General features: G+C 40.9%; 1 protein-coding gene and 1 non-coding gene across 6 annotated transcripts; both read right to left on the bottom strand.

Moving 5' to 3' along the window:
• Positions 1-25,201: 25,201 nt before the first annotated feature.
• RELCH (RAB11 binding and LisH domain, coiled-coil and HEAT repeat containing) lies at positions 25,202-137,718 on the bottom strand. Of its 5 annotated transcripts, XM_068993647.1 has the most exons (30): positions 137,205-137,718; positions 112,862-112,951; positions 106,590-106,661; positions 106,424-106,479; positions 106,207-106,320; positions 101,589-101,792; positions 101,397-101,488; positions 100,491-100,784; positions 95,305-95,380; positions 94,207-94,302; positions 94,037-94,060; positions 85,168-85,280; positions 80,755-80,845; positions 71,583-71,654; positions 67,540-67,680; positions 66,951-67,115; positions 64,755-64,902; positions 62,203-62,359; positions 61,461-61,584; positions 59,407-59,455; positions 57,318-57,397; positions 53,828-53,934; positions 51,518-51,617; positions 47,351-47,433; positions 46,490-46,553; positions 44,948-45,086; positions 41,105-41,221; positions 37,800-37,888; positions 34,334-34,404; positions 25,202-25,539 (listed from the first exon to the last, which is right to left on the bottom strand). In XM_068993647.1, the coding sequence occupies exons 1-30, from the start codon at positions 137,716-137,718 to the stop codon at positions 25,419-25,421; spliced, it is 3,663 nt and encodes a 1,220-aa protein (XP_068849748.1). In that variant the 3' UTR covers positions 25,202-25,418. The 5 variants fall into 5 exon arrangements, with proteins under 5 accessions (XP_068849748.1, XP_068849746.1, XP_068849747.1 ...); XM_068993645.1 differs by lacking the exon at positions 94,037-94,060; XM_068993646.1 differs by lacking the exons at positions 47,351-47,433; positions 94,037-94,060 and adding an exon at positions 46,757-46,839.
• Positions 79,406-79,473, bottom strand: LOC138097778 (small nucleolar RNA SNORD36). Its single transcript, XR_011146518.1, has one exon. It is a non-coding gene; the product is annotated as a small nucleolar RNA SNORD36 (small nucleolar RNA).
• Positions 137,719-141,128: the final 3,410 nt, after the last annotated feature.

The following is a 141,128-nucleotide window of genomic DNA, read 5'->3' as shown; positions in this document are numbered from 1 at the left end:
ATCTTAGCCCCCTGACCAGGGGTCAGCCTGCACCGCGTGCACGGGCAGGTGAAGTCCCCACTGAACCGCCAGGGAAGCTCCCCGGCCTGCTGCTTAAATGTGCACAGCATCACCTGGAAAATGGATTCAAAGGCGCCCCTCAGTGGGTGGGTCTGGGGTGGGGTCTGCACTTCTAACAGGCTCTTGGGTGATGCCTACACTGCTGGGTGTCAACCGGCAAGGTCAGAGATGGGTCGGACCGAGATGAAGGCCCCTCAGGGCTCCCCAGGCCCCCACACCTGCCCCGGCCCGCCCGCATCCACTCCTGCCATCTCCCCAGCGGCCCTGCCCAGGACCAAGGCCAGAAGCGCACCGCGGCCCCTCGCCCCGGCCCTTCCAGCCTTGCGATCCTGCTCCACCCTCGGCCTGGGTCAGCGGGGCTGATCAGTGAACTGCCCACTCGGGCCACTGTCCTTTAAGCGAAGGTCTCACACCTGGACTCCTCATCCCCCGTGCTGGAAGCTCTCAGCCACCTGGACTGTCTCCTCCCGCAATCCCGCTGAGGACCACCGGCGGTTTTGCTTCTTTTAACTTTCTCTTTTGTAGTGGGGTACAGCTGATGACCAAACAATGGTGTGAGAGTCTGGGGTGAACAGTGAACCCAGCCATACACGCACCAGCCTCCCGCGCCCCCGTTCTCCCCCAGGTCTAAGGTGGGCTTCCGTGTTCCTCCTCTTCCCAGTCGACCGCATGCTCCCCACCTCCCCCACTTGCCTGCCCCCCCACATCACTTTTGGGGTCACGCCCTGCTCAGGACCTTCAGTGAGCGCACTGCTTGTCTTTGCGACCCCCGGGGGTCGCGGACCCCCCATGCCACTCTGGCGAGCCCGCCCGCCCCTGGGTCAACCCTGACCCCCAGCTTAGCTGCGCCCTCCCTGCCCCGGCCGACCGTCCATCGCCAGCTGTACCCCCCTGCCGGGCGCACGGCCTGCCTCTCCTGGAGAGCCTGTCCAGGGCCGCTGAGCCACGAGGCCCTAACCCCCCGGCTCATCTCACAGCCTCCGGCGACCTTGTGGGCTCACATCATAGGACTTTGGCTCGATTTCAGGTTCAAGGAAGGACGAAGCCTTCGCCGGACCCCGGGCCCTGGGGAGCCGCCGAGGGGAGACCCTCCCCGTCTCGGCGGCTGGGAGGGGAGCACCACGGCCCCACTCTGGTACAGTCACTGCCACGCTCGACAGCATTCATCTGCCTCGCTTTTCAAGACTCAAAGCCCATGTCCAGGGCCATTCCTGGACTCGGCTGAACTCGTCCCTCTTCCTTTCTTTCCTGAACACAGTTGAGCTCCACCTTCTCTAGTCTCAGCCACAACTGAGCTACACTTAAAAAAAAAAAAAAACAAAACAGACGAACTCAACCACCCAGGATTACTCAATACCTCTGAGCTCTGCACGGTGCCAGGTATGAGAATCTGACTCGCCTACACTGTTCAGAGACCAGCGCTTCTCAGCCCTCACTGTGCAAGCGAGCCACCTGGACCTCTCGTAAAGATGCGGGTTTTCTAACAAGTCCCAAGTGATGCTGACACTGCTGGTCTTGGAGGAGCAAGGTCAGAGATGGCATCAAGGCCCGAGAGCCAGAGGAAGCGCCCGAGGGCCCTGCCAGGCTCTGCACCGTCATCTCCATCCGCAGGAGGGACCCCGAGCCCCGCCCCGCCCACCGCCGTGCACACGCCGCGCGGTGCGAGGGGGCGAGAGCGGGCGAGAGGGCAGAGCTGGTCCTTGCGGGACGTGTCCCGCTTGCCGGGCACCGCGCTCGAGGCTCTCCTTTCCTTACCTTCCCCATCTCCCTTCTTCCTCACCAAGAGACAAGGTGGCCCGCTCAGACCATGCGTGATAAGCAGAGTGGCGCAGTGCCAGGCACGCAGCAAATGCTCAAATTCTCGGTAAATTATGAATAATATTTCCTGAAGGGCTGATTGCGATCTTACAACTTCCCCTTACAGAAAACTGTAATGGTTTCCTACGAGTTCTGAATCAGATTCACGCTCCCCAGCACGGGCTCGGAAGGGCTCCGCCAACCCGGGGCAGCGTTAGAGACACCCTGCGGGGAACGGGAGGCCGGACCAAGATCGGAAATCCTTTCCTGGGCTCGGATTCGCTCTCGAACGTGGACGGAAGGCAGGCCCGCCTGGCCCACACGCGGCCGCTCGCGCTGCCGGCGGGAGAGGGGCTCTCACACGGAGGCCCCCCGGGACGCCCTGGGCGCACCGCGCGGGCGCAGAGCAGCGGGCGCCCATCACTCCCGCATCCCGCGCGAGGGCCGCCCCACGCAGTTACGACGACGAGCTGCCCATTCTGGGGTGCTGGCTGTCATCCAGTCGCTCAGTTGTGTCCGACTCTTTGCGACCCCATGGGCTGCAGCGTGCCAGGCATCCCCGTCCCTCACGAGCTCCCGGAGTTTGCCTAAGTTCATGTCCATGGAGTCGGCGATGCCATCCCACCATCTGGTGCCGTGGTCATTTGTAACCAGACACATAAATAGGACCTCGGTGACCTGGGCACAGGGACCCCGACTGGAACAAGGAAAACCCAAGCTCCTCAGAAGGGGCCCCCCCAGCCCCCAACACGGAGGACAGAGTCTGGGGGGCAGCAGAAGGGGATGAACACGCCCGGGACGTCCTGACAAACGCAGGGCAGAGCTGGAGCGCCTGGCCCAGCGGGGACAGGACAGCTTCTTCCCGGCGCCCGAGGACTGCCCACAGTCAGAGATGCCCTCGCGTCGGGAAGTGGCAGCGGTGACTCAGCCTGTCACACTTTTTTTCCTCCTGAGTCAGGGAGCGACCCGCACATGGGCCCTGAGCTGAGGCTGCCCAGGGTGCCCGCCTAAACCCAGCCTTAAAGTCACAGCCTCTCCCCTTCTGCTTGGTGACGGTCGACAACAGAGCTCCCTCCACAGACGAACCTCCTTGAGCGAGTCCCACAGCCCTAAGGAGCCTGCTTCTCTCTCTGCACGCCCCAGGCCTGGAGCGCTCCCTGTCTGCACCCTGCCTGTCACGCAGCGACTGCAGAAGCGGCTTCCCTGCGGGGTGAGGGCCGCGCCCCGGGACGCTCACGGGGCCCCAGGCGTGAGTCCTGTCTTCCCGGCGAGCTGGAGTGGGGATTAGACGTCTGCAGCACCTAACACATGCCGGGCACGTGGGAGGGCTTCGACAGGTGGCAGGTGCGTTTAAGACAGTCATCAGGCAATACTCGTTTAGCTCTGAGCTCAAAATCGTTCTGTGGACTCCGACATCTAAAGCAGCAGGTCTGGAACTCCAGCGTGCTTCAGAATCCCCTGCGGAGGGGGTGACACCGATGGAGGGTCCCACCCGCAGGGCATCTGATGTCGGGGCCTGGGGACGTGCATTCCTCAGCTCCCAGGGCCCACGCCGCGCCCTCCCCGGGGCTGAGGCCTGCCCGCCCCCACCTGGCCGGCTCCGGGCTCAGACACCAGCCAGGCCTTGGTTTTCTCCCGCTTGGCTCTGCCCTCGGCATCACGTCCGTCCAGGCCCAGAGGCTTCCTTGGCCCCTGTCCTGCCCTGCACATCCGAGGCTCCTGGCTCGACCCTCCGGGCAGCTGTTGACCCACTTAACTGCGAGGGACGCAGGCGGGCAGTCTCAGCCTCCCTACGAGGCAGGGGCGTCCTGGGGCTCAGGTGCGCAGGGGAGGTCTGTTTTCCAGAGCACCTCCTGGAACTGCAAAGCCAGGATCCCGAGAACTGAAAGGAAAGAAGCTGACAGAGAGGTTAAAGGAAGTCGCATGAATAACTTGAGGAAGAGGAAGTAGTGCCTGACGGTCTTCAAAGAGAGAGACGGGAACACAGAGACGGTGGCCGGTGGCGCTTCACCCCCAGACAGAGCAAGAGCCAGGAGCCGGGTGGAGCGGTGAGGCAGCACCTGACTCAGGGCCACAGGGACCTTCCGGCCACTGAGGACTGCTGAAGGGTGCGCGGCCGAGCCAGGGCAGCTGTGGTCCGTCCCCACGAGGCTTGAAACAGGGACCAGGGGCTCCGTTAACACGAACGTTTCAGACATGATGCTGCTTTTCTACCCTGGGTGCAAAACCGAGAGCCCGACAGTTTTTCAACTGCACAGGCGCTTGGCAGCTGTCTGTGCTACTTAAGAACACAGTTTTCAGTGAGGTGGTGCCAGTGGTCAAGAGCCTGCCTGCCAGCACGGGAGACCTAACAGGCTCGGGTTCAGTCCCGGGACCAGGAAGATCCCCAGGGGGAGGGCATGGAAACCCACTCCAGTGTTCCTGCCTGGAGAATCCCACGGAGAGAGGAGCCTGGCGGGCTACAATCCACGCGGTCGCAAAGCACAGGACACGACTAACGGACTGAGCGTGCACGCATGCACACTGCAGAGAGGAGCAAGTGTTTTTAGAGTCAGAACCTCAGAAAAAAGGTTCACTTCCTATTTGGGGGAAGTAAGGAGAACGGAGCTGGCAGAGGCCGCGGCACAGACAGGACTTGTGTGACAGAACCCGTGTTCTCTTCCCGCCTCCCAGGTTTAACCATCACGTTCACAACATGTTAAAAAGTTTTTCTTCCTCATTTTTCATGGAAAGTCTTCAAATTTCTGGTGGCTGGAGGAAGTGGCTCTTGTACTCTGAACACTGAACAGGAAATGTCATGAGTTATTATTATTTCAATGAACCCAAAGGGTCGTTTTTTTTGCCGATGGTTCTTCCTGCCACTTGGGGACCTGGCAGCTCTCTGCCTTTGCCTGTGCCAGGAGGGCCTCTGTGTCACCTGTGAGGCCAGGGCTTTTGGGGGTAGAGGCGCAGAGGGGGCAGGCAGAGCGGAAGGGAAACACTCAGCTGGGGCACTGACATCCATCAGGAAAAGGGGCCTCCTGCAGGAGAAAGAGCTCTGCCCAGCTGCTGTCCAGGGTAAACACGGCTTGGGCTGGGGGCGGGTGCACTGAGGGCACGGTGGGAAGACCACGGGGTAGGTCACGCCAGCCCTGATGATGGACTCGGGGGACCAACGGCCGCTTATCTCTCGAGTCCTGAGTTTTCAAACTCTGCCTACATCCTGACCCTCTGATTCAAAGACACCTTTAGGCCAGGAAATGGCTCTGAATTCCAAGGCACACAAATTTCCTGCAGTGCCTTGGGGCTCTCAGCTTGTTTTTACCTCTAAGGGCTCTGAGGAATTTTGCTTCCCAGTATGACAATCCGAAGCAAATGGGATTCCATTTTCTTTATTGTTTAGGGGGAAAAAATCCTTTACTTGAAACTGAAACTGATTTGATTTGGATTTGGACTAAGCAGTTTCCTTAATAAACTGTGCAAAAGTATCACGAGAATGGTCAGCCGTGTTGTCCTGACATCTATCATTTTTTTAATAACAGGTCCAACCACATCCTCTGCCCTGTGTCTTCGGCACCTGGCACAGCTCGGGGCACCATGCACTTGCCTCCTTTCTCTCCGCACCTTTCTGACCCCATTCAAGCTTCTCCAAGCTCCTCCCCAGAGCAGCGGCCGGGGCCTCCTTCCCGCCCCCTGGGGACCCAGCCCCTTCCCCATGGCACTGCTCCCCACAACCTGCAGATGTGACCGCGGGTCCCTCCCCAGCACACCACACCGGGGGTAAAACCTAGACTGCTTGCACATAAAGCCCTTCTCGGCCTCCCTTTCGCCACCTGCCCTCGCAGCCCGGGAACATGGCCCTCTGTAGTCATCCCAAACACTGGACTCCGTCCACCCCTGCTATCCCCCCAGGCCCTCCCACCGCCAGGCAGGGCGCCCACCAGCCTCGCACCCCCGCCCAGGCCGCCCCCTTGCCCTCTTTCTGCGCCTTAGACGTGCACAGGCGCACGGCAAGAAAGCGAGGCCATTCCCCCGACGCTTCCAAGCCCGTGAAGGCCCTCTTGCCCTGGGTGCGCACCGCACTCTGAGCGCGCTCCGCGGACACACGGGTCCCATCTGCTTGACTGAGGGGTGCCGGGAGACCAGGGCTGGGCCTGCTCTCCCCGGCGTCCCACCGGGAGGAGGCACTCCTTTTGTTGAGCTAAATGAACACGTTCAACACAAACACAGTCTTCTTTCTTACCCTGAACATGGCAGCCCATGGAAGCCTGAGGCTGGAGGTCACCACTGGCCCACAGGACGCGGACACATGGGTCGTGAGCACACATCCACGCAGGCGAGCGCCTAAATGCTGACGGGGCTGCCTTGGCTCAGCAGGGCCAGGGAGGGGGAGGGCTGGGGAGCCGGCAGGCCGGGACCCCGCCAGCAAACAGACCGACAGCGCCCGCGGATGGAGGGCAGAGATACCGGTGGGCCGGGCCGCCCGCTCAGCGCCAAACCGCACGAGCTCGCTGAGAAATCAGACCCAGCAGCTCTTCTGTTCTGCCTAAGTCCACCGTCTCACTCTGGGTTTTTTCAGGCTCAGAGGTTGGGTTTGGGGCGGAAGGAGCTGAGTTTAATCTGTTTCTAGCAGTGGGTCCCACGAGGCAGCTCGGTGCTTGGAGCTTCCCAGGTGGCGCTAGTGGTCAAGAATCCACCTGCCAGTGCAGGACACAGGAGACGTGGTTCCAGCCCCTGGGTGGGGAAGATCCCCTGCAGGAGGGCAAGGCAACCCACTCCAGTGTAGGAGACAGGAGACGCGGGTTCCATTCCTGGGCCGGAAGTGGCACCCCACTCCAGTGCTCTTGCCTGGAGAATCCCATTGACAGAGGAGCCTGGCGGGCTACAGCCCATAGGGTCACAAAGACTCTGACATGACTGAAAATCTAAGCTCCCAGATGGCAGCCGGAGGGACACATAAGTTTGGGAAGGAATGGGTGGTGGGAAGGAAAATCAGCTGTCGGGGGGATCCCACCCACCGCGGCGGGGGGTGACTGAGGTGGGGTCGGGTGTTGTTTCTCCTTCGGCCTAGGGTCCGGACTCTGCAGGCAGACAGCAGACAGGCCATGGCTGTCCGCCAGCCTCCCTGGCCCAAGGGTGGGTGCCCTGGGGCGTGAGTCACTTGGAGAGCTGAGGACCATCCAGGCGGGATGCGGACCCACATCCACAGCAAGACGGGCCCGCCAGCCTCCTCTGGACACACATGCGGAAAACGCACCACCTTCTTTTCCCATGCGCTTCAAAAGTAGGAAAACAGCACGGGGGGAATTTTAATACTGAGCTGGCAGAGAAAGTTCACGTGGCTCCTTCTTCAAACAGCACTCTCTGCAAAGGAGGCCCTGACTTGGAACTCCCCTTTTCATGGCCTCATAAAACACTGATTTACTGACCTTCAAAGATACACCTTTATTGTTTCAGTTTTCCTGGCATAAGAATTTCTGGTAGATAACTGCAAAAGCAAAGTCGTATTTCCTTATCAACACAGAGAATACGTTCAGACTACAGATGTGCCATTTTCGGGGGAAGTGGTGGGAAGGAAATAACGGGGCGGGGGTGGGGGGACATTTGAAATATCTGTGATCAACAAAACCAGTGAAAAGGACGCTGATCCCGGAGTCTGTGACTCTCTAAACAAAGTGGGAACACACGGCCAGGTCTTCCCGCTAGGATGGGCTGGCGGGGTGGGGAGACTGTTGGGCCAGGGCGGGCACCCACGAGCCCTGCAGCCCCACCCAGGGGATTTCCTCTTCGGGGTCTCCCCACGGGCCTTCCAGGGCCCGCGACCTCTCTGTTCCTGATTAGACTACCTGCCACCTCAACGAGGGCCACACAAGTGTTATCTCAAACACTGTTTACTGCCCTGTCTGTCTCGGGCTTCCTTGAGTTCAGCCGGCTTTACAGAGCGCTATTTGGTATCCATAAAGTCATAAAAGCATGTGGGTTTTCTTTTCTTGGCAAGATTGCTTTAGACCTAAACCATTCGAGCCAACTTCTCCAACAGAGAGCTTTCTTCCCCAACTGCCTCAGACCCCTGATTTCCCAGCCGTCCTTCAAGGATGGCCTCGGGAGTGTCCTCCTCCAAAGCCCTTCCTGGTTCCTCCAGCTGTATCCCTGCCTCCTTCCCTGCACCGCCTCGTGTACAGACGGTGTTACCCTTCACCCACCTTGTCCTCTGGACTGGACAGTGAAGACCCAGCTGTGTCTTGGCCGTGCACCTCCCCAGCACAAGGTTTTACATCGCAAATAACAAACACACTTGCTGGCCTGGGTTTGAGCGACTCTGCCCTTAGGTCTTGGATTACTAGGGATAAACACGGCTGTGTGATCAATGACCTCAATGAACACAGTCTGCTCCTATAATTTCTCAACTCCAACAGCAGAACGATCAACATAAAAGTTTTCAGTGTTTTTCTTTCTGTAGACAAACACTCTTCTGTCTGAACTCAAATGCCCTCACTGACACAGGAGCAGAGATATGATCGCAGAGATGTTTTAAAAGGCCAACCTTATAGCCTTCCAGGTACGTTTAAATCGATTTAATATAACGTTCATGGAACGAAATACAATGCTTGCAGATAGGCACTTTCTGGAAGCTGTTTTTGCCAACTATTTCACATAAGCGATGCCTCCCCCACGCCCCACACTAACAGTTCTTTAGGCCTTGCCTAGTGGGTGAAAACTAACCACCAAGGCAATTCCTTTCTTTGAACAGAACCGGTGGCCAAAAGCAGCCACAACTGCAGGATGGCGCCTGGAGCCACAGTTTCTGCAGGGGGGACACGGCCACGCCGGCTCAGAATCAAGGCGTCTCCACTGGGGAGACTGGGCACACACACAGAGCATTCGATTAGAGCTACTCCAGCATCATTCCACTGCTTCCTGTTGGCGTTGTTTTGTCGCTGAGCTGTGTCCAACTCTTTGCGACCCCATGGACTGTAGCCTGCCAGTTCCTCTCTCCATGGAAGTCTCCAGACAGGAATATTGGAGTGGGTTGCCATTTCCTTCTCCAGGGGATCTTCCAGACCCAGGGATTGAACCCGAAGTCTCCTTCAATGGCAGGCAGATTCTTTACCACTGAGCCACCTGGGAAGCCCCATTTCCTGTTTAGGTATGATTTAAAAATGCACATAATTCATGCAGCTCAAAGGGAAAGGGCGGGGGTGGTGGGGGAAAGTAGACAGTACTTGCTGAAAGATAGCTCTGAGAAATAAATGGGTATTTTGGCTTTTTTTGGCTGCACCGTGAGGCGTGTGGGATCTTAGTTCCCCTACCCAGGATCCAACCTGTGTCACCCACACTGGAAGCATGGAGTCTTAACCACTGAACTGCCAGGGAAGTCCCGAGAAAGAAATGTTTTGATAGCAACGGCTGTCAATGTCAGAACCTACAGCCCCACATGTACTCATATATGCACGTATGAAGTTTTTGGAATTAACACTGTGAGGTGCTTTTTTTTTTTAAGCTGTGCAGTGAGCAGGGTTTTCTCAGGTGGCTAGCTATTCCCTGCAGCCCTCATCCTGTGGTTCAAAAAAGGCAGCACACCTGTCCGACCTGCTGAACACTCCATAGGGCAACACCTGAAGTGCTTACACTGAGAAAATGCCTTCAGGCTTTCCCAGCAACCCTGCCCTCAGCCATTCCCAGAGGCTCCCGGAGGCAGAAAGGGAACAGGCCACCTCTTCCAGAGAACCATCTGCTCCAGCCCACAGCCTGTACTTGGGTCCAGGCTCTAGTCTCAGGCTGGTTTGCCATCTCTCCTCACTCCAAACAGCCCTAGAAGTGCTGTTCGCTCTGGAAGCTGTCAGCAAGAGCCGAAGCCAGTCTTAACAGAGCAGGGGAATCTGAAGCTGCTGAAAGCCGAAAACCACCAGCATTTGCCCTTCCCTCTGAGGGACTTCCAAGGGGCAGGCTTTCAGAGGACTGTGGGGCTGGCTTTCCCGCACTATAGCTCTCCTCCAGGGGACAGAAAACCATAACTGCTTTTATTCACCTGGCAACTGGACCAAGTGATCCGATGGAGAAATTTCTTCCCAGAGGGCTTGGGAGGGGGAGGGAACCCGGATCGGGGAGACATGGTTTCCCGGCCCCCGCCCTTGAGTCTTGAACAGCCCCCGGGACTCGAGGGGAAAGGCCGCAGAGGGGAGTCCCGGGCTGCTCCCGGGCTGGAGCCCCGGCGGGGCCTGGCCGCGGTGAGGCCGCCCGCTGCCCCGCCTGCCCGCCCGCTCAGCACCCGGAGAGCAGCTCCCTACAGACCAGCTCCCCGACTGACTTCAAGCGCCCCAGGTGCGTTGGTTTTTCCAACTGTGAATACTGTTTTGTCCCAATATCATCACAGGGCTTCTGAGAAGTGATTCTATGTCATTCTGGTCCGGAACCTGAGCCGGTGGTTCTTAAACTGTTTGCAGGTTCGTGGGAGTGGGGCGGCGGTTGGGGGTGGTGGTGGTGCGGTGGAACTGGAGGGTAGAAGGGAGACTTACGGAAAGAGGGGAACGTAAGAAAATAATCTGATTTTCTTTCTTTCTGATTTCCTTTTCCAGAAAAATATCTCCTCTGCCCGTGGGATTCTCCAGGCAAGAATGCTGGAGTGGGTTGCCATGCCCTTCTCCAGAAGATATTCCCGACCCGGGGATGGAACTCTGGAAGGAGAACCCAGGGTCTTCTGCACTGCCGACGGATTCTTTACCAGCTGAGCCACTAAACTACCAAACCCTGTCTCCGCGCGCGCTCTGGATGGACACCCCCGCGGGGCGAGCATCAGCCAGCCCAGCTGCCCACAGCTGCCAAGCGGAGGTGGGGAGACGCGGCGAGGCGCAGGGAGAGTTGAGGACCGGGGCTCAGAATGGCCCGAAAGGAGAATCCTACTTAGGACGGTCGCTTAACTTGGGCACTGCCTGCGGTTCTGAAGTTTTCTCTCCGTCCGCAGGGGAAGGGGCCGTGTCTGAGCCGCTGTCTCCGCGGCAGCGATCGTGCGGGGGCCCCTCCAGACGCCCCATCACCGACGCCTGCCCCTACGTGGGGCTTTTGGAGGCCTCCGCGTTCGGGTGCCGGGGTCCCGCAGCTCCCTGTTCTGCACCCCGCATCCCTGAGGCTCCCAGTTCCCTCCTCCCACCGTCCGACCGCACCCCCCGTCGCTCTCCCCCCAAATCCTCAGCCCCCCGGCTCCGTGCGGGTCTCGGAGCGCTCGGCCCCGCGGAGGCACCGCGCGCGACAGGGCGCGCAGGGAGCCGGGGCGCGGGGCGCGGGGCGCGGGCGGCGGGCGGCCTCCTTACCTGCAGCCGGCCGAGCAGCGCCAGCAGCGCCAGCGGCGCGGGCAGCGGGCGGCGCCGCCGGGCGCGCAGGGCCATGGCGCGGAGGGCGGGGGACGGCGGCCCGCTCTGCGGCCTCTGCTGCCCGCTCGGCGGCCCGGGGCCTCGGGTCCGCCTGCCCCGCCCCGTCCAGCCCCGCCCCGCCCCACCCCCGACACCCTCCCCGCCCGCGCTGCGCCCTCCTCCGGCCGCGCCCGGCGCAGGGCCCGGGCTAGGGGGCGGCGCCCGAGTCCAGGGCGCTGGGGGTGCTGGGGGTGATCCGGGGCTCTCGCCGCGCCCCCGCTGAGCTCCTGTCTTCGGGAGGCTCCCGCAGGCACTGCGGGCCCGCATCCCGGGACAGTCGGGGGCACACTCCCCGGAAAGAAGGTAGCCCGGTGGCCCCGGCCCGCCCCGCGCGCGCCCCCAGCCCACGCTCAGCCTTCCAGGCCGGGATCTCCCGAAGCGAATGCCCCGCGACCAAGGGTCACGCGGAGAACGCCTCGCGATCTCTGCCGAGGGCGCGGGTTCAGTTCCCTGGGGCGGAACTCAGCTCAGTCTAGTCCAGTCCAGTCGGTCAGTCCTGTCCTTCTCTGCGACCCCATGGACTGCAGCCCGTCAGGCTCCCTTGTCCATCACCAGCTCCCAGAGCTTGCTCAGGCTCGGTCCATCGAGTGGGTGATGCTATCCAACCATCTCATCCTCTGTCGTCCCCTTTTCCTCCCACCTTCAGTCTTTCCCAGCATCAGCGTCTTTTCAAATGAGTCGGCTAAGACCAACCTAGATAGCATATTCAAAAGCAGAGACATTACTTTGCCGACTAAGGTCCGTCTAGTCAAGGCTATGGTTTTTCCTGTGGTCATGTATGGATGTGAGAGTTGGACTGTGAAGAAGGCTGAGCGCGGAAGAATTGATGCTTTTGAACTGTGGTGTTGAAGATTCTTGCGAGTTCCTTGGACTGCAAGGAGATCCAACCAGTCCATCCTAAAGGAAATAAGTCCTGAATATTGATTGGAAGGACTGATGCTGAAGCTGAAACTCCAATGCTTTGGCCACCTGATGGGAAGAGTTGACTCATTGGAAAAGACTCTGATGCTGGGAGGGATTGGGGGCAGGAGGAGAAGGGGAGGACCGAGGATGAGATGGCTGGATGGCATCACGAACTCGATGGATGTGAGTCTGAGTGAATTCCGGGAGTTGGTGATGGACAGGGAGGCCTGGCGTGCTGCGGTTCATGGGGTCGCAAAGAGTCGGACACGACTGAGCCGACTGAACTGAAGACCCCACAAGCGGCGCGCCTCGGCCAAAGAAGAAGAGAAAGAGCAGCCTGTGGCCGACAGCGGCGCAGGGCAAGCTCTCGGAGGGTCAGAGACACTTGTGTCCGAAGCGTCGGAGACGCCCCTCCAAGCCCTCCCCACTTGGGTGCTTGTGCTAAGTCGCTTCAGTCGTGTCCAGTCTTTGCGACCCCACGGACTGTAGCCCGCCAGCCCCCTCTGTCGGTGGAATTCTCCAGGCAAGAATACTTGAGCGGGTTGGCTTGAGGCTTCAACAATCTAATGAATGGGAGAAAATATTTGCAAATCACGTAGCCGATAAGGGGGTTAGATGGTAAAGAATTGCCTGCAATACAGGAGACCCAGGTTCGAACTCTGGGTCGGGAAGATCCCCTGTAGGAGGGCATGACTACCCGCTCCAGTATTCTTACCTGGAGAATCCCATGGATAGAGGAGCCTGGCGGGCTACAGTCCATGGGGTCGCGGAGAGTCGGACACGACTGAGCAACTAACACTTCACTTCGATGTGATTATAAATATGGTGAAATTTAAGTCTGGCTATTTGTTTTCTGTTTGTTCCACCTTTGCTCATTTTTTTCTTACCTTCTTCTGGATGATCTGGGTATTTTTACGGTTATGCTTCTTTCTCCGTTGGTAGCTTATTTTATATGCCTCTCGTCTGTTTTGTTGTTTTAGTTCTGGGTCTACAGCATGACCGTATGACATCACAGCCTACCTCCAGATGAAGTTCTGCGGCTCTAGGTATAGGGTAAGGACCGCACAACAGCACACTGCCATTGCCCCTCCTGCCTTGGGCTGCGGCAGGCACGCAGGCTCCTTTACTTTGTGACTCTCTCCTGGGCAGCCTGAGGGGTACACTGCCCAGTTACTTTTCTGCTTTTCGGAAAGCAATCTGTAGTGTTGCTTAAAAAAAAAATTAAAAGTGCAAATATCCTTTGGCAAAGCAATTCCATATCATAGTAGAAAAAGCTAGTTACAGAGAAATATCATCCCATGTCTGTAAAAAATAATTTAAAAACATGATTTTACTTATCTAAGCAAAAGAAGTTTCTGGAGAGACAACAATAGCAAATACTAATAGCATACTTACACTTACAAATTCTTTTAATCCTTGCAACAGCTTTGCAAGGAATACTATATCCTTCCTACAGATGAGGAAACTGAGGCATAGAGGTCAATAACTTACCTGGGGTCAGCTGGAGTAAGTGACAGAGCTGGAATTCAAACCTTGGCTGTCTGGCTCTGGAGTGTATCTTGTTACTAAGCACCAACTTTTCCCCAGGTTTTAAAAAATTGAACTATAGTTGATTTACAACACTGTGTTAGTTCATATAGTAATACTGTGTTAGATATAAAGTGATTCCGTTATATTTATTCTTTTTTCAGACTTTTTTCAGTTATAGGTTATTATAAGATACTGATAAAGCTATACGTAAATCCTTGTTGTTTGCCTGTTTTAAATACAGTGGGTGTATATCTGTTGATTTCATACTCCAGATTTATCCCTCCTCCCCTTTTCCCTTTGGTAACCGTAAGTTTGTTTTCTGTGCCTGTAAGTTGGTTTCTCTTTTCTAAATAAGTTCATTTGCTTCTTTTTTTTTTAGATTCCTCATATTAAGCTGACTTACTTCACTTAGTATGATAGTATCTAGCTCCATCCACGTTGTTGCAAATGACATTTCATCCTTTTTATGGCTGAGTATTATTCCATGGTGTGCGTATCGCATCTTCTTTATCCACTTATCTGTTGATGGACATTTAGGTTAAAGCACCAAATATTAGCATTAGGTGAGTCATAAAAGAAAAAGTAGAAACTACTCATTTTAACTTTTGATGTTCCTAAGCTGTTTACACTGAGGAAAAAGCACTTTTGTACTTTAACTGACAGGTATGGACATTTGGTAAAGAGAGGTTAAAACTCCAGATGAAGTTAAGTATATGAATTGTACAAAATTACAGATTAAAAAAAAATATTTATCTGACCTGTTGTTGTCTTGAATGTGGAGACAGACTTTCTGGAAATGGCTGTGTGTGAGATTTTGATTTTGATAAAAGGAACTGACTTGTGGGAGAGGGTATATTCACTGTGGCACTTCACGAGAAATACCAAGGCCTACTCCTGGCGTATTTCCAACATCAACCCCTTCTTTTTTCAAAAAAAGATTAGGGGACTTAAAACTTCTGCTTGGAAAGTCCCAGAGGTGAATGTGCTGGTTTTGGAAGCACTCTCAACAACAGAATGCCCAGGTTACCATATTAAATCTACTGAAACAAGTTTAACTGAAAAAATAATTACCTTTAAAGACTTTATTTCTATATTTACAGATCACTCAAATAATTCAAATATGTTGTAGAGATTAATGTAGAATACATTTGTTATTAACAAGATCCATTAAAATGAGCTTGAGGACATCATCTTTCCTATATAAATGGCGTTATTATGAGAAACGTGGAAGATAAATAGTAGTTTTTCCTATTAAATGAAGAATGCTTGCACTATAAAGAGATTTCTCATCATTTACAGAAAGTGTTATTTATTATTTTTATAAGCCCATTTACAAGCACACGTATAATTAAATTTTGGTTATACGTAATAAATGCAAAATTCGTTTTAAACAACAGATGTTTTAACATTTATTAAATATTTCCAATTTTTACAGAGTAATCAGCCAATGGTGAATTGTTTTATTTGTACTGGGGAGAAAAATAAAGGAATCATAGCATTAGTTGAAAACTATTTTGCATGGCTAATGTGCAACTAACCCTGAAAATCCTCACTACTCCCCACTTCTGCAAGAACTTTTTGAGTTTCCAGAATCGAAAAGGCAAATTAAAATATGGCTGTCATTTTTGTTTCAGGTGAATGGTTTGTAAGTATTATGTCAATAGTATTATATTTTAATGGTCTGTACTAGGCACCAGAAAATAGATACAATCTTGTTAATAACATGCTTATAAATGTCCACAAGAATGAGAATTAACCAGCTTATGTAATTTTTTTTCATGTGGTGACAGAAAATACTTACTGGGCACAGAGCTAAAGCAAATACATAAAAAGTGACGTTACTGAGTAAACATAAGGCTTCCCAAGCCTCCAGTGAAGCTCAGGAAACAACAGACGTTTCCACTATTCACTCTCTCTGCTCGTGCTGACGCTTCACCCACAAAACACGTTTCCAACCAAAGTGAACCTTGAGAAATCGGTGTTCACTCACAGATAAATCAAGGGGCAATACTATCCCACAACGACAGGAAGAAATTTCACATCCAGGTTTGTGAGCGAGATTGGCCTGTCATGCCCTTCCTGAACTGGGTCAAGTTTTGGTGTCAGGGTTTTGCTGGACAAGACTGAGGAGTATGGAAGACCTTCGAAAAGGTGTATGATACGGTGTTATTTTTTCCTTAAACATTTGGTAGAATTCACCCATAAAACCATCTCTGCATTGAGGTTTCTTTATGGCATGGTTTTAAATGACAGTTTCGCTGTATTTAATAGAGAGCTTCAGAGAGTTTGTTTCCTTTTGCGTTGGTTTTGGTAAGAAGTGGTGTGTGTGTGTTTAAATAGAAGTGTGTTCATTCCATCTCATCTTTTACCTTTGCTGGTGTACAGTCATTTATAAAGTCTCATTATATTTTAAATGTAGTGTTTGCAAGGATTTCTTCTTTTTAGTTTCCAATACTGGTAATGGCAGAAAGAGAAGAGGAACTAAAGAGCCTCTTGATGAAGGTGAAAGAGGAGAGTGAAAAAGTTGGCTTAAAACTCAACATTCAGAAAACTAAGATCATGGCATCTAGTCCCATCACTTCATGGCAAATAGATGGGGAAACAGTGGAAACAGTGACAGGCTTTATTTTGGGGGGGCTCCAAAATCACTGCAGATGGTGACTGCAGCCATGAAATTAAAAGAGACTTGCTCCTTGGAAGAAAAGCTATGACCAACCTAGACAGTGTATGAAAAAGCAGAGACATTACCTTGCTGACAAAGGTCCATCTAGTCATGTATGGATTTGAGAGGTGGACCATAAAGAAGCCTGACTGCCGAAGAATTGATGCTTTTGAATTGTGGTGTTGGAAAAATTCCTGAGAGTCCGTTGGACTGCAAGGAGAGTCAACCAGTCCATCCTAAAGGATATCAGTCCTGAATATTCATTGGAAGGACTGAAGCTCAAACTCCAGTACTTTGGTCACCTGATACAAAGAGCTGACTCATTGGAAAAGACCCTGATGCTGGGAAAGATTGAGGGCAGGAGGAGAAGGGGACGACAGAGGATGAGAGGTTGGACGGCATCATCAACTCGATGGACATGAGTTTGGGTAAACTCTGGGAGTTGGTGATGGCCAGGGAGGCCTGGTGTGCTGACACGCCTGAGCGACTGAACACCACCTGGGAATTTATTTATGCCTTCTCCTTTTCTTGGTAATCTTTCTGGGGTTTAACCAGATTTTATCAGTTCAATTAATTAGAATCAAATTGTCTTTCTTCATCTTCCTTATTGTATGTTTTTCTGCTTAATTTCTGATCTTTATTGATTCTTCTGCCTCATGGTTCTTTTCAAACTTCTTAAAATGAATGTCAATTGACCTTAAACCTTCTTTCCTCCTTTATGTATTTAAAGCTGTATGTACAGCTCCCTGTAAGAATGGCTTTAATCTCACAAGTTTCATATTTCCCATTATTTAATAAAAATGTTTTCTAATTTTGTCATAGCTTCCTTAACATATGGTTTCTTTTAAAAGCACATTGCTTACATCTCTAACATTTGATATTTTCCAGTTTCCTTTAAAAAATAAACTTGGGGCATGTGGGGTCTAGTCCCCTGAGCAGGGCTCGAACCCAGGTCCTTGCATTGGGAGCGCAGAGTCCTGGCTGCTGGACTGCCAGGGAAGTCCCTGCGTATCCTTTTTTTGCTCCGTATTCCTTTTTGCATCTGTAAGATGCTACCTGGGATCACTTTCCTTTTGCTTGAATAGCTTTCTCGGCTTTTCCTTTGGTGTGAGTCTGCTGCTAACAAATTCTGTTTTGGGTTTTTTTTTTTTTCTAGGGGAAGAATGTCTAAAAATACCTTAACTTGCCTTCTTTTGAAGTTGTAGGGTGGCAGTTATTTTCCTTCGGCATTTAAAAAACATAATTGCTTTTGTTTTCTGTTGATATGCCAACTATCAGTCTTACAGTTGCTGCTTTTAAGATTTTCTGTTTGTATTTGGTTTCCAGCAGGTTTATTCTAACATGGGGAGGCTTAGTTTTCTTTGAATTGATCCTGTTTGTAATTCATTGCCTTTCTTGATATTTTTTGTCAGCTTAAACATTTTTGTGTCCATTCTCTCTTCAAATAACATTTCTGCCCAGTCTCTCTCTTCCCTTCCGGCCCCAATGACTTTTACCCTCTTTTCTGTGTTTTGCATTAAAAAAAAAAAAAATCTGTGCTGCTTCCTGTTTCCAGTTCCACATGGAGGGAGCTTGAAGTCGCCACTCTGCCCTGAGGAGTTAAAAGCTGAACGATCAATGGTTTAGTCGTTAAGTCGTGCCCGACTCTCTCGGCTCCACGGACTGTAGCCCGCCAGGCTCCTCCGTCCACGGGGCTCCTCCGTCCACGGGATTTCCCAGGCGAGAGTACTGGAGTGGGTTGCCTGTTCTTTCTCCAAGGGATCTTCCTGACTGAGAGATCGAACCCTAGTCTCCTGCACTGCAGGCTGATTCTTTACCAACTGAGCCACCAGGAAATCAGCTCAGTTCAGTTCAGTTCAGTTGCTCAGTCATGTCGGACTCTTTGCGACCCCATGAACAGCAGCACGCCAGGCCTCTCTGTCCATCACCAACTCCCGGAGTTCACTCAGACTCGCGTCCATCGAGTCAGTGACGCCATCCAGCCATCTCATCCTCGGTCGTCCCCTTCTCCTCCTGCCCCCAATCCCTCCCAGCATCAGTCTTTTCCAATGAGTCAACTCTTCACATGAGGTGGCCAAAGTACTGGAGTTTCAGCTTCAGCATCATTCCTTCCGAAGAAATCCCAGGGCTGATCTCCTTCAGAATGGACTTTTCCTAAATCCATTTAAGAGAAGGGAGGTCCCAGGGCATACCACTGCCCCCCAAACTGGAGAGACTGACAGGCAAATGCAGAGAATCACAAACTGTCAGAGCAGAACGCTCCCAAGCTATAACCTCTGTGGGGACTGAGGCAGGGGCGGAAAACTAGAACTGTTATTGATCAACTGCTGGAGCCCCAGGCGGACAAGTCCAGGAGCCACAGACCCCAGGGAGCCCAGCCAGAGAGTGGCCCCTGCTCTTTGTTCGTTCTTACCTCCAGGAGCTTGACCAGGTTCACACAGATGTCAGCGAGAAAGCTCCTCAATCTCTAACCCTTCCCGCTGGGCACATAGCAACTCAAGGTCTGTCTTCAGGTTTCTCAACCTTCATCCTCAGCCTCTTCTCTTGGACTCATCTTATGCTAACTGAATCCTGACTATCCCTTGGTAAAGACACCGCCTACAATGTAGGAGACCTGGGTTCGATCCCTGGGTTGGGAAGACCCTCTGGAGGAGGAAATGGACACCCACTCCAGTATTCTTGCCTGGAAAACCCCATGGACAGAGGAGCCTGGCAGGCTACAGTCCGTGGGGTTGCCAGAGCCAGATGCGACTTAGGGACTAAACCACCATCACCCCTAAAACATCACCTTCATTGCTGTTCTTCAGCGTGCAGGCTTTTCCATTTTGTTTCCACAAACCTCTGCACCTTAAAGGCTGGACGTAGAACAGGTATAGTATTTGCTTTTCACTTCTACTCTCAAAGGAAGCTCTTTCCAGCTCACTTACATATTGTTGACTCTATCCATCCGGTTGTTTCCCCTTTCCCAGTTCGATTCTGTAGGTCCATCTCGATAACACTTTCTTTGCAAGAAGTTTAATATTCTTGTCTTTTCTCCTCATCTTATGCATCTGGAAAAACCCAGACTTGGTTCTAGTTTATTGTATGTATACTTTACGTCTGTTCTGACCAGCTAATTTTGCCTGGAAGAAAACAACAACAAACCACAATTGTGTTAACTGCCTGTCTTTAAATTCGCAATTACTATTCTCAAATCAGCTTTCACAATTGCTTGGCAGTTTAACAGTTGTATCCATAATACTCTGCTATTCTTGGAGACAAGCATTTCTACCTTCCTTTTCCTCAAACCTCCAAAACTTCCCACATGCCGGCCACGCTAGTATCTTTGCTTCTTACTTTACTGAGAAGAGATGGAAAACCCCAAACCTTCCCACCACTAAATCTACCAAATTACCTCCAGTGCACCTATTCTCTCCAGTTACGGAGGAGGTCTGGATGTGTCTGTGTTCTGAACCGCACCCCTCTTGCCTTCTCAAGGACTTCACTGTTTCACAGTCCTTGCCTACTCTCACTGCTCCATCACCGTTGTCTCTCAGTTTACCGACTTGCTCTCAGCAGGTTATGTGCAGACCTAATTTCTCCTGTTACAAAACTTCCCTCCACGCCTCTCCTGGACCTCACGTTCCTTTCTAGATGCCTTTATAGCAACGCTTCCTGAAAGAGCCGGCACCCCGCCTGTCTCTCTCCACCGCCTGCTATCGGGCCTCTATTTCCCCAGACCCACTGAGCTCACTATTGACGTCATCAGTGACTTTAATCTTGCGCCAATCTGAGACCCACCCTCCTACTGACTGCCAGGGGGCCACCGCTGCTCCTCGGGCTGTTCTTTGCTTCCCAGAAACCACCCTTTCTTGGTTTCTCTCCAGCCTCACTTCCCTGAGTCTTTGAGTAGCTCCTCCTGCTCTACTGAACTTCCAGATACCGGAGTGTCTCAGGGCTGAGTCGGGTCTCTTCACGGTCACTCTCTCACCAGGCCATCTCATTTAGTTTCATGGCTTTAGTCAAATAGCAATGACTCCACAATCTGTGTTTTCAACCTTGACCTCTGTTGAGACCCACACTTGGATAATTAACTTCTCACTTGACCTCGAGACAGGTACCTCTCAGGTATCTCAATTCTGGCACATCTCAAATCAAACTGTAGGTTCACGCCTAAAATTTCCTGACTGTTGTTGTCACTCATTATTTATTCAGTTAATCCAGCCCAAAATCCCAGTGACATCTTTGACTTTTCTTTTTCCCTCACTCTTCATACCCAACCTGTCATGCCCGTATTACGTCCCGAATTTACATCAGGTCTGCCCTTTCCCTCCATTTTTGTCCAGGCTGCCACCATCTCTTGCTCAGACATTGCCTTAGCTTCTGCCTGCTTGCTTCTTGCCTCTGCACGCTTGCTAAGTTGCTTCCCTCTGTCTGACTCTTTGCAACCCCATGGGCTGTAGCCTGCCAGGCTCCTCTGTCCATGGAATTCTCCAGGCAAGGATACCGGAGTGGGTTGCCATGCCCTCCTCCAGGGCATCTTCTTAACCCAGGGACCAAACCGTTCTCTCGTTTCCTGCATTGGCAGGTGGGTTCTTGACCACTAGTGCCACCGGGGAAGCCCCTGAAGCCTCTATTTCTGCCTTTTTCCGAAGCGTTCTTCCAAAGCCTGTCTAACCATCATGTGAACTGGATCAAGCCAGTGTACTACTTCAACCATCTGAGAAGAAAGTCAAGTTGCTCAGTCAGGCCCAGCTCTTTGTGACCCCCCCCAGACTACAGCCCACCAGGCTTCTCCATCCATGGAATTTTCCAGGCAAGAATACTGGAATGGGCTGCCATTTCCTACTTCAGGGGATCTTCCCGACGCAGGGATCGAAACTGTGTGATCTGGCTATACCCCTCTCCAGTTTAATCTGTTGATACCCCATCACATTTAAAATGCTGGAGCCACATTGATCTTCCTTTTCCAGTTCCCTAAACCCTCCAAGGCCTACGCACATATTGCTCTTTTTTCTCTTCCTGTTTTCACATGGGTAAAGCCAGTCTTCCTAATTTTCAGGTACAGTGTCACCTTACAGAGGCCTTCCAAAGTACTCATCCTAATTACAGTAAGGCTTCCTCAGTCCTTCCCTCCCAACCTGTTTGGTTCCCTGCCTGGCTGCAAGCTCTGTTCTATGTTGGACTTATCCATTGCCTCCCGTGCCTAGCACAGTATGGGTGCTCCATAAACAATACAAATGTTGAGTAGTGAACGACTTTATAATCTTTAGAAAGGCGTGGTTTTACTACATTTACAAATGGCTTAGAAAACGTGGTAAGGTTTGCTGATAAATGGGGGTGCCCAGAGCCAGCGATAAGGAGACAAGCTCTGCTGAGCTTTTTAGGCCATGAGCACACAGCACAGTGCTTTATTTGTGCTTTTATTTACCCATATTTTTTACCTTGGAAATAAGTAAGGACGTTAAGACAATCAGTCAGATACTTTGCTGAGTTCAAAATGTATAAGACTACACAATTCTGATCAACATATAATGGCTCTATGAAAAGAACATTAGGTTAGGGCTAGATGAAAGGTAAACAGAGCATTCTTATGTAGCATGAAAATAGTCTAAAATCCAATTATTTCACTGATATGCAGATACCACATACATTTATTATTCTTATTAGTAACATACATCTTTAACCTATTATTTTTTAAATATACTGAAATAAAATAGTAACCAAATGAGGTACACTGTAAAGTTTTCAAACATGTCTACTCATATGAAAGGCTAAATTTATTTCACAGTTTGCTTGTAAGAGTTAACAAATAAGATAAAGTTGGAATATAGTTACCTGGGCAATCTGAAGAATTTGAGGAATCGGAGTAGCCAGTTACAAACTTCTTAAAATAAATATACATTATTTAGACAAAAAATAGTTAAGAACTTGTAATCAGCATAAAATGTTAGCTGCGGTTGGCTATCACTGTTCAAAGATCCACAAGGTGGGTCTAGACAAAGTTATGTTCTTAAAGGTCAAATAAGGCTATGGTTTTTCCAGTGGTCATGTATGCATGTGAGAGTTGGACTGTGAAGAAAGCTGAGCGCTGAAGAATTGATGCTTTTGAACTGTGGTGTTGAAGAAGACTCTTGAGAGTCCCTTGGACTGCAAGAAGATCCCACCAGTCCATCCTAAAGGAGACCAGTCATGGGTGTTCTTTGGAAGGAATGATGCTGAAGCTGAAACTCCAATACTTTGCCCACCTCATGCAAAGAGGTGACTCATTGGAAAAGACCCTGATGATGGAAGGGATTGGGGGCAGGAGAAGGGGATGACAGAGGATGAGATGGTTGGATGGCATCACCGACTCGATGGATGTGAGTTTGAGTAGATTCTGGGAGTTGGTGACGGACAGGGAGGCCTGGTGTGTTGCAATTCATGGGGTCACAAAGAGTCGGACACGACTTAGCGACTGAACTGAACTGAATGGCCTAAAATAGTTTATCTTAAAAAGCAGGTTCGTGAAAAGACAACTCAGTACACACTGATTTCATGTCCCCAAACTTTAGTTTAGTTCAGAGACTATTTATTTGAACCATTTTTTCTTTTCTTATAAGGAAAGGAAGCTTGATAGCACCTGAATTGATACCCCATTAAAGTTACTTAAATTATTCACAATTTCATTCAGGTTGTCAGTTAATCTGATGTTTAGCAGGTAATCTCTCAAAAGGGGTGCTGACTGCTGACAGATGAAGGTCGAGGATGCTGAGCACAGAGGTGCACACACACAGTGCTGCGGCTACTCACGCGGCACTCTCGGGTTAGTACAGAGAAGTCGGCAACTACAACCCTTGTGGGCTTCTGGAAAACTTCAGTCTCTGGCTTGCTCTGGAACATAATTTCGAATGAACTTTTCATTACTTTGCAAACTTTGCTTTTATTTGTATCATTTTTACCTCTGTTTAAAAAGAGCAAGGATGGGAGTTTTCCAGCTTGTTTTGGAAGAACACACCCAGTTTCATATTAGTGTCTGTCTTGTCATTAAAGAATCTATATTTTACAATAGAAAGCCATGGGAAAATAAATGTAAAGTCTTACTGACATTAAGATGTTTAATAGCATAATAAGAGGGACTCGAAACACACTGCGTATCTTGCTGGATGGCGCCTTTCATGAAAACCTGTTAGCATTTGGATAAACGGATTCACAAATTAATAAAACATATCACATTAAAAATACATTATATTTATTCATCAGGTAACAAACATACTAGTGTTGCTATAGTTCAAAGCAAATGAGAATTCAAACATTTTTTTCTTTAAATCATCTCAGAAATGTTTTCATTTTATACAACATAATGCTTTTTAAATAAAAGTAAACTAAACGAGGTAACTTATAGAGATTATATTCCTAAATTAAAATATATTTAAGTGAATATACAGTTTCTCATTTCTCTTTTGCTTGGCTGGAGGATATAGTGTTTCAAAATGAAAATAAATACACATAGCCAAAATCAAAACCAAAATAAGTATGCAAAAACATTTTATTTATAATCGATCAACATTTTTGACATGAAAGGAAGCCACTTTTAATTTCTCAGGAATGCCTAGAATCCAACAGTTTCCATAAATACTAGCTAACAATTATTTCACTGTAGGTTAAAGAAATAATTTCAGAATAAACTTTTTAAATGGCTCTGCCTATGGCAACTTATTTTTTATAAGCTTCAATGTGTGGTAAGCTAGCTTTGCCCATGAATGTAATCCAACTATATTCCAAGCGTATTAAAACCAGTTTATACAACAAACATGACAATCACCCATATGTGCTCAAAAGAGAATTCTCTTTACCAAAATACGCATTTTTCAGAAAGGCCTCACATTAAACCCTTAAACCAACCGCCTCCCTCCTATGTCCAGGATCACTCTTTTCTATTGCAAGTTGCGTTACTTGACAGACAACTGTCAAATTCCAGGGGAACTGTACACTGACTTAAGACTCTATGTGATATATGTCAAACACAAGAACAGTCACTGACTTTAAGGGACAAGCTGATGACTAGGAACCAATAGTGAGGAAGCCAATGTCTTTTTTTGTCTAGAGGGAAAAAAGCAGCCCCAAACATCCTGAACTTTTCTGTACCTCTCTGTACTACATAGGATGAAAAGATAATCTCTGAAATTAAAATTCATCTGAAAATTTATCACCTTAAATAGAATGTTTTATGCAAATAAGCATTAACTTTTAGATCCGAGCCATACTTTCTTCTGTATTTCCACTTGGGAAAAAAAAAATGTCACAATTATTAGCTCTTCTTACTTAAATTTTGTTTGGTATTTAAATCTACTACACACCAGTTGGTAAAATTCACCTTCGTTACCACTCCCCACGCGACACGTGCTCTCCTCCCTCAGGTAAGCCCATTATATTCATATAAGTGATGGGGAGATTTAAATAGCACTTAAAGAATATTCATGAGAGCGCGGAAATGTTGAAAGTTACATTATTATCTACTGACTGTAGGATTTGTAATTCAGATTCATTACAGTATTATAAATACTGTGTGAATGGAATGCACACAACTCCTACAGACACACAAACTGAAGTCCAAAAGGCACAGAGTAATGCTGGTGGCTCTTTCTAGTCAGTTAAGAAACAATAAAAAGTCTGCATCATCCTTTCATAATTTAAATACTTAAGGAATCTCCATTTTTATTACTTTATAACAATGACTTCAAATTTACATTATTTTAAGTACCATTGTAATAGCTTAGTGTATCATACAAGTATTTGCTAATATCCCATCCAAAAATTAAAAAAAAAACTATTCACTATATATATATATTATATATAAAAAAAATATTCTGAAAGACAAGAACATAGAGGGGGGACTTGGTACAGACTATCAACTCAGCTTTTTTATCACCACAGTTGGAACTCCAAAATTAACAGATATACAGCAATAATCAAAAGCAGTGCAAGTGTCTTTGGAGGTTAAGATAAAATTATGATGCAAGAACAAAAAACAGAGAAATAAAAAAGGCAAGTACTTCAAGTACAAGGAAGCAGTCTGCTTGAGGTCCAGCTCAGTGTTCGCTGGGGCCTCCTTCCCGCTCTTACTTCTTCCTCTGAAACACGTTGGCCAGCATGGCGCCCGATGTTGTCAACTGGCCCATTTTGTTCAAGAATTTGGTCTTCGCATCTTCACTCACTAGGCTTGCAGCAATTGACATTGAGCTAGGAAAAAGATTTTGAAACTCGTGTAAAGCGATTAGAAAATGAAAATTATCTACTTTTTTTTTCCAAGTCTTTAGTAACAGAACATTAAGAAATATTCTGAACTGGTATCACAAAAGGGAAATGAACACTTAGGGAGTAGAGCTTTTTAGTAGGTTAGTGGTTTTTGTGTTAATCATTTCTTGAAAGGAAGCAGTGTGGTGTAGTGATTAGGCGCAAGTCTGGAATGAGACTGAAGCTCAATTCTGTCATTCACGAGCTGTGTGACTTTGGGCAAGTTATTTAATCTCTGTTTCCTCATCTATTAAAATGAACGTAATTCTAGTACCTACCTCATAGGGCTATTCAAGGATTAAAAAGGCTTCCCTGGTGGCTCAGCGGGTAAACAATCTGTCTGCAATGCAGGAGACCCGGGTTCCATCCCTGGGTCAGGGAGATCCGCTGGAGAAGGGAGGGGGAACCCACTGAAGTATTCCTGCCTGGAAACTTCCATGGACAGAAGAGCCTGGTGGGCTACAGTTCATGGGATTGCAAAGAGTTGGACATGACTGAGCGACGGACACTCGGTTCCCTGATGAGTATACAGTGCTCATTAGCAGTGCCAGGCATGTAATAGCAGGTCTAAGTGTTAGTTCTTCTTCTGATTATTAGCATTACTTCCTCTAATGCTTACAGCAACCCTGGAAGACAGATATCATTTCTATTTTCACGAATGGGTAAACAAAGCCCCACTGAGGTCTTCTACTGTGCGGTAACCGTCCTGTGACATGTGCCCGTGTGCGGGGAGCGTGGGAAGAAGAGATGTCATCAATCGCCATCTGCACCAGTGTCAATCAACGTCAAATCTTCGTTTCTCTGTAGCCAACCTTCTGTGTAGGGAGTAAGCACAACCTAAATGACCACTAAAGACTGCTGACACATCATGCTACTGAACAAAGTATCGACCAGGGACGCTTTCCAGTGATTCAACAATCGTGCTGTGACAAGTAGTTTCAGGAGTCCAGCTTTCTGGATTTGCGACTTTGGCCAAGATACTTTAAATCACTGATTCAGTTTCCTCCTCTGTAAAATGCAGTTTGCAACTGTTACTGCAAAATATCTTGAGGTCTAAGTAAGAGAATATGTCTGGCCCTGTCAGAGCCGAGTGCGTGGTGAGCCAGGTACAGGAGCGCAGCAGGCGTCTGCTCCATCTGCGCATGGAGGAATGCTGCCAGCGAGCACTGCTGCTTCTGCGTGGCCTTTAAAGGTGCGCGGCGAGCCACCAGTTCCGCGCTGGCCACGACACCCACCGTGAGCACCTCTTCTTCCTTTTGCTCTTCCACCAGTGCCTCCACCCGCGGTGTCCCCATGTCTCTTGAGCACTCCTCTCTTGCTGGTTTCCCTCTTCCCACAAGTAGTCCTCCACCAGGCTCAGGATCTGACTCTAGTTCTTCAATTACAAAATACACTCATTCTCTATGTTTCAAATAAATTTCCATAGGATGCCTACAAAATAGTTACTGAAACACAACACTTTGCTGAGGGCCAGAATCATCAACTGTTGTATACTAGATAAAGCCAATGTCCCAAGCATTTTTCTCAGACCCTAACTTTAGAAATAACTCCCCAGAGCTCTAATACTTTGGCCACCTGATGCGAAGAACTGATTCACTGGAAAACACCATGATGTTGGTAAAGACTGAGGGCAGGAGAAGGGGGGAACAGAGGATGAGATGGTTGGATGGCATCACCGACTCAATGGACATGAGTCTGAGCAAACTCAGGGAGATGGTAAAGGATGGGAGAGCCCAGTGTGCTGCAGTCCATGGGGCTGCAGAGAGTCAGACACGATGCAGTGACTCAGCAGCAACCCCACTGGTGTGTCTCTCCTTGCCGGTGCTCCTGTCATTTCCCCTCTTCCTAGCAGTGGATATGATGGCTCTCAAACTGTCATCAAATCTTGAGCCTTTACAACGTCTCTATTGTTTACTTTTATTTCTAATGTCAAGACTTTACAACTGGATTATTCCGATAATCTTGGATCTGGTCTTCTTGCATTAGTCACTCACCACTTAAATAATCACTTCTTTATATCACACCCCTTCTCAGAATCTTCAGTGGCCACTTACTACCTCCAAGATAAAATATGCATGATATTCAAGAAACAGCACTCTAACTCTTGTGTGGGTGTGTGTTTTAAACCAACCATCACTGATTAACTCCTTGACTCCCTTGAGTCATGTTTGCCTAGTCTAACTGTTTGAACTATTCTCAACTTAAATATCTCTTCTTTGGTGTCTAGCCAAGTTTTAAATTCCATGATGCCTTTCCTTAACACTGTAGGTTGATGGTACTGTTTTCTTTCTGTAGGAAGCAGTGTTAAGTCAGAAGATAAGTATTATTTTAGTCTGCATCTAGAAAAACAGGAGACATGGGTCAGATAATATCTGAGACACCATCAAGTCAATGACTCTAAGAGGAGTACAATATGCTAAAGGAGCCTGGAAACCAGGACACAGAAGGGAAAGCAGTGGCCAGTGTTTAGCTTGGAGAGTTAGGAGGCTTACGATACCTTCCTATGAAGAATGAAACATATAACATACATCTGCACAGCTGTGTATATCTATAGAGACCTATTGAGGCGCAGCACAATTATCTGGGGAACTTCTTGATGTGGATACCTAGACCTGACCCCAGTGATTCTGATTTTTTCTTTCCAGGGTAGAAGACCCAGGTAGGTATTTTACAAAGCTTTCTAGTATAGAATCACTGCATTATAGCATTTTTTTTGTTTGTTTTTCTGACGAGTTTACATTTTTTATTACTTTGACAAAAGAGTCTGAATCTGATCCCTCTGCCAAAACTTTAGAGAGCAGATGTTACAGGCAGGGAGACTTTAACTCAGAATATGAAAGGAGTTTTTTTTTTTTAAAAAACAAGTGGTTAGAAATGAAATGGACTGCTCTGTAAAGTACTGTCTTCTTACTGCAGGCTTTCAAGGAAATCTCAGACCTTTCCATTGCAACTCATAGCCAACCACTTCCCATTACCTGTTGATTCTGCATCTATAGAACCTCTTGCTGCTGGTAAGTCACTTCAGTCATGTCCGACTCTGTGTGACCCCACAGACAGCAGCCCACCAGGCTCCCCCGTCCCTGGGATTCTCCAGGCAAGAACACTGGAGTGGGTTGCCACTTCCTTCTCCAATGCATGAAAGTAAAAAGTAAAAGGGAAGTCGCTCAGTCGTGTCTGGCTCTTCACGACCCCATGGACCGCAGCCTACCAGGCTCCTCCGTCCACGGGATTTTCTAGGCAAGAGTACTGGAGTGGGGTGCCATCGCCTTCTCTGATACTTCTGGTCTATTTTTAAAATTATTTATATCCTAGAATATTTCTCTCCCTCTCCACATCACTCTGTCTTACAAATGGAAGATCGCTGCTCCTTCTCTTTTAAATTCCTGTTTGATTTTTTGACACCACTCTGAATTGCCTCCTAATTCTCAGCGAAGCTTCTCTTGAAGTGAAGTATTAGTTGCTCAGTCATGTCTGACTCTTTGCGACCCTTTGGACTGTAGTCTGCCAGGCTCCTCTGTCCATGGTATTCTGCAGGCAAGAAGACTGGAGTGGACTGCCATGCCCACTTCCAGGCAAACGTCCTGACCCAGGGACTGAACCCGAGTCTCCTGCACTGGCAGGCGGATTCTTTACCACTGAGCCACCTGGAAAGCCCAAGCTTCTCCTAGATGCTGCATTTTAAACACTGGTCTAATTTTATGTCTGAGCCCTCTTTCCAAGTGAGATCTGTCCACCTCCACCCCTCTAATTACCATCACTATTTTACTAGTTCCTAAATCTCAGTAACTGCTTACAGTGGTTTTCTAACTGTGAATAAACACTTCTCTTCAGAATAGCTCCCCTGGGTTGTACTGTGCCATCACCCAACCTGGGAACCCTTAGATTCTAGTTCTCTCTTAGTCTAACCTGTTGCCAAGTTAAACTGAACTCACATTTGACTATATCCTGAATCCACCTTATTTCTCATACTCACTGTTATATATAAGCTAAGTAGTGAATACGTGAGGATTCATTATGTCATGTTTATTTTTGTGTCTATTTGAAATTCTGTGGATTAAGAATTAAAAAAAATGATAATACAGGAGATGTGAATAACACAGGGAAACTATGATTATCAAAGTGAACTTTTCTTTCTAAATGGAAGGTCATATACCCAAAGGCGGCTCAGGACGGTACAGAGACTTCTTTCTTGTAAACTCCTGCATGCTAATTTATGAAATGTCATTTAGAAGGTATTTCACGTATAATTTCTCTCAATTTTAGTCCCAAACCTTTTACATTTTACACTAATAAGGCATCAAAAATGTTCATATTAAATGTATAAAAACGAACAGAATTATATGCTTTAATGTTAACTTTACGGATTTTGGGTTCAGAGTAGAAACCTATCAAAGTATTTCTATTTTATAACTTTCCATGGCTAAAATGAGAGAAGAGCTCCCACCATTCCAGGAGACTAAGGCGACAGTTCTGAGCTGTGCTAAGGGGCAAAAGATTGTCTGTGTGTGTGTGTGTGTGCGTATTGGGGCTGGGACTGTGGAGGAGCGTCTGTATGGGCACCTGGCCTGACAAGATGAAACACTTATTCCTGGGAGTCACTTTTATAAAAGAAACACCTTTGAGTTTTTCATGCCTAAACAGATTCCACTTAAGATTAACTGTTCAAGGTTATTTTAGAAAGAGTAAACAGACTATTTATAAATTATTTCCTATCCTGAAATGACCAACTTTATTCTTCCACACCTATGTTCACACTTTAATTGCACTAAATCTCTGAGCTCTAGTTAGTTTGGTCAGAAGCACGTGACTAGGACACCCACATGCTGGCAGCCCTTTGTGCAGTGAATCCGTTAACTGCCCCAACTCTTGTCACACATTTTTAGAAACTATTTTTACCAGTGATTCCCAAATCCAACTACCTATCAGAATCTCTTTGGAAGCTTTTATTTTCTTTTCAATATTTTATTGAAGTATACCTTATAAAGGCATCCCTGATAGCTCAGTTGGTAAAGAGTCCACCTGCAGTGCAGGAGACCCTGGTTTGATTGCTGGGTAGGGAAGATTCCCTGGAGAAAGGATAGGCTGCCCACTCCAGTATTCTTGGGCTTCCCTTGCAGCTCAGCTGGTAAAGAATCTGCCTGCAATGCAGGAGACCTGACCTGGAAAAGGTCAGTTTTCATTCCATTCCCAAAGAAAGACAATGCCAAAGAATGCTCAAACTACCGCACAATTGCACTCATCTCACACACTAGCAGAGTAATGCTCAAAATTCTCCAAGTCAGGCTTCAACAGTATGAACCATGAACTTCCAGATGGTCAAGCTGGATTTAGAAAAGGAAGAGGAACCAGAGATCAAATTGCCAACATTCATCATATTACCGAAAAAACAAGAAAGTTCCAGAAAAACATTTATTTCTGCTTTATTGACTACGTCAAAGCCTTTAACTGTGTGGATCACAACAAACTATGGAAAATTCTTCAAGAGATGGCAATACCAGACCACCTAACTTGCCTCTTGAGAAATTTGTATGCAGGTCAAAAAGCAACAGTTAGAACTGGACATGGAACAACAGACTGGCTCCAAATCAGGAAAGGAGTACATCAAGGCTGTATATTGTCACCCTGCTTATTTAACTTATATGCAGAGTACATCAAGAGAAACGCTGGGCTGGATGAAGCAACAAGCTGGAATCAAGATTGCCGGGAGAATTATCAATAACCTCAGATATGCAGATGACACCACCCTTACGGCAGAAAAGTGAAGAACTAAACAGCCTCTTGATGAAACTAAAAGAGGAGAGTGAAAAAGTTGGCTTAAAGCTCAACATTCAGAAAAGTAAGATCATGGCATCTGGTCCCATCACTTCATGGCAAATAGATGGGGAAACAATGGAAACAGTGTCAGACTTTATTTTCTTGGGCTCCAAAATCATGGCAGATGGTGACTGCAGCCATGAAATTAAAAGACACTTGCTCCTTGGAAGAAAAGCTATGACCAACCTAGACAGCATATTAAACAGCAGAGACATTACTTTCCCAACAAAGGTCTGTCTAGCCAAAGCTATGGTTTTTCCAGTAGTCTTGTATGGATGTGAGAGTTGGACAATAAAGAAAGAAAGCTGAGTACCGAAGAACTGATGCTTTTGAACTGTGGTGTTGGAGAAGACTCTTGAGAGTCCCTTGGACTGCAAGGAGATCCAACCAGTCCATCCTAAAGATCAGTCCTGAATATTCATTGGAAGGACTGATGCTGAAGCTGGAACTCCAATACTTTGGCCACCTGATGCGAAGAACCAACTCATTGGAAAAGACCCTGATGCTGGTAAAGATTGAAGGCAGGAGGAGAAGGGGACGACAGAGGATGAGATGGTTGGATGGCATCACTGACTCGATGGACATGGGTTTGAGTGAACTCCGAGAGTTGGTGATGGTCAGGGAGGCCTGGCGTGCTGTAGTCCGTGGGGTCGCAATGAGTCAGACATGAGCGACTGAACTGAACTGAACTGATAGATGATATACAATATTATGTAAGTTAAAGGTGTACAATATAATGACTCACAATTTTTAAAGGCTATATTCCATTTATAGTTATTATAAAATATTGGCTATATTCCTTGTACAATATATCCTTGTAATTTATATATAATAGTTTGTTCCTCTTAATCTTCTACCCCTATATTGCCCCTCCCCCTTTCCTCCACCCTTCTCAGTCGGTTCAGTCGCTCAGTCGTGTCCGACTCTTTGCGACCCCATGAATCACAGCACGCCAGGCCTCCCTGTCCATCATCAACTCCTGGAGCCCACCCAGACTCACGTCCATCGAGTCAATGATGCCATCCAGCCATCTCATCCTTGGTCGTCCCCTTCTCCTCCAGCCCCTAATCCCTCCCAGCATCAGAGTCTTTTCCAATGAGTCAACTCTTCGCATGAGGTGGCCACAGTACTGGAGTTTCAGCTTTAGCATCATTCCTTCCAAAGAAATCCCAGGGCTGATCTCCTTCAGAATGGACTGGTTGGATCTCCTTGCAGTCCAAGGGACTCTCAAGAGTCTTCTCCAACACCACAGTTCAAAAGCATCAATTCTTCAGCACTCAGGCTTCTTCACAGTCCAGCTCTCACATGACCCCAGGAAAAACCATAGCCTCGACTAGACGGACCTTAGTCGGCAAAGTAATGTCTCTGCTTTTGAATATGCTGTCTAGGTTGGTAGTAACTTTTCTTCCTAGGAGTAAGCGTCTTTTAATTTCACGGCTGCAGTCACCATCTGCAGTGATTTTGGAGCCCAAAAAACTAAAGTCTGACACTGTTTCCACTGTTTCCCCATCTATTTCCCATGAAGTGATGGGACCGGATGCCATGATCTTCGTTTTCTGAATGTTGAGCTTTAAGCCAACTTTTTCACTCTCCTCTTTCACTTTCATCAAGAGAATTTTTAGTTCCTCTTCACTTTCTGCCATAAGGGTGGTGTCATCTGTGTATCTGAGGTTATTGACATTTCTCTCGGCAATCTTGATTCCAGCTTGTGCTTCTTCCAGTCCAGCGTTTCTCTTGATGTACTCAGCATATAAGGTAAGTAAGCAGAGTGACAATATACAGCCTTGACGTACTCCTTTTCCTATTTGGAACCAGTCTGTTGTTCCATGTTCAGTTCTAACTGTTGCTTCCTGACCTGCATATAGGTTTCTCAAGAGGCAGGTCAGGTGGTCTGGTGTTGCCATCTCTTGAAGAATTTTCCATAGTTTATTGTGATCCACATACTGAAAGGGTTTGGCATAGTCAATAAAGCAGAAATAGATGTTTTTCTGGAACTCTCTTGCTTTCTCCATGATCCAGTGGATGTTCGCAATTTGATCTCTGGTTCCTCTGCCTTTTCTAAAACCAGCTTGAACATCTGCAAGTTCATAGTTCACGTATTGCTGAAGCCTGGCTTGGAGAATTTTGAGCATTACTTTGCTAGTGTGTGAGATGAGTGCAATTGTGTGGTAGTCTGAGCATTCTTTGGCATTGCCTTTCTTTGGGATTGGAATGAAAACTGACGTTTTCCAGTCCTGTGGCCACTGCTGAGTGTTCCAAGTTTGCTGGCATATTGAGTGCAGCACTTTCACAGCATCGTCTTCCAGGACTTGCAGCAGCTCAGCTGGAGTCCCATCCCCTCCCCTCCACCTTTCTGGTAACCACTAGTTTGTTTTCTGTATCCGAGTCTGTTTCTTTTTTGTTATATCCACCATCCTGTTGTATTTTTCAGATTCTACATAAACGATATGATGCAGTATTTGTCTTGCCCTGACTAATTTCACTTAGTAGAATACGCTCTTCTTTATGGTGTAGTAGTATTGCAGTATGTGTGTGTGCACATACAGACACTCACACATCTTTATCCATTCATCTGTTCATAGACACTTAGTCTGCCTTCCATATCTTGTCAATTGTAAATAATGCTTCTATGAACATTGGGGTGTAAGTCTCTTTGAATTGGTGTTTGGCTGGAAGCTTTTAAATATACAAATCTCTAGGCCGACTCAGAAAGATGAGGGCACAAAGAATGAGGCCGAGATCTGAAATTAAATTCCCTAGATGGTTTATGGATTAGTATTGTGAACTGCCCATTTAAAGGCTTTTCTTGCCTTCTAAATTAATTACCACAAAACAACACGCTATAAAACACCTGACCCACTGACAAAGATTTTATGTAGAGAAGTTAAGGTTAACAGAAAGCCATAAAAAAGAATTAAGGTTTTACCCTTGAGGCTCTTGGACGGTCTTGTTCTCTACTTTTTGTTCACATTCTTTTATCATGGAAGTTAAAATAACCTGATTAAAAAAAAAATGACTTTAGTGAAATATAGGTAGCACAGTAAAATTAAAGTTTTTAATTGAGTATTTAATATTGCCATAAGCTAATATGTTAATTAAAAGAGGAAACTTTTGGCAGTTACTTTGTTAAAGGCTTGCCTCTTGTTTGTTCTATTCTACAGATAGCCTTCATCTTCAATGCAAAAATCCTGAACAAAATATTAGCAAGTTGAATCTACCTTCACCTATTAATAAAAGGAATTATGCATCATAACTAAGTGGGATTTTTGCAGGGTTCAGAGGTTGCTTTAGCATATAAAAACCCATTAATATCAAATATTGTGAGAGAATAAAAAACCATAATTATGTAATCATCTCAACTGACTCAGAAAAACACATTTAACAATATCCAACCACCCCTCATGATAAAAATACTCAACCAACCAGCAATAAAAACAAATTCCCTCAGGTTGGTAAAGGGCAGCTATAAAATGTACAAAGCACAACAGGGAAAAAGCTAAAAAGAGGGAAAGAAAGCAATTCTCAATCATGATTTTAACATGTCTTTCATAGCTGATAGAACTAGATCACAAAAAGTTAATACAAATATAAGAGAACCAGCTCATAAAATTACCTACCTTTACCTCATGAAGCAAAAATCCACGGATCAATAAAGAAATAATGGAAATGAGAATCTAATTTGAACCAAATGATAACAAAGCTACAATGGAGCAAAAGGGATGTGGCTAAAGGAACACTGACAGGCTTGTGTTTATGTATCAGAAAAGAAGAAAAGTTAACAAGTGAAAAACCCAAGCTTCCTCCTTAAGGAGTTAGAAAAACAGGAAAAAAAAAATCAAACCTAAAGAAAGCAGAAGGAAATAAAGATGAAAACAGCAGTCAAACTAAAAAACAGAGAAAAATCAACAGTCAAAAGTTCAATATTTGAAAAGGTTAATAAAATTCATAATCCCTAACAAAACTACTTTAAAAAGAAAGCAAAAAGCAAATTAATATCAGAAGTAAAAAGGTATAGCAATATAGAGCCTACACTAAGGAAAAGGAAAAAAAATACAGTAAAAGTATTAGAAAATAATATATTATTTATTATTATGATGGTGACTTTCCTGCATTTGAAACTTACTTAAAAAATTCAGAGACATTTTATTATTGGAATTAATAATAAAGTTTCTCAGGTTAGTCAGACATAAATTTAACACATAAAAGTTATATACATTTCTACACACCAATAACAAAGTGTTAAAAAACATATAATCCTAAAGAAAGTTAGCATTATAGCATTATAAATGCAAGGTGACAGTTTTTTTCAAATAAAATTATAAAACTTTATTGAAAGACATTAAAGGAGACATAAACAAATGTAAGGTACAGTCTGTTCTGCATGCGTGCATGCTCAGTTGCTAAGGCATGTCTGACTATTTTCGACCCCATGGACTGTCCATGGGATTTTCTAGATGAGAATACTGGAGCGGACTGCCATTTCCTCCTCCAGGGGACCTTCCTGGCCCAGGGACGGAACCTGCGTCTCTTGCACCTTCTGCATTGGCAGGTGGATTTTTTTTTTTTTTTTTTACCACTGAGCCATCTGGGAAGCCCCATGTTCTAGATAGAAGACTCGAAATTATGAAGTTGATGTCTCTCCCAATTAATTTATAGAATCAAACTTCATCAGAATCTGAACAAGATCATTCTAGGAACCTTGTTTAATGCTAAAATTTACATAAAAATGATAAGGGTTATGAAAAGTTCTAAAAAAATGCCAGGATGCTGAATCTGCCTTGTTAAGATTTCAGGACTTTTTAACAAGCAACTGTAATAAAGACAGTTCATTACAATGATACAGTTCATATCAATGTTATAATAAACAAGGAGATCAGCAGGAAAGAATGTTCCTGAGTAAGAGATGCAGGAATACAAGGAAACATCAGATACGACAGAAGTGGCACTGCCAATCAGTACAGACATAATGAACTGTTCCATAAACAGTAATGGGACAGCTGGTCATCTGTACAGAAAAAAGCATAATTTACGCACTGCCTCATACCATACATAAAAACTAATTTTAGATGGATTATGAATTTTATTGTAAAAATACAATTTTAAACATTTTAAGAAAGTATAGGAGATCATGTCTTAGAAAGATTTAATCAATCTATTAAAATTAAAAATCAGTGTTCAAATAGGCCAAAAATATGAAAAAAAATTGGGAAAAGATATTCATAAAATACAAAATGAATAGAATACTGGTATTCCAATTATACAACAAACATCAAAGAAATAATAGGAAAAAATATCATCCAAAGTGAGAAAAATGGGCAAAAAAACTAAAAAGGCTTTGATGTTAGTAAGCACATAAAGAATTCCAAGTTTGAAAACAATCAAGGAAATGCAATGAAAACCGTCACAAGATACCACTTTGTATCTACCGAATTCAAAGAAGTCCAAAAACATCGAGCACTGACAAAGACGTGGAGGAAAAGGTTACAACTCCGGCGTGTCCGTTCAGGGCAGCACTGATCACCGGTGAGCTCAGAGACAGAAGCTTTGCTGGCGGCGTATTGTGTGAGAGCTGAGAGTGAGCGTGGACTACTGGGAGGAAACAGAGGTGTGGTGCAGGGGTAACGGGCAGATTTTGGTTTGGTTTTGTTTAGGACAGGAGAGTCAAACGTGGTAATAGGCTAAAGAAAAGCTGATAGAAAAACAGACTGATGACACAGAATAGGAAATAAATGATACAACAGGGACAGAACCTGTGTCTTCTGTCCTGAGGACATAGGAAGACAAACAGAATGAGAAGCGTTATGAGGAAATGGAGACAGAAAATAGAAACTCTGCCTCTAAGAAAGCTGATGGTCTGAGATAATACTGCACAGCATTTTGCAGATAAAAAACATTTCACATACATTCCTTGCTAAATTCTAGACAGTTCGCTGTGCCTACTTTAGAGAATTGAACAGAGAGATGCAAAAGAAGCTGCTTAAGATCTCATCACTAGTTAACAAATCCGTAAAATGACACTGAACTTGATTTGAAAAAATTAAGTACAGCCTGCCATCATCAGGCCTCACATGAAGAGGAATGAAAGTCTGAATAGGAGATAGTGAACCTCCCAGGTGGTGCTAGTGGTGAAGAAACCGCCTGCCAATGCTGCAGACATGGAGACAAGGTTGGATCCTGGGGTTGGGAAGATCCCCTGGAGGCGGGCACGGCAACCCACTCCAGTGTTCTTGCCTGGAGAATCCCATGGACAGGGGAGCCTGGAGGCCTACAGTCCACGGGGTTGCAAAGAGTCAGATACGACTGAAGCGACTTAACACGCACACGTAGGAGATATTAAAACACATGAGCATGGTGCTGATGGTCACAATGGCTTAATCATGACAGCAGCTTACTTCGTGCTCTGGAGAAAGATGTTCCATGTCGATGCGTAAACATCTGAGACCAGGTAAAAAGTGATTAACCATTAAATCCTCTGAAATGACTTGAGAGAAAGTAGTTAAGGACATTTACAAAAACCAAACTGGTACGTCCAACAGAACAACAGAAGCAGATTTCTTAAATGATGACTGTGGTATGCTGATCACTCAGGGCCAACAGGCTTCCCTCAAGCATCATTCTTATCTGTTGAGTTAGTTACTTATCAAGAGTCAACTGTGTTTATTGCCACAAATCTCTTCATGTCAGAAGCATTCATTATTGTTACAGCACATAGTTTAATAACTTGGTATGTAAACATATGAAATAATAAGGGTGAAAATGAAATCATGAAATTTAACTGGATGTTTAAATGAGGATAAAAAGAAAATTAATGTTTCCATGACAATTAAGTTGAAAGTCCAGTTGCTTAAAACATTGCTGTTTAAAATATATGCATATTAAAATATAAATAAAAATACAAAAATCTAGAAAAATTCAGTATCCATTATCAGAAATGTTTCTGGATTCTCTTTAAACAAACTTAAGTTGAAATTCATAGACAATTATATTATAAACGTGATTATTCTAAGAAGGCTGATGTTTAAAACTCTAATCAGCAGACTGACAAAAGAAATGCCTTAACTTTACATCAAAAGATTGGTAAAATAAGTTATATTTATGTGTTTTAAGTTAAAAGACGCTACCTTAGATATATATTATTTTCTAGATTTCTTACTTCAACCATTCTGTTAAACTGACCCGTACTGGTCCTGATTGAATTGGGCGAGAGAGGTTTTGCTGTAATACGTTTAGTACTACCTATATTTCTTAGTCATATGAGTTTTAGTTGATTATATGACATTGAAAGGAGTCAGGAAAGCAGATGCATTTCTCAAGAAAACAATTCACCCTGTTCATTCACATTACTTAACAACACTTTCTCACCTATCACAGTTATGAGCCATTTAAAAATAGTTCTTATTTAATATTATACCATATTAATATTAAAGTGAAAAATGCCAGTAAATGACTTCCCCTATAAAGATGAGCTGATTTTTCTGAAGCAAATTATAATAAACTTTATTAAGTAAAAAAATCCATGTAACTACTGCCTTGAAAATACAGTTATTTTCAAGAGAGGGAGGAATAAAGCCTCCTCTCTCCCTACTCACTGTTTGGTCCTCTTCCCCATGAAATCCCACAGTCTTTCTTAGGAGCTGGAAACTTATAGGTCATTTAGTCCTATCTGATGTTAGAAACCACCTCTACCTCATCCATGAGTGATGGTCATAAGGCCTCTGACTGCAAAACAGTGACAGGACATTCAGTTTCACAGAAGAGGTCACTGTACTTTTAGATAACTCAGAAAGCTCTTCTCAGACCACAGGCCTCCCTGCTCGTCAGCGTTTACACAAATGGGCCTAAGTTTTTTTCATAACCACCTTTAAAATAATTTTCAAATTATCTTTTCATCGCTAAACCATTCTAAGTCAAATATTTCTAGACTCCTTCAAATTTTATATTAAATGTCACTTCTTGACGCAACACCTTGCCCAAACCTATTGAAACACGATGCTGTGTCCCATCAGCTCAGGATGCCGTGGAACACAGCGCAGACACAGGCAGCGTGATTCTCCTGGTGGCCTAACGCCCCTGTAGACACAAGTATAAGTCCTGACTCAGGCAGAAGTGCTCGCACAGGGCCTACTGTTGGGAGGCTGCTTCCCCTTGCTATGCTGGTGTGGAGGCTTCTTCCTGTGTGTCCTCTGCAGTGACAGTCTGTGCGTGCCTAACCATGCAGTGACGCCCCTTCCATACGGACGCCTCTGCTGTCAGAAACCACCGCACAGAGCTGAAAGTTTTGACCTTTCTTTTTTTGACTTTCTCATTTTCTTTGAGGCATATTCTTTTTGAAACTCTAAGAAAATTTAAGATTACACATAACTTTTCACTGAAGTTTGTGAACATTTACTTCTGCAAAGTTTAGGGAACAGGTATAAACATATCTGTGTTTTCTTTCTTTGACAGGCCACACTCTGAAATGCCATTATTACTTTCTTGTAAGGGTCTTGTCACTTCTCCATTACTAAAGAGTCCTTCCTTGAGAATTCACAATTATTACTTCCTCTTCTTGCTTCCTCTATCTTCTCTAAGTTGAAAATGCCAACAAGATAAACTAGGAATGATAGTAAGTTCTGCTTTTACCAGAATTAAACTTATAGAAAATATGTGGTTAGTTGAGGCAAAATTATCAAACTACGGTATCTCTGACCATTTTATAATTTATATGATAAAAAGGAGCTAACGTCAGCCATGTGACTAGGCAATTCGCAGTAGGTCCCGAAATGAAGTGCTCTCAGCCATGTATCGCGCTTCACGCTTTACACTTTGGAAAGGACCAGCAGCTCCTTAACACCCAGTCCTACATTTCTACTCTCCCTCCCACCACTTCTTTCTGTCCCACCGTCATTCTCTGGCTGTGTTGTGTGGCGTGTGCTTTCACAGTCCTGTTCAAGTGCTTAGTGCTCACTCCTTTTTCAACCTCTTATTTCCCCTTTCTAGGGCTATTCTGCTTTTAATGGGAAAGCCTGAAAGCCGGAGCTTGTTCTGCCATTCATTATCTTTACTTCCTTCTTAGTTTATTTCATTTTTATTTCTTAGTTTTATTTTACTAGGTCTAGGATAGTAGAGAGAACATTTAACAGGACAGCTAAAGTTCACTGTTGTAGTCACAATTTTGCTTTTAACTATTAAAAAACAGAAGTCACTAATGGCTTCAGGTTTTAGTTTAATCATTTATAGAAAGCAGTGAGTGACACGGCTTAGGTGAGCTCTGAGGCTTCCTCCAGTTCTGCTATCAATGTCAATGATTAGCCTGGGTGGCCCTGTATTTTTTTTTTCAATGAGTGATATGTCTCCAAGAGATATTCATAGGATCATAAAGGTGGTTAAACATTCATTAAAAGTGAATGCCAGGACATAGATAAGGCTTCCTTTTGATTAACAGAGAAGCCTCAGCTGTAGTTCATTTGTGGCTTAAGTCATACAGCCGATTAACACAGACAAAATTTTAGTCAGTGTTTTCAAAACTATAGAACATATAAAAATAGAAGACTCAAAGCTGTCTTTTAAACTTAGGGGACGGCTGGAGTGAAGAGTGGGGCGAGGCAACTCAAACTTTTAAACTTCTACTCTACTTCTTATTTGAGCTGAAGAAAAAATTGAGGTTCATAGCCAAGCTGATCCTTAAATATAGATGCATGAAATCAGGCAAGGATACAACAGCAGGAAAGTGCACTGTAGGCTTCAAAGAGATGGGTAGCGATGTCCAGTCGTTTAGAATCCACAATCTGTAAGTTGTTCACCAAGGCTAACTTATGCAGATGCGGTATAACAACTGAAAAGAGGAGAAGAAATGATTAATTTTAACCTAAAATGTCCTTTATCCATTTGAAAAATAATTTTTTATTTTATAAAATTTTATTTTAATGTTGGATGATTTCAAAAGATCACCCACATCCTATACTTGCTTTTTCTTACTAGGGAAGAAAGCATGTTTTTTCGGAATAAAGAGTGATCCAGAATTTGGGAGAAAAAGATTATAGCATGCCATTATAACCTAATTGTGAGGATGTATACAGGTCATTTGGCTTCACTGCAATTCAGTTTCCCAATCTGAAAAATGAAAACCAAATAAATAAATGTAAACAACCTACCTCTTGTGTTATTATTATAAAGTTTATATAAATCAGGTATTATTGTTGCTATTAAAAGATAAATACAGTATACTTATTCTCTTTCAATATCAAATTATTTCACTACTTCATGAAAATATTACTGACTTTAGTTTCTCAAGTTCATAGCAAAGACCAGTGTCCAACAGCACAAGGTGGCTGAGTTTTCAAGTCACTCAATGGGCTCAATATCTGGTATCTCAACGAACAGAGTAAAATCTCAAAAGTACTGACCACACACTACTAAAATGAAAGCAGCGGCCCAAGAAACAACGGCCGCTGAGCGCTCCTGCTGCCAAAGACCATGACCTCTGAACACCGCTTCCCACTAAACCCAGGGCTCCTTGGAGAAATGGCTCCAGGGTAAGGGACTATCAAGTTGTTGATCTCAGGGCCCCTTTCTAGTCCCTGCTTGGGTGAGGGACTCCAAACCGGGTTCATGAGCTCATATTCTGACCACTTGCAGTGACTCCTTTCACGTTTACACTGAATTTGCATATATTAAAGCCACAATCTCCTTATTGAAAAATCTTCTTTCTCAATAGATCAGCACTATAATTACAATCTTTAAGCTTACCTTAGTAAATGTTAAAAAAAAACAAACAAAAACCCACAAAAACTTAGGACAACAACGGCCATTTTTAGGGGACTTTTTGACTTGTCAAAATTAGTACAGTATACTTAAGAGGTATTCTAAAACCATAAGACAAAAACTTCAACTCTTCACTGAATTTCTAATGAATTCACTGAAACTTTGATTCATTAACTGGCATGCTGAGGCCTCAACAAAACGGTGGCTCTGAGACAGTCTCTCAAAGAGTCTTTATTTCATTTCTGCCCAAACTTACCTTCCTTGCACTTGTTTATCTATAAAAGCGTGGCCTCTCTATTCATTCTGCTCATTCTCTGTTATTTCTTATTCAAGCAATCCTTTCCTCAATGTTTTTCTCAGAAACTCAACAACCACACTACACAATATCCCCTTAAAACTGCTTAACTAGAAAACAAACCTAAACAAGTTTCTTTAAATTCTAGTCTACTGACAGTTAAAGGCAATCATTTAGGATCTTCCTAAATCTCTGAAGATAGACACTTATTACAGAATTCAACATTTCATTATATAAGTACTGTCCTGTAACAACTAATTCACTCAACTGTTAACCCCTCAGATGGAGATAAATGGTTAAAAGATTTAAGAACCTAAATGTGAGTATTTCTACAAATGACCTTCAGTGGGCAAGGAAAACAGGAAACACACAATATAAGGCCACTTCTGGAGCCTTTCACCTAAAGATTCAAAACTGCAAACACAGTAAAGATGAATCAATAGGAAACTTTCTAAAAACAGATTTTAGTAAAGCTCCAAAATATATTCTGGGGTAGATCCAGTAGCAAAAATGAAGGGAATCATGTCTTCTCTTTTTATAAACGGGCTGAGATCTAAAATAAGGAACTTAAAAAAAAACCCACTGATTTGAAATGTAAAACTGCCATGTTAGAAAATCTCTGAAGTATGACTGAACGTTTTCAGATAAAGTTAAAAAAGTGGAAAACAAACAAAATTGTATCATATTCTGAAAAATATTCCCCAGTGGCTCAGACAGTAAACAGTCTGCCCACAATGTGGGACACCTGAGTTCAATCCCTGGGTCTGCAAGGTCCCCTGGAGAAGGAAATGGCAACCCACTCCAGTATTCTTGCCTGGAAAATCCTATGGACGGAGGAGCTGGCAGGCTACAGCCCACTGGGTTGCAAAGAGTTGGACATGACTGAGCGGCTTCACTCTCACTGGAAAAACCAAATGGCCCCTGAGATAAAAATGAAAACCGAAAGGGCCTGTGTTCACTATGAGTGGGGAAGAAAAAGGGCCTCTGGATGAGCCGGTGTCGTCTATTCTCTGAGAAATAGAGGGGAAAAGAGATAGAAAAGCTCAAAAATGCCACTCCAAGAAACAGCAGTCACCACCCTGCAATTCTCTGACCTTTCTTTAGTTCCTAACAGTAACTGTCTGTAGACACAGACAGATGGCAATATAGCGTCCTTGTCAGTGTGCGTTCTACTTTGTATACCATTCATCTCACTAATACAAGACGTTAAGTTCCTTGGGGTGAAGTTTTAAGCAAAAGAGAAACCAACTGACTGAGTAGTAAATGTAGAAGTGGAAAACATTTTTTTGGTCTTAAAACATACTTGTCAATCTTGTAGAAGGCTTCAGGGATAATAGTTGACTACACCTATTCAAGCATCGGAAACTTCTATTCTCAATCCTTTCTCTAGCCAAACCTTGTTATTTTGGGATTATTATGAAAAGAAAATTTCTTTTTTCTATGCAATGTGTCAACCTTTCTCTTGAATGTACATACAAAGGTTCGGTTGTGTTCTCAACCATGTGGCGCCCACCAAAGGTCCACTGACTATTTAGACTGTCCCTTGATTCAACAGCCAAGACCTGCTTCGGGACAATTACAGCCACAATAAAGTCAGTCTGAGCTCCTGCAGAGGGCCATCTGTAAATCTGATGTCACTGTGATGAGGAACTAACCCTACTGCTCACTAAAACACTAAACCTTTTTCTGTTAACTAATTGTGAAATATGTGAATTATTATTTCCTCCTCATGTTACCAACACTACTACCCATCGAGAAATAATCTTGTGACTGTGTTTTGGTAGCTCCATAAGTGTTCATGCCCTTTTGGGCACTGCAGTTCAAAGCCTGACAGTATTCTTGGTGACAATTCTGATAAACTGACTTAGGAAACCAAGCCTGGGATCCTTTCAAGAGCATGTCAAACGGCCAAAACTAAAAGGACTAAGGTGTAGCAGTGCTAACTGTCATGCTTTCGGCAAAATAATTATTGGATGCTTTGATGCCACTCAGAAATGGCTGTCATGAAGGTTGAGGCTCACTGTAGAAGTGACAGTATAGAAACCGGAGAAAATGCTTTAGCAGATCATCATGCAGGTTATTTAGCAGACTGACAAGCTGTGACTTAAAACTGTTGAATGGCATGCTAAGTGGAAGAAATGTACACTTTTCACAACATGTCTAAAAACACACATGAACTTCCTTAGAAATAACAATTAAATAATAATCTCTGAACATAAGGAGCACAGTTATTTTGAAATTAAGTTATTAAGAACTGTTCTAAAAATAACTTGAAATTATTTATGAGTTACTTTTCATATGTCTACAGGATATAGTATAAGAAACCACTGAGTAACAGCAATAATGATCAATCCTCAATAAGAAACTTGTTTCACTTGTAGCTTTCAGTGTATGAAAGACAAAGTGCAGAAAAGGCTTTAACACATGACATATCCTCAGAGAAACTTATGGTTTTGCTCTTACATGTCAATTCAGGAAAAAGAGTAAAAAAATGCAACTTACACTCATCTCGGAACCTTGGCTCTGCATTAGGCCCAACTCTACCAAATGTTTTTATGATCTCTGTATGCAGAGAATATTGGTCTTGATATTGAGGGTCTTCCAGGAAAGAAGCCAACTGCATTTTCACTCTTTCCAGCAACTTAAAATTGAATATCATACAGTCAGATTGAGGGAAAGACACACACTAAACATGGCTTGCATCACTGGATTCAAATGACTTGTATCAACATGAGTTGAAGTTTGAAATTAAAAAGTACTTCTCTAGTTTTTCAGCTCAGAAAAGAGCCTACATTTTTATGTTTGCCAACTCATTTTATTTTTTTAACACAAATATTCCCTGACAAACTGTAGAAAGATCCCATAATATTTAGGGAAAAAGATAAACGTATGATGATTTTGTGTCTAAGTTAGAATTCTTAAAACAGATAACAGTGTAAGTTACCCACTTATTCACCTTCTGAAAGCAATGAGTCATTAGTGACTTATATATTACTCATATTTCCCTAAAAGAAGTTTTTATTTTGGGATTTAAGAACATGTTGAAATTCTGCCAAGACTGCAAGCTTTGCAGAATGATGTATTTTTTTTTATTTTGCTCCACCAGGGAAATATATATATATATGTAAGTAAAAAAACAAAAAACACTTTTTCCCACAACTAACAAAGTTGTTTATTTTGTTATTAAAAAACTCTATGACAAAAATTTTACAAAACAGTCTATATATATATAATTTGTGTGTGTGTGTGTGAAATGTCTATGAGATGGAAAATCTTGGTTTCCATTTAAGTGGCTAATACGTCCACAAATAATTGATTTTCTACTGTACAGCATTTTTCATTGTGCAAGGACATGTCCAATCTCATAATAGAGAATAACATTCTGATACTAATTTTGATAAGTGTCTAATAGTTAATTTGCAGACAGAACCGAACAAACTTCAGATCACACAGGTTTCTGAATCAAAATGAACTTTGAGGGAGGAAGACTGGTAATCTCCTGAAGCAGGCACGACAGAAGGCTGTCACAGTGACGTGGACTGCCAGAAGACGACACCAGTCTACAGCACGACTTGCAGCTTGACATGACCGACAGTTACCAGAACATTGGCCCCTCTCGCCTCCATTCCCGAAACTGAGGAAGACTGTTCTCTTCAAATCTGCACACACTAACAACTGGGAATTTATGCAGTCTATCCACAAGTCTACTGAATAAGAGAAGTCTTTGAAACTAGACCTGCTGTGAAGGATTATTCAATACTGCAATATCCAGACAAGCTTAGAATAGAACATCTGAGAGAGCTGGCTTATATTGAAGTTTCTAATTGAGAAGAAAGACTAGAGATTGTCTTAGCATATGAAAAGATACTTTTGGAAGGCTGGCTATCATATTTTCACACACTGAGGTCCCTCTGGCCCATAATTAACTGAGAAATAAAATGGATGCGTGTGCTCCCTGCCCCCAGCCACAGGGCGTGGGTATGGCCATGCGCTCCCATCCCCTCAGCAGCACATCAGATGAAAGAAACTTCACTCATTTCCTACCTCTCTTTGAATAACTGTTTCCATAATCGTGCCAAAGGCTGGAATCGTAGCAATCCTGACAGAGCTGTTAGAATTAAAGAAGAAAAAAACTGACATTTTCTTTGAGACGAAAAACTGGTTATTATTAAAGTATATATCAAGGTAAGTACAAGGTAAATATACTGTATTAGTCGCTAGCAATGACAAATTAAATTAAAAAAAGCAGACCAAGAAGAATGCTCAAAAGGACAGACAGTATAACTTAAGGTCGCAGTCTGTGGAACTCACAATTCAGGATCACTGGACAAGGTAACAAGGGCCGGAGCAACCCGCTTGTCAACTAACGCTTCACTCATGCCTCGAAGAGTCAGCTGTAAACCAGTCAACATGCAATAAAAAATGGTTTGGTAAACTGGAATGAGAACTGGGTTAGCTGTGACTGAGGATGGGCAGGCAGACTCATTGGCCTTTCTTGGTTTAGTCACCCACATGAGACATTAAAACGTTAAGCCTCTGGTTCATGCCACTGTACTTACTGGTAACAGCGTGTTAGTGAGATTAGCAGAGCACCCCTTCTTGGCTTGGAAGAAATAGTCCATCAGCGTGTTTCAAGTTTTGGAGCTGTTTACTGAGGAACACTACTACTAATAACCCCTTTCAATACATGGCCTTGTCATTAGGCTTACTGCGAAGGCGGACTTGAAAACACAAAACCCACACATGAATAGTAGTATAATAGTTTAAAACCAAGTAAGCACGACCCCATTTTATTATTTTAAAGAGTTAAACCTACTCTTCAATGAATTTAAAAGCTGATGGTTATTTCTTGACAGGCACGTTTTGAAAGGGATGCTGAAGGTAAAAGGCAAGGACGACACTTACATTTCAGGGTCACTGGAGAGAGTTATGAGAGCAGGAACAACCCTCTGAGCTACCAGAGTTTCATTCACCCCCTTCACCAACAGCTGATTGGTCAGCGCAGGGGGTATTCACAGGTGATGCATGGAAAGAACAAACAACAATGCCACGGGAAGAAGAAAGGAACAATCAAGAGAAAGAGAAAACACAAAAGCAAAACCAAAATTAGAAGCTAAGCCAATATTACTACTGGAGTGCTTAAAAAAGGCAGAGAACGCTTAGGAGGAGAATAAAGCTTCCACAGCCTAGCAGTCCCCGAAAACAGCTTGTCACCAACTCAATAGCAATTTGTACTTTTGGTCACAGAGTCTACACAATTTCCAAATTCAATTAAAAGGCAATTTAAAATAAAGCTTTATTCTTTATTATTATTATTTTTTAAAAGAAGCCAGAAAGACGACATACTGGGTTCTACGGTTAAATTCTTTAAATAAATCTGGTATAATTTTGTTTTGACCAACAAGGTACAAACTGGACTGTCTTTAAACCAAACTCAAATGGCTAGCAGCCACCACTAAATTGCTTTCGACTGTTCTAAAGCACGTAAATTTTAAAATCACATACAAAAATTCCCAGTCTTTCACATCACAGAGCTTGCTTTCTTGAGGTACAGAGACCCAAGACAGCCTAGTGCAAAGCAGTTACTTCATGTGGACCTCAGACCTGGGTTCAGACTGCAGCTCTCCACTTATTAGGCATGTGGCCTCACATATATTACACCATCCCTTGAAACTCAGTTTTCTCATCTGAAAATGGTGACTGTCATCTGCCTCCAGGGATCCCTGCACTACTGACTGCACACAATACACTGGAACACTGTGTCTGACAGAGACTAGGCGTTCAAGAAATGCACGTGGAATTACGACGCTGACTCAAAGGATACAAGATTTGTGATCTATTCAGAAAAAGAAATTAAAAAAAAAAAATGCTTCTGGTTGGTCCAAGGAGTTAATGCTTACAAATTTCTATAATCTAATTATAAAACAATTTTTTTAGCAGCCAACCCTAAATTGTAGAACAAGAGGACAATATTGAGCTATATGCATTTTGTTTTTATAGAAATCACAGCATTTTATGAGCTTCAACAGAGAAGGGTAACACCTTAATCCTATAATCTCAATTTCAGAATGTAAATACAAATTATTAATCTGAAATGCTAACCTTGTAAGGGAACTAGTCCTCCAAGAAGTTGGAAGATGTCATGGAATTTTTAGTAACAAAAACCCAGCAGGTACTTTTGAATCTGCTTCAGTATTCTGAAATAATTTTTATTTCAACAGAACCATGGATAATTTAGACAGGAATAAAATGACAAGGAATTTCTGTTACTACTTTAAAAGCAGTACAGCTGTCAGGTAGAAAGAAACAGGGGGAAGAAATTAAAATATTGTTAAATAAAACTTTCTTCTCTGTATCATTTTATAAATAAAAGGGCATCCCTGGTGGCTCAGATAGTAAAGAATCTGCCTACAATACAGGAGACCGGGGTTCAATCCCTGGGTTAGGAAGATCCCCGAGACAAGGGAATGGCAACCCACTCTAGCTACTCTTGGCTGGGAAATCCCACGGACAGAGAAGCCTGGCAGGCTACAATTCACAAGGTCACAAAGAGTTGGACTGTTAAATAAAACTCTCTTCTCTGTATCATTTTATAAACAAAATAGCTTAGATTTGAATCAGTAAAATACATTTTGAAAGGTTTATATTGTGCCAGCCAAAAAGCCTTAAAATGGACTCATTCACTGGTCTTAAAAGCCCATGCCTTCTTTGAGTTGTGGTCTTAATATCATGTGCTTTATTTCCTTATGCCTGATATAAGAAATCATTATATGAAACTAATTTTCTGCATCTTTTGGGAAATCCACTATGTCACACTAGAAGACACATGAGAGAGTCTCTTTCATAAATCAATTTCAATACTAATTTGTTACATCAAGAATATACTTTCTCTTATTTAACAATGACTAGAGTTCCCCTTTCTGTCCTGCTGTCTGAAAACTCAGAGCTAAATTTAGTGTTCAATTTCACTAAGTATCCAATATCAAATTCCTGATATATCCGTTTCTCACTTTCTTATCAATAGTTTCTATTCTGACATTAAAAACTTAAAAAATGTTAAGTCCCCCGCTTTTTACATTTTTATTTTGAATTAAGTCATTTTTGGGTGGCAGGGGAAGCAAGCATAATTGTAAATTATAATGTATTAGTATCAAACGAAATCTTATGAAATAATTAATCTTTTAATACAATATTGTTAAGGCTCATTGACAAAAATAATTTTAATATTTCCTGACAACTTTTACTGGCATGCTCAGTAAAACTACTTTTATCATAAATGAATTTGAAAAAATACTGAAATAAGTCTCTCAAATTAGACTCAGAAATTCATAATCAACCTGAGAACATTGAAAACTGCTTAAGCATAGGTATAGTTTCCAACCAGGACTGACAGCAGACATAGAAACCAAAACCAGACAAAAGTCACATGTAAGAAATAAGGCAGAAAAAATACAAAAACAAGTATAAAGGGAAGAGACCTCATTTTCTTTAAACTATTTTCCTTTATATGGTATGCTTCATCAGTATATATAGACACATTAGAAATAAATGTTTTAAGACAAAGAAATAGCTCTTATGGTCTTAGAATACAATTCTCTGAAGACAGTATATTACAGAAATACGATGCTCTTTTCCTTTGGGGAAAGAGGGGGCTGAAGAAAGACTTTCTTCTTCTATGGTAATAACTTTTCAGCATACTGAATAATCAAAAACTATTTGTACCTAAAAGGAACTTATTATGCTAGGCATCTAATTAAATTTTTAATTTGGCATTTGTCTTGACAAAGAACACGTGATTGGTTTTTTGGATCAAATTTGTATAACTGTGGAATAACATGGACAGAAGATTTTCAATCTTCTGATAAGAATGGAATTTTCTTTAGATGCCACAAAAACTTAAAAGTTTTAGATGGTATATGTTTTAAAATCTATTAGTGCTCTAACCCTTTGATTGCAATTTACCTTAAATTATCTAAAAATTCTGAAATGTAGAAAGACATGAATTATCTCCTTCTTCTTATGAAAATAAATGCTTTAAGAGATCTTAAGAATGACATACACAATAGGGACAGTTTTAGCCTGACCAAACATACTTTTCTTAAACTATTATATTATCTTGTGAAGTAATGGGACAGATTTAAAAAACAACAATCATAATAATAGTTAACATTTATTAAGTTCTTCTAATTATGTGTCAGACACTGTCTTAAGGCTTTTACAAGTATTAACTCATTTAATATTAACAGAAAATCCTTTGAAATGGATACTTATTATTATCTTCACTTTATAGATGAGAAAACCAAGGCCAGAGAAGTATGAACCCGGCAATAAGTGGCAGAGACAGACACTGAACCCAGGCAGGACGGCTCTGTGATAAGACTCAAGAACAGGAAAACATTCAAAGCCAACTTTAGTGCTCACATTCAAGTTCTAAAAACATATATACATGAACTAGGCTGACACAATTTCTTTTGTGAAGAATAAAAAAGATAGGTATTCCAATTTTCATACTAAACTTGGGTAGGTGGCAATTTAAGAAAATCTAGTTAAATTATATGAACTGTCTTCTCTCTTGGGCATTTAAAGTCTAGAGATGCCGTTATTTTAGATATGATATGCAAGGAAATAGCAAAGTAGGAGCAATCAATAAATATTTCCATAATTGCAATGACTGAATCAAAGTATATTTTACTCATGAATCCAACTATATTTTACAACTTTATAAATACCCTCTACTATTTCACTTTGTTTTAATAGCCATTTGCCTCATTAAATAGAAAAGTATAGCCAAGAAGATTTACATAGGATGGAAATAAGTAAGATTTAAAAGAAATCTGAGAAGAGGAAATGATAATATAATAACATTCAAGGAACCAATAAGGCTAAAAAACAATCCGAAATATTCCAAAACTAGATTTCTGCCCCATCCCACAGGACACAGCTAGATACTATCCAATGCCACAGAATGGACGTCAATGTAACACAGTGTGAAAAGCTCCCTCCCTTCAAAAAAATAGTCCCTCTCCCTCTCCCAAAGAAAATCATTACGATCTGAAACTTTTGTTTACATACCTCAAACATTCTAGCAGCAGTACACCTCACGAGTGCTGACGTGTGGACAACACCATACCACAGAACAGTCAGCAGGAGCTCATGGTAAGCTGGATTCGCACTGCAAGGGAGAGAATCAGTGCTAAAAGTGAGCGCCACAGTGTCTTACTGGGGTACTGAAAAACTCTACCTTTCTGAGGAATACCAGTGACAAAAATATTGGCAAAACATATAGAATTACTGTCTATGGTTTAATAGGCTATGTCTAAGATTCTTTAAGAAAAGGAAGTCACCTTATACAACTACAAACTTTTAGCACACTCAGGAACTAAGTTTCTCTAAGCATGCGCAAAGAGAATAGACATTTCAACTCTTTAATAGCAAAAAAGTTAAAATTATAAAAAAATAGAGTAAAATAAAATATACTACTTATGAGAAGAAACACTGGACTAAGAGATGGATAAGTTGTAACCTTTGTGAGTCTCAATTTCTGACATCTATAAACACTGGAGAAACAGTATTGCCCTATATATGCCATATGGGTGGTATAGGATCAGTGAGGAAAACCCAAATCAAGGAGAACTCAAACCACCATATATGGAAGGGTTAAGTTGGGTGTGACACTTATCCAAATGTGGGATAGTGTTATTAATAAATACATAAACCTGTTTTTAGTAAAGAATGAGAAGAAACTACTTAAGCAGCTAGATGATGTGATTATGAGTTCAGTTCAGTTCGGTCCCTCAGTCGTGTCCAACTCTTTGCAACCCCATGGACTGCAGCACGCCAGGCCTCCCTGTCCATCACTGACTCCCGGAGTTTACTCAAACTCATGTCTATTAAGTCGGTCCAACCATCTTATCCTCTGTTGTCCCCTTCTCCTCTCGCCTTCAATCTTTTCCCAGCATCAGGGTCTTTTCAAATGAGTAAGTTCTTCACATCAGGTGGCCAAAGTATTGGAGTTCCAGCTTCAGCATCAGTCCTTCCAATGAATATTCAAGGCTGATTTCCTTTAGGATGGACTGGTTGGATCTCCTTGCTGTCCAAGGGACTCTCAAGAGTCTTCTCCAATACCACAGTTCAAAAGCATCAATTCTTCAGCACTCAGCTTTCTTTATGGTCCAACTCTCACATTCATACATGACCACTGGAAAAACCATAGCTTTGACTAGGCGGGTCTTTGTTGGCAAAGTAATGTCTCTGCTTTTTAATATGCTGTCTAGGTCGGTCATAACTTTCCTTCCAAGGAGCAAGCGTCTTTTAATTTCATGGCTGCAGTCACCATCTGCCATGATTTTGGAGCCCCCCCAAAATAGTCTGTCACTGTTTCCACTGTTTCCCCATCTATTTGCCATGAAGTGATGGGACCAAATGCCATGATTTTACTTTTCTGAATGCTGAGTTTTAAGCCAACTTTTTCACTCTCCTCTTTCACTTTCATCAAGAGGTTCTTTAGTTCCTCTTCCCTTTCTGCCATAAGGGTGGTGTCATCTGCATATCTGAGGGTATTGATATTTCTCCTGGCAATCTTGATTCCAGCTTGTGCTTCATCCAGCCCAGCGTTTCTCATGGTGTACTCTGCATAGAAGTTAAATAAGCAGGGTGACAATACACAGCCTTGACATACTCCTTTTCCTATTTGGAACCAGTCTGTTGTTCCATGTCCAGTTCTAACTGTTGCTTCCTGACCTGCATACAGATTTCTTAGGAGGAAGGTCAGGTGGTCTGGTATTCCCATCTCTTTCAGGATTTTCCACAGTTTGCTGTGATCCACACAGTCAAAGGCTTTGGCATAGCCAATAAAGCAGAAATAGATGTTTTTCTGGAACTCTCTTGCTTTTTTGATGATTCAGTGGATGTTGGCAATTTGATCTCTGGTTCCTCTGCCTTTTCTAAATCCAGATTGAACATCTGGAAGTTCATGGTTTACATACTGTTGAAGCCCGGCTTGGAGAATTTTGAGCATTACTTTGCTAGTGAGATGAGTGCAACTGTGTGGTAAACCCCGCAAATCAAATGGAATGGAAAAGGGAGCCCAGTGGGACTCCTTTCCCAGTTTGGGGCCACTGAATTTTCTTCAAATTTGTACTTGATTTTATGCCACCAGCTGCTTCAAAGAAGACATATCTATATCCTTTACCTCATTCTTTTATTACAATGTATTGATTATAAAATATTAAAATATGCAAAAAAAGAACAAGAAGATCTTAAGTAAGAAATCCAGAAGTTTGGCATGCATAGTAATCTTTATTTAGACTAAAACTATGTAGTCTATAAAACCAATTTTAAGACTTGCTATAGCTTTTAAAAACTATCAGCTATTATTTTTACCCCAGTTCCACAAAAGCAGCTTTCAGGCTATCAAGAGGAGCATGAGATAATGAAAGCAAGGTCATTACATCCTCTAAGAATCCAATCAACAGCTTTCGGTCTTCTTCCTATGGAGGAAAAAGACTGATAATGAATTTCCAAGCAATCAAGTAGAACTTAAAAACCATCATTTCATATCTACAATTAGAAAATTTTATCAAATAAGGGGAAAATATCCTAATTTGTAAGCATTTTAATTAAAGATATTTATAAAGCATATCTACAATCACAATGGTATGAGGACAAGTACTATTCTGATTCACTGATTTAGACCTGAGCTGTCCAATACAGTAGTCACTCACCACATGTGGTAACTTATACGCAAACTAAAGAGAAGTAAAATAAAAGATTCAGTTCCTGAATTGCATTAATTACAATTCAAGCTGTTTGACATCCATGTATGGTTACCTCAATGGACAACTCAGATACAGATTACTTGTATCACTGCAGAGTTTGATAAGATAGTTCTGGTTTGAAAATAAAAAGGTATACTTTTTTATTAAAATTCATTTTAACAGTTTTACGTCCCATTAACTTTGGCTCTAAATACTTAAATACAAGCCACTAAAACAGTTATCCTCCTAAGAGAAGAAACTGATATCTGAGAGATTATTAGTGCTGAGAAGTCGCACACTTGCTGAGACCACTGTGTGCTTAAAAAAAATAGTCACACCTTTGATTAATAAATTACCTTTATTTTTAAACTTTCTTTGACAAACCATTATTTTAATAATCAGAAAATATTCTTTCCTTTTTTACATAGCACACTATTAAGAAATTTGTTAGGAAAAGCAAGTTTGGTCAATAGAAAAGTTAAAAAAGATAACTGTATGTTAAATTAGCCAGAATCTATAAGGGAAAGAATCTGACATTCTATCAGGAAATAAATATATAATAAATTAGAGTCAAATATTTTATCTTTAGGGCTATATTATGTCAACAATAAATGGCTTCTATATATATCAGTATCAATGCCTCCTGGTGGCTCAGTGGTAAAGAATCCACCTGCCAATGCAGGAGACACAAGTTCGATCCCTGGATCAGGAAGACCCCTGGCGAAGGAAACGGCAGCCCACTCCAGGATTCTTGCCTGCAGAGTCCCATGGACAGAGGAGCCTTTGTGGGCTACAGTCCACGTGGTCACAAAGAGCTGGACATGGCTGAGTGACTAAAAAGGCACACACGTCACTAGGCCCATGAGGAAGACCGGACTGCCATCTAACTTTTCCTACACGGCCAGGCTAACTTAGAGTGAGGCAGGCACAAAGGACTGACAGTAGTGACGCTCCGCAGGAATGGAGGACGGACACAGCAGCTTTCTAATGCGCTGCTCTGCTCAGTGGAGAACGGAAACGCTGACAAGCCACCGTCAGAGCTAAGGTGGAACAGAGATCTCACTCATTTTTAGTTGCTTACGGTACCAGAGGATCCATAAAATTTGGAAAATAAACTGTAAATCTGAAAAAACTTAACTGTGAAGTAACAGCTACAAAATATACTGCTAAATGAGCATGAATTCTTTGATTTGAAGTTACTACAACACAATTTCTCAACTTTGAAATTTCAAAACAAGTAATAGTGCTTACGTACCTGATTCAAAATAGGCTTTGTTTATCAAAGCAACAAGGACAGTTAATTTATCTTAATAGAAAATTTTGTTTAGTAAGCAAAACACTGGCATGTGCTTCCTTAAGCACTGACAATCTATGATAGCCACTCAATTCTCATTTTGTAAATAGTAGCAAAGCTCTTATCTCTTTAGATATTTGGATTTCACCCAGTGCCTCAAAAGATGTGTCTATATTGATTTATTCAATAAATCTATTCTGAGGGACTACTATGAAACAAATCTTGTATTTCATACTTTATCAAACCTTAAAATATGTATTTCATATTTATTATGCCTTAAAATACTATTTATGGTCAAAATCAACATACTTAACATACTTACTGCCCAAGCTTAAAAATGAGAGGAAAATACTGACATTATGTTTGTTATTCTGCTGGAAGAGCTTCTAAAATTAGAGAGGAAAGGGTACTCGTGCTGTTGTGCCTGGTAATGTGCTAGGACTTAATCTTCACAAATTAAGGACAACAATGGATGCAATCTGTTAAGGTTACATGACTTAAAATATTTAAACACAGATCCTGTGTGCATCTGTATTATGAGGTAGGCTGAGAAACTAGGGTAGAAGACTTGAGAGAATACCGTACTGCTCTAACTGAGCCGGAGCTTCTACTGCAAGATATCTTATGATACTGGAGAACCAGTTTCATGTTATAAGATGGTTCAAGTCTGTTTTGGAAGAAGAGTGCAATAAATATGAATGGCTAGCCCACATACTTGGAATTTAAATGCAAAAAAAGTTAGGAATTATTATGGAAAATTTTGGGAAAAAAAGATCTTCCTCTTTGGTTTTCCCATTCTAATTCCTTTTTAAAAGTTAATTTGGATTTATTTTATTGTTTTCCTATGATTACATTCAGATTAATTGGGGGGAGTGGTCAGAAATACTACATAGGAATTATTGTGTCATAATTTCTACAAATGCTTTATCTTGAGTCCATATTTTCAACTCACAGGTGGGACTGCCTCACACTTAAAAATTACTGATATTAATACACAACATGTTTATTTAAAACAATGCTAAGTAGAGTGAGGTGGTCAGCTGTACTGGTGACCACCAATGAACCCACCTCCTGGGTCAAGCTCTCACTGAGTTTCCTCTTTTTTGAATCTGGGTTGGACCTGTGACTTGCTTTAACCAACAGAATACAGTAGTAGCGATGTGCTGATTCCAAAGCCTAGGCTGCAGCCTAGCAGATTCCGTTCCTTACAATTTTGGGAGCCCTAAGCTAGCACAGAATGAGTCTGGCTTTGCTGCTGCACAGGACCTGTGGACAGAGAGAGGCCCTAAGACTCCACGGGGACTAAAGCTCCGTCATCCTGCCAGGAGCCCCACCAACCAACCAGGTGAACGCAGCCACACAGCGACTATCAGCAAGAACAGCGGAAGAGACGCCCAGCCGAGCAAAGACCACGAGCAACCCTTCGTGTTTCGGGATTACAGAATACTTTGCTAAAAATGACGAAACAGTGTGTCACAGCATTCTGCAGTTTGCTTCGCCTAACAGATGTGCTTTGTTTATTAATGAAAAAGTTATCATGAAACACAAAGAAATTGGTATGTAAGTACAATCTAAGACTTTTAAACAAAATATCAAGAAGCACGCAATCTCTAATTTTATTTAACAGAGATAGTCCTCAAGAGACTATTATTAAAATATGCTTTCTACTATATGTTATTTATTGAATAAGAAGAATAAATAAATTTGTTTCTCATTTATGGGTATTATTTTCACTTATAAACACATTAAAAGATATAACATTAGCTATCTTTCTAAATTGGAAGTGCTTTTACCTTTTCCAGCCAAAGAATTTTTCCCTTACCTGAATATAACACGTAAGGACTCCTGTTGCATAAATGGGGACAGTAGCTTTAGTGAGGACCCCATTTCCTGCTGAGGAATCTAAAAATCACAAAAATAATTTTAAATATCTGAGTACACTTTAAATGTAAAGCAAAAGGTCATAGTACAAATTATATTTTAAATTACAATTGGTTACAAGGCTTACAAATAAATGTTATCATTACTTTAAAAATACTTTGATCAAAACATACATATCCAGTGACGGTTGTGAAAATGTAACTCAATACTTTCCAGAGCCATTAGCATGCACAATTTTGATAGATGGGAAAAACTTTAATGACTAAAATGAGACGCTACACTGTTATTTGCATAGTCATAAATCAGAGCTTTCTTTAACACTTTCCCAAGTGGCCATATAAGCACGTTCTATAAATTTTCAGGCTTTTAATTTGCAGTATTCAATAAAACATAAAGGCACTCAGCTGAAAGGAGACACCTAGATATGTATTCAACCTGCTTCTAGACAGGAGACACTACCCAGTTTCTAGTACTCGCCTAGTTCCAGAGCTCTTCCTGTCCCCTGTACAGGGGTTTTTCAGAAGCCAGACAGAACCCTGACTATTTTCATAGAGGAGGGAGGCTAAATACAGCTTGGGGAGACGGGAAAGCATCCAGTCACAGCTGAGTGTTCCTGTGACGACTTTAACACATCAGATGTTCTTATGCAGCATGTGTAGACGATTTTTTTTTTTACAGTCCAGAGATGATACGGCAGTTGCTATTTATAGCACCAAAAGCTCTCACTTACTGACGTCAGGCATTATTTGAAGCGCTTCACATTTGCTTTTATGTACTCAAACTTTTAAAAATTATTTTTTTCTATTCTTGTATGGTTTTAAATTCTTTTCAGAAAGTAGTACATACAGAATTCAGTTGAAAGCATGTATTTAACTGTCTTGAAAGTATTTTCACCCAAAATGAATCTATTTTCATATCAATTAGTATTTGAGGTTTTTTAATTCTCTTGGCAAGAATAATTTTATCTTTTGGGGAGTACTGATGTTGGCTGAGTGTGACTATGGTAGTTGAGAAATAAATTTGAGGCTACAAACATAAGCTTAAGTTGAATTCATACATATAGACTGTATATAATCACCTCCTAACTAACAATTCTGAAAGCTATCATCATCAGAATGAATAATTAACTAAACAGATAATACCAATTTTTAATTCTAAGTAATTAAACCATTAGAAACCTATTAAATATAAACTTTAGGAAGCATTTGTCAAAAAAAAAAACCTCACTGACATTTTCAAACTTAAAAGGAATCATTTATTCACTCTCTAATTACCTCTGATGACAGACAAAAATGGAGTCCAGATGACTCAAATCAAATCATTAAGGCAAGACTGCGTTAAGAATTCCCTATACATCCAAAACAGCCAAGGTAAGATATACATCCAAAACAGCCAAGGTAAGATACAGATCACAGGGACTATACATTTTTGTCCTTAATATTTTTTTACAATTCATTCCTAGAAATTAGAAAAATACACAGGGACATAAGATCCAAACATAAAGGAGTTCTTGGTGCTATAACCAGACTTCTTAAGACAGGTAAGTAAAAACTATGAACAGAGGGGCTGGAGCTGCCCATTAAAACCAGTAGCTTCATAAAAATCTCATGTTTCATTAAAAAAAATGTATATCTTACATTATATTCAGTTATACTTGTTTTAATTTTTAAAAGTTCTAAGTAATTATGAATTACATGCTCTGTATTTTTTCCTTTTTAGTATTTCAGTTGCACAATTTCAAACCTCCAAGGGTACAGTAAGTACACAGTCTGAGAAGGTCAGGCTTAGGTCAATTTGATTACAGTGAAGGTAGATATTTACAATAAAACTGATGGAGATTAATCTTATTACTACTCCATGGAAAGGATATTAGACGTAGCAGTGCTGTAAACCCAAGAACTCCATAGTATAAATTTTCCTTTTCAACTGTACTTGTTAGTTTATTTATACAATTTGCATATAATAAATAAAGTATTTTTCTGGAGTAAAGAGATTTAATTGTTTTTATAAATTATAATGCACAGACTTACCAATATTTTCTTCAGACAGCCTTAAAATCTCCTGGAACTGAGGTTTTACCTAAGCAACCCGAAGAAAAGATCCAGAAAGTCTCAGGTTCAACAGGCCAATCAGTGGTTAAATAGAATGCTTCCTACCATTGCTACTCCTGCTTATTTTTAGAGATTCAAGTAGTCAAAACCCAACAGTTCTTAAAGCCATAGGAAAAGAGAAGTGTCAAGTTTCTGAAAACAACACCTTTTTAGAGATAAAATATTTTAAAAATCAATCTAGGTCAGCAAGTTTTCTGAAGGGCCTTTAGATTCCGTCACTAAATTAAAATAATTTCCAAAGCGACTCTAAGTGTTTGAAATTACTACCTCCCAAAACTGAACTTGATGATAGAAAGGGTATTTAGGCAGATATTATATGATTAAAATTGTTGAAAAAAAATGTTGTGTATAAAAGGAATGAAAATGAAATTCCATTCATTTAGGATATTCAGTAAGTAACATACTCATTATGTTATATCCACTGGCTTAGATTAGTCTTTAACTTTTTTAAAATTTAATTTTAAACATGAAAGACAGAATTTAACATTAAAGTTTTAAGTTAGAGGAAATGCTTGTTTCAATTTTTATTTTTAACATCACAGATTTCAGGCCTCTGAAGTCAACCACTTAAGTGTTAAAGTGAATTCATAATTGCTTCTGTAAGAAAAAGTAAAATTAGTAGCAGTTACTTCTTCTGGAGATGTCAGTTTTTGCCAATAGTGATTCCCAGTAAAATCCAATTATACTTAATAATTAGATGTTAATGACTGATTTGTTTTCTCCTACAGTAACATTAAGCTTTGGTTTTTGCCCTCCTACTGTGAAAAGATTAACCTTCAGCACCAGATGTACAGGATTAGATTTCATACCACACATGAAAAGATTAAGTACAGATCCGTTAAATGATTTACTCGAGGACACACAGTCATAACCCACTTTCTGAAGTCTGTCAGTCCACTATACCAAACTGTTACGCTCCAAATGTTTCAAAACCTACAGGCTTAGTAAAGAGGTACCACAAAATTTTTGCCTTTTAAATGTCTCAATGTATAGCAACTACATCTTTATAAGGTTTTGTTAATGCTCTAAAGAACTGGCTCAACAATCTGTTATGAACACAAATGGATTAACAGGATTAAAGAAGAAAGTAGGACCTAAGGACTTTACAATTTTAACATTTAAACAACAGAATAACCTGCTTAGGCAAATGTGACAGTGATTGAGATATGTAGCGATAATCTCCCGTGTCCATTCTGTTTCAAGAGCTCCTGCCTCATAGCAAGCATTCTACATAAGCTGCTTTGTTACTATAATCACCTGAGTGAAAGTGAAAGTCGCTCAGCCGTGTCCGACTCTTTGCGACCTCATAGACTATACAGTCCATGGAATTCTCCAGGCCAGAATACTGGAGTAGGTAGCCTTCCCTTTCTCCAGGAGATCTTCCCAATCCAGGGATCGAACCCAGATCTGCTGCATTGCAGGCGGATTTTTTGCCAGCTGAGCCACAGGCGAAGCCCGAGAATACTGGAGTGGGTAGCCCATCCCTTCTCAAGCAGATCTTCCTGACCCAGGAATTGAACCGGGGTCTCCTGCATTGCAGGTGGATTCTTTACCAGCTGAGCTATCAGGGGAGCCCATAATCGCCTGAAGTGTTGACCAAAGCATAGAGAGGAAATGGCGGCTTCCTGAATCTGTGGTCGATTCAGTATAAGAAGCAAATTCAAAGAATTGCAGTGGAGTCCCCCAGCTGATACTTTCTATGCTGGAAAGCTCTGAGACATCCACAGTGAGTAGACCTTATATTTAAATGTGGATACAGACTAAATTTTGGCTCAGTCATTTTTTGGAAAATCAATAAAGATAAGAATATTACAGACTAGAATTTTCTTTTTTATCATTGTTTTCTAAGATATTAAAAGATAATTAGAATAAAGGAAGGGCTCCTGCTTTTACTTACTCTGCCATAGCATTAGTTAACACATTACATTTTTATATGTCTTGCATATAAGAAAATATGAAATACAAGTTTTTACCTTAGTGTTTGTAAAAATTTTGCCAAATGTCCGGCAAAGGCGCCAGAAAAATCTGGAGAATTCATGGACACAGGCAGTTGAAGTAACGTTAATTTTGCCAACTATTTCTATAAGCTGTGGCAACCTGAATAAGAAAGAAAGGAAAACAGGCAGGGAACACAAGTAAATGGCTGTTTCTCGCCAATTTCTAAGCTCATCCAAATCGAACAAGCGCTTCTGCTTTTCACAGCCAGCAAAATCAGAATGCGAAGGAGTTGTTTGGGACCCTTTGAAAAAGTCTTAACTTTATATTCTGTAAACTTCTCAAATGTTAACAGGTTGTCATGAAATATATGGAGACTTAATGGCAGAATTCTAAGGGTGGTGTTAATAAGACTCAGGTCAGTGGAGGCGACACTCCCTACAGAAGCCTGGCTAGCGTGGCTCCACGCATTTTAGCCTCAAAAATGAGAAGTGTGGGTGCAGCTTACAGCCCACTACCACTTTCAGGTAATAAGGTAGCAGGCAGGTCTTCCTGCAGTAACACAGATGCACCGTTTTCACAGATAAGCAGCTACATAGCTACAGGTATAACTCTCCTCTCCCAAAGAAAGTTACCACAGATGACGCCAAGTTATGTTTTGTTATTTTTTAAAAAATATTTTACTGTATTTTGTCCCTCAGTTCCCAGGCTAAATATAGTGAGCTACCTTCCATTCAAGTAGCTGAGATGTACCAAATGAACACGGGAGTGGTAACTTACAGCTGATTGACAACCCACAGCAAGCTCTCCCAGCCGGTTGTGCCCGCGTGCTCCAGCTGGTAGTCATAGAGCTGCAGGAGCACCGCCAGTAGCTCACGGCTTCCAATAATAGTGGACACGTCTTGAAGAGGGGACATAGGCCGAGGGAACCTAGTCACTATAGAAAAGAGCAACGGAATAAATCATGTGCAAAATGGCAGTTTGGAAAGTTAACTATCTTATCAGAAGAAAACTAAGGTTCTGCCTCCTAGTATCTATTTAGCATATTATAGACTTTAAATATAAAACTAAAATACATTAAATTACTTTTAGAAAAAAAATGAAATGTAGCTGATCCCTGCACAATCAGGGGTTAAACTGTCTAACTTATCGTCAGCCCTTTGTGTCAGAGATTCCTTCACACCCACAAATTCAACCAACCATGGACTAGGCAGTACTACAATATTACCTACGGAAAACTACACATATATAAGTGGGTGGTACACCTCAAACTCCTGTTGTTTAAGGGTCGACTGTAAATTTCTCTTGCATGTGAACAAATTTAACAAATCTCAAAAATTAAGATTTTATGAGACTAAATATCTAGTAAGCAAAAACTGAAATGAAAGAGTTTGCCAGTAAAAAGCAAAACTTTATTTATTTCAACTTAAAATTTGCTCCAGAACAAGATCTCAGTTAAAATATGGATTTGAATTTGGTTTAAAAAAAAGATAGCTGTAAATCCACCAGACTGTTTATGTCAATAAATAATAATTATAATAAGATATTTCCTTCATGGAGTAAAAAACTAATAGGTTGACAGCAGGAAAAAGTTGTTTAATATCAGAGAATAACCTAAAGTACATTAGAGCTTGAGCTGAACAGGACTCTTAAGTATTTAATCTCCAATAGTAAATGCTTTATTTAGAAAAGTCTTCCATAATTTGATAAACATTAAGTTAATATAAAGTGTTAAAAGCAGTGGCCAGTAAGATAAAGCTATATGTAATAATAATAAAAAATTATAATAATCAAATATTATAACCAGGGTCTCAAATACAAACTTTAAAAGTTTTAGGGGAAAACTGAAAAAATCACTTTCAAAATTGTGTAAATAAATAACGAATATACATTAGTATATTTTCAAATTTGAACATATCAATAAAATCTATGCTCCTACAGATCACAATTAGATTCCAGGTCTTAGCTGGCTCTTAAGTAAAGAATGCTACCAACAGTTTCTTTACTGTTGAAGAGAAATTCCTAGTGGCCCAACAGCTCCTGCGTAGAGGTTAACACCCTGAAAAGACACAGTGAAGGGTGCAGCATTTTCTCAAAGCACATGAACGGCTTAATGATAATCAGTAAGCTTAAGAAAACATGAAATAACTTTTAAAATGCCGAAAGACAAAATTAAGATGGTATTGTCTTCCTATGCTTCCTAACGTATTTAACAATATCTTAAGTACAGATAAGGGTTGTCCCTTGTTAGTTCAAGCCTCTATTTGCTATCATAATACACAAACAAAGTAAATGAATTTAGGTAAAATGGTACCCCATAATACTCTCTGAGATTTCTGCATGAATTGTCATTATCTCAACCTAGGAATCAAACAGATTTGGACATACTGTTTCATATCCCAGAGACTACAGGTGGCCCAGTTTACTTTATACGGAAACTGTAACACTAAAAACACTTGATTTTATACTCCTGTTTATTACAAGCCCATAAGAGATATGGATAATTTCACAAATCTGAAAATCTCATACATACTAACAGCTTGTCTATAGCCATTTATCCTGGGGGTTGGGTGCTGTGGGGCTACCACGTGCCGTGGATCAAAGGTCACTTACTGGTTAGCGGGACTTTGAGCTAAGAGAAGAATGGCTTTTGCTATCAATTTCATGTATTCCTGAAAATAAATCATATTCTTTTTTCTGGGGAAAAACACACAAGAAAACTGCTGCATATGCTTATATTCCTATCAAGGACACAGCAGGAAATAGTAATTACACTTTCTTTCCCCTACTGAAAATAAGACAAAACAGCTGAGGAAGAAAAAAAATACAAAGAAAATGAAAATGAAAAGCTTCGCAAACTGGCCCTAGTAACTATTAATTCAGCTCTGTTAATGAAAGAAAACACTTACTTCTGACTTACCACACTGAAAAAAGGAAGGTTATAAAAAGGCTCTGGATTAAGAGTGGAGAGGAAGAATAAATACTGTAAAATAACACCATGAGGCTCATCCATAAATGATGACGCCATGTCGTTCACCTTAGGTATCATACGATCTCTGACCACGCGGTTCCACACGTATAGTACGTTTTAGTAATTATGATGTCATAAAGTGACTTTTGGAGAAGGAAATGGCAACCCACTCCAGTAATCTTGCCCAGGAAATCCCAGGGACAGAAGAGCCTGATGGGCTACAGTCCTTGGGGTTACAGAGAGTTGGACATGATTTAGCAACTAAAACAAAGTGACCTTTACAATTTTAATCAATAACAATTCTGTGCGAAGCTAAGCTGTTAATGTTCTACATCTTCCTTCCATAATTTAAGTTCAATACCTTCTATCTGTGGCACGTCACCATGAAGCTTGGCTTTGCTGGAGAAGGGTGCGTTCTGTAGCACTAATGCAAAGAGAGATGGGATCAAGGACTGCAAGGCAGACAGATACATGTGGAGCTTATGCTCATCCAGCCCGTGCTCGCCTTCCTGAAACATAAGCAGGTGGAAGCTAATTTAGTCTCCTGAAAGTATGCATTTCTGATGCTCTTCCTTTCAGTGACAAACAATGAAACATTGAAGGACATGTATGTTAGCCTCACAGTAAACCTAATGCAGATGACCAAGAATCTTTCTGAACTGCTCTGAGCATGTGAAAATATAGGCACTGTGGGGGCTTCCCTGGTTGCTGAGAAGGGAAAGAATCCGCCTGCAATGAAGGAGATCCTGTTTTGATCCCTGGATCAGGAAGATCCCCTGGAGGAGGAAAAGGCAACCCACTCCAGTATTCTTGCCTGGAGAATTCCATGGACAAAGGAGCCTGGTTGGCTGCAGTCCATGGGGTCGCAGAGAGTCAGACACTACTGGTTAGCTAACATTCTAACTTTCACAAGGCACTGTGGATGTAATAGAATCTTTTGTATGGAAAACTTCAGGGTGAACATAAGTCATTTCATTTGTATAGAACTTCTTTCAGAGCTTTTTTCTTTTAACAGGGTCTTAACTTTTGAAATTTTAGACATCAGGTGAAAGATATTAAAGTGATCAAAGGAATCATTTTAAATACTCAACTGTTAAACCAGCAGTAGCACTTATTATTTTCTCTCTACTTCCAAACTCCTTTCATAGACTTGATGACAACTGTATTTGCCAGTATTTAATGCACTTTAAAATAATTCAAGGTATAGGTAAAATGCAGAAGAAATTTCAAAAGGAAACAAAAGAAAGAAATAACAGAAACAACAACCAAAAAGAGTGAAATGATCACTGTGGTCACAGAAGCCCAGCATCACAGTGAAGAGCAGAGTCATCAGAGACAGAAGCACTAAATGCTGCTCAAGTCCATTTGGGATGTCATTATATTACAAGTAACAACTGTGTCAGGAACACCAGATATGTTAGGTTTTTTTTACTATCAGGCTCTAAACTAGTTAATTTCTTTATGGAACAGTACCTGTGCTGAATACTGCAGCTGTGTTTAGTGGCAACGTGGAATTAGCTGTGTTATGGAATGGAACAAAGAAAATGATGGATAATTCTCAGATAGAAGGGATGCAAATATTAAAGAAAAATAAAATACTTGAGAAAAATCCCCTAGGTTTCATGAAAAGAGGTACTCCAGTCTAGCTGTCTATTTATAGTCTTCAACATGCATTTTGAAATTTACAGGAAAAAAACGTCCAATTTTTAAATTAAATAAATGCACATATATACATGTAAGACTATACACAGAGTAGTATATATATATGTTAAAATACTTTATGTTAAGAGTCTTATAAAGATTCTTAAAATTTGGGGGTAGAAAAGGGCAACAGTGTAGTTTCAGAGGCTGATATCTGATCCTGGTCCTATCATTTGACAGCTGTGGTAAGTTAAACAGTTTCCACACCAAAAAACCAAAATATAATTCAAAGAGTTCTAAGGATGAACTCATAGATTTTATTTATAAAATATGGTACATAATGTGTACATAATACACATGAAAGAAATGTTAGTTTTTCTCATAGACACTGAGACTTTTAGTACAAAAATTAGTTTCATTGTATCAACTTTTCTTCTGTTCTTAGGAAGAATGGAAAATTCATTTAAAGAAAAGATTCATTTTAAAGAGTGAGGGCATGAACGAATGCAGTGAAATAAAGTTAAAACATTTTGACATTGTGTAAATAAGAAAGCTTTGAAGACTCATATTTTAAGTCATCTCTGCAGTTCTGGGGACTGAAGCTGATACTTAATCTAAAGTATTTAAATATTCTGAAGAGGTTAGGAAGAGGCAGCATTGGGAACAGTGTCAGAGTAGGCGCCACAGAGGTGCTATTTTAGCTAACAAAGTCAGATCGTGCCCTTTCTCCTTAGCTTCAGTCAAGCAAAACTTCCTCAAATCTCTCTTGGCTCCAGACCAACAGAATCTTTAAAGGGTAATTAATTAGAATGTTCAGCGAAGTGGTACTTTCTATCTTTGTTTCCCCAACATTCTTTCAAGAGGCCTTAAAACACACTTGTATAATTTCTGTTGTATAAATAAAGGAAGCATTTACCCTGAGAAGTTTTTCAATCTTGTTCAGCAATGTGGGTATAAGGTGAGACTGTAAATTTCCAAGTTCTGTAGTCCAGGCAGCATAGGCTGGTAAAAATACTTGATGTGTGGCACTAACGACTCTTTCTGAGGGATCACCCAAGGCTGACAGCAACAATTCAAAACCCTGCCACAAGGAAACAGACATAACGCAGATTTAAAGCAAAACAGAAGCCTCGGAAACACAACAGAATGTAACGAACAACATTCCAGTACATTTAGAAGACATTTTAAGCGAGAAAGAAGCCATTCATAAGCCTACCTTCCCCAAGTTCTTTAAAGAAAAATGTCACGTATCCACTGATGGGGAAACCAGAGAGAAAACGCTGCCAATTTCCTGCCACGAAGCTGTGGCAGATACTATAAATGAATCAAAGCATTTCCTCCTTGAAACTGCAGAATTGAAACCAGGCAGCCAACTTTACCTTGTTCAGGTTGACACATCTGCCATCCCTACTATGGATTCTGTGGCATCTGAATCAGAGGTTTGGGATATTACACCATTCGGAATTTTATAATGGAATAGATGGGATTCATTCTGAAAGGCGCACCTGCTGATATTTGTCTGGGTCGTCAATGTACCCCATAATGACACCTAGGCTTTTGATCACAGCTTCTCTCACCAGATCTGCCTTATCTTCCATTAGCATTTGTTGCAACATTGAAAGGACCAAGGAGCTCCGGATCTCTTTCTGAAATGAACAAGAACATGTTTTACCTTTTTTTATACTAGTAGCAGAAAAGAATAGAAAAAAATGACAGATATTCATGTAGTCACAATCCAGACTAAATATATATTAACACGTTGCTATATTTGCTTCAAGTCATTTCTGAAACACAGACGACGTTACAGAAGCCCCCCATCACACTTCTCCTCTAAAGAGAACATTTGCCCTGAACTTGCTCATGATCGTCTCCCAGCACACTTTTGTGTTTTTGCTATGTAAGTGCCAACCCCTGAAACCTCCACAGCGCACTTCCGGCAAACCAACAGTCACCACTCTGCCATAAACAGACTCTTCTGTGTAAAAGGACTATTCTTCCTATCACTACCTATGGAACCCAGAAAAGCACTGATAGACAGGAGGGATTACAAAAATCACTCTGGTAATCAAAACATTTGCCTGGGGTAGGAGCATGGAAACTAAAATCCTGGTGTTGCTCTTTTTTTGAAGAATTGAGGGGGGAAAAAAACAGAATGATAAAATACGAGAGTAAACTTTAAAAGTGCTTACAAAACTGCACGGCTATTTTCAGATGCTACTATTAAATATAATGTCAACTACTATTGTGTCTTAAATTTCATACAACTTTTCCCCCATGGATTCAGCCTAATTAATGTCTGAGGTTAGAATAAAGTGTCATTGTTTTCATATTCTTGCCCTTCCTTCCCTTTTTTGTACCATTATTGTAACTTGATCAACTCATAAAATTCTTTAAACCTAAACTTGTTTAGGTCACTTTTACATTTAACAGTTACAATAAAAGGAAATGACCACTTCTGTAAATCTCCAGTCAGTGTGATCTGGGATGCAGAGCAAGGTCTGAAAGACGTTTTTAAATCATCTAGTTTTTGTTTTGATTTTTCAAAACAAAAATATATGTAATTATAGAAACATTTGGTCACATTTAGGGTGGTGAATATACTTTTTGGTACAGCCTTGTTTATTTATCGTTTAGGTTACATACTGCTTCCCAAGGTTTCTTTAAAAGTGAATTAAAAGGGCTTTTTGGGTGATGTCTACACAGGCAACAGGACAGAGATCAGTAAACCTCAGCTGGGTATCTGCTTTGCAGTGACTGAGGCTGTGGTCAACTGTGGCAGTTTCCATATGCTAAGGAAACCCACGGGACAAGTTAGGAGGCTTCACGCCATCTGAGCTATGACTACACTGAGGTTCTACTGCTACCAGTTACTGAAGGGTAATGAGGCACGCAGAGATTCATGCAGGAAACATTAAGTCCATTACTAATGCTGCTTTGCATTCGAGTGCTAGGAGCAGTGTGGAACAGTTTCTTCCTTCTTTGAGAGCATGTGATATTCAGCTCTCTCTTGGAACAATAAATAATAGGGTACTCAGACTCACTCATGGATATCTACCTACACGATTTACCATAATAAGATAATTTTCTCTGAAAAGATAGGAAAACACTAGAAAAAAAGTTTATGCCCAGTTCCTGCTGGAAGTAAAAGGGAAAATAAGAACTTTGATGCACTGCTGATGGGAGTACAATCTGTGCTCTCTTGGTTGGGGGAGATTTAAACTGTCAAAAATAAAAAAAATGGACATGTCAAGAGAAGCAAGATACAGAGGTTTCAACAATATGTGAAAATTTAAAATGCACAGATTCCCACACAAGGGATATATAGATCACTTGTACAGTGTAATTCATTCTGAGTAAGAAAAATTTAAAAGATATAAATTTGTAAGCTTGCATATGCATGAATTTTTATTTTCTCTAAGTATTCATTAAAAACCATTAACTGCAGATGTCTTTGGAGAGAATGACTAGGGCCAGGGAAGGCTTTGATTTTCATGTTATTCTTTTCTGTACTGTCTGAAAATTTATTTTCAACAACAACGTTTCTGGGAGTGGAGACTATGAATTGTTCTTGGATTATTCTTTGTATTTTTCTGTATAAAAAGAAAAGATAAATTTTATTTTTTAAAAAGACGATCATCTGACTCTTGGGGTTCTCAGTCTTTACTCACCCTCACACTACAGAATGGGAGCTAACGGTAAATGCAACATAAACAGCTCCTGTGCTGCTGCTGCTGCTGCTGCTGCTGCTGCTGCGCCGCTCCAGTCGTGTCTGCCTCGGCACGACCCCAAAGGCGACAGCCCACCAGGCTCCTCTGTCCATGGGATTTTCCAGGCAAGAGTACTGGAGTGAGTTGCCTTGCCTTCTCCTATGTACTGTTGCACAATTCCAATTTTTGTACTCCCTTTAAAGAGTTGTCTTATAGAAATGACCCTTCAGGGCAGGGGTCAGCAAACTGGGCCGAAAAGTTTCTGCTGCAGCCGCTCAACTCTGCTGCTGCAGCATGAAAGCAGACAGACCATACACGAGAAAAGCGTGTGGCTGCGTGCCAATAAAGCTTTATTAAAACACAGGCTGCGGACTCCATCTGGTCTCCAGACTGTACTTTGTCAAGCTCTGCTTTAAGCGACCGTTGTTCACAGTGAAGCAATTCTTAATGTCGCCTCCTGCTTCCATCCCCTGCAAGCCCTGGGCCCATCGGGAGACGCCTGAGAGAGCACAGCAGGCCAGCGTGCTCAGTCTTCTTCCTGGCGGGGGCCCTCGGTCATTTAGGAACCAACAAGCACCTCAAACAGCTTTTGTTTGGCTGGGGAATATCATCCTGACATTTATCATATCAGAAATTAAAAATGAGAAATTTCAAATTATTAACTCATTAAAAACTAAACTTCTTAAAGGTTAACATGACTAATGAAATTACAATTTTAATGGAAATAACTATAATCAAAAAAACTAGTGAGGAATAGTGTTGCAAATCTCAGTGACGTCTGATTCAAAAGAAGACAGGCAGGATCCTCTTCTCTGCTCTGCACTCAACTGTGTTCTGTTGCTTGGGTGGGAGGACTTAAGAAAACCGGACCTCACAGAAACGTGTAACTGAGAAAGGGAGAAGTATCTTCATAGCCTCTTCTGATAAGAATAGAAGCTGTCAAGCTCTGAATGGTGAATACAAGTTTTCCAAAATTCTTGTTCTCATTAGAAGTTCTAATTTGATCATTGGCAGTGAAAACTGTACTCGTTTACCTTGAAGCAAGGCTCCATGCCACTTATCTTCGTGAAAATGTCTGCCACATACCCAAGTTTGAATACTCACAGCTTGTTTTTCAGTGATCTATTGAGGAAAATTGGTGTCCACGAGCAAAGCACGTGGTTCAGCTCACAACTCAAACTATCTGAGTGCTTTCTTTCTGCAATAGCCTCCATAGTTCAGAATGCAGCAAAAGGGCTTAATATCAGGATCTTCCAGCTGATTATACAGACTATTAGAAAAGAGGCACACTCAGGGTCAAAGTTTAGCAGAATTAATAATTTCACTGATTCACCAAGTGCATGTCTGAGTGCAGCTGCCTCCCTGTGGGTGCACTGTGGCAAAGAGTACGGCCACTGCCCGTCTATCTGGGGGCCCCTGCTCTGATCAGCGCTAATGCACAGGCGCTGCTGCCCATTACAACTTGTGCTTGCACCAACAGTGTAACTATCAACACAGAGAAAAAGACAGAAATGTTTTAATATTATTATGAAAATAATTTTCATCTCATGGACCTCTTCAAAAGGATCAAGGAACTCCCCAGGGTCCTCAGACCAAACTTTGAGAATTCCTGATGAGGTTTAATGTATTTATACTCATGTAAAATCAATGGCTAATGTTCCCCTCTGTCTACAATGTCACATGGTATCAATGTGAGCTTTCTTTATTCAGCTCATCTTCTTCCTTTGTTAGGACACAATGTGGATTAAAATGTGTAATAAGACACCTGAAAAAAAGGTTTCTCTATTGCTAAAAAAAGAAGGAAAAGGTTTTTTTTTTTAAGAAAAAATTACAATTCTTACAGGAAGGTAAGGTGCCAGCGCTCCACAAGATTCTGCCACAAGCAATCTTCTTTCTGGGTATTTGTGATTAATCTAGAGTAAAAAATAAATAAACATAAACAACATACCCTCCCTTTCTCCAAAAGAGAATTATTTTCACCACAAATCTTGTTAGGAATGCAATAAAGCTTCTTTCTTTCCACCTCTGGGGATCCCTATACCTGGATCAGGATTAAGGGACTCAGAGAGAGCCTAAAAAATGAGATCACAGGGGTTATCTGTTAAAGAGAAAGAGGATAAAGCAAAGATGAAAATATGGCAAGGTGTCTAGAGATTGTGGGCTTGCCCAAGAAAGCTTTCCTCAGGATGTCAGGAGCAACCTTTTTCTTCCCTAGGAACATTATTATATTTTCAAATTTGGAAAATCCAGCATCTAGATATTTATTGATATGGCCTACAATTTGGAAAATCCAGCGTCTAGGTATTTACTGATATGGCCTACAATATGGAAAATCCAGCGTCTAGGTATTTACTGATATGACCTACAATATGGAAAATCCAGCGTCTAGGTATTTACTGATATGGCCTACCATATGTACCAGGAATGATCCATCATTCCTCATTTTTACTTCAAGGATTAAGTTGCAAATCATCAATGATTTAATCAGGGCTCCTGACCAGTGTTATGACTTTGTTTTTAAAGTAAGCAGATGTCAATTCATTCCTGCTTGCATATGCAAGATGATGGGGTTTTACTATTGTAATAACTACACTGAATCATAACAAAAAATAACAAAAACCAAAAAAAGGACACATACTGGGTTTAATTCCCTATGTCTTCTTCATAGAATATAAATCTTTCTTTGACTGGAAAAGAAGTATATCTGTTCTCATACTCCCATATGAAAAGGTGACATAATTCATTAAAGTATTGGATGCCTAAAATTAAGAAAAGAAATTATGCAGCAATCTACTGGGCAACAAACTGGAGGCAGGTGGCTGACAGATCCCTGATGTCCATGTTTATTCGGGTTACAGAAGAAAGAGGTGGCGGGGGAGTTGTTGGTAACTGAGATCTCCGAGTTAGGCTTAACCCAGGAACAATAACCTCAAGACAAAATGGTTTGAATGTCCTAATATGTTACCCATAAACGTACACGTTTCTTTAGTCTAGCAGGGTGAGTCTCAAGATTAAATGCACACACAACAATCAACTGCATTCCTACATACTTTCAATCAACAGCCAGAAAAATACAGAGAATTCTATTTATACAATAGTATTAAAAGAATAAAATACTCAGGAGTAAACTTTATGTAAATTATATTCTGGATAAAGACGGTGGAGGAATAGGACGGGAAGACCACTTTCTCCCTCACAAATTCCTCAAAAGAACATTTCAACGCCGAGCAAACTCCACAAAACAACTTCTGTAGGCTGGCAGAGGACATCAGGCAACCAGAAAAGCTGACCATTGTCTTCAAAAACAGATTTTTAATCTTTGCTCTTAGGGTTTTTGTTGTCAATTTTGTTCATTTAAAAACCCAAACTTCACTACCCAAGTTTACCTGAGAGCGAGATTACTGGCTTGACCACTCTCTTCTCCTTTGGACTCTCCTTTTTCTCCACCAGGCGGCCTCTGTCTCTTTTCTCCCCCATCTCTTCTCTATCCAACTCTGTGAATCTCTGTGTGTTCCAGACGGTGGAGAACACCTAAGGAACTGGTTACTGGCAGGATTTGTCTCTCTCCTTCTCATTCCTCTCTCTTATCCTCCTGGCCACCTCTGTCTACTTCCTCCCTCTCCTCTTCCCTGTATAACTCCATAAATACCTCTGAGCGGTCCAGACTATAGAGCGCACATTAGGAACTGACTACTGGCTAGCTTGCTCTCTCCTCTTTTGATCTCACTGCATCTCATTCCAGTTACCTCTAACTACCCCCTCCATCTTCTCTTCTCCTTGTAACTCAGTGAACCTCTCTGAGTGTCCCTCAATGTGGAGAAACTTTTCATCTTTAACCTAGATGTTTTATCATCGGTGCTGTATAGATGGAGAAGTCTAGAGGCTACTGTAAAAATAAAACTGAAAACCAGAAGCAGGAGGCTTAAATCCAAAGCCTGAAAACATTAGAGAACTCTTGAATTCAGGGAACATTAAGCAATAGGAGCTCATCAAATGCCTTCATACCTACACTGAAACCAAGCTCCACCCAAGGGCCAACAAGTTCCAAAACAAGACATATCACTCAAATTCTCCAGCAACACAGGAACACTCCCCTGAGCTTCAATATACAGGCAGCTCAAAATTATTCCAAAACCTTTGATGTCTCATAACCCATTACTGGTCACTCCACGGCACTCCAGAGAGAAGAAACCCAGCTCTACCCACCAGAACTCCAACACAAGCCTCCCTAACCAGGAAACCTTGACAAGCCACTGATAGAACCCCACCCACAGTGAGGAAGCTCCATAATAAAGGGAACTCCACAAATTACCAGAATATAAAAAGGCCACCCCAAACGCAGCAATATAACCAAGATGAAGAGACAGAGGAATACTCAGCAGGTAAAGGAACAGGAGAGTTGCCCACCAAACCAAACAAAAGAGGAAGAAGTAGGGAATCTACCTGAGAAGGAATTCCGAATATTGATAGTGAAAATGATCCAAAATCTTGAAATCAAAATGGAATCACAGATAAATAGCCTAGAGACAAGGATTGAGAAGATGCAAGAAAGGTTTAACAAGGACCTAGAAGAAATAAAAAAGAGTCAATATATAATGAATAACGCAATAAATGAGATCAGAAACACTCTGGAGGCAACAAATAGTAGAATAACGGAGGCAGAAGATAGGATTAGTGAAATAGAAGACAGAATGGTAGAAATAAATGAATCAGAGAGGAAACAAGAAAAACGAATTAAAAGAAATGAGGACAATCTCAGAGACCTCCAGGACAATATGAAACGCTCCAACATTCGAATTATAGGAGTCCCAGAAGAAGAAGACAGAAAGAAAGATCATGAGAAAATCCTTGAGGAGATAATAGTTCAAAACTTCCCTAAAATGGCGAAGGAAATAATCACCCAAGTCCAAGAAACACAGAGAGTTCCAAATAGGATAAACCCAAGGCGAAACACCCCAAGACACATATTAATCAAATTAACAAAGATCAAACACAAAGAACAAATATTAAAAGCAGCAAGGGAAAAACAACAAATAATACACAAGGGGATTCCCATAAGGATAACAGCTGATCTTTCAATAGAAACTCTTCAGGCCAGGAGGGAATGGCAAGACATACTTAAAGTGATGAAAGACAATAACCTACAGCCCAGATTACTGTACCAGCAAGGCTCTCATTCAAATACGAAGGAGAAATCAAAAGCTTTACAGACAAGCAAAAGCTGAGAGAATTCAGCACCACCAAACCAGCTCTCCAACAAATGCTAAAGGATATTCTCTAGACAGGAAACACGAAAAGGGTGTATAAACCCGAACCCAAAACAATAAAGTAAATGGTAACTGGATCATACTTATCAATAATCACCTTAAACGTAAATGGGTTGAACGCCCCACCCAAAAGGCAAAGACTGGCTGAATGGATACAAAAACAAGACCCCTCTATATGCTGCTTACAAGAGACCCACCTCAAAACAAGGGACACATACAGACTGAAAGTGAAGGGCTGGAAAAAGATATACCACGCAAATAGAGACCAAAAGAAAGCAGGAGTGGCAATACTCATATCTGATAAAATAGACTTTAAAACAAAGGCTGTGAAAAGAGACAAAGAAAGCCACTACATAATGATCAAAGGATCAATCCAAGAAGAAGATATAACAGTTATAAATATATATGCACCGCAATATGTAAGACAAATGCTAACAAGTATGAAAGGGAAAATCAACAATAACACAATAATAGTGGGAGACTTTAATACCCCACTCACACCTATGGACAGATCAACTAAACAGAAAATTAACAAAGAAACGCAAACTTTAAATGATACATTAGATCAGTTAGACCTAATTGATATCTATAGGACATTTCACCCCAAAACAATGAATTTCACCTTTTTTTCAAGTGCTCATGGAACCTTCTCCAGGATAGATCACATCCTGGGCCATAAATCTAAACTTGATAAATTCAAAAAAATCGAAATCATTCCAAGCATCTTTTCTGACCATAATGCATTAAGATTAGATCTCAATTACAGGAGAAAAACTACTAAAAATTCCAACATATGGAGGTTGAACAACACACTTCTGAATAACCAACAAATCACAGAAGAAACCAAAAAAGAAATCAAAATATGCATAGAAACTAATGAAAATGAAAACACAACAACCCAAAACCTGTGGGACACTATAAAAGCAGTGCTAAGAGGAAAGTTCATAGCAATACAGGCATACCTCAAGAAACAAGAAAAAAAGTCAAATAAATAACCTAACTCTACAACTAAAGCAACTAGAAAAGGAAGAATTGGAGAACCCCAGAGTTAGTAGAAGGAAAGAAATCTTAAAAATTAGGGCAGAAATAAATGCTAAAGAAACAAAAGAGACCATACCAAAAATCAACAAAGCCAAAAGCTGGTTCTTTGAAAGGATAAATAAAATTGACAAACCACTAGCCAGACTCATCAAGAAGCAAAGAGAGAAAAATCAAATCAATAAAATTAGAAATGAAAATGGAGAGATCACAACAGACAACACAGAAATACAAAGGATCATAAGAGACTACTATCAGCAGTTGTATGCCAATAAAATGGACAACGTGGAAGAAATGGACAAATTCTTAGAAAAGTACAATTTTCCAAAATTGAACCAGGAAGAAATAGAAAATCTTAACAGATCCATCACAAGCACGGAAATTGAAACTGTAATCAGAAATCTTCCAGCAAACAAAAGCCCAGGTCCAGACGGCTTCACAGCTGAATTCTACCAAAAATTTCGAGAAGAGCTAACACCTATCCTACTCAAACTCTTCCAGAAAATTGCAGAGGAAGGTAAACTTCCAAACTCATTCTATGAGGCCACCATCACCCTAATACCAAAACCTGACAAAGATGTCACAAAAAAAGAAAACTACAGGCCAATATTACTGATGAACATAGATGCAAAAATCCTTAACAAAATTCTAGCAATCAGAATCCAACAACACATTAAAAAGATCATACACCATGACCAAGTGGGCTTTATCCCAGGGATGCAAGGATTCGTCAATATCCGCAAATCAATCAATGTAATTCACCACATTAACAAATTGAAAAATAAAAGTCATATGATTATCTCAATAGATGCAGAGAAGGCCTTTGACAAAATTCAACATCCATTTATGATAAAAACTCTCCAGAAAGCAGGAATAGAAGGAACATACCTCAACATAATAAAAGCTACATATGACAAACCCACAGCAAACATTATCCTCAATGGTGAAAAATTGAAAGCATTTCCCCTAAAGTCAGGAACAAGACAAGGGTGTCCACTTTCACCGCTACTATTCAACATAGTTCTGGAAGTTTTGGCCACAGCAATCAGAGCAGAAAAAGAAATAAAAGGAATCCAAATTGGAAAAGAAGAAGTAAAACTCTCACTGTTTGCAGACGACATGATCCTCTACATGGAAAACCCTAAAGACTCCACCAGAAAATTACTAGAGCTCATCAATGAATATAGTAAAGTTGCAGGATATAAAATCAACACACAGAAATCCCTTGCATTCCTATACACTAATAATGAGAAAGTAGAAAAAGAAATTAAGGAAACAATTCCATTCACCATTGCAACGAAAAGAATAAAATACTTAGGAATATATCTACCCAAAGAAACTAAAGACCTATATATAGAAAACTATAAAACACTGATGAAAGAAATCAAAGAGGACACTAATAGATGGAGAAATATACCATGTTCATGGATCGGAAGAATCAATATAGTGAAAATGAGTATACTACCCAAAGCAATTTACAAATTCAATGCAATCCCTATCAAGCTACCAGCCATATTTTTCACAGAACTAGAAGAAATAATTTCAAGATTTGTGTGGAAATACAAAAAACCTCGAATTGCCAAAGCAATCTTGAGAAAGAAGAATGGAACTGGAGGAATCAACTTGCCTGACTTCAGGCTCTACTACAAAGCCACAGTCATCAAAACAGTATGGTACTGGCACAAAGACAGACATATAGATCAATGGAACAAAACAGAAAGCCCAGAGATAAATCCACACACATATGGACACCTTATCTTTGACAAAGGAGGCATGAATATACAATGGAGTAAAGACAATCTCTAACAAGTGGTGCTGGGAAAACTGGTCAAACACTTGTAAAAGAATGAAACTAGATCACTTTCTAACACCGCACACAAAAATAAACTCAAAATGGATTAAAGATTTAAATGTAAGACCAGAAACTATAAAACTCCTAGAGGAGAACATAGGCAAAACACTCTCAGACATAAATCACAGCAGGATCCTCTATGATCCACCTCCCAGAATTCTGGAAATAAAAGCAAAAAGAAACAAATGGGATCTAATTAAAATTAAAAGCTTCTGCACAACAAAGGAAACTATAAGCAAGGTGAAAAGACAGCCTTCGGAATGGGAGAAAATAATAGCAAATGAAGCAACTGACAAACTAATCTCAAAAATATACAAGCAACTTATGCAGCTCAATTCCAGAAAAATAAACGACCCAATCAAAAAATGGGCCAAAGAACTAAATAGACATTTCTCCAAAGAAGACATACAGATGGCTAACAAACACATGAAAAGATGCTCAACATCACTCATTATCAGAGAAATGCAAATCAAAACCACAATGAGGTACCACTTCACACCAGTCAGAATGGCTGCGATCCAAAAATCTGCAAGCAATAAATGCTGGAGAGGGTGTGGAGAAAAGGGAACCCTCCTACACTGTTGGTGGGAATGCAAACTAGTACAGCCACTATGGAGAACAGTGTGGAGATTCCTTAAAAAACTGGAAATAGAACTGCCTTATGACCCAGCAATCCCACTGTTGGGCATACACACCAAGGAAACCAGAATTGAAAGAGACACATGTACCCCAATGTTCATCGCAGCACTGTTTATAATAGCCAGGACATGGAAACAACCTAGATGTCCATCAGCAGATGAATGGATAAGAAAGCTGTGGTACATATACACAATGGAGTATTACTCAGCCATTAAAAAGAATTCATTTGAATCAGTTCTGATGAGATGGATGAAACTGGAGCCGATTATACAGAGTGAAGTAAGCCAGAAAGAAAAACACCAATACAGTATACTAACACATATATATGGAATCTAGAAAGATGGCAATGACGACCCTGTATGCAAGACAGGAAAAAAGACACAGCTGTGTATAACGGACTTTTGGACTCAGAGGGAGAGGGAGAGGGTGGGATGATTTTGGAGAATGGCATTCTATCATGTATACTATCATGTAAGAATTGAATCGCCAGTCCATGTCTGACGCAGGATACAGCATGCTTGGGGTTGGTGCATGGGGATGACCCACTGAGATGTTATGGGGAGGGAGGTGGGAGGAGGGTTCATGTTTGGGAACACATGTAAGAATTAAAGATTTTAAATTTAATTAAAAAAAAAAAAGGAAAAAAAATTATATTCTGAAGACAATAAAACATTACTGAAAGGAAATTTAAAAGACCTAAATAAACGGAGAAGTAAAGTGAAAGTCACTCAGTTGTGTCCGACTCTTTGCGACTCCATGGACTGGAACTCTCCAGGCCAGAATACTAGAGTGGGTAGCCTTCCCCTTGTACAGGGGGTCTTCCCAACCCAGGGATCACGCCCAGGTCTCCCTCATTACTTCTTTACCAGTGGAGTAAAAAGCTCGGATTTTACTCTTCACGGTGATTACAGTGAAGAAATTCATGCATCATTGCCAGAATAAATGGAAGGACGTCTTAAATTCATGGATTGAAAGCTTCACTATTGGAATGGCAACACTCTCCAGATTGATCTACAGATTCAAGGCAATCCTTACAATTTCAGCTGGCTTCTTTGCAGAAACTGACCTGTTGATGTTACAATTTATACAGAAATTGAAGGGACTCAGACTAGCAAAAACAACCTTGAAATATAAGAACCACTTTAGGAGGTTGGGGCTTCTTTTGTGGGTGATAAAACTGTTCTAAAGTTGACTGTAGTGATGGCTGTGTATCTCTGTGACTACTAAAACCCACTGAACTACAGACTTTAAACAGGTGAGTTGTATGCTGTCTGAATTACAATCTCAATAAAGCTTAAAAGAAGATGGAAAAACAATTTAAAGAGACATGTACATATACAGAACTGTAGAGAACTGTAAATTCAGAGTTGTGTAGATTGTTTTCAGCTCAACTTCATTTTCAGTGATTAGAGTCTCACCCTAGATTACTGCGCACTAGAATCGACAGGAGACAAAGGGACTGTCAGAGACGATGTGAGCACATTTAATGTTCCCTTTCAAACAACGTCTCTAGGTTACTAAATTAGGAGATGACTCTACTAAATTTTAAAGAAAAAAATGAATATCTGAAGAATGTGGGAAGAGAATTCTCAGAGACCATATACTTTAGCAATATTCCAGAGAGTAATATTTTTTCTTAAGAACAAGTGACAGAGCTGGTATAAATAAGGCCAAGAAATCTGTCTTCATAAGTAAGAAATTCATCTTTTGAGGATGGAACAGTGAGTTACTTAATGACCTAAATGTCAAGTGTACAAAGACAAAGATCCTGAGTTTTAGAGAAGACAGGAATATTCAATATAAAACCAAAAGTATTATTAGTAAATAGTGAGCTGAATTATAAATACGCAGACTTCTCACATCAAAGGTTCACGCTTCACATTCTGTATATATGTGTAACATATACAAGTATACAGTATATACAGATACAATGTCTATTATTCACCTCCTTACTTATATAGACACAGAGCCTCTTGCTTTCCCTGAGCTCATTAGTTTTTTTATATATTTTTTTGTATTGTGTAGCTCACTTGATTCAGAATAAAGCAAAACATCCCAGACGTTTCTTAAGCACTGTTAAATCACCGGGCTGGGCAACAGAAATACTAGCATAATTTATATCCCACATATTTCCTAATAGCATTTTTAAAAGATAATATGAGCATTTACAATAACCTAGAATACAACAGCTAGAGAAAACCCAACACAGCTACTTACCTGTTCCCAACACTGTGGCAAAAGCTCAGCTTCAACACGCGTGGGTCCAACATGACGCGCAAATGCCACACAGCCCGTCAGTATCATCTGCCTAAAAGACAAAACGCACGAGTGCAGACTAGCATCACGCTAGGAAGCACAGCCAGGCCTGGGGTTTAAGAAGAGCCAGCTCTAATCACCATCGAGTACCATTATTTCTATATGATCAAATTTGACTTTTGACTTTTCCCAACGGATAGGCTGCCCCAAGGGAGTGAGTTTCTTAAGGCTAGTCCTTCCAGCAACGGCAACACCATTTGAGAGATGTTGTGAAGAGATTCTCTACAGCTGGAAAGCTGAATTCCTAAATTAACTTCCCACATATATAATACATTGTGAGATTATGTTTAATGCTTCCATTTCTAATGAATTTCAGTTTCCAGTCACTAAATCAATCTATGACCATTTTCCCAGCACTCCTATAGCCCAGTTTCCCAGGTGGAGCAGCGGTGAAGAGTCCACCTGTCCATGCAGCAGACCCAAATGACACGGGCTCGATCCCTGAGTTGGGAACGTCCCCTGGAGGAGGAAATGGCAACCCAGCCCAATATTCCTGCCTGGAAAATTCCATGGACAGAGGAGCCTGGCAGGCTACAGTCCATGGGGTCACAAGAGTCAGACATGACTGAGCAGACAGATTTCTGTAACTAAAAACTATGATACTGTATTAGTGAGATGATGCTTAAGTGAGAATTTTTGGTACTGAACCCAAGATAACTGTGGTAGGTAGGCAGCTTCTGACATGACTCCTAATGAGGTCTGTCTCCTGATAATTCATGCCTGTGTGTAATCCCATCTTGTGGAGTATTGACTGGACCCAAGGATTTGCTCCTAATGAACAGAATAATGGGCACAGTGATGGGATGTCACTTATGAGATCAGGTTACAAAGGCCTGTGACAGCCATCTCGAGAGACAGTCTTTTCTGCCTTCTCGGCTGGCATGCTCTGAAGACACTACCACGCTGGAACGGTTTCAGGTGGTGAGAGGATGAATCCTGCCAATGACCAACCACGTGAATGAGCTTAGAAGCAAATCCTTCCCCCATGGGCCTTGAGGTGACTCCAGCCACAGACAACACCTTGACCACAGCTTTATAAGAGACCCAGATGGACTGACTCACATAAATCATAATATAAGTGTTACTTTAAACCACTTTCTTTTGGGGTAATTTGTTATAAAACAATATATAAATAATTAATATGATAGTTTCATTTTATGATAGATTTATAATACAAAATTTTGAAAGATTTTTCACTTTTCAGAATGAAGACACATTTAAAATGACTGAAAGTCAGAATGTTAAATTTTCATTTTTTTTTACTTCTGATTATCTACGACTTCAAAACCAGTAAAGCTTGATGGAAAAAAAAAGCATGTTTTCCACAGATGTTTCAAAGTAGCCAACTTTAAGGAAAACCAAAACAGAAAGTTTAATTCGTATCAACTATAAAAGCAATTCCTCATTGCTGTTTCTTAAAATATGTCAATTTAACTGAAAACTGAAGCATGACTTTAGGTTTCTCCTTAGACTGCCCAAGTCAGCGACAACTGCTCTCTCAGGCTGGGGGGATCAGTGACACACAGTAAGCCTGTGGGTGGCAGGACAATGCTGAGCCGTGTGTCTTCACGGCATGCGGCAGCAGCCTCTCCCCGTTCCTTGTAACTTTTACCTACATGATTTCCCTTTATACTTATGTCACTGTGTTCTCTGACGGTTTCTCAGCTTTTCTCTTTGCTCCTACTTTAGGAAGGCAAAGAAAGTGAATAAAAGAAAAATGGAAAAAGAAATTCCCAGGCTTTAAGACAGACATTTAGCTTCCCACTAAAAATTTCTTCATTTCTGATCATTCCTACCCCTACTAGTCTGTTAAAATAATGAGAAGTCACGTACATAGGTTTCAGAAATATTTGATAATTATAATAAATGAACGGTTGAAATTTAAGCACTTCGAACAAATGTAAGAAGTATACACTTGTATAAGACATTCATGTGAAATAACTAAATTGTGAGTCACCATCACTATATTAAACATGTACAAATTTGTTAAAAATATGTTAAGCCCCTCAAATAAACTTCTAGCAGAATCGAGTCACAATTCTAAAAAGTAGGTCAGTTTTGAAATATACTTGAAAACAGAAAAGATCAGATGGCTACAGATTATTAATAGCATTCGAATCAGACTCCTGTGATAGTAAAAATACTGTTTCTACTTGTGGGAAATCAAATACTGTTCCTACTTGTGAAATTATTTGATTGCTATTTGACACAATGGGCTTCCCTTGTGGCTCAGCTGGTAAAGAATCCGCCTGCAATGCAGGAGACCTGGGTTCGATCTCTGGGTTGGGAAGATCCCCTGGAGAAGGGAAAGGCTACCCATTCCAGTATTCTGGCCTGGAGAAATTCCACGGACTATAGTTCCAATACTTTGGCCACCTGATGGAAAGAACTGACTCACTGGAAAAGACTTTCATGCTGGGAAAGATTGAAGATGGGAGAAGGGGACGACAGAAGATGAGATGGTTGGATGGCATCACCGACTCGATGGACATGAGTTTCGGTAAACTCCAGGAGTTGGTGATGGGCAGGGAGGCCTGGTGCGCTGCAGTCCATGGGGTCGCAAAGAGTTGGACAAGACTGAGCAACTGAACTGACACAACAGGTGGAAATAAGGGGTTAGTTATGGCTGCTAGCAAAGAGTTACCAAAAATGCAACATAGCTGAGCATAAAACTGGACAGTCCTTGTGTCCTTCTTAGGACACAAGGAAGCTTGTGATTCAGTAAGTAAAGAAAATGAAAAGTAATAACTGATTATATGTCAAACTTATGCTAATTTAAAAATTTTGCTTTATTTTTTTATTCATATCAAATATAGTTAACAGTTTAGCTTATTTAAATAAATAACTATTTCCGAAAAGTGGAAGATCAGCTGTGAACACGCGTGTTTAAATCCTGACGTGTCTTGACCTGAAGTCAGGCTGATAGGCACTTTTCGCCACCAGGTGGCAGCTGCTAGCTTTACATGCAGAGTCTGTAAAAACAGGCTAGGTAAATTGAGAGATTTTTGCCTTGCATTCTAAAAATCACAATGTAATAAGTAGTATTTAATTATTAATTAAGTTTCCAAGATAGGGAATAGTATTTTCAAGGAGAAGATAAAATATTAATTTTCCTATATGCTGCTGCTGCTAAGTCGCTTCAGTCGTGTCCGACTCTGTGCGACCCCATAGACAGCACCATCAAATTGTCCTCGGAAAATTTCAGTTTGCAATGAATGGAACCTGATTGAATTTCCTTTCATGTAGATTAATCTTGACTAGATCCTGAAAAAAACATGTCTCTCTGCTTGCTCAGGTATATTTTAATAAGGGTAGGAAAGAGACACATGTTCACAGTTTAAAAGTCTACATGACTTTTTATTCTCACGGTGGAGAGATTCCTTGTGTTTTAAATTTCGGGCTTGATTTGTCATATGGTTCACTTTATGATTTCCCACCATTCTCAGAAGAGGTAAAAACTGTAATAGCCAGTAAAACAAGAGCTAAAATGATATCAAGTTGCCTAATCTTAATGTACAATTTTGTTTTGCGAAAGTATAAGCAAAAATTGCCTGCTTATTAAGCTGGAAAATCACAACGTGGAGACATCTCAACAGCTCAGTCCTGTCCAGCTGGTGCTTAGTCTGCTTACCCTCCCCCAGGATACTCTGCTCACGTTCACACTTGCACAGCTTCTCCTAGTATTTTAAAGTCTACTTTCTGGGGAGACACCTATCACGGTTGCCTGAGCAAAAAACCCACTCCCCTTTCTTCCAGAAGTCTCTCGGGTATGCGTCTTGTCCCCCTGCCCCACCACTCTCATGCCCCTCACCACCCCCAAGTACGACTCATTTCTCCACTCAGGCATCCTTGATTGCGGGTGTTTGAATCAGGACTAACCGAAACACTACATCCCTCTAGCCACACAGAAACTGCTTTTTAGACAGCTTGGTGATGCAGACATCCCTATGTTAGATATTTCATTTCTGGTAAAGCATCGCTATTAAGAGGCCATGCTGTATCTCGTTCATCTGTGGGGGGAAAAGGGAAACATTTAGGAGTTCTTGGAAATCAAATGTGAAAGATAAAAGCGAAGACTTATGGAACAATCAGCAGCCCAAAGATGACTAACACGGAAGCGCAGCAGTGCACCGTGAGTGCTGGACTGACAAGGAGAGCACGGCTGGGCGCTGTGAGCAAGGCCAGTGCTTCCCTTAGTGAGAGAGACCTCAGCGAGGAGAGACGGCGTCTAGGTCAGAAAGGCAATCCTGACGCCAAAGCAATAGAGAGCAAGGCAGCACTGTGTCGATTTCCCAGAGAAGCAGCCATAGTCACCTCTGCTCGTCGTCAGGCCTCTTGATCAGATTGAAGAGTATGTGGAGAAGCTGGTCCCTCTCCTTGGGCTCGGGGTGCAGACAGGCTGTGCACAAGATGAGGGGGATCAGCTCCTAGAGAGACACGGAGGCGGAAAAGGCCAGAGTAAAAACGCACTGCAGAGTATTCTTTTCCCCCCAAAGTATTCATAAATGGAAGTTTTGAATGAAATAAACCTCAACACAGAGAGGAGCACAGTTTTATTTTGTAAGGCTGATAATTCAAGAGAAAAACACCGTTATGGAGTGATGGTGCACATCACGATGTAATAAGTAACTTACGACTGAACCAACCTTGTTCGCTCATCCAATACTTCCCAAGGGTCTACTACCTCTTACACTAAGCAACATGTTATCTTACTAGAAGCTGATGTCGTAGTTTAAACTCTGAAAGTGCTTTTAAATAAAAACTTGCAGAAGTTAACTACATTTTAAAACCTAAATGAAAAACAGAAAATAAAGATGACCCTTCATACTTCACAGGCACAGCAGGACCAGAAATAATCAGCAACTTTATGCTCTTAGCACCTGACCTAGTGGCTGATTAAAAAGACCATCTTCACAGGTGTTGAATGCTCTCTGTAAAAGCATCTGTGGAAATGTTCTATTTTGAAATGAAAATTTTAAATAATATTTTGTTCCACTTTCAACATACAGAAGTAAATTTAGTATTTTCAAGGAAACAGATAAAAGTTTGTTTCTCTTTTACAAAGTCTTTGAAAATTAAAGTTTTTTCACATTTTAATTAAACTGAGGTAAAATTCTAAAATACATTTAAAAGATATTAATGTTTTTCACTTTTGAAGTAGATTTGAAAATCTAATGAAATAAAAGTTCAAAAGTGATAAAGTATTTTTGGAGAGAAATCCTCTACGTTATTTTGCAGATATTTTAAATAAATCACTATGATATAATAAAAAGGGTAGAATGATTATTCTCATTTATTTTTCCCATCTACCTCCCTACCCACCAAAAACTATTGGCAGATTTTAAATAGGAATTAATCACTATGTACTCATGCATGGCTGGATGGCATCACTGACTCGATGGATCTGAGTCTGAGTGAACTCCGGGAGTTGGTGATGGACAGGGAGGCCTGGTGTGCTGCGATTCATGGGGCCACAAAGAGTCGGACACGACTGAGCGACTGAACTGAACTGAACTGAATGCATGACACTTTAAAGAAGAGTCTACGTTATTCTGAAGATGGTCCCTTAGAAACAGATGATATGCTTTAGGAGGAGTTGAGTCTGAAACTAAGGCGTGACTAGAAGTCCTTTCCATTATTTCTAATGTCTTACATATATTGTGTTAAAATTATAATTACTCGGTATAAATCTAAATTCAAACCACAAAGATGTAGATAAGAAGAGGAAAAACAAATCTGAGAAGCAAAAACAAATTTAAATGTAAAACATGTATTCTGCCATCTTTCTATTCAGGTGCCTCTGAAGGTTTTAGCTGAGTGAGTGACTGAAAAGTGGGGAAATGGCTGTGCACTGGGGATGGACCAGTATATGCATGGGTCGCTGTATTTTGGCGTTTTCCAAATATGCTTACTATGAGGCTTGATGGGTGAGGACCAGTAATACCGAGGATCCTTAGAGACTCCCCCTGAGATTGCTAAGGGCCGGTGATACTAATGAGAGGATCAGGATGACACATAAGCATATTCCACTGGGAGTAAAAGTTTAAGGATGAAAAGGCAGTTATTCTAGGAAGTACTAACAAAAAGAGAAAATATTTTAATGCCTGAAAAATCAGAAAGGCCCTAAATATTTAACTTTATACTTTTCCCTCATGTCCCATGGGTTTTCTTTCTCTCCCATGGGTTTTCTTGCTTTCTCCTAACCCTTCTTCCTGCTTCCCAATTATCTCCAAATATTCACTCTTAAACTATCTCATTCTACTCTCTTCTTATTGCGTTACTCTTTAAAGAAATAAAGTTATGAAGTGTAGGTAAGATATCTGCTCTAACTGCAAGTACATGCATACACCCACATGTTTAAAGTGCAGAATAATAGTTTCTTTATCTCAAAAACAGGTATAGCAAAATAACTGTGTTACTGTTTACTTTTTGTGCCTTACATTTTCTTTTCCTTTTTTTTTTTAAACCATGAGGCTTAGTGATTCTTAATCAAAGAGGAATTTTATGTTATAGGTTACTCTAATGAATCTTTTAACTGGAATGTAGCTACGGATGTGTCAAACCAAGAACGCTAAACTCAAGAGTTTGAAGAGCTCCTGTCTCAAAACTCCTAAGTACCAAAGAACCCAATGAAACCTGTAAACCTCTCTGAGTTTTTGTTTCCTCAACGGAAACATACAGGAATTAAGCTGAGTACAGAAATCAAAAATACATATATTTTGTCATTTTCTTATCTATTGCCAATGAGATTGTTAATTTTCCTTTCTGAGATCAAAGCTGGCCTCAAAACCCTTCTCAACACAGCAGCCATTACCGACCAATCCAAATGGGCACATAGGAAAGGAAACAAACAATCTGTCAATCCTTGTCTCCTTGAACTCTAAAATTTTGTGAATTTAGGACTTTAGAGAAACATTCGTTCACTTTTCTCAATCACAGTTAGTAATAATTTACTGCTACCTGTTTTTATTTCTTGCTGGCTAAAATAGCAAATGTGGGAAGTCAGTGTCAATACACTTTGGTTGATACTCTAAGCCATGGAGAACTGGTTACATCCTGGCACCTTGATGGCAACGGCAGTTATAAAGTGTACCAGATGGCTTCCTCTTCCTGAGCATTGCTGAGCTGAGAAGAGGTCCAGAAGGTGACGGCAGGAAAAAGTGGAAGCTGTAGTCTGTTTGTGACACAGCCATCAGGACTTTTATTGCTAAACTATGACCAGCTTCAAATACCCTAATTTCCTCTTCCTCTATCATTCATTTAATCACAACTTCTATTCATACCACTTTTCAAATAATGAATTCTGTAAGTACATTATCTGCTGTGCTGCATATCTTACTTCTTGTAAATTCACCTTTTTCAAGCCTCTGATGTACTAGTCTATCCACAAGACTCCTTAGGATTTTCACACTACAGCTGACCCTTAAACAACACAGGTCTGAACTGTGCTGTGGGCCCACTTACATGAAGTGTGTGTGTGCTTAGTAGCTCAGTCGTGTCCGACTCTTTGCAACCCCATAGGCTATAGCCCACCAGGCTCCCTTGTCCATGGGAATTCTCCAGGTAAGAATACTGGAGTGAGTTGCCATGCTCTTCTCCAAGGGATCTTCCCAACCCAGGGATCAAACCCACGTCTCCTGCATTGCAGGCGGATTCTTCTCTGTCTGAGCCACCAGGAAATACTGGAGTGCATAGCCTATCCCTTCTTCAGGGGACCTTCCCAACCCAGGAATTGAACCAGGGTCTCCTTCACTGCAGGCGGATTCTTTACCAGCTGAGCTACCAGGGACGCCCACTTACGTGCAGGTTTTACCCCTTAAACATGTACTACATGACTACACGCATCTGTGGTCGGCTGAATGTCGAGTTATACTTGGATAGTGAGCTGTGCAGCAGTCAGCACACATAATCTGTGCACTGTTCAAGGAAGGGTCAAGGGTGCGCATAAATGTATAGATTTGAATCAATATTTTCCCACTGGTATCATCATCTCCAACTGAAGAAATCTAGTGTTTAAAATAGTTTCCTTATAATTCTAAATAAAATATTTAAAAACTGGTATCTGGATTTTCAGAAGAAAATGTGACAGTGGGTTTAAAAATGTCTTTGAATAATAACCATGGCAAAATAATAAAGCTTTGATAAACATGATATATATAAGGAATCCCTTGCCTACCCCACCTAAAAACGTTACTGGGTCCATATTTCAAGGCAACAGACATTTTAAATATTTTCAAACATGCTTTGTCAGTTAACGTGTACTGAAGTGAAATATAAAACTGATCTACTGATCATTAGAGAGGAAATCAGTGTAGTAATCCTATTACAGAAGGTATTCCCGTAGTTTCTTACCACGGACACTAGGAAAGATATTTCTAAGGCCTTTAGAATTCATTAATCTAAAAGACTCAGTAATCTGCACTTTACTCAAGTAAATGAGTTTTGCTTCAACTGGTTTGACTTCTGCCATTTTGACAACACTAGTTCTTTCTATATGAAGGACCTCCCACCCTTCCTATGAAATTCTGTACATAATTAAACAACAAAGGTTTCTAGTATTTTTCTTTCAGTTTTATAAGTAAAACAAAATAAATTCTAATGATAATAAAGAAATCATTTTCAAGGTAGTAAATGTCTTCAGAGATGATTACATTTGATTTAATGAACACTTTTACTTGACTTTCTTCGTCTTTAAAGATTAGTATGTGTTCAGACTACAAAAACAGTAGAAAAAATAGTACCTGAACAGGATGTAAAACAATGTGAGTGATCAGATGTTAAAGGGAAAAGAAATGAAGTAGGAAATGAGATCAGGCACAATTTAAAATTTACAAAAGTACGGGAATGTTGATATGATAATGACTCCAAGATCTGAAAGGACTCTAAAACACAAAAGGAAGCATTGCGCTTAGATCAGATACCAATGAGGGAATGCTTGAGTACTTCAGGTCAGGAAGCAAAACTCTACAATTCTAGAAAGGTGATATCAGTCCAATTAATTATAGGTCACCACTTGTCTTCACTATTCCACTGAAAATATTTCCTATAATCTAAGCTTCGAAAAAATTTGATGGCTGTTACTAAATTTTTTTCATCTAGTCTTTTGCCTAGGAATTAAGCAATAATGAATTACAATTTAAATTCAAATACTGATAAGTATACACCCTTTGATTTGGATTTTCAGTTGAAATTTGTCATGATGTTGGTAGTAACATATAGAGAAAAAAACATTACAAAGACTTATATAAGGAAAAGACAAGATTACTCACCTCTGGAAAAGTTTTATACTTCAAGGGCTGCTAAAATTCCTATTCTTAGAATTATTAACATCTATAATTCCCAGGTCTCAGCCTTTAGGAAGCTTAACTGAAATACTTGAGTGACTTTTAAACTCTGATACTGCTAAAGAGCATGTGATTTACTCTGAAAATTACAAGATACACACACACAAACACAGCATGCGTGCAGAAGGTGGACCCAACCTGTGCAACTTACTGTTCACTTTCCTCTGCTTGTACCGCTCCACTGCACTCACACAATTATGAATTATATCGTTGCTCTTCAGTTAAAAGTTTACCATAGCGCAACCACAAATGGTAATGTAGAAGAGTAAAGTTTGGTTTCTTAGAAAATGAACAAGTCTTTAGAGGTACTAGCTAATTTTTAAGGCTTTTAGGGAATTGGTGCTCTCCTTTATCTTTTTTCTTTTTATAGCTTTAATGATATCCATTTCACACAACACACTCTAAAACAACCAATGGGTCAAAGAAATCACTAAGAAAATTAACATACTTTGAGATAAATGAAAAACAGAACATACCAAAGCATGTGAGACGCAGCATAAGCAGAACACAGAAGGAGACCTATAGCCACAATCACCTGCATTAACAAAACGAGATTCCAATTCAACAGCCTTGCCACAAAAAGGAAACTAAACTCAAGGCCAGCAGAAAGAAGAAAATAATAAAGATTACAGCAGGGGTAAGTGAAATATGGAACCGAAAAAAACACAGAATCAACAACATCAGAAGTTGGCTCTTTGAAAAGATCAATACAATTGACAATTTTTACCTTGACTGACTAAGAGAAAAATAGAGAAGATGCAAATAACTAGAATCAGAAATAAAGGAAAGGCCATTAGTAACAAACTTAAAAAAATCAAAAGGATTATAAGTGAATACCATAAACAATGCTCCACCAAGAAGTATGATAATCAATAAATGAACTAACTCCTAGAATCACATAATGACCAAAACTGATACAAGAAGAAACAGAAAATCAAAACAGACCTATAACAGGCAAATAGACTGAATCAATAATTAAAAAACCTCTAGGATCAGATGACTTTGCTTGTGAATTCTAAAACACATTTAAAGAATTATTAATACTGATCGTACTCAACTCTTTGAAAGAACAGAAAAGGAGGAACAATTCTTAACACATTCTGGGTGCAAATACTCTGAAGAATTTCCTGTTCATAAAATACAAGAGGTAATACTGTTTGAATGTCAATATTCCTCAAAGTGATCCACAGATTCAGTGCAATTCCTATCAAAATTGAAATGACTTTTATGGCAGAGACCAAAACTGAGCATCCCATTATGTGGAACCAAGAGGGACCCTAAATGGCTGAACGATACTGTCAAGAGAACAAATCTGGAAGACTCATACTTTCTAACTTCAAAACTTACTGTAGAGCTACAGTAATCAGAACAGAGCGGAACAGGCACACAGATAAACAGAAAGACCCACGGGACAGAACTGAAAGTGTAGAAATGAATCCAGCATCCACATCAAACTGATTTTTGACAAAGGTGCCATGACCATTCAATAAAGAAAAACTCTCTCTTCAACAAACGGTGCTGGGACACCTGGGTAACTTCATGAACAGAATACAGTTCTGAACTCCTGCCTCACTCCATATATTAACAAAAAACAAAACAAAAACGTGGATCAATCACCTAAATAAGAGCTAAAGGTACAGAACTATTAGAAGAAAACATAGGGGTAAATCTTTCTGACTTCAGCTTTGGCAATGGATTCTTAGATGGATACCAAAAACATCAGCAACAAAAAAAAAAAAATAGAGAAATCAGATTTCACAGAAATGAAAAACATCTGTCCATTTAAGGACAACATCAACTACAGGATGGAAAAAATACTTGCAAATCATATATGAGGTCAGAGTTTAATATCCAGAATTGCAAGAACTCTTACAATTCAAAAACAAACAATCCACTTAAAAAATGGGCAAAGGATTTACTAAAATTTACTGCATGTGAGATGACAGCTCAGGGACAGGGGAGTAAAAGCTCTTATTGTACATCTTTTCATATTCAAAAGATGTTAAACCATGAATATATACTCTGTTTTTAATACTTTATTTTTAAAATTATCTAGGATATTGCTATGATCAATCATACAAATGGACATTTTAATTGTAGTCACATATCAATGAAAAGGCTTACACTGATAAAAGAACACAAAAAACTTGAGAAATAAGAAAAAACAAAAATATTAATTCTTAAAGCATAAGACTTTTTAAAAAATATAAATTTATGGAACTAGGGTAAAATATTAAATACAAGTAATCCAATATCAAAGGATAAAATCAAATAAAAGTTTTGTGCTTTTATGTCCTGGGATTAGTTTCAAAGAAAGGCAAGATAAACCTCATTATTTACCAATTTAATTTTGAAGGAATACAACTGTGGTATATTAAAAATGGTAAATTTTCCAGTAAAACAAAATATGATACAAATAATTAAGTGAACAAAGATAAATGATCAATTCTTCATGAAATTATAAGTATAAAAATATTTTTATATATAAAAAACTTAAAATCAGCCAGAAAAGTAAACATCATACCATAAATAAAATATACATGTATATATAAATATATGCTTACATATATATTTATATATATATCTGATTACTGATGATGCAAATTTATAAAAACTTCATGCAGTACAATCAGATTTTAGTGGCAGAGTTTTTTATGATTATAAAAGGGAAAATAAAAATTAAAGCTTACACTGCATCTCATGACGACTAGGCTTCTGCGCTATTTTAAAGACTGTCTCAAGGAAACACAGTGAGAGGGATGCAAACGTTAATGCACTGCACAGATTACGATACAAGCTGGTAAGGAGAGAAGCTCAGACACCATCCCGCCAGGCAGAACTGCCAAACCATCTGAAATTGGACACTGATCCTTCAAGACAGAGAATTTTCATGCTTCTTAATATCTCACAACTATTCTTAAATGTTAGGCAGAATAAAACCATCAGTAAGAAAAGTCATGCTTATCATTTTTAAATTAAAAATACCTATAGGTATAAAAATTATTAAAGCTCTACATATGTTTTCTTGAGGATCAGTATAAATTTCTTGTGCTAAACAGATAATTAAGGATAAGCTCTCATATGGGTTTTGCCAATGCACTGTGTACCTATCATACTGTAGGTCCCATGAATTATGATTAAAACCAGTGGTAAAGATTAAGAGGATAACAAAAGAAAACTTGTAGGACACGTTCGATAATATTCTTAACCTATTTAAAAAATTTGTGAATTGCAAATTGATTTCATAAATTGAATAATTCAAATAAATAAACTTGTTTGCAAATAAATCATTCACTATTTAAATGAGATTACAGATAATTTTTCCTTAATCTTTTAATGGCGAAATATAACTCAAAATACTTTCTGTAGTATTTATGGCTTATAACATAGGCAATGCGTACCAAAATAAATCTGCTACTCTATTTTAGACATTTAAAGCATCTGTCAATAACAGGTTAGCTACAAGAAAAATAAAAAAGATACTCTCAAAAGTTATTGCAGGCAATATGATAACTATCCTATTCTAAGACAAATCTAACTACTGCTAAACAAATACAATAAAACTAACATTAATAAGAGGTAACTACAAGTACATGTAAGAAAAGAGTTATATTATTAGTCTCTATTAATGTTCAATCCCAAGACTGTCTATTTCTGTAGGCAAGTCACGCATATCATATCAAGAGAGAGATCAAATAAATTAGTTACCTGGTACTGTATAGAACGGACAGTGTTCATGGCGCATAAATGGACCTACAGTAATAGTTAGTGCTGCAAAAGCTAATGATGCTTTAAGCAAAACTGGAAACATGAACACCATGCAGCTTCACTGAACTCACCTGGCAGAGGTGTAAAACCATTCTCTAGGAGCAGAGATGCGTGCACAAAAGTAAGACCATGATTGCAAGTAACAGACTTTAACAAAATGAAAATATGACACTAAGCTTCAAAACGACGGAAAATGGACGACAGGACGGTCTAGGGGTGACAGGGCTTCTCTGGGCCTCACCTCCCTCTTGGCCAGCAGCACGTTAGGCACGATGTGCGGCAGGCAGCGCCCCAGCATCAGCATGACGCTCGCCTCGCTGTCTGCAATCCGAGACACCTGGAAGACCACAGGGTTAGTCAAGGCCGGCACGGGAGGGCTGCTGGGCGCGAGGCGGCAGCAAGGCTATGCTTTGGACCCTGTCTCAAACACTCCTGTTTCACACACACATTCAAAAGGATGATCTGTGAGGAGGAGGGAAAAAACCAAGAACCACCTGAGATTCCAAACAGGACAAACATTTCTGTAGACCAGAAACGGACTGAAAACACGAGGGGAGCAGGGGGCAGACAGGGAGGCTTCCTAGGCCTCCGTTCCGGGAACAAACAGTGGTAACACAGGACTGGGGCAGCCTCGATGGCTTTTAATCTTTGTTTTGGGGGAAAGGTACCCACAAAGTCATGGTCTTTGGCTGAGGTGAAAGAGTAGTTTGTATGATGAAGACAAAGGGGGAGCCCATGGGGGCTGCCCCAGTCTCACCATGGGAGCTGCCAGACTGCATCCAAACCACTCTCTAGCTCTGTCACATTCTTAGCGACACTGTGGGACAGAGCCCAGAAGAGGTGACGTAGAATCAACCACAAGAAAGGTATTAATAGAAAGGGAGAAGTACAAAGAAGGGAGGGAAAAAATACCCTTTTAAGGTAAGCCTGCAACAGTTACAAAGGACTTGATGAAAAGAAATGTGAGAGCCAATTTACTCTGCAATCAAAGACAATCAATCTTAGAGAAATTAAAAATGGAGTAATCTAAAAATAACTGAAGTTATAAATAATACATACATCTGACTTGGTTGTCTAAATTACACCATAAAGAGGCATATAGCTGTAGTCTGATAGACATAAAAAATTAAAACTAGACTGTCAAGAGTCACCTTCACACTAAACAGAGCTTTAATCCAAAGATAAAAATAATCAACTACTTTTCTTGAAAGTGGAAAACTGGATTTATTTCTTAGATTTTTACTTGAAACAGAGTTGTATTACAATTATTTTTTGGGTAAAATGCTAAGAAGGAAAACGGAATGTTTTAAGAAAGTTGCAGGAATCTGGTATAACTTACCTCTGATCCTAAACGACTATCCGCTGACATTCGACAGAAAGAGAGTAGTGCTTGATGGAAAGCAGGAGACAGCTTCCTAGAAGAAGACATCGGATGAAGACAGGACGATGCCCAAGGTTAAACCGGCGTTCAAGGAGAAAGTAAGTTGCAGGTTGTAATTCCCATCATTACATGAATCCTACCCCACACATGCTTGAATTTCTTAGCCACAAAAGATTTAAGGTCACTTCACTGGAGAATCATACAGGGAAAAAGGAATAGCAATAGCTGCTGAGCTTAAAAGAGCTTGATATTATGTGAATGAATGTCTTATAAATGTTAATAGATTAAAACTGAAGTTGTATGGCAGGTCAATGACTATAGAAAGTGTTTGCAACACCTGAAATGAGGATTTTTTTCTCCCCTTCCCTAATTAATTCTCTAAGGTCCCAGAAAGGTAATGAGTGGCTGCAAAGGATAACCTGGTATGTTGCTGAGAAGTTCTGCAGATCTATGGCATGATAACGATAGCCCTTAATGTTAGAAACCCACATAAAAGAGCAAAAAATTAAAACTAAATGAAGGAGAGGCTCATTCAACACTCACATCTATTTTAAATGAAGGATTTTTTTGTAATTGAAAATATTAGCCTATTTCTGTTTAATAAAGAAGGTTAAAACATTTACATTTGTAAAATAACACTGGTCTCTATGTAATAGTATTCATAATATTGTAACTAGGAGTTGTATTTTATGCGCTCAATCTACGAAGAAAAGTGGAAACATCTAAGGTTACATAACAGAGGTTATTTAGTATACACCACAGAGCGGCCCCCAGGAGCACCTGATTATGGAGTTAGTGTGCCAAAGCTGAAGCCTGTTTGCTCATTATGTCCCCCCTCCCCTATTCTTTCTGTGGAGGGAGCTACAACACACCTAACTGCCCGAGCCAGAAAGCCTTCATCCTTCCCTTAGTTTTAACCTCCTAATCCAATCAATTTTTTTTAACCTTCTAACTATCTTACAAACCTATCTGTCTTTCCAATACAGAAAATCCCACCATCTCCTTCTTGGACTCTTCCAACAGGTATCCTGTGAGTCTCCGTTCTTGCTGCCCTCTAATTACCACTACACTCTAGAGAACTCTTTCTAAAACTTCAGTTCAGTCGCTCAGTCGTGCCCAACTCTTCGCGACCCCATGGACTGCAGCACGCCAGGCCTCCTTGTCCATCACCAACACCCAGAGTTTACTCAAACTCATGTCCATTGACTTGGTGATGCCATCCAACCATCTCATCCTCTGTCGTTCCCTTCTCTTCCAGCCTTCGAACTTTCCCAGCATCAGGGTCTTTTCAAATGAGTCAGCTCTTCGCATCAGGAAGTCAAAGTATTGCAGTTTCAGCTTCAACACCAGTCCTTCCACTGAACACTCAGGACTGATCTCCTTTAGGATGGACTGGTTGGATCTCCTTGCTGTCTAAGGAACTCTCAAGATTCTTCTCCAACACCACAGTTTAAAAGCAGCAATTCTTCGGGGCTCAGCTTTCTTCATAGTCCAACTCTCACTTCCATCCATGACTACTGGAAAAACCATAGCCTTGGCTAGACGGACCTTTGTTGGCAAAGTAATGTCTCTGCTTTCTAATATGCTGTCTAGGTTGGTCATAACTTCCCTTCCAAGGAGTAAGCGTCTTTTAATTTCATGGCTGCAGTCACCATCTGCAGTGATTTTGGAGCCCTTCCAAAATAAAGTTTGCCACTGTTTCCACATCTATTTGCCATGAAGTGATGGGACCAGATGCCATAATCTTCGTTTTCTGAATGTTGAGCTTTAAGCCAACTTTTTCACTCTCTTCTTTTACTTTCATCAAGAGGTTCTTTAGTTCTTCTTCACTTTCTGCCATAAGGGTGGTATCATCTGCTTATCTGAGGTTATTGATATTTCTCCCAGCAATCTTGATTCCAGATCGTGCTTCATCCAGCCCACTATTTCTCATGATGTACTCTGCATGTAAGTTAAATAAGCAGGGTGACAATATACAGCCTTGACGTACTCCTTTTCCTATTTGGAACCAGTTTTGTTGTTCCATGTCCAGTTCTAACTGTTGTTTCCTGACCTGCATACAGGTTTCTCAAGTGGCAGGTCAGGTGGTCTGGTATTCCCATCTCTTTCAGAATTTTCCAGTTCATTGTGATCCACACAGTCAAAGGCTTTGGCATAGTCAATAAAGCAAAAATAGATGTTTTTCTGGAACTCTCTTGCTTTTTCCTTGATCCAGAGGATGTTGGCAATTTGATCTCTGGTTCCTCTGCCTTTTCTAACACCAGCTTGAACATCTGAAGTTCACAGTTCATGTATTGCTGAAGCCTGGCTTGGAGAATTTTGAGCATTACTTTACTAGCGTGTGAGATGAGTGCAATTGTGCGGTAGTTTGAACATTCTTAGGCATTGCCTTTCTTTGGGATTGGGATGAAAACTGACCTTTTCCAGTCCTGTGGCCACTGCTGAGTTTTCCCAATTTGCTGGCATACTGAGTACAGCCCTTTCATAGCATCATCTTTCAGGATTTGAAACAGCTCAGCTGGAATTCCATCACCTCCACTAGCTTTGTTTGTAGTGATGCTTTCTAAGGCCCACTTGACTTCACATTCCAGGATGTCTGGCTCTACGTGAGTGATCACACCATCATGATCATCTGGGTCATGAAGATCTTTTTTGTACAGTTCTTCTGTGTATTCTTGCCACCTCCTCTTAATATCGTCTGCTTCTGTTAGGTCCATACCATTTCTGTCCTTTATTGAGCCCATCTTTACATGAAATGTTCCCTTGGCAACTCCAATTTTCTTGAAGAGATCTCTAGTCTTTCCCATTCTGTTGTTTTCCTCTATTTTTTTGCACTGATTCATTGAGGAAGGCTTTCTTATCTCTCCTTGCTTTCTTTAGAACTCTGCGTTCAGATGGGTATATCTTTCCTTTTCTCCTTTGTTTCCACAGCTATTTGTAAGGCCTCCTCAGAGAGCCATTTTGCATTTCTTTTTCTTAGGGATGGTCTTGCTCCCTGTCTCCTGTACAATGTCAGGAACCTCTGTCCATAGTTCACCAGAAACTCTTTCAGATCTAGGCCCTTAAATCTATTTCCCACTTCCACTGTACATCATAAGGGATTTGATTTCGGTCATACTTGAATGGTCTAGTGGTTTTCCCTACCTTCTTTTAAAACTTAGATACCATTGTGTTCCAAGTCTCTAAAATGAGTTAACACAGTTTGTATGACTTAGTCTCAGCTTCATTCTCCAGCTTCCCCTCCTGTTGTCTTCTCATCTGCATGCTTTGCTTCCGTCTTCATAAACCGTTCTAGCTCCCAAGTGCAGTGTTCTTCCTGCTCCTATTAGTCCCTCTCAGTGGGAAGACTTTCTCTTATCTCTTGGCCTGGTTCACTGCTACTTACTCATTAGGTATAAAGTTAGAAAATACCTCTTCCCTGAAACCTTTCCTACTCTGATGACTAGGTTACGTACCCTGATTGTGTGTTTCCAAGCAAGCTGAACTTCTCTTATATTCCTACCTTTTACAATATTATAACTGCCTGACAGTCTCTCTCACACTGTAAAGTCTGTAACCGAAGGGCACCATATGCTTGGTTACCATTGTTATACTTTTCATTTGGGCTTCCCTAGTGGCTCAGAGGGTAAAGAATCCACCTGCAATGCAGGAGACCCAGGCTGGATCCCTGGGTTGGGAAGATCCCCTGGAGAAGGGACTGGCTACCCACTCCAGTGCTCTTGCCTAGAAAATCCTATGGATGGAGGAGCCTGGTGGGCTGCAACCCATGGTGTCGTGAAGAGTCGGACACGACTGAGCGACTTCACTTTCACTTTTCACTTTCATGCATTGGAGAAGGAAATGGCAACCCACTCCAGCGTTCTTGCCTGGAGAATCCCAGGGACAGGGGAGCCTGGTGGGCTGCCGTCTACGGGGTCGCACAGAGTCAGACACAACTGAAGCGACTCAGCAGCAGCAGCAGCGAGAGGATTGGCAGGCTGCAGTGCGTGGGGTCCTGAAGAGTGAGCAGCTAACACTTCCACTCTTCTTTTAAACTGCGAACTCCTCACTAACACTGCCTGACACACAGTTAAGAGCTAAAAGTCAGCTGGACAAACTGAAGAGTCATCTTTCTCCTGAGAGTGGCTCTGGGGTCTGGAGGAGATGCATGGAGCTACTGCAGACGTCACTACATCACTCTTAGGCCTGTGTCTTGACCATGTGAGATCAGACGCACTTTGAAGACTGGCCCATGTCTGTTTCAATCCTGTGACCCCCTCATGATACACATACACACACACAACCACACACAAAGTTGTGGCATATGAGTCAAAAAGTTTGCTTTGGAAAAAATAAAATAAAATACTTCTCACTAATAATGAGTACCTTTAAGTCTAAAACAAATTAGTCATGCTTTCCTATTACATCCCAACGCTTGCTATAATACTCCTCCATTTATGAGGAGGAGGAAGTATGACTGGCTTAGAATGCATCATAGGGTATGTGTGAGGGTCGACTAAGCTGGCATATGTAGAGCGCTTAGCACTGTGTCTGATGTATAAAAAGAACTCAGTAAATATTCCTCTCTCAAGAGAATATTCTTTTTCCACATTATAATGCAAATACTTTTTGTCTCCTCTACTAGGAAAGATAATCATGAGGGGCAAGGGACCCTGCTTTGGTCATCTAAGTTCAATCGTTGCAATTCAATAAAAATTAAATGAATTAAGATAATATTAATGACACAACGTTACTAATGGAAGCAGAAACAGGAAAAGGGACTAAGATCAAGAACTAATCACCTTTTTAGTAAAGGCTACTATTTAATATCAAAACTTTCTACTGGGTCTGGTAATGGTGTGGAACACAGAGAAGGTAGCAGCACTGGGCGGACGCAGCCGAGAGCACGCATCCCGTTCACCGGCTTGCGCACTGAGCTAACGCAGGGCCTAGCTCATGCACGGTCTGCTCCTCTGCACCACAATCCAACTCAGCAATTACTTGCGAGTTTTCGCAGCGATGTGGCCTCTGCTAAGTGTTAAGTCCATGCTAGACACACAAAAATTCATGTATCTGATCTGCAAAATAAGAACTGAAACTCTTCTAGTTTGACAATGTACTGAATAGCTGAAAGATGCATCTCAAAACGCAGGACACATACTGACCTATTGGGTTTATCAAAATGGACTGTGCTTTTACTTGATGGAGAAGACGACAGCATTCCTTCTCTTTCTCTTCTGGGGAAAGACTGTGGGAAATTCTCTTTAGGAACAGTAGAATCAACTTCATCTGATTTTGAAAGATGGACATCCTTGTTTTCTCTCTTGTCCAAACTATTTATAACTGAATTCTGTCCACTGTCTTCAGAGTGTTTGTGGGGAGACTGATCCAAAGAAGGTTGAACAGAGTCACAAACGACAGGGCTGGCAAAGTGCTCACTTTTGAGGAAGTCCATTTCACTGTAAAAGAGAGAGAGATTCTTAGAGAAGAATTGTATTTTTTAAGACTTTGGCAACAGCATAAACCTCATACTGGGTTTAATGATTTAAAAGTATAACATATTAATAGAAAGTGGTTTGGCAACTAATCTTTCCTGTACCATGTATATTGATGCTTCATATAGAAATGCAGCCACACACTCTTACAAAACATAAAAATATTTTTATAATCTATGCTTTGGATTATCACTTAGCCTTCTTCATGTGCAAAATGTGGAAAATTCCATCTAACCCACATCATAAGAATTGAATGAAATAATGAACGGAAATATGTATAACGTTGGCACGAAGAAGTTCCTTTATGACTACGGATACAACCCAAAGAAAGGAAAAAATGCCTTGCTCCTTGGTTCTGAGACAGATGTGATTTTATGATTATTACAGTGATTAACAACTTTTGGGGGGAGAAGAACATTAAGTATATAAGCAATTATAAGATTTGTTTCCCCCAGAAGTATTAGGATATGAAAAATTATGCCTTACAACTGAAATATTATCTTATATGTTTATATAATTTGTCAATTTCTTTAATAATTTTAAGAGGTTTTATAGAAATGATGATTAAGTACTAACCTTTCAAGCCTTCTGATTTGCTCCATCAAAGACCATTTCTCACTATTTAATAAACTAATTTTATCTTCTAATTTCTGTACTAGCAAGGAGTTCTAAAATCAAAATGGGAGAAAAACAGAAACTCAGCATCTCACAGTGTGCTTCTACATGGCTTAAACACTTTTTGTGGACTTGATTACTAACACCTCTCACCTCTACAGTCTGAGGAGTTTCAAGGGTTGAAGGAAGGCTGCCTAAAACTGGCGTCAGAGCTTCTAATTCGTCTTCTTCTACACCGCTGGCCACGTCCACAAGCTCTTTCCCAGTTACTTGGTGATTTCCAAAGCCTCGGTAGAGCTGCAGTAAGTCTGGAGGTTTTGGAATATTTAATCCTACGTCATCCCACAGTTCAAAATCCTAAACGATAGAAAACAGTGACATGAAAAAATCTAGGTGGCAGCTTGATCTTGCATTTTTGAGATGTATCTTTTCCTTATTGCTAATATCTTGAAAACTCAACATAATTGTGTGATAACGTCAAAGTGTACGTGCCCGGTGAATCCCACCCTGGGAGTCAGGAAGTGTGTAGGATTAGAGTGTGCGATGCACCCCCACCTCATACTTGGAAAACAAGGGAAACAGGGTCCTCAGTGGAGAGACAAGTTTTCTTTACAGCAAAAAGGATATTCTGGACTTCCCTAGTAGAACAGTGGATGAGGGCCTGCCTGACAAAGTAGGAGCCCTGGGTTTCGTCCCTGGTCCGGGAAGATTCCACCTGCCCTGGAACTACTGAGGGCAAGCTCTAGAATTTGAGGGCTGCAATGACTGGGCCTGCAGCCTGCAACCACAGAGACACATGCACCTCAACAAGAGAGACCAAGGGGTGAGGAGCCCAGGGGCCCCAAAAGGAAGAGTGACCCCGGCTCCCCACAACTAAAGAAAGCCCGCGCTCAACAACAGAGACCCATCACAACCAGAGAAATAAAAAATAATAAATTCCTAAAATAAAAAAAAACAAACAAAAAAGGATACTCAGAGAGAAGTTGAAAATAAAGACTGTTCATTTACAATAAGAAAATTTCACATAGCACCACAGAAAGGAAAGAGAGGAAGTAAAGGAAAGAACTGGCAAGAGGGAACCCGAAATCAGCAAGACAATGACTATATGCAGATAAAAATATAAGAAAACTATCAATAAGTAAGTATTGAGTGCAACTATACATGCAGATACAGAGATTTGTTTAGCCTCAAGAAGATTATAGGCTAGTCAAGGGAGGTAAGAGATAATCTTAGGTAATCTTAGAGCCATTAAGATTAAATCAGGCCACTAAGATAAATGATCAAAAATAAAATCAGGTAAAAAGTCTTACACTTTCGCCAGAGGCTAAACATGAAAGACAGCCACTGGCACCCACTCCAGTGCTCTTGCCTGGAGAACCCCATGGACAGAGCGGCATGCTGGGCTACAGTCATGGGGTCGCAGAGAGTCGGACACGACGGAGCGGCTCCACTTTCACTCTTGAAACACGAAAGCAGCGAGGGCCCTGGGACAGAGCTGCGTTAAGGGCAGGGGGGATCACCATTAAACACCATTTAGTGGTTAAAGGGTGAGTAATTGATAAGCGCTTACACTGCTCTTTATAAAATACTTTCACTGGGGTATATAATTAATAAAAAACAAACTGCACAATTTAAATCTGACTCTCTGTGACCCAGTGGATTGTAGCCCTCCAGGCTCCTCCGTCCATGGGATTCTCCAGGCAAGAATACTGGAGTTGGTTGCCACTCCCTTCTCCAGGAGATATTCCCGACCCAGGGATCAAACCTGGGTCTCCCGCATTGTAGGCAGATGCTTTTACCGTCTGCGCCACCAGGGAAGTCTTAAATCCACAAGCTAATTTAAGATGTGCAGTCTGCTGAGTCCTGACACCTGAGTGCACACCTGAAGAGGTCACTGCAGTCAAGATGGACCTGGGGGCGTCCCTGGTGGCTCAGTCGTCAAGAACCTGCCACCAGTGCAGGAGACACAGGATCAATCCCTGATCTGGGAAGATCCCACCTGTCGTGGAGCAACTGAGCCTGTGCACCACAGCTACTGAGCCTGTTTCATCTCGGGCCTGCGGGCTGCAATTATGGAGCCCATGTTCTGTGACTACTGAAGCCCACAACGCTGGAGTCCGAGTTTTGCAACTACAGAGTAGTCCCCACTTGCTGCAACTAGGGAAAAGTCAGAGCAGCAATGAAGACCCGGCACAGCCAAAAATAAACAAACAAAGCAGAGGAAAAAAAAAAGATTAAACACCAAAGCTATGAAAAAACAGATGAACTTGTTCACTCCCAAGTGTTCCTGGCCGCTTGCGACGCTTCCCCCTTTTTCCTCACACACGCCCTGTTCCTAGGCAAATACTGCGCTGTTTTCCGTCACTGTTACAGGTTTACATTTCTTAGAATTTTATAAGTGGAAGCATACAGCAAGTACTCTATCTGCCTGGTTTCTTTCATCCAGATTATTGATTTTCAGAGTAATCTTTGTTGTATCTGTCAGAGGTTCATTTTTTTTTTTTTTACTGCTGAGTTAGCATTTCACTGTAACGATACATCAGAATTTTTTATTCAACTGCCTCCTTTTGGATACTTGGGTTGTCTCCCTAATGTCAGCTATTATAAATAAAGTTGGTGTGAACAGTGCGTAGGAGTCTTGGTATGAATATCTTCCTTCACTTCTCTTGGACTGTAATATCTAGGAACGGAATGATCAAGTCATACAGGTAGTGAAGGTTTTAATTCATGGCTCATCTTTTCATTTGTTTAGAGTTGCTTTCAAAGAGTAGAAGCTACTGACTTTGATGAGAACAAATATTTGATGAAGAACACCATACTTTTGGTGTCATATACAAGAAATCTTGGCCTCCCTTCCAGGGTTGCAATGAATTTTTCCATGGTTTCTTCTAGGAGCCTTATGGCTTTAGAATTTACATTTAAATCCATGATTCATTTGAATTACTTTTTGTATATGGTGTGAGGTATGGTTCAAAGTTCATTTTTGGAGGTATATAGATATCAGAATGTTACACTACCAATTGTAAAAAAGACTGTGCTTTCTGAATGGAATTTACTTTGTGCTCTGTTAGCATCAAAAGGTCATTTCTGTGCAAGTTAATCTCGTGACTATCCACTAAGTTCCAATGATTTGCCTGCATTTATGCCAGTAGGATACCGCCTGAACTAGAATATCTTAAAGTCAGCCAGTTGAAGTCCCCTAATTTTGTGCTTCTTTATTAAAGTTGTTTTGGCTATACTACGTTATTTCCATTTCCACAGAAATTTTAGAATAAGCTAACCTCTACAAAAAGGCTGGCGAGATCATTAGGATTGTATTAAAAGTACAAATCAATTTACAGAAATTGACACTTTGACAATACTGAATCCTATCTATTAGTACAGTGTATCTCTTCTTTATGTCTTCTTTATTTTCTTTCAGCATGTATAATAGTTTCCAGTGCATAATCCTTCATCATATTTATCCCTAAGTATTTCCTATTTTTTGATACTTTTATAAATGGTATCTTTAAAACTTGAATGTTTATTTGTTGCTAGCATACAGAAATACAATTCATTTTTGTTTACTGACCTTGAATCCTACAGCTTGTCTATCATCACTTATTATAGTGTTCAACACTATAAGCAGTCTATAGGATTTTCGATATATATAATCATATTACCAGTGAAAAGTTTTCTTTCTTCTTTTCCAAAATGTCTTTTGTTTTTTTTTCTTGCCTTGTACTGGCTAGATTGCTCAGTATGATGTTCAACAGAAGCAGTGAGAGCAGATATTCCTGGTTTATTCCTTATCTATTCCTTATCATTCATCATTAAGTATGATATTAGTGATAGTTTTTCTATAAATGTCTTTTATGAATCTAAGGAAATTCCTCACAATTCCTAATCTCTTTAAAGTTTTTACGGGAAAGACATGTTTGACTGTGTCAAATGTTTTTTTTTGAGCTGACCATATGATTTCTCTTTTGAAAAGTTTCTTAAAACGGTGAATTACAATGATTGATTTTTGGACTAATCAATCTTATGTTCCTCAGATAAACCATTTGGTCATTGTGTATTAGTACTTTTACACATTGTTGGATTTAATACATTAAAATGTTATATAGAATTTCTATATCCATGCTCATGAGGAAAATGAGCCTGCAATTTTCTTTGTTAGCCAGGTCTGTATCTGGTTTTGAAATCAGAATTACGCTGGTCTCATAGAATGAGTTTTGGACAATTCCCTTCTCTTCAATTTCTAGAAGAGTTTGTGGAGAAGTGGTATTACTTCTTCTTTAGATGGTAGGTATCTACAGTGATATAGCCTTACTCATCTACGTTACTTCTTCCTTAAAAGTTAGTGGATATCTACAGTGATATAACTTTGCTCATTCCAGATTCTGATAATTTGCTTCTTGTCTCTTTTTCTTAGTAAGTCCGGCTAGAGGTTTACCAATTTCATTAACCTCAAAAACCCAGTTTTTTGTTGTTATTAATCTTTCTCTGTTGTTCTCTGTTACCTATATCACTAATACATTCTCATTTTTAATATTTCCTTCCTTTTAATTTCTTTGGACTTCAGTTAGTTTTCTTTTTCTAGTTTCTTAAAATAGAAACCAATCTTCATCAACTTGAAATGTTCTTTCTTTTCTATTCAGTATTTTGGTGTTATGGAATTTTACTGTATGTATAACTTTAAAAAAATTAAAGCTAGATAAAAGAGGAAATAAGTACATTATAAATTAGAAAGGAAACAAATTATTGTAAAAAAAAAAAAAGGAAACTGTACCTGATCATCATTTTCATCTGAAAACGTTATTGATGTCAGCTTGTAGTTATTCTTCAATAAAAATTCATTGACTAAGAAGTTTAGAGCTCTCTTTTCAAGAGGTTTGATTGGCTCCTAGAGGTGGACACAAGATGGGTAGAGTACTGTGAGTCTCCGCCTTCCACACCTGTGCTTCCATCTCATACGGAAGATACTTTTAGATCTGCCATTCACCCACCTGAATTTCAGGACTTGATTTGTAATTTTTTCGTTCCTGTAAAGGAACTTCATGTTCTGGTGGAAGAAAATACAAATAATAGTTTACTCCTTTACATTTCACACCATCTCAGCTACCTCTACATTGTCAAAGCAGAAAAGTCTCAGAAAAGTTGCATGTACACCACCTGCAGCCTCCGTCAGGTTGGCTCGGAGGGCCTGAATGGTCTCCTTGGCTTTCCGTAGTTCAAACTCCAGGACTGGACAGGGATTTGGAATAAACACACACAGGCATCCAACCAAGAAAAGGGAAACAGAAATAAAAAATAAAAAGCAAGGATGGGTATGAAAAAAAAATACAATTTGTATTGAAAACAGAAAGCATGCAATCTTTATGAAACTTGTGAACGCATGCAGCAGAGTTGATTTGCAAGCAAACTGGTGAATGTTTTCCATAATTTTAGAATACAGGGGACTACTGATCAAGTGTTCCAGCTGTCTGACAAGGAATAGCTCTATTTAAAAATAAAATCTATGGCATACTCTCATTAAGGCAAATAAAAACCTTAGGTGTTGTGCTTCACTCAGTCTAGGTAAGAAATGTAATGGAATGTTTCCAGGTGACATCATTTTAGGGGAAAAGACAAAACTTAGATGAAGTTCAGCAAATACAGTTAAAGAAAATCTTAGGATTAAAAAAATATATTTATCTAGAATAATGTTTTAAATCAACATACAGGAACAGTGAATATATTCTTTCATTAAGATGTTGAAGAAGTATGTTTTAAGTATCTTACAAATGTGGGATGTCTATCAATTTTTCTACAAACAAGTATATATGTTCTGTAAACAGGCACAGATATGTTAAACACATATCTAAAAAAAGTTCCAAGGGATTTATTTTAGGTTTCACTTAAAGCCAAAGAATAGACATATGCTTGTTTTTTAAGTTATAATTAAAATCATTCTAAAGCAAATGATTGTGTACAATTCTAATAAGAGTGTAGTTATCTAAGGATATTGAATAAAATTAAGCAGAATTTCAAAGTTTCTGACAACTCTTCAAATAGATATTTGTTCACATTAAGAGGTACTAATGAAACTTAAAGATTTCTCCTGTTACTGCAGAGTCTAATACAATAAACACGAATAACTGAGGAAACATTTTAATGAGCTTTTTGAAATGTTTCATCATGAGCAAGATTTAACTATGTCTTTACTTGGAATTTTCTTTAAAATATATAAATATTGCTACGAAGGAAAAAGCATTGGACGGAAAAGTCATTTCTGTGAAGTAAAGCTCTGAGAAAATTAAGTGATCTTTGTCACAACTGGATATTTAAAAAATTATTATTTAAATAGTTCTGCATAAAGATGAGTAAATTTAAAACTTTAGAGATGCAACTTTTTCCTGATTTACTAATAAACAGAAAAAAGAAGATGGCAAATGAAACGCTATCAGAGACAACAGAGCTATAAAATATACGGGAAAAACAGAATTCACTCAGTTTGCACATTTTCATTAAAAACTTAAGATGTAACTGAATCACACCTAGTACATGAAGGCCAATTATTTTGATGCACAGAATTTCAGTGCAGCAACACGAAAGCACAGCTAAAAATCAGAAGATGTGTATATGACTATTTTTTTGGTCGTCAGCAATGCTGATCTGCAAACATTTCTGTGCAACAAAGTAGAAACATTTTCCCTAAAAATTACACTTCTGGAAACTCTCAGAGTTTGTATTTAAAGTCAGACTGCACAGATTCGATGTGTAAGCTAAGTACAGAATAGATTTACTTTTCTTCTATTTCAAAACTCTAGGTTTTGATTTAAAAGCACTTCACTATACCATAAGCAAAGTATACATATCATACTTTCAGTGTAACTTACAATTTACTAAGAGATATTATAGAACAATTGCAGATCAGAAATGCCCTGTACCAGAATGATAGAATATGGAAAAAAAAAAAAACCACAAAAACTGGTTAAAACACAAACTGTGGGAAAAAAAACAACTCAATTCAACTGGTGAAGTTTAGGTGACCGAGAACAAAACAATGCATGATCCAGGCACAGAAAGCCAGAAAAACCCATGTCAGACGGCGAGAGTTTGTGTTTTTGTGCACACCTCCACGCACATTGCCAAATGCCACCAGAAGCTAGCACTGCTTTTAGAGCCAGTGCTCATCGAAATGGACTCACTCTGCTGCATGTGTCTCACTGCATAATACAGACTTTAAAAGACAAAGGCATATCTTTGAAGCTACAGCACATCTCTATAAAGGCACAGTCTGATCAGATAATTGAACTTATGTGAAAAGTTTTCCACGAAAGGTCTGAACAGATATATGTATACACATATGAATTTGTCACTTCTTTATTAAAAGATATTGAATTATAACTCAAGACTTATTACTCTGTAAAGTGATACATTATACCAAGCAACCTCCAAGTCGTTTTCAAACACTGATTCTTCATAAGAATGTTTAAAGAAGTGAATGCTTTTAAAAAACACTGTAGGAACCAGCTACCAGCCTGCTCACTCCACTATCCCACCCTCTACAAGCCCAACACTGTTGAATGCAACTTTAGTGGAACTAAAGTAACAACTGCAAAGATATAGGTATATTGTAAAACTGCATATTATAATCTTACCAAAATAATTAATGACTAAGTCAGCATCAGCCATTCTAGATTGGCTGAAACAGTTATTTCTCAATCAAAGTTGGATAATACTGGTATCGTATCGGGGCACTACTAGATCAGGCACTAATGACCTGGGATATGTGCAAGTGTGCATCACGACTATCTTAAAATATTTGCTAAGTCTTAGTTCTTTTGGCACAAAACTCAAAATAATGGTGCCCTATAAACATCTGTTCATTTAGAGATCTTCTCCCAAAGGAACACCTGCACAGACTTATAACCAGATTTTTAAATTTAGGAAAATGATGATGAACATCATCACATACATATTTATATATCACACACACACACACACACACACACACACACACACACATGTCAGATAAACAGTTTATTAATGGTTGGCGCAGACTCTACATTTGCGTCATGGGGCAATGGACTCAAAACCTGTTATCTATAAACTCCTGCCCAACACTGGTACAGGAACATCCAAAAGAGATTTCTGCTCTTTCTCAAAGGGTTACGTGTGAGCCGATGACAGACGACACGGTAATTATCTCTCCTCAATTACTGGTCTTTCAATTCGTTTCTAAGTTACTACCAATGGTTATAAAGAGACAAAAATCTCTTCAGAAATGGGAATTGTGATTCATTTAAATTTTCAGCCACATGTCACACACTTGATTCAACAACAGGCTATGGTACAAGAGCCCTAAGAGTTGAAAGATTATTTTCTTGGAATAACATGCATTTTCTTCCTTTTCCCAGTGAAGATCAAAGACTGCATCCATTCATTCATTTATCCTGAAGTATCACTGACGCATAATATTGTGTTAGTTTCCAGGTGTATAGCATAGTCATTCCATTTTTTTGTAGCCTGTATTTCATTACAGGCTATTACAGGACATTCGATACAGACCTTTGTGCTGCGAAGTAAGCCCTTGCTGCTCACCTACGTCACGTTTAGCAGTTCGTACCTATTACTCCTGCACTCCTCACCTGTCCCATCCCCCCCTCTCTCTCCGCTTTGGGGAACCACGGGGTTGCTCCCTATGTCTGTAAGTCTATTTCTGTTTTAGACATAGAGTCACTGGTATTATTTTTAGATTCCACATATAAGTGATATCACACACTATCTGTCTTTCTCAAGACTGGATGTATTTATATAATAAATACATATATAATTAAATAGAACATAATGCCACTTAACAAATGATGTAATTAGGAGGATAAGTCCTAAAATTATTGAAATAATTCCCATTTGATTTGGTAATTTTCAGATATCACTGATGTGATTTGCATTATATAGTAAGCAAAAATTACTTTATTTTCCCAAACTTAGAGAAAGAGTACAATCTTTAGATTAAAAATATAAGGTCAAAACTACCAACTATTTAAAATTTTCTTTCTAAGTTATGTTTGGTTGTAGTATTTTGCTTAGTTATAACATCTTGCTTTTACATCCATGTTTCTCCTAATTTAAAATACTAGCATACCTAATAACAAGAATAACGATGAACTCTTAAATTTGACTTTAGGTTTTCAAATAAAAATTAGAGGAATGAAAAATAATGACCTGGTCTATTTCTGGGTTGAAGTTTTTTTCAAATACATAACCATCTGAACAATAATACAATATACAAAACTAAACCTATTTGGTTCAGTGCAGTCGCTCAGTCGTGTCTGACTCCTTGTGACCCCATGAACCGCAGCACACCAGGCCTCCCTTTCCATCACCAACTCCCGGAGTCCACCCAAACCCACGTCCGTTGAGTCGGTGATGCCATGCAACCATCTCGTCCTCTGTCGTCCCCTTCTCCTCCTGCCCTCAATCTTTCCCAGCATTAGTGTCTTTTCAAATGAGTCAGTAGTTTCAAATAAACTAAAATACCATGTATTTAACACTTAATAAATAACACAAACATATAATATCTAACATTTACTATATAATTAAATATAACATAATGCCACTTAACAAATGATGTAATTAGGAGGATAAGTCCTAAAATTACTGAAATAATTCCCATTTGATTTGGTAATTTTCAGATATCACTGATGTGATTTGCTCTTTTGACACAGCTCTTTACTAACCATTGGTAGTAACTTAGAAGCTAATTGAAAGGCCAGTAATTGAGAAGAGATAATTACCGTGTCATCTGTCAGCTAACAATGTTTACAACTAAATCATGGCAATTGAGGAGGCAGCTGCACTGAAGTCTCCCAATGACTTCCCCCTTCAGCTGACACTAATATTGTTCTCACTGCCGAGTCCTCTCTGAGCCTCTGCTGAACTAAAAATGATTCATCATTTTTTCCCTTAAATCATGTAATACTGTTTGAGATTTTTAAACTCTTTTATCAAGCAATAAATGAAAATCACATACTGGAATGTCATTTTACATAGGTCAAACTTAATCCTTCACCCTAAGAGGTGGCATATAGTATGATCAGTCGTGGGCTCTGCTGCTGGGCTGTCTACATTTGAGTCTTAGCTCTGCCACTGAAGTCTTAAGACTCTCTGAGTGCCTCAGTTTCTTGGGGAGTGGAAGATGAGGATAATTCTATAACTTAATGAGTTAAGATACATTTACAAAGTGTTCAGAAAAGAGCAAGTGCTATATAAAAATTAGCGCTCAATAGCACTCATCTTTATTCATGATGACTAGAACAGGCAAATGTATGGTAGGTTTTAACAACCTTGTTCCAGTAAAGGGAAAAAAAACTCAACAGGGCTGATGAAGAGAGGAAGCCAGCGTGTGGATGCCCCCTGGCCCCAGGGCCCTCAGAGGCTCCACCTGTCCCATGTGGCATCTTCCCTACGCCAGGAGTGCGCACCACCCCAGCGGGGTAAAATGCCTCACTGAGGGTGGCTTCCCGTCTATCTCAGAGTCAACATCCCGTGAAAACCACAATCCCTGTAAAGACATTCAGGAGCTACTTCAGTAACTGACAGTCACAGCCTGAAGCACCAGAAAGGCAGCAGGCACTTGAGATCTGAGGAGCCAGAGCTTCCGCACTGGTAGATTCAGGGTGGACCCCAGGAGAACCCCACTGGCCTCATCTGATGAGGGCAGGGTACAGAGGGTACACACTGGTCTTCTGAAGTCCCCACAGACTCAATGGTGATGCCAGAAAGGCGAAACTGGTGGGAGAGTGGAGAAGGGACGCAGACTGGGGTGAGGAACCAAGCAACTAAAAAGGATGCTGCTCTTCTTTCTGGAATGGGCCAAGTCCAGGGAGCCCTGAGTGGACCAAGCATTAACAACCTTTACTTTCAGGATCACAGGAAAGTCAAATGAAGTTTCTAGAGGGATGCAGTGGCGGCCAGGGAGAATCCAAGGAATGAAGACTAAGTTCTGATCACCAATCAGCACGGAAGTGTTTAAACCAACTTTTAACCATCAGCAGAGTTGCATTGTTATATACCATGTAAATATTACTTAGCCCCAGTCTGGAGGATAAAAGGAATGAGGAGAGCAAGGTCCAACTAACTTTGCACTAAACCATGGCTGACTGACACCTGCTTTACACCAGTTTTATAACTGCATGGCTGTAAACTGTTAGATGTAAGCAGGACTCAGTAGTTGCAGGCACACATAACCAAAAACTCAGAGCATCACTGGAAAGAGCAGTTGGGGGTTGGTGAACACTCAGGAATGCTCCCTGAAGCCAATACTTGAGTAACGTAACTTTGTATAGTAACTATCTAATTCTATTCACATACTGAACTGTACAAGGAAGAGAATTTTTCAAGTCATTTCATTATTTCTGGAATGGGAAAAACATCCAAATCTGTCTTTAGAATCTTACCTGCCACTCTCTCATCTGTTTCCCTGTTACCATCATCTGAATATCTTGCAAAGTCTAAAGAATCAAGGGTACTGATGCTCCCAGCTCGATCTGTAATAAATCAAAAACAGGAAAAAAAAAAGAAGAAGAAGAATTAAACAGCTTTTTATTTAACTGCCAAAATAAGGGACTGGAAATCAATTAATTATCTATGATTTTTTTTTCCAGTTAATAAACTATGACTCTAAGGTATAGGAATTCTATTACAACTATAAGGTAAAAATGCTCGTACTAATTAAAGTACTTTGAAGTAACGCGAGTTTCCCTGCCCAGATCTCTAACTCCCGAACAAGACACACACAGGGTATAATGCAACCAGCCTAGCTAAGGACAACAGAACTGCAAACAATTTGGATTTTACTCCAAGTCCAGTGGAAAAACAACAGAAACACACACATTTTTAGAAACTGGCTGCTGTAAGGAAAGTGGTTTTCAGAGAGACCAACTCAGAGGCTATTATGTAAATCAACTATACTCCACTAAAAAATAAAAATTAAAAAAGAGAGGCGACTACAGTCATGTAAGGGCTTCCCAGGTGGCATCAGTGGTAAAAACAACGAGAAACATAGCCGACGGCGAGCGCAGGAGACATTAAGGGACGTGGGTTTGGCCCCTGAGTCAGGAATATCCCCTGACCGGGCATGGCAGCCCAGGACAGTACTCTTGCCTGGAGAATCCCATGGACAGAGGAACCTGTGGGCTACAGTCCACGGGGTCACAAAGAGTCGGACACGACTGAGCTGACTTAGCACAGCACACAGCACAGAGGCGTGTAGGTGAGGGATGATCAGATCTGGCCTAGAACAGAGGTACGAGAAATGTAAGACGTGGTCAGATTTGCATTATTTTTTGGTGTAAAACATGTCCTGGTAGTGAAATGAACGTAGGTTTAAGTAAAAGAGAGAAAACGAGGTGATTCCTGAAGACTCCATTTATTGAATTTGTAATATGAGATGCAAAAGATGAATGCAGGGGCTTTAGGAGGTCTGTTTTAAGTGTACAGGGGTGGTATGGAGTGTTCTTAGCTTTAGGCAGATTTTTAAGTGTCTCTAAACAGAAAAATACACTGTACAAATTCTCAGTTGAAGGAAGAAATCAAAGCTGACACTTATTAAGGGAGATGTACCTAGCTAATGCAAAGAAGGGACAATAGGTCAACCCTTTATTAAGCCAGGCTACTCACAGAGTGCTTACTGTCTATATATTGCTGTAAGGAACAGATTATCTGTTTAGAAAGCACTATTTGGGCAAATAAATTCAGATTACAGAAATATAGATTTGAAATCCACATATGGCTCCCCAACCTCCTTTTAAAACAATTAGTATATGCCAATAATTGAAATGGTTGACTTTTCAAATAGAGTTATGCTATTATTAATGTAACTCTTATCTCTTTAAATTCCTATTAAGGTGAACCAAGTGAAATTCTATATATAGTACTCTTCTGAGAACACAGTGTTTGTATTCAGAGAAGCATTTAATTTCTCTGCACTTTAATTATATCTGATAAATAACAACTTACTATGAACTTTTGTTGTAAGATGGTATAAACAAATTACAGGGAATCAAGTACACATCAAATCATTAGAGCATAATTTATTTAAGCATAAACCAAGAAATATCAAATAACAATATTTACTATACAAATCTCAAAAGTTCATATTAAAATGGGTTGAAATTAGAAATATTACTCAGCAATAAAAAAACTACTGATATATGCCACATGACTGAATTTCAGTGCCTTATGATGAATGAAAATCTTTATACAGAATACACACTGTGTAATTTCATTTACATGAAGTTTTAGAACAGACAGTAGTAATTTACGGTAGAAAAAAATCACTATAGTGGATCTTGGAGTGGGGGGAGTGGGGGGCTGCAAGGACTGGGGGCTGCTGACTGGGAAGAGGCTGGAGGGGCCTTTCAGGGGCGAAGCTAGTTGGCAGGAGACTGGGTCACCACAGGACATTCATTTCTTACAATTCATCAAACAGTACACTCGAGACGTGTATTTTACTGTTTGTAAATTTGCCTCAAAGGAAAAAAGGTGAATTCTAAACACTGAGCCCGAGTCTGTGCTGTGCATGCTGAAACATTTAGAGGGAAGGACACCGGCACTGAGAAGCTTCTCTGGTAGCTCAGTTGGTAAAGAATCTGCCCGCAGTGCAGGAAACCTGGGTTCGATTCCTGGGTCGGAAAGATCCCCTGAAGGGAATGGCAACCCACTCCAGTGTTCTTGCCTGGAGAGTCCCGCGGACAGAGGGGCCTGGCAGGTGACAGCCAATGAATGAGGTCGCAAGAGTCAGACACGACTCAGCAACTAGGCCACCACCAACACTGGTATCTGCAACTTAATCTGGAATGCACAGAAAAATAAGATGAACTTTCAGATGAGTAGAGGGTCAAAGAGTTGTATAAATCGGAGATAAAGCAATCCTAGTAAAAATTTAATTGCAGAATCGAGGTGGTAGATAAAGCAATCACAGTGAAAATTTTCTCGCATAATCAAGGTGGTAGATATCAGCTGTAAAAATTCTTTTCCACCTTTCTTAAGTTTTGAAATTTTCAAAAAAAAGTTGGAAAAAAACCTGGATGTACAAAGGGGACCAAAAAAAAAAAAACCCACAAAAAAATGCATTTAAGTTAAGTCCAGGATCCACCGACTCCTAGAATTTAATAACTGGAGTTGTAATACTGGGAAATAGCTATGATTTCTTACTGTCTTAAATGATAAAATAAGTAAATTTGTTTTACTTCTACTGTTTGAAATGGAACCAAAGTTAGACAATGCGTCACAAAAAGAAAGGAAATAAATTTCAAAATAGATCAACTTCATAAGGCTTTTTACTTATACATCTTTTAAACAAGTAAAAATACAAAATGCTTGACTGGAATAGACCACTGACCTATGAATACATCTGCCTGGTAAATAACTAATATATATTATAAAATGGTGTTTTCAGGTCACTATATGTATACTTCCTAAAATTTCCTGTTGTTTCTTTTTAATAATGACTTTTCTCCAATGATTTGTACCATACTGAAAATAGGAGCTCTTTCCTCCAATTATATAAATACACATACTAGACATAATTATAAAAATAGAGGTACACAGAAAAGTAGATAAACCATTCCAATCTTACTAAGATTGGAAACATGATCAGAGATTATTAATTATCCCCGCAGAATTTCTAGATATTCTTTTCTGAACTCTCTTCCCCATGTGTAAGTATACATATATATTTCTGCAAAAACAGAATGGATACTTGCATCTTTGTAACTTGCTTTTTAAAAATGAAGATCATGTAGTGAGATTTTGCCATATTGATAAGGCGATGGATACATATTGCTTAGACTGCTTTCTAAATTAAGCACAGCAATTTGAGTTCCATCCACAGTATACAACAGCAGTTGTCATTGTCTGGTATTATTATTTTTAATCTCACCAATTTAACATACTATAACACTGTCTTTTTAATTATGCATCTCTTTGATTCCTGGTGAACCTGAACGTTCTTTTAAAGATATAATGGTCATCTACCTTTCTCGGTGTGTGTGTGCAAATTTTCTATTCCCTTTCTTTGACCATGTAACTAACATCCAGATTTTCCTGATAAGTTATTTTGCCATTACTGCCCTAATCAGAAATTCCTCTTGAGTACTAGGCCCTCTGCTCACACTCACAAGCATGTTTTGGCTCCTCACTAGCTAGTCTTGTGTCTCTAACCTGTGTATTAAAACATGTACAGCCAGTAGGATAAATCTTTATCAACCAATATTCTGGTGGCGGTGTAGCAGACCTCACTGTTTTATTCCTGAGTTTCATGAATGGTGAAGTATGATGCTGGTGAAGTATGATGTTGATTTCATATATATTTTTTTCCATGTTAAGTATCTAATGTTAGTTTTCTAAGTTCTTTCTCTTTCTGGTATTTTCAATCAGATATACAGGCCAACTAGGTTAGAGCCTATTTGATCATCATACATTATCCCTCCATTATACTATTTATCCAGAAGTTTGTAATAGGAAAGAGTCTTTGGGGAAAGCAAACGCAGCTTAATTTCTGTCTTGGTATTATTATGACCATTGAAAAATATATTTTTTCTTTTTTTTTCAGTTCCAAGCCAACAATTTTATATTCTCCAAGGAAAAAAAGCTTTAATATCTTTTAAACTATAATAACATTAATCTTATAAAAGTAAAAGCAATCTCCCGATGTACTAAAATATATGCCATGTCAGAAAATAATTATTTATGGAAGAAAGTAATTTCAACTTTGATGGAGTTAACCTGTAACAGTTTGTATATAAGATATCCTTGGGAATTTAAGACTAAAAGGTAAGATTTTTCAGTTTTTGCAGTAGTCATGTATGGATGTGAGAGTTGGACTATAAAGAAAGCTGAGCACCAAAGAATTGATGCTTTTGAACTGTGGTCTTGGAGAAGATTCTTGAGAGTCCCTTGGACAGCAAGGAGATCCAACCAGTCCATCCTTAAGGAAATCAGTCCTGAATATTCATTGGAAGGACTGATGCTGAAGCTGAAGCTCCAATACTTTGGCCACCTGATGTGAAGAACTGACTCATTGGCAAAGACCCTGATGCTGGGAAAGATTGAGGGCAGAAGGAGAAGGGGACAACGGAAGATGAGATGGTTCGATGGCAACGGCGACTCGATGGACATGAGTTTGAGCAAGTTCTGGGAGTTGGTGATGGACAGGGAAGCCTGGTGTGTTGCAGTCCATGGGGTTGCAAAGAGTCAGACAGGACGGAGCAACTGAACTGAACTGAGGTAAGATTATAGCTTTTAGATAAATAAGCTTCTTTGGATTCAGCCAGAATTCTTTTCCAGGGCAAGCACATACCTTTCCAAATATTCTGATATAAAAGCGGAAGAGTTTGGAAAAACTAGCCTCTTTTCTTTGGAGAAGGAAATGGCAACCCAGGGATGGAGGAACGTGGTGGGCTGCCGTCTATGGAGTCGCACAGAGTCGGACACGACTAAAGCGACTTAGCAGCAGCAGCAGCCTCTTTTCTTAAGAAAGAAGCTGTTACCACTTTCTAATATAAAGTATACCACAAAGCATTTCTTCAAATTCCAAGATTGTGTAACTTCTTAGTAATTCACTTTGTAACTCAGAAACTGAATGATCAGGGACTTTCATCATAGCTGACAAACCAGTATAACCTGTATGCAAGTTTTAGGAGGCCTGAAAACGAAAACCATTAGACAGAGTGTAACTATAAGCCATGCAGACCGATTTTATAAATTACTGTATGAGAGGAGCCTTATTTATATACATTTAATCTTTAGGTGCTGATGACAGAATGTACTTCTATAATAGCTAAAAAAATTAGTTTCAGACTCTTGAAAAGTCATCTTTTATAGAAATTAGATACCAATAGCACTGTAAAAGAAAAATGTATCAGAGAAATTGATCAGCTCCTGACTGGGAAAGAGCATTGGTTAATTCAGTGAACATTCAGTGAACAGCTACTGTGCACCAGGTTAACAACAGGAAAATACAACAAAGAATTAAAGAATAATTTTTAAAGACTATAGATATAACTGATTCTGAAGAACAGACTTAAATTTTCTGAATACTTCTCTCTATACTGTTTAATTTTTTACAATTAATACTTTTTGTAATATGGGCATTTTATAATTAAAAAGTCATTAAAGTACCCAATTTATAATTAATGGATTTAAAGAAAAATAATGTCAAGCAATTAGCTTTAAATTTCAATTTGCTTAGTAAAGATCATTTACTGAACTATACCTGTGCCATGGGTTAGGGTTAAAGCAAAGAAAGAAGTATATAGTTTATAAATTCAGTAAACAGATAACAAATTTACCTTAAAACTAATTATATCCAAATTTGAGGTCATGCATAAACACTCTAGTGTATTATCCACTTAAATTAAAAAACGGATCTCAGAAATCTGTCAGTGGCAAAATTTGCGTTTAGATTTCCTGATCTTCAGTTCTTCTCTACCATGGGGACTCATTTCACTGGCCCCTCTGTTTGAGAGCTAGAGGGAAGCTTAGAGACAGCCCAACCTCTCATCTTGACTAGTAAGGAAACAGAGCTGCATACTCACTCAGTGCATATTTACTAAGCCATGGTGTGCAGTAGAAAGATAAAAATTCAGTAAGACTTGGCTCTAGCTTTAAGTAAGCTTATAAACCACTGGAATTAAGTCATGTACACAGATAATAACAATACAATTAGACTACATTAAAGGTTAAGCAAATTAACCTTTGTAAGAAGCTCGGGGTATAATTTAAGTCTCCCAGTTTCCAGTTCACTGTCTTTTCTTTGTCACAAGATTCTACTGAGTTAAACATCAAATTAAAAGACTTACACTTAGGAACAGGCGAAAGAAACTTTACTGACAAACTGTTCATTAGAGGTAAGATTTCTATAACGCCAGATGACTTGACCATACGAACAGCTGTCAGGTGGAGAGGAGGGTTATTATTAATAGCATTAGCTATTATTATATTTAACTTTCTGACCACTTATTTTGTGCCAGATATTTTTCACAGATAAACCGGAGCTGTTACCTTCTGTATTTTGCAATAAAGGATAAAGAGACTATCCCAGACTCATGCAACTGGGAAGGAGCGGAGTAGAAATATGAACTCAAGCCCGCTGGCGCCAAAGCCTGTGCTCTAAACCATTCGTTTCCTTGAGCAACATGTGAAAGCATGCAGGTTCTCATCTCCTAGACACCAGCCAAGTGGGCTTGATACTGTGAATGACCTCAGTAAGGTCAACCTGGACTCAACTTTCCTCAGGCGACAGAGGGAAAAGCTAACTTGACAAGGAATATTCCAAACTCACGTATCTAAAGGATCCCAATACCTAAAGATCGTCTCTTTAACATACCATCAACATTTACTCAAAGGCTTATTTGTCTGGCACAGTATTAGGCACTGATGACAAAAGATAAATAAAATACGGTCTCTTTTCTATATTCATGCTAAATAAATATTTCTGAACTGCCTACTTTAGGCAGCTGTGCCAGGTGTGAGAGAAGACAAAGATACATGAGATAGGAACTCCAACAAACACCTTAAAAAAAACCCTAGTCAGCTGAAATGTCGACATGCAAAAATAAGAGCAACAGTATCCCAGTCACAAGTTTCGTATAATTAATTTCCACGAGAGAGAGACAAACAAACACAAGTTCAGATGATTTAGAGACCACTTTGAGGAAGGACATTAACTGGACCTTGCCTTGAAGGTAAACAGAATCTGGGAAGCGGGAAAGAACGTGACGAGAAGGAAACCGAAACGGACAAGAGCACTGAGACAAGAACATATGAAGCAAGTCCAAGAAACACTAAGTGAACAACATGAGTACAACACCTGCACACGACAGTGCGGATGAAAACGCAGGAAGAAACAAGACCACAGGGAGAAATTCACGAGGCATATTTACAATAAAATATTTCAAAGTCATTTTTATCGTATACTGTGCAAAAACGGGGAAAATTAAATTCCTAAACAGATTTATAAATTTTTTTCTGCAATGTAAATTCTGCTAATAAAAAAGAGTTAAAAAAAAAACTGTCTTGGATGAGAGCAATTTTAAAAGGTTTTAGCTAGACTGACATGAACAAACTGCTTTTAAAATCATTTAAGGATGGAGGAACTGATTAAAGGCACAGGAACCAGCGATAAGGCTGAGACTCAGGGTCCAGATGTGAGCTGCAGGCCTGAGCTGAGGCAGCGCACAGCACAGAGCTGAGGATGGTCAGAAAGAGCACAGGAAACAGGGCGGCACAGCCTTGAGCAACATTAGCCACCTAATCAGGATCGGCTGGTTTCAAAAACAAATAAGCATCATTTCTGCCTGCTGAGGAAATCTGGAAGAAGGTTACACCCACAATGGCAACCGTGGTCCCCCTCCTAGAGGCTTAGTCATGTTCCAGCACTAGACCAGAACCTGAGATGTAACCGTGCAGCAAAGCTTCGGGACTGAAAAAAAGGAGGACGTACTGATCCAACCTTCGCGGATTTCCACAGCTGATTCCATTCAGCAAATGATCATTCTCCTGTGTCTTGGTGTGGTGCTACAGCTTATCATTTTACTTGTTAAATGATCAATATTACTCTACCTGACCTGCCCTCTGCATTAAAATGACTGGCTACTCTCAGTCAGTCAGTAAGATATACTCTGAATGGGTCACTAAGATACTTTGCCTGATCACATACTAAAATGAATCAAGAACATTTGCTTCACTGTGCTTTAAAATTGACAAAACAGTAGTTGTATTGCAATGGAAAGAATGAAAACTCGGAAGCTGACGATCTGGTTTGGAATCCCAGTCTTGCCACTTAAGACATGATACACAGAAAAATACAAAAGGGCACACAAATAAAACGTAAGCCCATCTTCAACCAGCCCTCATCACCCTATGGGTCCCCAATCATTGCTTAGACTCTTTTGTACGCATCCTTTCAGAAATACGCTACGCGTAGACCAGTTTCTCCCTTTTTGCAGCTCAATGGAAACAGTTCACAAATATTGCCTGCACCCTAACTTGCTCACTTCGCAATATATCCTCTGTCATTCCACATGAAGGCATACAGATCACTCTGCTTTAATTAGCCGATCCCCCCTGTTGGACATCCAGGTAGTTTTCAACTTTTGATACCTTTACCCGAACGTAGAAGATATGAAAAAAATCTAGGCTCAATAATTTTGATGCAAACAAGCTTGTCTTTAATAAAATATGGAATGGAACTGGATACTAAGGAACATGCATTTTTAAAATGTGCTTGATACCACCAAATTACTCTCAAAAGAGTGTCCTACCAAGAGTATATAAGTATACATCTTACTTTCCAACCTTTGTATCATATGTATTTTGATCAAAACTACACTCAGAAGACAATATTGTTTACAGGGAAAAAAAAACAAACTTGTTGGAAGAGTTCAGTGAGCCTGTAGACTCGAAACCCACCAATACAAGCACCCTGTCTGGCACAGACACCTTATTAGAAAGCTTAGGCCAATACAAGCTCCCTGTCTGGTGCAGTCATCTTATTAGAAAGTTTAGGAGGCAACGATCAATATTCTCACTACTGTAGCTTACCACAATGCAGATACTAAACATTAAGAACATGACAAAATATGACTGAGAGATTTTGATACATTCGTTACTCTCATCATCTCATACTCTTGGACATTTCTCCTTACTCATACATTCATTCTCCACGCCCCCTATCCCCCAGCACACACACACACACACACACACACACACACACACACACACACACACAGAGACACGCGCGCGCGCACACACACACGCACGCGCACAGGCTGTATCCCACACAATGATTGTAAAGAATGCCTATAATCAGGAACTACTCTTGAATAAAAGAATCAGACGCTCCCAGGGCCGCTGCTACACACCCCTCCAATGGTGACGCTATTCCTGCGCATACATACAGAATATTTACAAGGCTCCCCACACAGTGCCATGTGCAGTGCAACACTCTGTAATACTGCTTACTACTGAGCAATAAGAAGCTACTGGTATAATTCTGACTGCTTGAAACATGTCAAATGTATCCTAAAAGAGGTCTTTGTCAACATTATAGTAAGAATTATCAACTGAGTCTCAAAATTTCCCTTCCAAATAAAACTGACCTTCAAAGTAAAACACCAATAGGTGACTGAGAACAGGGAAACTGGTGCATAGGCACCAATAATTTGTGAGCAAAGAATGACATTTTTTGCTACTGTCTTGTACAGGAGACAGGGATCAAGACCATCCCCATGGAAAAGAAATGCAAAAAAGCAAAATGGCTGTCTGGGTAGGGCTTACAAATACTTGTGAAAAGAAGAGAAGCAAAAAGCAAAGGAGAAAAGGTAAGATATTCCCATCTGAATTCAGAGTTCCAAAGAATAGCAAGGAGAGATAAGAAAGCCTTCCTCAGTGATCAATGCAAACAAATAGAGGAAAACAACAGATTGGGAAAGACTAGAGATCTCTTCAAGAAATTTAGAGATACCAAGGGAACATTTCATGCAAAGATGGGCTCGATAAAGGACAGAAATAGTCTGGACCTAACAGAAGCAGAAGATATTAAGAAGAGGTGGCAAGAATACACAGAAGAACTGTACAAAAAAGATCTTCATGACCCAGATAATCATGATGATGTGATCACTCACCTAGAGCCAGACATCCTGGAAAGTGAAGTCAAGTGGGCCTTAGGAAGCATCACTACGAACAAAGCTAGTGGAGGTGATGGAATTCCAGCTGAGCTGTTTCAAATCCTGAAAGATGATGCTGTGAAAGTGCTGCACTCAGTATGCCAGCAAATTGGGAAAACTCAGCAGTGGCCACAGGACTGGAAAAGGTCAGTTTTCATTCCAATCCCTAAGAAAGGCAATGCCAAAGAAAGCTCAAACTACCGCACAATTGCCCTCATCTCACACACTAGTAAATTCATGCTCAAAATTCTCCAAGCCAGGCTTCAGCAATACGTGAACCGTGAACTTCCAGATGTTCAGGCTGGTTTTCGAAAAGGCAGAGGAACCAGAGATCAAATTGCCAACATCACTGGATCATTGAAAAAGCAAGAGAGTTCCAGAAAAACATCTATTTCTGCTTTATTGACTATGCCAAAGCCTTTGACTGTGTGGATCACAATAAAACTGTGGAAAATTATTCAAGAGATGGGAATACCACACCACCTGACCTGCCTCTTGAGAAACCTATATGCAGGTCAGGAAGCAACAGTTATAACTGGACATCGAACAACAGACTGGTTCCAAATAGGAAAAGGAGTACGTCAAGGCTGTATATTGTCACCCTGCTTATTTAACTTATATGCAGAGTACATCATGAGAAACGCTGGGCTGGAAGAAGCACAAGCTGGAATCAAGCATGATTGCCGGTAGAAATATCAATAACCTCCGATATGCAGATGACACCACCCTTATGGCAGAAAGTGAAGAGGAGCTAAAGAGCCTCTTGATGAAAGTGAAGGGGGAGAGTGAAAAAGTTGGCTTAAAGCTCAACATTCAAAAAACTAAGATCATGGCATCTGGTCCCATCACTTCATAGGAAATAGATGGGGAAACAGTGGAAACAGTGTCAGACTTTATTTTTTTGGGCTCCAAAACCACTGCAGATGGTGACTGCAGCCATGAAATTAAAAGACGCTTACTCCTTGGAAGGAAAGTTATGATCAATCTACATAGCATATTAAAAAGCAGAGACATTACTTTGCCAACAAAGGTCCATCTAGTCAAGGCTATGGTTTTTCCTGTGGTCATGTATGGATGTGAGATTTGGACTGTGAAGAAAGCTGAGCGCCGAAGAATTGATGCTTTTGAACTGTGGTGTTGGAGAAGACTCTTGAGAGTCCCTTGGACTGCAAGGAGATCCAACCAGTCCATCTTAAAGATCAGTCCTGGGTGTTCTTTGGAAGGAATGATGCTAAAGTTGAAATTCCAATACTTTGGCCACTTCATGTGAAGAGCTGACTCATTGGAAAAGACTCTGATGCTGGGAGGGATTGGTGGCAGGAGGAGAAGGGGACGACAGAGGATGAGATGGCTGGATGGCATCACCGACTCGATGGACATGAATTTGGGTGAACTCCGGGATTTGGTAATGGACAGGGAGGCCTGGCGTGTTGCCATTCATGGGGTCACAAAGAGTTGGACATGATTGAGAGACTGAACTGAACTGTCCAAATCTAATTAATAGATGATACAAGACAGATACTCAATATGAGCCAACAAAAAAGGCAGACATGTACCAAACACATATGCAGAAATAACTTAACAATGCAGAATATATTCTTTCTGTTCATATACCAGAGTGAAGATGGTATTCGCATTTCACATCACTAGAAACACCAAACTTGGTTTACACTGCATAGTTATAGGATTTGGTGTCAATTAATAGCAGAACACTGGAGCTGTTAATTCCCATGACAAATGTTCCTTGCTTTGCTAGAATTTATTACATGCAAAATTTGACAAAATACCTTATACTGACTCAAAAGAGAAAAGTGCAAAGTACACCATCACATAGCCACCACCTGATATGAACAACTGCTAACATTTTACAAAATTTAAAAAGAAATACTTTTAAGTTCATGTCCCTAATGTTTCCCTCCTCAAAGGCAATCACAGGAATGGATTCACCGTGACTCTAGTTGATGCTTTTAACCCTATAGCACATATCAGTTCAGTTCAGCTGCTCAGGCGTGTCCGACTCTTTGCGACCCCATGAACCGCAGCATACCAGGCCTCCCTGTCCATCACCAACTCCCGGAGTCTAAGGACCCACAAATAATATATTGTTTTTTGCATTTGAAAATGTACATAATGGCACAGAACTGTGTGTGATGCTTCACAACAGATGTGAGATCTGATTGAGGATGCTAAGATCTTCATTCTATGAATATACCATAATTAATGTTTCCATTACGTATGGCCAAAAGCACTGCTTCCAGCGTTGTACACAGCTCGTTCCGCATCCTTGTAAGCTCTGGATAAACAGTTCTATGTGGAAACGCTGGGTTAACCGGTGTGCACCACCTCCAGTTCTACTGCATTTTCCACAGGAGCTGTACGGACAGTTCTACTGGTGGCACAGACGGCCTGCTTCCTCCGTATCAGGAACACTAAGTGTCAGACCTCTTCATATTTTGCCAAAAGATCAGGTATAGGTGTCATAATATGCATGTCCCTAATTACTAGTGAACTTGAGCGACTTTTCATTGGTTTGCTTCTGTCTATTTTTCATTAGGTTATTTTTCTTTTCCTTACTTTGCAGGGATTCTATACAGATTCTATATCTGAAATACTTTTTGACTACTATATATATATATGTGCCAAATACGTACTCCTAGTCTATGGCTTGTCTTTTACTTTATGTTATCTTTTCACATACAGGAATTTTAACTGTGATACAAATATATCAATCTCTTCAAAGTCTACAATTTTTATGTGTAAGAAATCTTACCTCAAGGTCATAAATATGTTTTAATATTTCCTTCAAAAAGTCTTCAAGTTTCATTTCCCACATTTAGTATTTCAATTCATTTGGAAACTTTGTTTTGATGTGCGTATGTATACGGTAGGAAAGAACGGAACAACTTCCCTCTAGAAGGAGAAAAATGTATCGAACAGTCTTCCCTTTCCTCCTTTATCTGACTCTGTTTCTTATACAGAAGATTCACTGAGCTTGTTTCTGGCCTATAATCTCTTCCTTACTTCAATCTGTCTACCTCTGCTTGCCTTTGCTTTTAAAATATTTGTTCTGTAGACAGCAACATATATTGGTTTCCAAAAAATTTTAGTAAGCTTCAAAAAGACAAATCCCATTTTCTCACCATGTGTTGGTTATAAAATCAAATAACTAACCATTGCCTAAGAGGAACACAAAAAGAAACACTTAAAAATAACTTCTATGAATGTAATTTAAAATACCTACAGACATGGAGGTGCAATGCCTTTACAGAGATAAGACACAATGCATCAACTGTACGGAGGCAGACGGTAATGAACCATTACAGAATCTTAAACCCAATGTTTGCCTTTTAATATCAATAATCTATTTTACACTTATATAGACTTACTGCAAATGATAATAAATATTAATTCAGCTGACTCTCATAACAGCTCTTATCAGGTAGGTGCTGTTATCCTCAGTTCTCATTTTTAGATGAAGAAATTGAGGGACTGAGAGATTAAGAAACAAGAAAAAAAAAGTGGCAGAAACAGGATCAAAGCCAGGACTCCAAACTTTGTGCCCTTAACTCTCTATGCTGTACAGTTTTACTTCTTTAATTTATGGTGGCTACTCAAATAGAAATGTTTTGAATTTTCAAGTGAATTTCAAGTACAGATGTTCCCAGTATGTTTTTTAAACAATTATTTTAATTAGGATGTCACATACCCATTCAGTTCAGTTCAGTCACTCAGGCATGTCCGACTCTTTGCGACTCCATGGACTGCAGCACGCCAGGCCTCCTTGTCCATCACCAATTCCCGGAGTTCACCCAAACTCATGTCCATTGAGTCGGTGATGCCATCCAACCATCTCATCTTCTGTCGTCCCCTTCTCCTCCTGCCTTCCTTCAATCTGTCCCAGCATCAGGGTCTTTTCAAATGAGTCAGTTCTTCACATCAGGTGGCCAAAGTATTGCAGTTTCAGCTTCAACACCAGTCCTTCCACTGAACACTCAGGACTGATCTCCTTTAGGATGGACTGGTTGGATCTCCTTGCTGTCCACGGAACTCTCAACAGAATTCTCCAACACCACAGTTTAAAAGCATCAGTTCTTTGGTGCTCAGCTTTCTTTATAGTCCAACTCTCACATCCATACATATCTACTGGAAAAACCATAGCTTTGACTAGACGGACCTTTGTTGGCAAAGTAAAGTCTCTGCTTTTGAATGTGCTGTCTAGGCTGGTCATAACTTCCCTTCCAAGGAGTAGGTGTCTTTTAGTTTCATGGCTGCAGTGTCACATGGCTGCAGGTTGAAGCCCAAGAAAATAAAGTCTCTCACTGTTTCCACTGTTTCCCCATCTGTTTGCTGTGAAGTGATGGGACTAGATGACATGATCTTTATTTTCTGAATGTTGAGTTTTAAGCCAGCTTTTTCATTCTCCTCTTTAACTTTCATCAAGAGGCTCTTTAGTTCCTCTTCACTTTCTGCCATAAGGGTGGTATCATCTGCGTTATCTGAGGTGATTGCTATTTCTCCTGGCAATCTTGATTCCAGCTTGTGCTTCACCCGGCATTTTGCATGATGTACTCGGCATAGAAGTTAAATAAGCAAGGTGACAATATATATATAGCCTTGACATACTCCTTTTCCTTTACTCGTTTCCAATCCGTTATTCCATGCCGGTTCTAACTATTGCTTCTTGACCTGCATACAGATTTCTCAGGAAGCAGGTAAGGTGGTCCAGTATTCCCATCTCTTGAAGAATTTTCCAGTTTGTTGTGATCCACTCAGTCAAAGGCTTTGGCATAGTCAATAAAGCAGAAGTAGATGTTTTTCTGTAATTCTCTTGCTTTTCTAGGATTCAACAGATATCCACTACTCCTGTTTAATCCTATAAATTAGTATTGTCAGATATCATCTATCTTTTTCAGTCATTTATCATCAGCAAATATGATCTAGTCTCCCCTGTTTCATATATATTTTCTTACAAAACAACTTACTATCAAATGAGTTTTTGAAGTCTTCTCACATATATACCTTCACGTGAACGTCATTAAAACTTGGTAACCAGCAGTGGACAGAAATGATTACTATGCTTTACACAGAATAAGAAAGCTCTGAAAGTCTAAGGAATTAACCCAAGGTAATAGAGCTGTAGGTGGAAGAGCAGAACTGAAGATCAGATATTAGTACTGCAAGTTCAGCTCAGTTCAGTTCAGTCACCCAGTCGTGTCTGACTCTTTGCGACCCCACGAATCACAGCACGCCAGGCCTCCCTATCTATCACCAACTCCCGGAGTTCACCCAAACTCATGTCCATCAAGTCAGTGATGCCATCTAGCCATCTCATCCTCTGTTGTCCCCTTCTCCTCCTGCCCCCAATCCCTCCCAGCATCAGGGTCTTTTCCAATGAGTCAACTCTTCGCATGAGGTGGCCAAAGTATTGGAGTTTCAGTTTTAGCATCAGTCCTTCCAATGAACAACCAGGACTGATCTCCTTTAGGATGGACTGGTTGGATCTCCTTGCAGTCCAAGGGACTCTCAAGAGTCTTCTCCAACACCACAGTTCAAAAGTATCAATTCTTTGGCGGTCTTCAGAAAATAGGCCAAGTTCACTTTCACTTTCAAAAGTATAGGTGGTACACACAGACCTACTACTGTTTTATCAGCCACACATTTTTCCAGTTACTCTGCTACCAAGCTCACATTTCTCTATTTTATTCACACCAGTGTGAGAGGTCTATCACATAGCTTGCTATAATACAAACTCATCAGCTCTAGGACATTCTTCTTGATCCTGTTATAGTTACCTTTTGCGGAATCTTAGTAAATACCATTGCTGTATTCAATTATATCAAGTATTCCCTTCTCAGAAATTTGAAGAATCTGTTTTTAAAGTAAATTAGGCACTTTACACCCAACTTGTTCAGATTTTCTGTGCAGATTTCCCTAGTTTGTAGAAACTATATGCACACAGGGAACTGGAGAGTTCTCAGTCTCCCATGCTCCAGCGAAACGGGCCAGGCCACTTTAAAAAGTTAACCGCAGGTACAAGCTTCCAACAAGATAGACAAGTCTTGGGGATGAAGTGTACAGCATGGTGGCCATAGTTAACAATATTGTTTTGTGTATTTCATAGCTGCTCAGAGAGTAGATCACAGAAGTTCTCATCAAAGGAAGAAAACAAACAAACTCTAACTGTGTTGATGGGTGGAAACTAAACTTCCTGTGGTGATCATTTCAAAATACAGACATGTATCAAATCATTTTGCTGGACACCTAAAACTAGTGAAATGTCATGATGATTAGATCTCAAAAAAAAGTTAACAGTAATACCTCCACAAACATTCATATAAGGGAGTTGAAGCAGATCAATCCTCAACTAATGCAAATCCCCCAAAGGTCAACCAAAGAGGCATCATGTTCAAAATATGGCCAAACAGCAGAACACAACAAGCAAAGAAACAAAAAAACATACAGTAAGAAGATCATCTCTAAAGTAGAAAGTGTAAATTTAGTTTTTAACATAAAAGGCCTGTTCACTGGTTAATACCCGTATCCTGTTTCCTTTTAAACCATGTACCACAATGGCTTGAAGTATCATACTGCATTTTTATAACTACCCAAATGGAATCACTTTATTAATTGTGAGCCAGATAATGGAAAGCATGTTCCCAGATGATGTTTTAAACAAGGCAAAATATAAAATAAGTATTATCTTCTCTTTACCCTCACTTCCTTTTCCTCTTCCTCACTCAGGATGAGACTCTAAATATGGCCAAATAAGAAAGTTACTGTTTATATTGAAATTTCACTCATACTTGAGCATCACGTTAAAATTTTACTTTCTCCACAATTATCACAATCAACAATGATGTTTCCATATCTGAATGCTTACACTATTACCTGTACCACAGAAAACTATTCTATAGACTTTCAGGCGCTAGTCTTGGCTCTTCATTAAGAACATAATATGCTCAAGGATATGCACTAAACTTCTTTTGGATTCCTATACTTAGCTGATCACATAATTTTATAAATTTACTGATCAATGTAAAATATTGAATACCAACTATACCCAAGTCACTGTTCTAGGCAATGAAAATATCTGACTTTCCACAAGAATTAAAAAGTTTGAAGCTGATGAAAGACATGGGTAAAAAATGAGTCATATTAAGAGAGAAATTTAGGAATCTATATCACTCACCTCAGATGTGCAGACGACACCACCCTTATGGCAGAAAGTGAGGGCAACTAAAGAGCCTCTTGATGAAAGTGAAGAGGAGAGCAAAAAAGTGGGCTTAAAGCTCAACACTCAGAAAACTAAGATCATGGCATCCGGTCCCATCATTTCATGGCAAATAGATGGGGAAACAGTGGCTGACTTTATTTTGGGGGGCTCCAAAATCACTGCAGATGGTGATTGAGGCCATGAAATTAAAAGATGCTTACTCCTTGGAAGGAAAGTTATGACCAACCTGCTAAGTCGCTTCAGTCATGTCCGACTCTGTGTAACCCCACAGACGGCAGCCCATCAGGCTCTGCCATCCCTGGGATTCTTCAGGCAAGAATACTGGAGTGGGTTGCCATTTCCTTCTCCAACCTGGATAGCATATTAAAAAGCAGAGACATTATTTTGTCAACAAAGTCCGTCTAGTCAAGGCTATGATTTTTCCAGTAGTCATGTATGGATGTGAGAGTTGGACTGTAAAGAAAGCTAAGTGCCGAAGAACTGATGCTTTTGAACTGCGGTGTTGGAAAAGACTCTTGAGAGTCCCTTGGACTGCAAGAAGATCCAACCAGTCTATCCTAAAGGAAATCAGTCCTGGGTGTTCATTGGAAGGACTGATGTTGAAGCTGAAACTACCAATATTTTGGCTACCTGATGCGCAGAGCTGACTCATTTGAAAAGACTCTGATGCTGGGAAAGATTGAAGGCAGGAGGAAAAGGGGACGACAGAGGATGAGATGGTTGGATGGCATCACCGACTCAACAGACATGAGTTTGAGTGAGCTCCAGGAGTTGGTGACGGACAGGGAGGCCTGGCGTGCTGCAATTCATGGGGTCGCAAAGAGTTGGACAAGACTGAGCGACCGAACTGAACTGAACTGAATATGGTCCAGACAACAATAGCAAGTCTCACTCAGCTAAAAGCAGTGAACTTAATACATTTTAGAAATATTCTCTTGATATTTTGTTAAAAGCCAGAGGAAGCACTAAAACCAACTCCAACCTAACGGGGAGGAACTATTTTGTTAAGTGGAAGCGATGGGCACTTTTGGAAGATGGGAGTCACAGCACAGGGGATACGCAGAAGTGGACAGAGCAGTGAGGTGAGCGCTCTTTCAGAGCTCTGAGAAAAGACAGGCAGGACAGTGAAAGAGCACTTCAAAAGGAGAGAGGGGACTCAAGAAGTCTGCAGGCTCATAAGTTAAATTATTAAAGTCAGTCATAAATAAGCTGATAAGCTGCCTTAAGAACATCTGGAAGCATAACTACAGAATAAAAGAAATTCATCACTGAAAGGCATGTTATTTGACCACTTACTGTCTCTACAGAGCTGACTCATTCTAGGCAATTTTTCTGATTTTGATTAAACCTTGAAGGCTCATAGTAGAACAGCATTCGTCTAGATAAAATACTGTAATTTGTAATTAAGTTGTGCCAAAGGCATTGGCATAACTTTTACCTTGCAATCTAACTGGAAACCAAACTGGTTCAACTGGCAAAAAATACAGGGGACAATATATAATTAATGTCTGTCTATATTCAAGCAAGTAATATTACATGCAAAAGATCAAATTAGTTTATCAAGTGGGCCTAGCAGGACTGTCACAAGGAATCAAACCCTGAGACTCCATGAGAGCGCATTTTACATTCTTCCACTGAAAACATCAAATTTAAAAAGGTATAGTTCTTTTATATGTTTTATAAATTTGACTTACTCTTTTAGTCAAGAAAAAAAAATAGTATGAAGATTTCTTAAAGTATTTTAGAATTACCACTATACTATTATCTAGGTCAGCAGACTTTTGGGTAAACAATTTAGTAAATCTTACAAATTTAAACTGCTTTTGTGTCTGCTTAGTCGCTCAGTCCTGTCTCTGCGACCCCACGAACTGTAGCCCGCCAGGCTCCTCTGTCCATGGGGATTCTCCAGGCAAAAATACTGGTGTGGATTGCCATGCCCTCCTCCAAGGAATCTTCCTAACCCAGGGATCGAACCCAGGTCTCCCACATTGCAGGTGGATTCTTTACCATCTGAGCCACCAGATAAGCCTTTTAGAAATCTTTAAACAAAGAAAACCACTGTTGATTATACATTTATTACTCTGAAGTTTTATGAATTTTCAGATCAGACACACATTAATCAAAAATACATAAAAACAAATAAAAATAATTTAATGTTTTAGATAATCTACACTATCAATGTTTACACTGTTCATAATCAACCAAAAAGTACTCATTGAGTATTATAAAGTAATAATCCAACTAGCAGCAATTAACATGGTAGAGTGAATACAGAGCACCTTTATAACCAGCAGTAGTCTGGTCCTAAAGAAAGATTCATCCTCAGAGTTTCTAAAATATAATTTGTATGATCCAAATCTTAATCAAAATCTTCAAAACACGGTACTAACCATAGATTTACAGACTTATTTTAGCATTTATCTATTTCCTGACTGTATTAAGACATTTAAATATATTAATATTTTGATATACAACACATTTGGATTTAAATTATACTAAAGCTTGTGCTATAAGTATCTGCATAATTATAGGAGGAATATTTCAGAAATATTTCTTCTTTTTATGATGCCATCATAGGCCTAAATTTAGAAACAGAAAACTATAAAACTTCTAGAACAAAATACACAAGAAAATTTTTGCAACTTTAGGATACGCAAATATTTATTTAGGAAACAAAGACCATGAATCATTAAGGAAAAACACAATTAACTGGATTTGATGAAATGAAAATCTTTTGTTCATAAGACACATTGTTAAAAAATGAAAAGGCAAATCATGCTGGGAGAAAAAACCTGAAAAACACATATTTGACGGAGGACTTGGGTTCAGAATATATAAAAGAACTACAACTCAATAAAAAGCTGTTAACAGACATTGCACAAAAGATATGTAATAGCAGTAGACACCCCCCCCCCATGGCCAAAAGCTCAAAGGAGCTCAGCATTACTAGTCCTCGAGAAATAAAAATTAAAACCACAAAGATATACCACCATACTCTCACTAGAATGAGTTAAGTAAAAAGCCTGAAAATACCAAGGGTTTCGGGGATGTATAGAAACAAACTTTCACACACTGGTGATGGAAATTTTAAATGATACAACCACTTTGGAAAACCTGTTTGACAGCTTCTTACAAAGTTAAATGCATACTAACTACGAACCAGCAATTCTATTCCTAGGTTTTATCCAAAAGAAATGAAAACATATGTCTCTGCAAAACTTACACACGCATGTTCACGGTAGCTTTGTTCATACAGGCCAAAAATGGGGAGAAAAATTAATGTCTAATAACAGATGGAAGGTAAAACCACAACAGCAATGAACTACTATGACACATGAAAACATTATACTGAGGAAAGAAAGCCATACAGAAAAGACTATATGCTCCCAACTGCATTTGTATGAAATTTTAAAACAGGCAAAACTTATCTAGGAAGTGGTTCTCACTTGGGGCATTTTGCCCTCCCCTTCCTCGGACAGTGCTGGCAACATTTTTTGACTGTCACAACTTGAGGAATGGGGGCCGGGTGGTTGCTTCTGTTATGCAGTGGACAAGGGGCCAGCAACGCTGTTAAACCGTCTAGAATGTACGGGACACTAACACAACAAAGAATTATCAGGCCCAAAATTCCAATAGTGCCTAGGCCCAGGTTGGAAAATTGTTTTCTACTGTGGTCAGTGATGGGCTTGAGATACTGAATGCAAATGAAAATGAAGGCGTTCTGGGGACAATAAAAACGTCCCCAGACATTTATTTGTGGTAGTAATTTGTTTTCCAAAATTCACCATGCTGTACACTTCAAATGGGCACATTTTATTGTGTGCAATTTCCCCTCAAGGTTGATGGTAAAAATTATAGCCTATCAAGTAATATAAAGCTACAAAGACACTTTAATCCAATTTTTGGTTTTAAACATATATGCACAGAAAAAAACGGAAAAGGCAAGTACTATTGGTTGGATTATGGATAACTCTGATTTTTTCCCCCTACTGCTCATCAGTTTCGTATTCACTTGAAAATATATTATATTATGTAATAATGTACTTTTGAGTTATACCCAAAACAGGTCCAAATCAACTATGGAAGAGCACAATTGCACATGAATATTTGATTATAGCTAAATCCTGATTTATGATCACAGGACTGAAGTTATTTCAAGAAACTATAAATATGTATAATGCAAAGGCATTTACAAGTCAACTTTTACTTTAAAACACAGCTATATTTAGAGCCTAAATTATAAATATAACTTTCTGTACAAAAAAGTTTTTAACAGAAATTTTCACTAGTGATTCCACACAATAAGGTAGGCTGAAAAGATTAATAAATTCTTTTAAATTAAATAATGTTATAAAGGAATAACTTATTTCATTATATGTATGCTGCGATTCATGGGGTCACAAAGAGTCGGACACGACTGAGCGACTGAACTGAACTGAACTGATACAGTAGAAAAACATGTCAGATACAACTCAGTTATGTTCAACAACAGGCCAGGGACTATACAAACTGTGAGTAATGAAAAGATGTCCCTCAAGAAGCTGACTATCTAATGGAGAGAAATGATACTGTTAATAAATCCAAATAAAAAGTTAAAGGCTATGGTTGAGGTTTGAAAGTAGTACAATGAAAAGAATCAAAAAACTAAGCCTTGGTAGTGTCGGAAGCATTTACAAAGATGACAGTTGAGCTGGGTCTTGAGGAAGCAGTAAGAGCTTATCAGGTGAAAACCATTATTAGACACTTCAAAAATCTTAAACAAACAAAAGCCAGCGGCCTAACAACTTTGTTACACTGCTCTTTTGTTACATTTTATGGTCTTAAAGGTCAGCAACAGAAAAACCAGTTCGGAGAAAAGGAAGATAATCCTACAATACTGAGCAAGGAAGTTACAACTGCTGAGAAAATTCCATATTCAAGAGAGAAGACTGCTTTGGATCTACCTTGATGGAAAAAGGCACTCTTTGCAGTTTAACTACATCTAACTAAGTTACATGTAAGTTAGGGAACTGTGGTGTTGGAGAAGATTCTTGAGAGTCCATCTCAACCAGATCCAACCAGTCCAACCAGTCCATCCTAAAGGAAATCAGTGCTGAATATTCACTGGAAGGACTGATGTTGAAGCTGAAACTGCAATACTTTGGCCACCTGATGAGAAGAACTGACTCAGAAAAGCCCCTGATGCTGGGAAAGATTGAAGGCGGGAGGAGAAGGGGATGACAGAGGATGAGATGGTTGGATGGCATCACCAACTCAATGGACATGAGTTTGAGCAAGCTCCGGGAGTTGGTGATGGACAGGGAGGCCTGGCGTGCTGCCATCCATGGGGTCACAAAGAATCAGACATGACTGAGAGACTGAACTGAAGTGAAGTTAGGTGACCTCAGTCTCTCAAACTACTTAAAAGTACTGACAAAAAACCATCAGTTTGGCTACAATTTTAAATGTATTTTAACATGTGTGAGCAAATTTCAGTTGGCCTCACATAACACATTGAAAACCTCATACCGCCAGCAGGGGAAAATCTAAGATGCCTCTTAAGGATAGGTACTGGGACTCCAATATGCATCCTTGGCAGAACATTTTAAAGACATAAATGCTTATAAACACATGATGAATGAGGTAAATGACCACTCTATACAGTTAATGATTACAACGAGGCAGAAAAGTTAATTCCTAAACTTCTGAAAAGAAAAAAGCCTACAAGGCACTGAGACCAGGAGGCAACACCGCAGGGAGAGCCTGCCTGCTCCTCAGTTCAGCTCAGCGCAGGCGCTCAGGAGTGTCCGACTCTTTGCGACCCCATGGACTGCAGCACGCCAGGCCTCCCTGTCCATCACCAACTCCCGGAGTTCACGCAGACTCACCATCGAGTCGGTGATGCCATCCAGCCATCTCATCCTCTGTTGTCCCCTTCTCCTCCTGCCCCCAATCCCTCCCAGCATCAGAGTCTTCTCCAATGAGTCAACTCTTCGCATGAGGTGGCCAAAGTACTGGAGTTTCAGCTTTAGCATCATTCCTTTCAAAGAACACCCAGGACTGATCTCCTTTAGAATGGACTGGTTGGATCTCCTTGCAGTCCAAGGGACTCTCAAGAGTCTTCCCACAGTTCAAAAGCATCAATTCTTCGGCGCTCAGCTTTCTTCATAGTCCAACTCTCACATCCATACATGACCACTGGAAAAACTATAGCTCTGCTCCTTAGACTTTCTATAATTCTGGACACCCACTGAAATTAAGGAACCGAAAGTGAATGAAACTGAGTTTATTTAAACTGAACAAATTTTATGCAGCAGAAGATGCAACTTTTGAGTAGTCAACTCAACCCAAAGACAAAGGTTCTTCAAGTGGATCTGGCTTGGGGGAGAGAGCAACACCATTTCCTGTTCTTTTCTCTCTTGACTTGGAGTCAAATAATTACTGCGAACAACATAAGGAACACTGTTTCCGGGTAGTGGCGATTCAGCAGATGGGAGAGAATGGAAAAACGATTAAAGCGATAAACCAAGGTTGCAAGGGAGTCTTCTGGAGTCATGTAGTGGCCAGTGAACTAGAAACTGGATATTTAATAGATAGCGACACCAATAGTGGGACCAGGAGCTGGTCCAAGTCCAGCCAAGGGCTGGAGGCAAGCAAGGAGAGAACAGTCGCTGCCAGATACTTTGGCCTCCACCATACGAGATCACCACCCCCCGCCCCGCCTCCCCCCCGGCAGCCCCAACCCTCTAGCTGAAACGCTCCCAGTACTCAGCACCAGCCCACAAGCACTCCCTCCCCACAATAACCCCCCACAACCCCAACAGCCCAGCCGGAGCGACAGCGCCGTCGTTCACTTACTGAGCTGTCCCCCACCCGACGTTGTACTCGGCTCCCGACCTCCTGCGCCTCCAAGGCCGGCTGCCCCGGGGATCCCCGGCGCCCCCGTCCCCGGCGGGGTTCCGCTCTGCCTCTCGAAGTTGCCAGGGTTGGAGAAGTAGTCGCGCAGCCGAGGGAGCTCCCGGCCGCTCTCTAACAGCTCGGTGTGCAGCTCCAAGGCGGTCAGCAGGTACTGATCGCGCAGCAGCTGGGCCGCGATCGCATCAATTGACAGGCGGGCCGGGGTCTCCCCAGGGCCCCCCAGGGCCGCCGCCGCCGCCTCCCCGGGGAGCCCCGCTCGGGCACTGCTCCCCAAGGCCACGGGGTCCTGGGGCGACAGCGAGTCCGCAGAGCCCGGGTCTAGACCGCCTCCGGCACCCAGCCGAAGTCCTGCCCGCCGCTCGTCGGTCGCCGAGACCTCGTCCTCGTCCTCGTCCGAATCGCTGAGGAAAGGGTTCACGCCGCCGCCGCCACCTCCAGGCGCCATCGCCGCCATCTTACACTGTCAGGAGTGTGGGCGCCTCCCTGTCTGGCTCTGACAGGCCGCGGCCTGAGTCTCCGCTCAGCCTCAGCGGGCACCGCTCGCTTCCGCAGCCCCGGCCTTGCCACGTCCCGCCTCCTCACCCGGAGACCAGGCGCAGGCTCGGAGGCGAACCGTCAGGAGGCTGCAGCGGAGGCAGCAGCCACTGCCTCAGCCGCAGCTGCACCAGCAGCCCGGCTCTGCGGGCGTCTTCCTGGTCCCCGGTCTCGCGAGAAATGGCGCGTGCCCCGCCCCTCTCCTCTCCCCGCCCCTCTCCTCTCCCCGCCCCGCCCCGCCCCGCCCCGCCTGCTCCCCAACGCCTGTGACCAGAGACTGAGGGGCCCCGCGCCCTAATCAAAGGCAAAGCCCCGCCCCACTCCTTTTTGATTGGCCGCAGGGGTAGGGGCGGGGATTGGAGTCACGGAGGACTAACCCGGGAATTATCGCGAGAGTAGCTTCTGGCCAGGTAAGTGTCAGGGACGTTTCGTAGCTGGGGGGCGGTTGTGACGGTGGCTTAGGAACCTTCTCTTCTGGGCCGGAGGGGCGCTCTGACTCGCAGCCGCCGGGCCCTGCCTTCGCGCTGACGAGGGCTCGTTCCCGAGGTCAGGCCTGACCTGCTCAAGCCCAGGTAGAGTCCGGGAGAAGTGGGGGCACGGGCCGGGCCCCGACACTGGCGCTCGCCGGGGTGCGCTGCCCCCTCTTCCTTCCGGCTGCTGCTGTTTTCCCCGCAGGGGTGGTCGGTGGCCGGTGCAAGGCAGGGCCGGTGGTCAGAAGGGGGCTTGCTTCGTCTTCCTCGCCGTCCCAGCCTCGTGCAGGCGGGCCCCGGGGGCTTGGGTGCGGCACAGGGACAGAGCCAATGGAAAATGCAGCGGGGACGTTGGGATCTGCTTGGATCTGGGAATATCCCGATAGTCTCGACTTCGGTAACGAACTATTAGGAGCGCAGCAAGCACTTGTGATTTAATACACAGCTTGCACAATGGGGACGCTTCAAAACGTCAAATGCTGTCTCTCAGAGGGTCCCTTGCAGAGCAAGGAGATCCAACCAGTCCATCCTAAAGGAGATCAGTCCTGAATATTCATTGGAAGGACTGATGCTGAAGCTGAAACTCCAATACTTTGGCCACCTGATGCGAAGAACTGACTCATTGGAAAAGCCCCTGATGCTGAGAAAGATTGAAGGAGGGAGGAGAAGGGGACGACAGAGGATGAGATGGTTGGATGGCATCACCGACTCAATGGACATGAGTTTGAGCAAGCTCCGGGAGTTGGTGATGGACAGGGAAGCCTGGCATGCTGCAGTCCATGGTGTCTCAAACAGTCAGACACGAACCGAACTTGGGGATTTTGTTTTGTTTTCGGTAGAAGTTTTTCTGATGCTTTTAATACTAAGAATTGGAAGCTTTTTTTTTTTTTTTACAGAGCATTAGCTCCTAGTGTTTAATTCTAAATTTATGTGTGTGTGCCTGCACGCCATGTATTGAAGAAAAGCATGGAAAAAAATCCCAGATCTTAGGAAAATAGTATCAAAAGAGCCACCGGTGTTGTTTCATCAGTTCAGTTCAGTTGCTAAGTCGTGTCCGACTCTTTGCGACCCCGTGAGTGACAGCACGCCAGGCCTCCCTGTCCATCACCAACTCCTGGAGTTCACTCAAATTCATGTCCATCGAGTTGGTGATGCCATCCAGCCATCTCATCCTCTGTCATCCCCTTCTCCTCCTGCCCCCAATCCCTCCTAGCATCAGGGTCTTTCCCAGTGAGTCAACTCTTCGCATGAGGTGGCCAAAGTATTGGAGTTTCAGCTTCAGCATCAGTCCTTCCAAAGAACACCCAGGACTGATCTCCTTTAGGATGGACTGGTTGGATCTCCTTACAGTCCAAGGGACTCTCAAGAGTCTTCTCCAACACCACAGTTCAAAACCATCAATTCTTTGGCGCTCAGCTTTCTTCACAGTCCAACTCTCATATCCATACATGACCACTGGAAAAACCATAGCCTTGACTAGATGGACCTTTGTTGGCAAAGTAATATCTCGGCTTTTGAATATGCTATCTAGGTTGGTCATAACTTTCCTTCCAAGGAGTAAGCGTCTTTTAATTTCATGGCTGCAATCACCATCTGCAGTGATTTTGGAGCCCCCCAAAATAAAGTCTGTCACTGTTTCCATTGTTTCCCCATCTATTTCCCATGAAGTGATGGGACCAGATGCCATGATCTTCGTTTTCTGAATGTTGAGCTTTAAGCCAACTTTTTCACTCTTTTCTTTTACTTTCATCAAGAGGCTTTTTAGCGCCTCTTCACTTTCTGCCATAAGGGTGGTGTCATCTGCATATCAGAGGTTATTGATATTTCTACTGGCAATCTTGCTTGATTCCAGCTTGTGCTTCTTCCAGCCTAGCGTTTCTCATGATTACTCTGCATATAAGTTAAATAAGCAGGGTGACAATATACAGCCTTGACGTACTCCTTTTCCTATTTGGAACCAGTCTATTGTTCCATGTCCAGTTCTAACTGTTGCTTCCTGACCTGCATATAGGTTTCTCAAGAGGCAGGTCAGGTGGTCTGGTATTCCCATCTCTTTCAGAATTTTCCACAGTTTATCGTGATCCGCACAGTGAAAGGCTTTGGCATAGTCAGTAGAACAGAAATAGATGTTTTTCTGCAACTCTCTTGCTTTTTGGATGATCCAGTGGACGTTGGCAATTTGATCTCTGGTTCCTCTGCCTTTTCTAAAACCAGCTTGAACATCTGGAAGTTCATGGTTCACGTATTGCTGAAGGTGGTTTGAAGAATTTTGAGCATTACTTTACTAGCGTGTGAGATGACTGCAATTGCATGGTAGTCTGAGCATTTTTTGGCATTGCCTTTCTTAGGGATTGGAATGAAAACTGACCTTTTCCAATCCTGTGGCCACTGCTGAGTTTTCCAAATGTGCTGGCATATTGAGTGCAGCGCTTTCACAGCATCGTCTTTCAGGATTTGAAACAGCTCAACTGGAATTCCATCACCTCCACTAGCTTTGTTCATAGTGATGCTTTCTATGGCCCGCTTGACTTCGCATTCCTGGATGCCTGGCTCTAGGTGAGTGATCACACCATCGTGATCATCTGGGTGATCATCTGGGTCGTGAAGGTCTTTTTTGTACAGTTCTTCTGTGTATTCTTGTTGTTTCATAGTCCTTAGCTAAAGGATTGCTGATCTTTATTGTAATTGAGTTGCCAGAGAGATTGAAAATGGAAACAATGTCTGGCATGGAGAATGGGAAGGGTTAGGGAGTGGCATGGAAAGGGCATGTTTAGAGATGGGTCATTTACATGCAATGTTTCTGCCTGTGTGATGGGAATTTTACACATCTGTTGTACTTAAGGTCCCCACATTTAGGGGC

Source organism: Capricornis sumatraensis, chromosome 21 (assembly GCF_032405125.1).
Source record: "Capricornis sumatraensis isolate serow.1 chromosome 21, serow.2, whole genome shotgun sequence".
NCBI classification, from domain to species: Eukaryota; Metazoa; Chordata; class Mammalia; order Artiodactyla; family Bovidae; genus Capricornis; species Capricornis sumatraensis.
The sequence above is the reverse complement of the archived record's forward strand: the minus strand, read 5'-3'. Positions and strand labels throughout refer to the sequence as shown.

What these genes read in the sequence shown, in the direction of transcription:
- RELCH (XM_068993647.1), bottom strand. Translation starts at nt 137,718, where the DNA reads ATGGCGGCGATGGCGCCTGGAGGTGGCGGCGGCGGCGTGAACCCTTTC. An exon ending in CAGATGAAAATGATGATCAG is followed by an intron (nt 101,793 to 106,206) that starts GTACAGTTTCCT and finishes TCTATCGTTTAG; the next exon opens with GATTTTGAACTGTGGGATGA. An exon ending in TGGTTTTACACCTCTGCCAG is followed by an intron (nt 85,281 to 94,036) that starts GTGAGTTCAGTG and finishes GTGTCTCTCTAG; the next exon opens with GAGCTGATCCCCCTCATCTT.